This window comes from Nomascus leucogenys, chromosome 14, assembly GCF_006542625.1.
Source record: "Nomascus leucogenys isolate Asia chromosome 14, Asia_NLE_v1, whole genome shotgun sequence".
In the NCBI taxonomy this organism is placed as follows: domain Eukaryota; kingdom Metazoa; phylum Chordata; class Mammalia; order Primates; family Hylobatidae; genus Nomascus; species Nomascus leucogenys.
This window is the reverse complement of record NC_044394.1, coordinates 74,681,009-74,802,904: the sequence shown is the minus strand read 5'-3', so window position 1 is coordinate 74,802,904 and position 121,896 is coordinate 74,681,009. Positions and strand designations below refer to the sequence as shown.

The following is a 121,896-nucleotide window of genomic DNA, read 5'->3' as shown; positions in this document are numbered from 1 at the left end:
ACCTCTGCCTCCCAGGTTCAAGCAATTCTTCCGCCTCAGCCTCCCAGGTAGCTGAGGCTACAAGCACGTGCCACCATGCCAGGCTAATTTTTGTATTTTTACTAGAGACGGGGTTTCATCACGCTGGCCAGGCTGGTCTTGAACACCCGACCTCAGGTGATCCAGCCACCTTGCCTCCCAGGTTCAAGCCATTCTTCCGCCTCGGCCTCCCAGGTAGCTGAGGCTACAAGCACGTGCCACCATGCCAGGCTAATTTTTGTATCTTTACTAGAGACGGGGTTTCATCACGCTGGCCAGGCTGGTCTTGAACACCCGACCTCAGGTGATCCACCCACCTTGCCTCCCAAAGTGCTGGGATTACAGGAATGAGCCACCGCGCCCAGCCGCAACCAGTTTTGTCCCTGTAGTTTTGCTTTGGAAAAAATGTCACATAAATGAAGTCATGCTGTATGTAGCCTTCTGCATCTGGCTTGAGAGCATAATATGATTGGGACTCATCTGTGGTTTTGCACGCACCAGTAGCTTGTTCCTTTTCATTGTATGGATGAACCACAACTTATGTGTTCACCAGTTGATGGACACTTGGGTTGTTTCGGGTTTTGGCAGATGATGAAGGCTGCCACAAACTTTTAGACAGGTCCTGGTGGGACATGTGTCTTCATTCCTCTTGAGCACATATCTAGGACTGGGATTGCTGGGTTGTATGGTGCTGAGCAAAACAAGTTCCCTTAGAGACAGGAATTTTTCAGCTTTTTATTATTGATTTCTACCTTAACTGTATTATGATCAAGAACATAATCTTTCATTCCTTTAAAAGGTAGTAAGGCTTGCTTTATAGTAAAACACAGTCAACTCTATGTTCCACGTGTGCTTGAGGCATTCCCCAGGTGCACTGTTTTATCTACGCTCACAAGGCCAAGGCTGTTGCATGTTTTCTTCAAGTCTCTCATATCTGCAATAATTTTCAGTCTGCTTGTCCTATCATACACAAGTGGTATGTTTAAATCTCTAGGTGTGGATCTGTATTTTCCTATACTCCCATCAATCTTTGCTTTAAATATGCTGAAGCTATTATTTTGTACATAGGGATGTATAGTTGAGAACTGCTATTTATTTTCAGGTCTCTCTTCATCTCTAGCAATGCTTTTGGCCTTAAAGTTCTCTTAATATACTGAAAATATGGCCAGGCACAATGGCTCATGCCTGTAATTCTAACATTTTGGGAGGCTGAGGTGGGAGGATCACTTGAGGCCAGGAGTTTGAGACCAGCCTGGGTGAGATTCTGTCTCTACCAAAAAATGAAAAAAAAAAAAAATTAGTTGGGCATCGTGATGTGCCTAAGGCAGGAGGACTGCTGGAGACCAGGAGTTTGAGGCTGCAATGAGCTATAACTGTGCCACTGCACAACAGCTTGAGCAATAAAGCAAGACCGTCAAAAAAAAAAAAAAAAAAGCTACACATTAGCTTTTAGTTAAAATTTGCATGATGTACCTTTTCCCATCTTCTTTTAACCTTTCTCGTCTATAAAGACAAAGTTGTAGACTGTTCTCTTGTAAACTACATACAGCTGCTTTTTTAGGAAACTTATCTTAAAAAATTGAGCATGTAATCCAAGTACTTACTGATACATTTGGGTCTAAATCTACCATATTACTACATGCGTTCTGGTTGTCATATCTCTGCTATTTCCTGCAGTTTCTTACTTTTTTCTGTATTAGCATTTTAAAACCAGTTTTCCTCCTATTAGCCTGGAAGTTACACACGTCACCATGTTTCATGGTTACCCTAGAGATGGCGAAAAGCAATTCTGATTTACCTGTGTGACTGGGACTCTTAACCACTTCCCAGTTAATGCAAGAACCTGAGATCCCTCAATTTACGCCATTCCTAACTTTCATGCCACTATTGTCTCGTATTTTAATTCACTATGTATTTTCAAGTCCGTAAGACGTTGTAATTGCTTTATATGGGCTATTCATTTGGATTTATCCATACAGCTACCATTTTCATTACTATACATTCCTTTCTACATCAGTATTGTTTAAACACTCCTTAGGTGAGTCTATTGTATCTCTAAAGGGTTGGCCTGCCCTGGCCCAGCTCCCCCTGCCTGCCAGTATCTCCTTCCCATAAACCCTGGAGAACACCTAACCTTGTGAGGCCTAGCCTTTCAATGGCTCCCACTGCCTGCCAGACAGGATTTATAAACTCTTTCCTGGGATTTATAAACCCATTCCTTACCTGCTTCTGAAACCTGGCCCTTACCGGAGCCCCACTCCTCACTGGTACTCTGATGGTGCTCAGCTACTTTCCAGTGCACATGGTATGCTGTGCCTTGTACTAGGAATGCCTTCTTCTTTCATACTCTGGACAAACTGCTCCAGTCCTTCAGAACCAGTCACTTCTTTGGATGGCTCCTTGTGATCTGTGAGGAGAGGCAGACACCCTTTTGAGAGTGCCCTGCTCCAAACCTACTTGGTTGTCCAGCCTGCTCCAGCTGCTCCGTGATGCATGGATGACCTGAATCATGTGTGTGTCCCCATTTCCCGGCACAATAGGAACACGGGGCCTACACTGAGTTCATCCACAATATAGTGATAATAATCCCTTTAATGCTTTTTCCTTGTGTTGCTTTGAAGTTCAAATCCTAGTCTATGTGACAGAGCTTCAAAAGTCGGAAGGAGTACGTACCAGGATTAATGGCTGTTAGTTAGAGACAACTGTTTCATAAGCTTAATGGGAAAAATTTTTAACAAAATATGACTAACTTTATTTTATTCCCAGGAGATTAAGCATCAGTGGATAATTCATTTTCTAATCTTGTACCTGATAATAAATCAGCTTTGTAATAAGAAGTCATTGTTAAAAATGTTTTTTCTTTGTTGTTCAACTCTTTTAAAATAAAATCTTACATGGAACCCAAATATATGAAATAAATTAAAAATTCACATTGTGGCTGAAGCAGGAGTGAGGCTTTCTCACAGCAGTCATCAGCAGTACAAAACGACCGCCCTGCTGTTAAGTCCAGAGAGTCTTAGGCAGGTTTATTACGTTCTTTTCAACTAGAAACTTGAATAACTGTTTACCATTCCAACAACCCATCTCACACTTCAAAGTACGTTCTTCAGAGTTAAGGAGAGCTGCTTTAAAAACAGTGTGGTCAAATATAGCCACATGTGTAACAAACACTCCCGCAGTGTCATGGAGCCCCTCTGTGAACAGTCTGCTCAGCTGGCACTAAGTGCCATGGCGCTGGCCTGGCTCTGTACCTCAGGTCACCTACCCTCCAGGACTCCCTGCCTACCAGAACCCGGGTATCACTGATCTTGCGAAGAAACTTCTGAGCTTGTTCTGTGACATGTATAATTTAATTTACTGAAGTTTTAAAAGACTGAGAGATATCTGTGAATTTCAAATGCAAAAATAAAATTTAAAGTGTACAGACAAATTGTGCTATGCAAGGTTTTATTTACAACTTAGATGACTTTATGATTGCTCAGAATCTGACACAGACTAGTAAGTTTTATTGTCTGAAAATACTCATAAAATACCTCATCTCCAAAATAATTCAAATACATAATTAAATGAATGTTTTAAAATGAGTTTTCAAAAAGGAAAATTAAACACATTTTAGTAAATATATGTTTTATTTGTCAAGAGTAAATTTCAGTTTTATTTAGAATATTCAATTACAAAAAATGAAAATTTATGTATCTATGAATGTTAAGAAATGTTAGAAATCATTAAAATGTTCTGAGAATACTAGTAAGGCACTGAATGCAAATACTACCTGAAATACGAATTATGTGCATTTTTATATCTTTAATATTCAGATGTTCAGTTATTTTCTTAAAAAGTATTTCTAATAAAATGATTCAACCATATTATTTTTCCCCTGGAAGAGTTTAAACAAGTATGTAATGAAAAATTTTCCTAATGAAAGCTGTGATATACTCATGCTCAAAGGTACTTTATCCTTAGGAAAAAAGAGTTTATATATCTGGATGTTTTAACTTTTAAAGATATTTTGTTTCACCACAGTAATACATCAGCCATAATAAGGCATAATAAAGCATGAAGTCATCATATTAAATAATCTGACACAAAAGCTTAAGATCGTATCACCAACTGGGTAACTATATCAAAAATTTTTAAGTTCTATAAAACTATTAAGAGGTTAGAGTTTTAGCTCTATAATACATCCCAAAACATATTCCCCAAAATTTTTAGTACATATAAAAAAGGTTCATCTTGGAATATAAATGTAATCAGAACCCATGATATTAATGGGCTCTGTATTTTCAATGGCACTGACCTGACACTTTGCTCTTTGGTATAACGGCACTGCAGTGACAATAGCTTGGTAGCAAGAGAAAAAAAGATTTAGATTCATCACAAAACAGCAACTTAAAAATTTCTAACAACAGTGAATATATATGAATATATAGGTACAAGCTGAGTATCCCTTATCCAAAATGCTAGAGACCAGAAGTGTTTTGGATTTCAGGTTCTGGAATATCTGCGTATACACAATGGGACCCGACTCTAATTACATAATTCATGTTTCACATCCACCTTATACATATAGCCTGAAAGTAATTTATACAACATTTTTAATAATTTTGTGCAAGAAACAAGATCTTTTTTAAACTGAACCATCAGAAAGCAAAGGTGTCAGATGGGGAATTTTCCACTTGTGGGGTCAAGTCAGTGCTCAAAAAGATTCAGATTTTGAAGCTTCTGAATTTCAGATTTTGAATTAGAGATGCTCAACTTGTAGTATCATTCACTCTGGCTTATGTATTGACCTTGTACTTGAAAGTACTTTTCCATAAATATCAGTAACTGTGGCCGTTCACCAAATATAGAAGTGATAAAACAAATAAAAACAGCAAAATCAAAGAACACTTCTAGTTTTGTTTTTTTTTTTTTTAATAAAGTTTGCTTGTGATGATGACCTTCTGTGCTCTGGAACTTCTGTTTTACAAAAAATTGGAGCTGGAAAGAAAAAGAACCTTTTGATTGGTACAATTTAAAAAAAACATTCAAGAAGTAAAAGTTAGCAAATATGCATCTAGTATATTATAGGATGTCTGGCTATGGGACTTTGAAAAAGAAAAGAAAAAACCAAAAACACTAAACCATATTTTCTTGAAGATACATTCTTCTAGAGAGCTCTCAAAAAATATAAGCTTGGCCCTGATTTTGCAAACAACAGCAGGGTTCTCAAGTGGAGCAGGGTGATAATTTTTACAAGGTAAATGTAAATTATCTTTCATATAGGGGAAAAAATGGGAAATCTAATTTTAGTAACACTGGGTTAAGATGAAAGGAAAAAAGGTATTAATAAAAGATCCATTAGCTTTAAAATCCAAAGCATGTTGAAAAGCAGTAATAAATTTATAGTTTATCTTTTGAAATTCAATGCTTGAATAAAATACAGCTTTTATACTACTTATTCTTTCAAAAATAATTGCATGCCTACTATGTACCAGACAACTGCTCTAGGCTCTGGGGATGGCTATATCAATGAACAAGATAAAGATCCATGCCCTTGGAGAGCTTACACTGAAAGATCATACATGAGAATTCCTTCTTCTTTTCCAAAAAAAAACAAAAAACCAAAAAAAACAAAAAAACCTGTAAAATATATAAGCCAATAAAATCTGCCAAAGTCCTGTGGTTTACTTCTCCATATTTAAAAAAATTGAAAGCCACCAATGGGCCAAGGTCATGTTTTCCTATTTTAAAGTTGAGTTGCAATATTCTGAAAATGGGTCTGAAATAGATGCAGTGAGAGCATTAAACCAGATGTGTTGCTCTGTGGGGAACATGGGAGCATGCGATGCTGCTAGCACAGAGGCAGCTAGAGTAAACTGAGGCAGAGTCCCCCAAATGAGCATTCTGAACAGAACAAGGCATGATGAACTTCCTCAACAGCCAAATAGTTAAACCGACAGGGACACTTAAGTGGGAGAAATAAAACAAGGGACACAAAGTACAGAAGGAAATTATCAAAAAGGAAAAATAAACTTATTTCCTAAAACTTGGGCAACTGATTTTAACACATACCCCAAACCTACACGCCTTGCGATTATCATCCACATGTTACTCATGGCCGCTCCCTTGCACTGTGGCCCTTTCTACCTTTCTCTGCATCTTTACATCCACCATTGGTTTCACAAGCTCTGACATCAATGCACAGGAGTTCGAATCGACAGCCTGGTTCCCTTATTAAAATAAAAATTCTCACAAAATCAGCATCAGTAGAATTTGTTCTAAAAAACTGAACCTAAGGATTAGTTTAATAAAATACTATCTTATGTCTATAATTCCCCAACAAAGGGCACAGCTTCATTTAGACATAAAATTCAAAATAACTCATGGTAGGTCAGCAGCCATTAGCTGTGTACTAGGGCCACGGCTGGGCTATTAAATAAGAGCAGCCATTTCCCCCTCAGCTAACTGATCCTTTTTACACTGTGATGTATTTTTATTTTGTCATTCATTCATTTTGGCAAATACTGAACACATAACATGTGCCAGGTGCTGTTCTGGATGCTGGGGAAACAGCAGTGAACAAGAGGGACAAGGTCTCTCCTCTCCAGGAGCTGACATTTAGTTGGAGGAGGAAGACAAAGCATAACGAAGCAGAAGTAAGAAGCGCTAGGAAGATCCGACAGGGCAATGTGACAAGTGCGGGCAGGGCTGCCAGGGAGGGTGGCTGGGCCTCTTACTTCTTACGGTCCTTGTCCTTCCTCAGGTTGCTGCCTGTTGCCAGAAAGGACTGGCTGTGAAATATCTCGGAGGTAGCTTTCTTTTTAGAGAAAGCAATTATTTCTTCTTCCAAAAGTCTTCTCTTTTCTTCAAGCTTCATCCTCTCTTCTTGGTGAAGTCTCTTAAGGTGCTCAAATTTGGCCTGTAGCTGGAAACAAAAGTGCAATCCCCACTACTGACACAGCGCGGCAGCAGAGGCACACTCTCCAGCTCAGCAACACAAAGGCGGACCCCATAGCGCAACACAGAATAACCTACACAGTCAAAATCTTTCTGAAGTCTCAGAAGTTCATAGTTCAAGGAAAAGTTTACATATGGAATTCTCTTGGTAACTTTAATTTTAAATGAGGTCCCATGCAAAAAAATGCTTAAACTAACTATAATAAAAATCATAGCTTTATGAACAAAACTGTTTTTAAAACATTGTGACCTCTTCCTAGAGTTTTTATTTTCTCGGTGTATATTTTCCCCACAAAACTTCTTAAAGTCTCTCAAGTCCATGCTCAATAAGAGATGCAAAGTATAGAAAGAAATTACCAGAAAGGAAAAAAAAACACTATTTTCCAAATAAAATATGTGTAGTAAACAGTTATTGAAAACTGTACTCGTAAACATCACTGGAAAGCAAGTGTCAATTGTCAACTACGTCAAGAATGTTAAAACTATATTCTATTTTTCCATAGTCTTTCAATGTCCTGAGATCTAGGCTTAAAAAAATCCTAAATTCACAAAAAGCTTTACATATGAAAATACTCTTCATAGTAGAATTTATACTATAATAGGAAAAACATTGCCTAAGTATCCAATGAAGATAAAGTCAAAGAATAAATTAATGCTAAATACATTTAATGCAGCCGTAGGAGAGCAGAATGTGCAGGACTGTTGAGCTGAGGGCAACTAAGGAGCAGCAGATATAGGAAAGCTCTCTGACCTCCCTTTAGGCGCCTAAAGGCAGGATACAGATGTACAAAGACAAAAGGTATCCAGCCCCCTTCCCCAACCAGGGAGAACAAAGGTTAACCACCAAAGACAATTTCAGACCCTTTTGGGCCTGGAGACTGGTACCAGACAGCTCTACATTAACTAGCTTTACTGACTAGCCTTCATCTGCCAGGTATGTGCCTTCCTCCAAGTTGCTGCCCCTAGAGACTCCAAGTCCTTTTCCTTTGTCGTCATTTCTGTAAAAATTAACTCTTCTTTGTTGAAGATGCTACAGAAGGTAGAATGCAGTCGCCTCTTTGAGAACTACTCATTGACTGTTATCACCCATGTATATGTGAAATATACATGCTAATAAACTTGTTTGTTTTTCTTTTGTTAATCTGAGAATAAGGGGTCATTCCAATTAAGAACCTATAGGGGTTATTCTTCCCCTATACAACTGTTAAATGAATTTCACAAAAGTTTATAACATTACAGCAAGAGATTTCTCTTAAGTGAAAAAAGTAGAAGAAAAAATTATTTAAAGAATTCAATTCAGTAGTTTTTCATCTCCTTGGGGCTGAAAATCATCTTGATAAACCATATAAAGGGAGCAATGTCACCTTAGATGTCAACTTAGGGGCAGGCCTGTCTTTTACTTTGTTCCACAACTTAAGGAATGCCCTATATGGATTACAGAAGGCATATTTCTCAAAGCTATGAAGGGCATAAAACTCTGGAAACTTACAAATAAAAAGGAAGCTTTAAAACAACTGGGATATACCAAAAGAAAAAATCTATCTAACATTTTTACCATGATGGCTGACATTGAGTAAGCACTCAATAAATATTAGCCATTGTTAATAACAAAAAATAGGAAACTCAACTTGCTCCAACTGCCACCCTGGGTAGTTCTTTCTGTGTCCTGTGCTCTGTTATAGGTGCAAAAGAAAAACCCTTAGCACACATGTGCTGGGGTAACTGTAGGAGCAACGTCTAACTGAGGATTACTTAGGAGCTATGTCTTTTTCATTTTTATACCCCCAGAACAGCACACAATACTGCTCATAAAAGAATTCTAAAAGATGTAGAAGAACTAGTAATGAGAGGAAATACAGATGAAAGTTATGGGAATTTCTGCATGCAAGTTCAAAGAGACAAGGTCCAAGGAAGAATGTAGGTGGACCTGGTTTAATTGTGGCTTACCTCAAAAAAAAAAAATCTAGGGTCTTAAGCCAGCTCCATATGAATCAGCTGTGTGCTGTGCCCTCTGACAACACAACCACAGTGTCTAGAATCTACATTTTAAAAGAAAACCTTATTTTTGGTCCTCTGATCTGGTTAGGTAAATCTGACATTAACATTTTAGTTCTGGGTAGAAACCTAGCATTCATGCAAACAAAGCAGGACTTGGTGTCTAAAAAAAGACGACATAGCCGGGCGTGGTGGCTCATGGAGGTTTACAGGCATGAGCCACCGTGCCCGGCTATGTCATCTTTTTCTAAGACACCAAGTTGTCTAGAAAGGGGGAGACCTTTGGGAGGCCAAGGCGGGTGGATTGCCTGAGCTCAGGAGTTCAAGACCAGCCTGGGCAACACGGTGAAACCCCGTCTACTAAAACACAAAAAATTAGCCGGGTGTGGCAGTGTGCGCCCGTAGTTCCAGCTACTCGGAAGGCTGAGACAGGAGAATTGCCTAAAGCCGGGAGGCTGAGGTTGCAGTGAGCCAAGATAGCATCATTGCACTCCGGCCTGGGCCACAGAGTGAGGCTTCATCTAAAAAAAAAAAAAAAAAAAATATATATATATATATAAAATATTTGAGGAAATACTTTACTGAAAATCAGAGACTGAGGGAAGAAACCAGAGAGCTAAACTCCAGTCTAATAAAACTGTTATGTTCTAAATATGGAATAGGTTGTCCTGTGAGCCAGTGAGCACCTGATAGGAGAAGTATTCCAAGGGAAACAAGGTTAAAACAGATAATCGATTAAGGCCCTTCTAACACAAGATGCTTTTATTCCAGAGGATGCCTTTTCAGAGAAGCATCAGTTCCTTAGTATTTGCTTATTTAAATGGTTCCTGCTTTTAAAAAAGTTACATGTTAGGTATGTGCGTGTGTTTAAAGGGCACGCTCCTCAGATGTCATTCAAATCGGTGGCACAAACAGAGAGTGGCAGTTCTCTGCACATGTGTGCACCGGTGATGTGGGAGAGGAGCAGGAGTGGGGCAAAGTTCTGGAAAGGAAGCAGCAAGGGCAGGTTTCTATCACGTGACTAGAGATAGCTCCCTGGTTACTCAAATGGAGGTTGCATACCTCATAGGCATATTAAAATATCTTGAAAGGTCACAGGGCACTTCATACATCATTCATGAGGCTGACTAAAAAATTCCAGGAAAACTACAAAGAGGGAAACATTAAACAAGGGGGCGGGGAGGTGTGAATGTGACCATTATTCACATTGTGTGGCATTTCCAGCTCTGGCTATCAACAACTATTCCATCCATGTACATGAAGCATGCATTCATGGTTCCATTATTCACTACGACAGGCAGTTAATTCAAATACATTTTCAAATTCACAAAAAATTAAAAACAAGGAATCTTTTGTGGTATCAATAGTCACCAATTCTCTTACGAAGATTAAGTCATCAATATGTTACGACAGTCCCGCCTTTTCCATGGGGGATATGTTCCAAGACTCCAGGAGGATGCCTGAAACCACAGGTAGTACCATACCCTATGATTTTTCCTATATATAGACACCTATGGTAAAGTTAAGGCACAGTGTAAGAGACTAACAGTAACAATTAATAATAAAATAGAACAATTATAACAATATATGTAATAAAAGTTATGTGAATGTGGTCTCTTTCTCTCTCTCTCTCTCAAAATATCTTATTGCAATATTTTCAGACTGTGGTTGACCATGGGTAACTGAAACCTCAGAAAGCCAAACTAAGTAAGGATAAAGGGGGACTTCTGTACAATGCTGTATCTTTTGTAAACACTGCTTTTAAGGATACTACACATTCTGTTACTCAAAGATCCTTTTAAAAGTATCTTTTTTCTTTGGGAGGCTGAGGCGGGCAGATAACGTGAGGTCCGGAGTTCGAGACCAGCCTGACCAACATGGAGAAACCCTGTCTCTACTAAAAATACAAAATTAGCTGGGCATGGTGGCACATGCCTATAATCCCAGCTACTCAGGAGGCTGAGGCAGGAGAATTGCTTGAACCTGGGAGGCCAAGGTTGCGGTAAGCTGAGATTGAGCCATTGCACTCCAGCCTGGGCAGTAAGAGCAAGACTCAGTCTCAAAAAAAAAAAAAAAAAAAAAAAAAAGTATCTTTTGTTTTGTTTTGTTTTCTGAGACAGATTCTCGCTCTGTTGCCCAGGCTGGAGTGCAGTGGCATAATCTTGGCTCACTGCAACCTCTGCCTCTTGTGTTCAGGCAATTCTCCTGCCTCAGCCTCCTGAGTAGCTGGAATTACAGGCATGTGCCACCGTGCCTGGCTAATTTTTGTATTTTTAGTATAGATGGGGTTTCACCATATTGACCAGGCTGGTCTCAAACTCCTGATCTCAAGTGATCCACCCGCCTTGGCCTCCCGAAGTGCTAGGATTACAGGCGTGAGTTACCACGCCCAACCCCATTTTTAGAAATTAGAAATAAATGCCAGGGAAAATACTTCTCTCTGCTGAGCTAGCAGATGACTTCCATCTAAATTCTGTGTGGTCCCTTCTGCCCTGCCTGCCTAGAAGTTAGAGCCCAGTCTTTGTGTTCACTTAAAAATTCCCTCGACCAGGGCTCTCGGCTGCCCTCTGTGCAAACCCCTTCTTCATACCCTGTATTATAATGCTCTTGTTCTCCTCATGTTCATGGTTGTAACGTAGCTGCATTTTTAAATTGTAAATTACTGAGCATACTTTTTGGAAATACGAGGGGCATAAATGTTAAATGAAAAAATCATCCCAAGATACAGACTGACATATCAAATTGGGTAGTAATAATAACGACGGTCATGTAACCTGAGGGATAAATATAAACTGTACTTTTCCTTGAAGTGGGGAGGGCATATGGGAAATCCGTGTGTCACACACAACATGCCTCATGAGTTCTTCTAGAATCTTGTCAATAAAGGAATAGGGAAGACAGAACGTCAACGATATTTGGAGACATCATTTGTTCTGTGCATCTCCCCATTCTAGTCATCTAATGTTCACACACTATTATCTAAGCAAACATCATTTTACAAAGCTACATATAAAAATCTGGATTTATACAAACGATAAATTAAGGGATATTTGTTTCACAACAATATTGGCAAGGACATATTTAAATAACAGTCCTTTAATATAGAATTAAATAATGTTTTGAGTGGTATCTTTTTATTAGTGAATTGGTAAAACTAAGATTCATGCTATATGAGAGAGAAACTCTTGAATAAAAGAAACTAAACAAACATAATACCCATGTACAATATGTGATCTGTGATTGCATCCTGGTTCAAAAACGAAAACAGAAAAATCACCAAATAAAAAGGAACGATTTTGAAAGCCAGTCTTGGGGTAACTAGAGAAATCTGAATAAGGACTGAAGATTGGGTGAGATTACGGTATTCCTATTTTCTCAGGTAAGGAGAAGGACACAGGTATCCTATACTTTAACTTTTCTGTTATGTGAACTGTTTCCAAATAAAACATCAAAATTTGAATTAAAAATAAATTAGTAAACTATTACTTTTACAAAACATTTCCTGCACAGTTCATTTACATAGCAAGTACTATAAGTGTATCTGAAATAATAAACTAGCACAATTGGATTACAGATTAACTCTTCAAGAAATCACGTGTTTTCAAGAAAATAGCTTTACTCAAAACCTAAATTTTAGCTGCTTCAGAACTAGAAGCAAACAAAACTACAGAAGTTCAGTGGTGATTTTTTTGGTGCCAGGGCTACCCCAAGGTCATCTAGACCAGGGGTCCAATCCCCAGGCCGCGGACCAGTACTGGCCCACGGCCTGTTAGGAACTGGGCTGCACAGTATGAGGTGAGTGGTGGGCAAACAAGCATTACTGCCTGAGCTCCGCCTACTGTCAGATCAGTGGTGGCATTAGATTCCCACAGGAGTGCAAACCCTATTGCAAACTGTGCATGTGAGGGATCTAGGTTGCGTGCTCCTTATGAGAATCTAGTGCCTGATGATCTGAGCTGGAACAGTTTCAACCTGAAACCATCTCCCCTGGTCCATGGAAAAATTGTCTTCCAGGAAACTGGTCCCTGGTGCCGAAAAGGTTGGGGACCGCTAATCTAGACCATCTAATACATCCTGAGAGACTGAGTTCAAATGGAAAGCAAAGCTACTTCACAGCCTTCACAGATAACCATTTCACGGCAAACAACCATCCCAGCAACACTCAAAAAGGCTTGATTAAGCCATAGTAAAAACGTTTATGGTTCATGGTTAAGATACTTCTTAGTAACCTAGTCCATTATGAGCCCTTGGTAAACCATTTCTAATGGAAGAATATTTGCTCAAAAGGCCAAAATTCTCTTTGGTCTCAGTCAAAGGAGTGAGATGACAAAGGGAAGGTCATCGTTTGGAAAGCATCGCAGTAAGACACATACATCGTGTTGCCACTGTGGCTGTGAGGCCCACCACCTTCAGGAGTTGGCCTGTGGCAAATGTGGCTTACTCTGCCAGGCACAAGAAAACATCCAGTGGTGTTTCTTCTTTTAGCCTTGGCACTAATAGACAAACCACCACTGAGACTGGTTGAATGAGGCACCTAAAAATTGTATACCGTAGATTCAAGGCACGGATTTCATGAAAGAAAAATGTCTGCACCCAAGAGGGTAGCTGCTGCAGCTTCCAGTTCATTGTAAGAATTTCAACGATTAGTCACTCCATAAATGTACTGCTTAAAAAAAAAAAGGCCAAAGTTTTCATTTAATTTTAGGCTATGATTTTAAGTCAATATTCAAATACTACGTGTTGGAAAAGCTACTCTTTAAAGAACAAGTAGCCTACAAAAGAGTCTCAAGCAAATTCTTGGAATAAATCCTCCAAATTAATAGGACATCTAAAAAATAAATGCAAATCGCATCAAACCAGCATACTTGCCTCTCTCTCAGCTTCTTTCAATATGGCTTCTTTCTCCTTTACTCGCTGCACAAACATCTGCTTCATTTCTTCTTCCTTCCTCTGACGTTCACCATGGAACTCATGTCTTTTGGCTTCATAGGTCTCTTGAAGACTAAAAAGTTATTTGTGTTACTCTCCTGTTAAAAAGTGATATAGGTCGGGTGTGGTGGCTCGTGCCTGTAATCCCAACACTTTGGAAGGCTGAGGCGGGCGGATCACCTGAGGTCAGGAGTTCAAGACCAGCCTGGCCAACATGGTGAGACCCTGTTTCTACTAAAAATACAAAAAATTAGTCAGGCATGGTGGCGTGCGCCTGTAGTCCCAGCTACCTGGGAGGCTGAGGCAGGAGAATTGCTTGAGCCTGGGAGGCGGAGGTTGCAGTGAGCCAAGATCGCGCCACTGCATTCTAGCCTGGGCAACAGAGCAAGACTCTGTCTCAAACAAACAAACAAAAAAAAAGTGATACAATAAACTTTCAAAAATACAAGTGCTCACCTAATGCCATCAATAGGTTCTTGAAAACTGTAACTTTCAGTGAAGCAATGTATGATTAAACCAATTTTAACCGTAGGGTAATCGATGTAAACAAGAATTAAGTTCCTATGGCATATTTCTGGTCACAAAAACATTACCAAACTTCTAAGTAAAGACTCAAAACCCTTCTAATATTAAACATTGAAATAAATGTTAGCTATATACACATTTAAGAAAAATTAACAAAAACAAGGACAATTAATTACCCAATTTTTGGTGCATCAGTGAGTGATGGCAGTCATCATGGTGAAGGTGAAATCAGGGAATAGACGTTTGCAAAGGGAAAATTGTAAAGATCACCTCCTACCACAATGTAATTCAAAAACAAACAATAACAAATATGGCAGGCTCACTGAGCGCTTTCACACCGCATTGCTTATTGTCCAACATTTGTGTATTGTATACTTAATAAATTTTTATGTTACAATAATATGTATTCATTCATTCATTCTCCAACCTGCTTACTCCAGTTCAGGGTCATGGGTGGCTGGAGCCTATCCTGGAAGCTAAGTGAGAATCAGGCCTGGACAGCACGCCATTCCATTGCAGGGCACACTCACACCACCCCCACCCAACTCAGACTGGGACAATTTAGACATACCATGAACTTAACGCTTATAGCTTTGGGATGAAGAACTCAGAGAAAACCTGCAGATACAGGGAGAACGTGCCAACTCCACACAGACAGTGGCCATCACCGGGAATCAATTTTTTTTTTATCAATGTTATAACAAAATGACATTGAACAAAACATTGTTATTCAAGAACCTGCCACACATCTCATGTTCAGCCTCATATATGTAACAGGTACCAATATTTTTTTACACATTGTAACCCAAAACATGAAATTTCCTACAGCATGAAATATGAAGCCACCCGTGTTAGTGCTGATATGGAGTACTAGAGTCATTGGAACCACTGTATGTAGAAACTTGGAAATCCTGAGTCATCTTTCACTCTTCCCTTACCCTATCTCCCTATCTTATCAACAAAGTCCATTAGTTCAGCTTCTGAAGCTAAGTCTCTTAATATAACCTTCTTTCCATTTCTACAGGTATCTGATTACAGCCGAACCTGATCTTTCTGATTTTCTGCCTTCACTACTGCAACAATCTCCTAATTCATCTCTGAGCTTCTAGCTCCTCTTTCTTTCACTTTGTTCTTGTCACCCTCTAGATTTTCCAGCAAAAACACAGATGTCATTATCTTTTCTCACCACATTAAAGTTATGCTATCTATAGAATAAGGTCCTACCTCCTTTAAATTGCACTCAAGAAACTTTATAATCTCTGGCCTAATTCTACCTTTCCAGATTGATTTTTCACCAAACAATTCTGATACCTTCAGGTTTCAGCCACACCAACCTGTTCATTGTTCCTAGAATGAACCTGGCATTTCAGGCTTCAGTTTGTGGCCACTGTCCACTTTCTACCCCCATGCTACCCTGCTAATAATCCTCTGCCCCTCAAGGGCAAATTCACATGCAACTTCCTCTGTAAAGTCTTCCCCACTCTCCCCTGTTGCAGGCCAAAAGAATGAGGGTCATGATCAACTCAGTATACCACTGGAGGCTATATTAGTAAAGAGCAAACTGTTCTCATAAATGCACTGACAAACTGCGTCTGCCATCCAGAAGGAATGCTAAGGGCAGTCACGACCCAGGCACAAGTGTTTCTTGTGATTATTTACAGGGCACATCTGAAGCCTGTTAGCAATAATATGAACCTATGATCAATTAAGCAGCTGACCAATCGTTACCTCTTCCTCCCTGTTCTTTCTACCCAATAAATATGAAGGGCTTAAGAAGCTCAGGGCGGCTGCCTTTGCGCATTAGAAGCAGGGCACTCTCTTCTTCTTCCCCTGGCCCCTTCCTTTAAAACAGTTTTTCATTTCTGCATTCGTCCTCCTTCGTTCAGTCCTGTAGTGACTGCCACACTCTCCAGTTAGAATTAACTGTTCCTTCCAAGCACTGCCATGGCATTTATATCCTGCCCATCTCTCCCTTCTCATAGGTCACAAATCTTGAGAACAGAAAATGAATCCTTATTCATCTCTGTGACTATCCAGCAGAGCTCTCTAGACATTTCAGTTTCTTTATAAATGTTCATTCAATGACAAATTTCTGGGAAGAGGAGGCAGATTTAACCAGCATAACCAGCAGAGAAAGGACTATCCTGGAACTCTACCAGTAGCTGCCCTTTCCTACGTGTAGCATTTTGGAGGTATAATAAGCCTTCTTATATGTCAGAAACGCTGAGCCCTTCCATTTGGGCTTGCTGTAAGAATATCCCAAAGGTTTGACAGAGAACACAAATTCACCTTCCAGCTGCATTAGTGAGAAATTTCTATTGCTTATAAAAATAAATCAATTTCAAAATATGATGAATTAAGAAATCTTATTAATCTTAAATTTTGTAACTGGAGACATTAAGCTTTTAAGTATAGAATTCTGTAAGTTCAAAGAAACAGAGTAAGAAATACTACACAGCAGCTACCATGGCTGAGAGGTGAGTGTGAGGCATGTACAGGAGGGGTTCCAAGAAGGAACAGATCCCAAACACTTGCATAAACATGTTCTTTAAAAGCAGAGACTACAAATGTGCAAAATACCCTAGACATCACATGTCTCACACCCCAAGGAGGCATTTTACTTAGTACCAGGCTTTTTTTTTTTCCTGTTGTGATCTTTTTTTTTAAAGAAGCCCCTATATCAGCTACTTTCTTCATCTTTAGAAACCTCACTACATTTCACTAGTCCAACATGACTGATAGTCTTTAAAGACAAGCTTGATGTAAAAATATCTTGAATTCAGACTGGATTAAGAAAATGTGGCACATATACACCATGGAATACTATGCCGCCATAAAAATGATGAGTTCATGTCCTTTGTAGGGACATGGACAAAGCTGGAAACCATCATTCTCAGCAAACTATCGCAAGGACAAAAACCAAACATGGCATGTTCTCACTCATAGGTGGGAATTCAACAATGAGAAAACTTGGACACAGGAAGGGGAACATCACACACTGGGGCCTGTTGTGGGGTGGGGAGAGGGGGGAGGGATAGCATTAGGAGATATACCTAATGTAAATGATGAGTTAATGGGTGCAACACACCAACATGGCACATGTATATATATGTAACAAACCTGCATGTTGTGCACATGTACCCTAGAACTTAAAGATAATAAAAAAATTTAAAAAAGAAAAATTATTAAAAAAAATCTTGAATGCATAACAAACCTAAGTTTTTTAAAACAATCCTTCATTAATCTATACAAGCACTTGAGTTGTTCACAAGGAAAATACATCTACCCGGTGAAGACAAGAGACCTAACATTTGTTGAATGTCTGCTACTGGCGGGGTACTCTTCTGGACTCCTTTATGTTGACTATTTAATTCCCACAGCAACTCTGAAGAACAAGCCCTGACATTCTAAATAAGAAAACTAAAGCACAGAGAGTAATCTGCCCAAAGAAACATAGCTGAAAAGTAAAAAGCTGGGATTTGAACCAGATTAGACTTGTTCCAAAGTCCATATTCCCAACTACCACAAATCAGATTGCCCCAATGTGGTGTCTCAGCAGGAGAAAGTGATAGACTGCTTCTGCATATTTTGCATCTTATTGTGCTGCTTTCCAACTTCTGACAATGTAAATTTACAAGGCCGATTTCAAGTAAAGAAACTTGTACTATTTTTCAGAAGGTGGTAAAGAAAGTCAGATCTGAAAGAGAATGGTCTATAAAGTTAGTATTCTAAAACTAATGCAATCATTGTTTCTTATCATAGATTTATTAAATAAAAATAAAAACACTTTCTTGCTATACTATTTCCTTTTCTGGCATAAAAGTAGCTTGCTGTCATAATTTTCTTTTTTTTTTTTTTTGAGATGGGGTCTCACTCTAATCCAGGCTGGATCATCCTGCCTCTATCACCCAAGTAGCTGGGAGTATATGAGCATGCCACCACAGCTGGTTAATTTCTGTATTCTTTGTAGAGACAGAGTTTTGCCATGTTACCTAGGCTGGTCTCAAACTTCAAAGCTTCAGTGATCCACCTGTCTGGCCTCCCGAAGTGTTGGGATTACAGGCATGAACCACTGCATCTGGCCTGACATGAATATTTAATGCCAACATACTACTATTGTTGCAAATCTCACTGATTTAAAGTTGAAAACCAAAGAGAAAGAAAGAAAAAAATCTCAGTTGCTCATGTCATCAAGAAAAGTCCTTTCCTTCAACTGGGACATGTTTGTGTTTCAAGTACAGTTCCAATAAGCCTAGTGAACTTTTCCCAAGTCTACTATGAACTACCTGAAGAACTATTTAGTTCTTGAGAGTTCCAAGGACATGAAGTTTTACTAAAATTACGTCAAATACTTAAACAACTCTAAACTACTATGCATAAATCTTCCTTTCAAAGCTACAATACTTCAATGACAGTGATTTTGTGCTAAAAAGTTAAAGGTGATTAACTGTGGGAAAGAGATTAGTTAGGTTAATCTTTAAGTATTGAACTTGGGGATTTAAAGAGTTTTATAAAGGCATGTTTCCAATGGTTGAAATAATATAAAATGTTAAGATCAGTTAATTAAACTATGACTGTAATGCTATTTACGTGGGCCTCGTGACAAGCCTACGATTGGTGCTGGTAGATTAGGATACCCACTATGACTCAGCATACCCATTCAATAAAACGTAAGTGGAAAAACAAACGGAAGTTCTGGCAACAGAGAAGGCCAGGAAGTACAGTGACATAAAGGTCACCCAACAGGTTCACGTAACTTGTCTTTACTGCTAGATAGATGTAATACTGAGGGACAGATTTTACATGCCAACCAAATTACAACAACTACCAAATTAAATGGGAAAAGACTCCCGAGAAAACAGATAAAAATTCTTTTTTTTTTTTTTGAGATGAAGTCTTGCTCTGTTGCCCAGGCTGGAGTGCAGTGGTGCCATCTCAGCTCACTGCAGCCCCCACCTCCCAGGTTCAAGCAATTCTCCTGCCTCAGCCTCCCACGTAGCTGGGCTTATAGGTGCCCACCACCACACCCGGCTAATTTTTATATTTTTACTACAGACAGGGTTTCACCATGTTGGCCAGGCTGGTCTTGAACTCCTGACCTCAGGTGATCCACCTGCCTTGGCCTCCCAAAGTACTGAGATTACAGGCATAAGCCACCGCACCTGGCCAGATATAACTTCTTGAAACTATAAAAAATAAAAGCTTCCTAATACATCAGACTATAATGAGCTACAAAAGCCTTATCAAATCATTTAATCACATATGACAAAGCACCAGAAGAGACATTTTGCTTCAACTTTACCCAAGTGATCCAGAAATACAGTAGAAAGGTCTCTCTTAGGAAGACAATACTGAGCCACTGCTCCCACTTGCTCTGTAGCCTGACCTAAACTTACTGAGTTTCTTGCAGCCACTGCTCCCACCCAGTCCGTAGCCTGACCTAAGCTGAAGAATCTCCCTTTCTAATTTCCCCTTCTTTGTGTGATCAGTGAGCAGATGCTTCCAACCTGAAGAAATGCTCAGTAAATGGATGTGATGGGCAATCTATGATTCCTGACTACCTATCATGGAGTCCTTTCCTCTTGGTACCAGTATCCATTATTCTCATTACCTTTTTGGGGGCTATCTCTCCCCCATGGGATACAGTCTTGTGGGACAATTAATCAGGTTCGCACTCACTCCTAAACAAGAGATGGGAAAATGACCTACATCGGGCCTACTGTACATTCTTTCCCTGGACTATGAATTGTGAGCAGTGAACAAGGCTGGCTGGCAATGGTTTTCAGTTCATTCATTCCACTTCCAGAGCTAGAATGAAAGTGGTTTCCACCTGTTGCAGGCCTTCCCTTCAAATCTGCAAGTCCAGACCTATGTAGCCTTCCAACCACTGCCTTTTTTTTTTTTTTTTTTTGTCTTTTGAGATGGACTCCGCTCTGTCAACCCAGGCTGGAGTGCAGTGGCATGATCTTGGCTCACTGCAAGCTCTGCCTCCTAAGTTCACGCCATTCTCCTGCCTCAGCCTTCCGAGTAGCTGGGACTACAGGCACCCGCCACCATGCCTGGCTAATTTTTTGTAATTTTAGTAGAGATGGGGTTTCACCGTGTTAGCCAGGATAGTCTTGATCTCCTGACCTCGTGATCCGCCTGCCTTGGCCTCCCAAAGGGCTGGGATTACAGGCGTGACACCGCGTCTGGCCCCAACCACTGCCTTTTTTAACTGAACACAAAGTGGTCTTCATTATTCTCCAAGAATTGTCAAGGAAGCACCTCTGTACTTGTGCAGCATAAACCTGGCCCTCAACTTTGACACAGCAGCAGACTCCCTCTTTCTTGATCCCCTCTGTTAACTTCCAAGATGTGACACTGCTGGTTTTCCTCCCCCTCCCTTCTCAAGCTCTCCTATCTGCTCCTCCAGCTGACAAATACTAAAGTGACTCAAGGCTGTTTCCGAGTCACCTTTCTTTCTAGATGTACTTCTCTCTACAGGCAGTCTTATCCCTGGTCACACTTAGAATTAATCATTTAAATACCCATGACTCTTAAGTGTATTTCTTTGGCCCGGCCCTTCTCTGACCTCCAGAAAGATACCCCAAAGTGCTTACTTGTAATTGTCACTTTGCTGTTTCAGAAGAAACTCACAACAGGTCCCAAACTGTGACCTCCATTGTGCCTACCACTGCTGCCTCACACACACAAAAAAGCTAGTCCTCCTTCAGCCATACCTATCTAGATGAATGCAGTAACCATCCACCTAACCATGAAACCACAAATTCAGGAGACTAGGAATCTCCTTCTAGCCTCCTGCTTTCTCACTTTATTATATCCAAACAACCACTAAGTTCTTCCAATTTTACCTTCTAGTCATGTCTCAAATATGTCCAGCTCTTTATTTTCATTGATCTCACTTTAGTCGAAGAAATGCTCTCCTAACTGGCCTCTCCTAAGCATCTCTGCACACCCCTTCAATACCTCCTTCACATTAGAGCAAAGAATAATTTTTAAAATGCAAATATTATTCCTAAAATAGCGTTGCCTTCCCCTTAGGACAAAGATCAAAATCCTCCCCAGGGCCTCCACAGCTGCTGCCTGCCTGTTCTCTTCTCTCATCTCACGTGAGCCCAGGCCTGCCTCATCTGTCCTGCTGTACTGCAGTGCACTGATCTTCTTCCGGAGTCTTACAGATGCCATTCTCTCTCCATCTTCAGCCCTTTGTGTATGTCTTGCTCTGTTTTCCCCAAGTTATTACAGCTCAAAATAGTCACTGCCTCAAGAAAGTCTTCCCGAATTTTCCAGCTTAAATTTGGAAACCCCCCCACCCACACCACCCATTTTACACTGTCTGCCTCTCCTTTAGTGCTTATATCACAGCTACAATGTACTGTGCAATTAGGTGTTTAATTTTTGAACTCCCCTACAAGAACATAAACTCCATGAGAAATAATAGTAATCTCTAGCATTTAGCAGAGCCTTTTAAAAAAATACTTAATATTTTACCCAGTATTATTCACTGTTGACTCCCAAATTACTATGGCAGCCCTAACTTCTCCCTAGCTCCAGATTCATGTTTCTAATAACCTACTCAAACGCTTCACCTGACTATTTAATAAGCAGCTTAATGTAACATTTCTAAAACCTCTGGATTACCAACTACACCCCTAAAATCTGATTCCCATCCTACTCAGGTCAATAACGATCACCACCAGTCACCCCATTTTCTAGGTCAAAATGGTGACTGAGTTATCCTTGATCCCTCCCTTTCCTTCAAATCCCATATGCAAAAATAATTTATCAGTGGGTCCCACGGACTTTAACTTCAAATTACATATCCTCAGCCAGGTGTGATCCATCACTGTAATCCCATCACTTCAGGAGCCCAAGGCAGGCAGATAACCTGAGGTCAGGAATTCAAGACCAGCCTGGCCAACATGGTGAAACCCTGTCTCTACTAAAAACACAAAAATTAGCTGGAGGTGGTGGTGCACGCCTATAGTCCCAGCTACTCAGGAGGCTGAGGCATGAGAATCGCTTGAACCCGGGAGGCGGAGGTTGCAGTAAGCAGAGACCATGCCACTGAACTCCAGCCTGGGCAACACGGTGAGACTCCATCTCAAAAATAATAATAATAATAAAATTAAATTAAAAAAAAAAAAACGTGTCCTAAGCATGCTTCTCACCCCTCTGTCACTACCCCTCTCTTTCACGCCTCCATCTTCTCATGCCTGGACCACCATGGCAACCTAACTTGGTCTCCCCACTTCCGCCTGCCCCCTCAACTCTCTTCTTCACATAGGGGTCCTCCTCCCACCCCTCAACAGAGACTCTACACAGGCAGGGTCTCTGTTTGATCCAACAGTGCACATACACCCAATGACTAGCATTTGGCTGAGCAGACAGCAGACAAACTATTTGCTGAATGACTAAGAATTCTGACTTCAGATTTCTAGGCTTCATCTCTGGAAATTCTGACCCTGCATTTCTTAATCATCCACAGGTGATTGAGGATGACTCCACCAGACACCCAGGCCAGTCTCCTCAGAGAGGACTTCAAAGCTGTCCCTGCCCGCTCTTGCTCAGGACCCCTTCCACCTCAGTGCACAGAGGCCTCTGAAGTGACCCTGAGACTTGGAAGAAATGAAAAGTGAGTCTCCTCTGAGAAACATTAGGGAAGCTAACTCGAGATGATTAATCTTTAGTGAAGACAATACCATGAGAAAATTGTCATTTACGAGAATGACTGGCCCACAACCAGAAGCATCCTATGCCTGAATTTGGTAAGGGTGGGTTAAGTACACACAATGCTTTTTTTTTTCTTTGAGATGGAGTCTCTCTCTGTCGCCCAAGTTGAAGTGCAGTGGCACGATCTCAGCTCACTGTAAACTCTGCCTCCCAGGTTCAAGTGATTCTCCCACCTCAGCCTCCTGAGTAGCTGGTTTTACAGGACTGTGCCACCATACCCAGCTAATTTGTGTAATTTTAGTAGAGACGGGGTTTCGCCATGTTGGCCAGGCTGGTCTTGAACTCCTGACCTCAAGTGGTCTGCCGGCCTTGGCCTCCCCAAGTGCTGGGATTACAGGCATGAACCACTACATCCGGCCCTAAGTATATACAATTCTTAATTCATTAGGCTACCAGAAGTGAAAACGCTAATTAACTCCATAGACTGAAGAAATTTAAAAATTTAACTTCATTTAAGATTAAGTCTTCCAAAAGCTTATATGCAACAGCAGCACTGACTTGATGCACTCCTCCCCCTTTCTTTTGTTTACTCTGGTGCAGGTGCTAAGAACCAGGAAAATAACAAATGCAAACAATGCAATGGAAAAGGAATCCTCAGTCTCATAAGAGAGTTTAAAATAGCACTTGTCCCAAGGATCTCATGCTTTCCTGCATGCAAACACTGTTCTGGAATGCTACATCAAATTGATCTGATTCAGTACACTAAGGATTCGAGTTGCATAAAGTCTGGGATAGAGCACCATATAAAATTACCAAGGAAGTTTCTACAACTTTTAATGCTTTATATTACTGAGCAAGAAGGGTTCAGGTTCTAAAATTCTTATAACTACACTGTAATATGGCAAGAAACAATCTAATCTCTGACTCCCTACAAGCACTCTCATTCTTCCTTTATGTTTTGCTAAGCTTCACTCATTCCAAAACCTTTACAGAAGAAAAACCAACAAAAAATGTTTTAGTTTATTTTAAATGATTCCTGAGGACTGGTATGGAGGCTCATATTTGTAATCCCAAAGCTTTGGGAGGCTGAGGTAGGAGGATCACTTGAGGCCAGGAGTTTGAGACCAGCCAGGGCAACATAGTAAGACCCTGTCTCTACAAAAAATAAATAAATAAAAATAAGAAAATGATTTGTGTTCCAACTTACCTTTATGACAACAGTTAAATATATCATCGTCTCAGATAAATACAAAAAGAAATCAAATAATGAGGGTATTTTCCTTCAGTTACTCATGTCAGCATGAACTGAAACAGGAGGGCTCTGCCATACATTCTTCATCATATTTAACTCTTTTTGAGTCAGACAAGGACTTAAAAAGCAAGACTCTTCAAAAGCAAGAAGGAGTCAAGTGATTCAAGAAGCACAATAATCAGTCATTACCAAATGATTCTATGTCATGGTTTTGGGAGATTCCAAAAAACACATGCCCCATCATCCTGGATATATAAAAATATGCAATCCTCTCTAACTTCCTCTTTGGTTGGCTTCCCAAGAACCCCACCCTACCTGACCGGCTTGTTTTCTGGGCCCACATCTGTAAAGCCCATTTCCTCCAGTTTGCAGCGCCTATAAAGCTCATAGTGCCTGGTATGGGTCTGCTCTCGCAGGTCCTCCATATTTGTACAAATGAGCATTTCCCGCAGCTTTACAAAGTCACAGTGGTTTTCATTTTCCACTAGCCAAAAAAAAATAAGAAAAGAGCAACACTGGATTTTAATTCCTGGCACACAATTAAGTGTTTGCTGAATGAACAAATAAATGAAAACCTGTGAAACAACAAATAGCAAAATGATCAGTTTGATTAATAGCTATGATTATTTTATACAAGTAACCAAGGAAGAAACTCTTGCAGTATAAACACTGTACCATAGGCAATGTGAATTAACAGACCAGGAGATTTACTTTAAATTTAGTAGCCAATGGATCACCAGGAAATAGCAAAAAAGACACAACTTATTGTTAACCAAGTGTTCTAGTTACTTCACACTAATATTTTGTTAGCAGTTTACAAACTATCCTGAAGACATTTCACAATGTTTAAAAAGAGTATGTAGGCTGGGCGCGGTGGCTCACGCCTGTAATCTCAGCACTGTGGGAGGCCGAGGCGGGCGGACCACGAGGTCAGGAGATCGAGACCATCCTGGCTAACATGGTGAAACCCCATCTCTACTAAAAATATGAAAAATTAGCCGGGCATAGTGGCAGGCGCCTGTAGTCCCAGCTACTTGGGAGGCTGAGGCAGGAGAATGGCATGAACCTGGGAGGTGGAGCTTGCAGTGAGCCGAGATTGCGCCACTGTACTCCAGCCTGGGCGACAGAGCGAGACTCCATCTCAAAAAAAAAAAAAAAAAAAAAAAAAGAGTATGTAATATTAGTTCACTAAAACTTCAAAGTAGTAAATTCTACAAACTCAAGAATACTATCCATCTCTGCTATAATTCTCAAATTCTTTTTATACAACACATTTATGGTCCTGTGTTAGACACTATTCAAAATTAGTGAACACACTTACATGATCCTTCTTCTATGTTTATGGTGACCAGAATAGTACAAATAAATATATTTGATTGTGACCAATACTCTATAGTATAATTATTACTTTTGTATTTTTTATAAAATTAAAAACGTTACATTTTCTCAATATTTTCCATTAATTACAAAATTTATCAATTAAGAAAAAAATCAGCGTTTGGAAATCTATACTAGTAAGGGTAATCTATTCACCATTAATTAGCACTATAAGTAAATGAACCATACAATACTATTTACTTACTCATTATAATGTCAAATAAATAATCTAAATGTCAAGTGGATTTAACTTTTTAAGTTGGCTGACTGGCTTATTCTGGAAATAGCTGGCAATACTTTGATCAGTAAAAATATATAAATTTATAAGATGGTTGACTGTTCTTATAGTTAAGTGGTAATTAGTGATGTTTTATATCTGAATACTACTTTCTACATTCACATTTTGGTCAGAGTGCCCCACTGGTGTTTCCCACCTACTGACAGGGTACAGCGGGGGCAGGGGGCATAATGTGTGTGTGGCATAATGAGAAGGGGGAGGCTCTATATGGCCTCCAGACTTTGGCTAAAATAGTACACAGCCAACTCCTCTGACAACCAATCACATCCAAACTAAGCATCACCCCAAAGAAGGCATGAAAGGCAGCTTTGAGATTACTAGATAGATACATATTTCTAGTCATCCTTTGTCTCATTTACCTTGTACAACACCCCAAGGGTACTGGCGAGCTTTGACCATCTTGTTTCCGACTTTTACCTCATCCATACTTCCCACAACAGCAAACGGCAACTGTCCCTGAAAAAGAATATCGAGCACATCTTCTCATACCACTGTGATAACTGACTAGATAAAAGAAATTTTATGTAAGAGAGAAGAGAATAATTAAATAAGAAACCTATTAAAATCGAATGGTCAGCTATGCCTCAGATTTTAAAACTTGCCAGTGAATATGTGCTAACTGTTCTATAAGAGTCATCTTTGGGCCCCCATAAAGAAAAGTATTTACATGTAAGGCATTATGCTATTGGGAATACACACAAACAAAAAATTTTATTTATTTTTATTTTTATTTTTTTAAGACACAGTCTTGCTCTGTCGCCCAAGCTGAAGTGCAGTGACACGATCTCAGCTCACTGCAGCCTCCGCCTCCTGGGTTCCAGTGATTCTCCTGCCTCAGCCTCCCGAGTAGCTGGGATTACAGTTGCCCGCCACAACACCCAGCTAATTTTTGCATTTTTAGTAGAGACAGCGTTTCACCATGTTGGCCAGGCTTGTCTCGAACTCCTGACCTCAGGTGATCTGCCTGTCTTGGGATTATAGGTGTGAGCCCTATAATCCCAAAGTGCTGGGATTATAGGTGTGAGCCACTGCACCTGGCCGAAAAAGAACTTTCCCCTAAAAGACAAAAATAATGTTGAGGAAATTACACATACACACACACACAGTATACAAAATGTGTATGTAACTACACAATAGTGCATTCCTATTGTGTGTGTGTGTACAGTGTGTGTGTGTACGTTACTAATATAAAGTAGTATACAAAGTCCCAAATTAATATCAATATAGTAAATGTCCTAGAAATTGAGAGGAGTCAGAGATCACTAAGAGCAGGAAGACACAAGCTAAGCCAGATCAAGAACAAGACTTAAATGGATAAGCAAAGTGGGAAGAAATGGCTTAGAAAAGGAAAAGATTCTGAACAAAATGCAATAGCTAGGTTCAGGGGCAGCGAGTAGACTGGTCTGTCTGAAGTTGAGGATTAATACAGGGAAAAGTCTAATGTAAAAATTATTAATTACTATGTTTAATATTTTTAAATTGACATATTTAGTTTCTTAATGGTGGCTTTCTGAATATTCTAGTTGAGCACAAGAAATAAAATTAGATGTAAAGACAATTTAACATATAGGAATTAAGATCACCTCATTTACATTAGTCAGTTTTTTTACAGATTTAGTTTAGGTACACTAATATAAAAGTGGTATGAAAAATCAGAAAAGGAAAATAGAAGAAATGGAATGAACAATTATTGAAAGTCACTGTTAGGCGATTAACAAAGGTGACATAATTTATCCCTCACAACATCCCTTAAGATGGGCACTATTAACCTAACTTTGTAGATATGTTAAGTCTCAGGGAGGTTAGTAACTCCAATGAACATATGGCCAACCAAGCCTGTCGGATTTCAAAACCCATGATCCTACAAAACATAACCAGGTGTTTTAAAAATGTGTTAGCTTCAAGAAAGTAAAATAAAGAACTTAGTCACCTTCCACTGTATTAAACTAAAAGTTATATGAATGTAACTTGACACTATAAGAGAGAAGGAGTGTAAATACTAGTTTTAAGAGACCTCCTTAAAGATTTTAAGATTCTACAGCATGCAAAGGAAGGCTGTAAAGTCTTCTCATGTTTATAAAGACAGGGTAGGAAGGTGTCATCTTTCTAAGACAATTACATATGGCTCCACAAAAGGTATATCCCAGTCTCACAAATGTATCACTTTATTTTGGTGAAAGCAGAGTGAAAGAAAAATATGCTTAAAAATAAATTCTCCTTACACTTTTTCCAACTTAAAAAACTAAACATTTTCTCATACTGGACTTTTTGAAAATTCACCTTGTTTGAAGTCTTTTTGGAAGACACAAGTGAAAGTATATTAGTAGCAATATTACTCACAAATTACAGTTTTATTTTCACATGGAAAACAGAATTAACATTCAATCAGCTCACATTCATTGCAGCGTTGACCTTAGCAATAGTGTCATCATCCGTTGGGAACTGGTATATCTGGACGCCATTGCTGACCAATTCACTCATGAGCTTGATCTTAAACTTCTGTAATTCAGTTTTAGAAACTGTATCTGCTTTGGCAATCACTGGTATAATGTTTACCTATTAAGAATAAAGAAAAACAAAATCTTATTGAGGATTTTTTTTTTTAATCCTACAGCTGTTTTTTCACTCAAAACCGTTCATTCTGACTATGAATTTCCCTAAACCTAGATCGGGGGCTGGCAAACTACGGTCCATCTTGCTGTTGATCTTGATACATAAAGATTTACAGGAACACTGCCATGCCCATTTGCTTGTGTACTGTCTACAGTTGCGTTCACACTACAACAGCAGAGATGAGTTGCTGCCGCCATAAACCACAGGGCCTGTGAAGCCCGGTGTATTCTCAGCCTGGCCCTCTGCAGAAAAGGCATGCCAACCCCGACCTACCTAGATGGCCATTCTCCTGTATATATACACCCCTTACACACTCATTTCTACAGATGCTGGCCACACAATCTTTTTTTTTTTTTTTTTTTTTTTTTGAGATGGAGTCTCGCTCTAACCCAGGATGGAGTGCAGTGGTGCAATCTCAACTCACTGCAACCACTGCCTTCCGGGTTCAAGCGATTCTCTTCCCTCAACCTCCCAAGTAGCTGGGATTACAGGCACCTCAATCAATGCTTTCAGAAACCAGAACTCTTGTAAGATTAATCTTTCATTTGAATTTAGGTTTAGAAATCTCACATTTTCTTTTCTCTCAAAATCTTGCAATTTCATCATACACTTAAAAAGTAAAATGTGATAAAAGGTAAACTGAATTGCCTCCTCAATTCACTAAGAATTTTTATTTTTTAATAATCTAAGCACTAAGTAACCAGGGTGATTGATCCCTCAGCAAAACTAAAAGACAGGTGAAGCTTCTCTTTCTGCCTCTTGTTTCAGGACTGACTCCATGCCTACCTGTGCCCCACTGTCACAGACTTACTTAGAAAGCAGAGGAAGGAAACTGTATGTACTACTATCAATTAAAAGCACTCATGACACAAAGGAATAACTTTCTCAGTATTATTTAAATTCCTATCACTGACAGAGGGCAAGAGATTTGGGGTTGTGAAGACCGAATAACTTGTAAATCTAGTTCTGTAAGATTAATATCCCCACAAAAGACTGATAGCTCCCCAAATTTGTGACTGGTGGTTCTTAAGTTTTTTAGTTTGTTTTTCATCAAAAACCTCAGGCTGATCAGTCATATGTATCAAGACAGTAAAACCTCAATGTAATTTTCAGATTAAAAGTAAAAAACCGACCAGGCGCGGTGGCTCATGCCTGTAATCCCAGCACTTTGGGAGGCTGAGGCAGGTGGATCACCTGAGGTCGGGAGTTTGAGACCAGCCTGACCAAAATGAAGAAACCCCATCTCCACTAAAAATACAAAAAAATTAGGTGGGCATGGTGGCACATGCCTGTAATCCCAGCTACTTGGTAGGCTGCGGCAGGAGAATCGCTTGAACCCAGGAGGCAGAGGTTGCAGTGAGCCGAGATCGCATCATTGTATTCCACACTTCAGCCTGGGCAACAAGAGCAAAACTCTTGTAAAACTCTTGTAAAAAAAAAAAAAAAAAAAAAGGAAAAAATTATAATTCCTATTCTATTCTTAATTTTTTTCTCTTCTCAAATTTCACATTGATGCCAAGTATATATCTGAATTTATCAGTCTTCCATATGCTCCAAAGGAGAGAAATTTTTTCTATCTATCTGTGAAATTAATGGCAGAAAACTTTCCAGCAATCCTAAGTAAACAACTTTCCTGTTAAATTAGTCAAAGTACATAAACATTTTGGTGCCTTAGTTTCAATATTATATACTTAGGTATTCAAGAAATTATGCCAAGTTAATAACTTATAACTGCTTGCACAATAAACTGCAGTAGACTGAATATTAAACATCAATGTTTACATGACTATTAGAGGGAGGGAAAGTAACAGATACTGCCCAAAGAGGGTCGCTTGTCACCAATGGCGTAAGAGAAGATAACTTTCCATGTCAAGCAGTTGAGTGTTCCGCTTTTTAGGAACAGAAGACAACTATCTGGAGGTGGCCGGGGGAGTGGCAAGACGAGGTCAGCAACGACACCTCTCATCTTTATGTAGTACCCTTGTGTAAGTTAGAATTTCCCTATACCTGCCAACTGCCCCGACAAAAAAAAACCTGTGTATTGCTATTTAAAATGGGCCAAATCAAGTAATTTCAGCATATCCTAGTTTTTCCTTTAAACTTATAACAAAACTTAGGTGTTAACTTCCTGTCTAGTTTGTACAATAGAAAGCTAAAGGCAAGATTTTGATAAGGTAGTCCCAATTTTAGAATTCATCTCTCATCAACTGAATAAGGCAGTAGTGAGTAGTGACAATCTTTAAATGAGTGCATGATACCCATGACCTCTACTGTTACCATAAAATATTTCATTTTGGTTTGAATGAAATAAGATATTGGTCAAAAGGTAATACTGTAATGCTCACTAATATCTTTACAGCTGCCCCCCTCATCATCTGTGGGTTCTGCATCCACAGATTCAACCGAGGATCAAAAATATTAGGGGAAAAAAATTTTTTAATGACAATACAACAATAGAAATAATACAAATTTTAAAATACAATATAACAACTATTGACATAGCATTTACATTGTATTAGGTCTTTTTTTTCCCAAGATGGAGTCTAGCTCTGTCGCCCAGGCTGGAGAGCAGTGGCGTGATCTCGGCTCATTGCAACCTCCACCTCCCAGTTCAAGCAATTCTCCTGCCTCAGCTTCCCGAGTAGCTGGGATTACAGATGCCTGCCACCATGCCCAGCTAATTTTTTTGTATTTTTAGTAGAGACAGGGTTTCACTGTGTTGGCCAGGCTGGTCTCCCACCTCAGCCTCTGAAAGTGCTGGGATTACAAGCATGGGCCACCACACCCGGCCTGTATTAGGTATTATAATGAGTAATCTAGAGATTATTTGAAGTATATGCAAGGATACAAGTAGGTTATATACAGTCATATGCGGCTTAACCATGGTGACATGGTTTGGATTTGTGTCTTCACCCAAATCTCATGTAAAATTGCAATCCCCAGTGTTGGAGGGGTCTGGTCAGAGGTGACTGGATCATGGGGACAGAGTTGTCCCTTGCTGTTCTTGTGGTAGTGAGTTCTCACGAGATCTGGTTGTTTAAATGTGTGTAGCACCTCCCCCTGCACACTCTTCCTCCTTCTCAGGTCATATAAGACATGCCTGCTTCCCCTTCGCCTTCCGCCATGGTTTTAAGTTTCCTGAAGCCTCCCCAGCCAGGCTTCTTGTACAGCCTAAGGAAATGTAAGTCAATTAAACCTCTTTTCTTCACAAATTACTCAGTCTCAGATAGTTCTTTATAGCAATGTGAGAACGGACTAATAAACATGGTGATAGAAATGCGACAGAAATAAGATCTTAGGTGATTTTGATGTTGCGTGAACATCACAGAGTATACTCACACAAACCTGGATGTTATAGCCTATGACACACCTAGGCTGTATGGTATGGCTCATTGTTTCTAGACTATAAGCCTGTACAGCATATAACTACACTGGATACTGCAGACAACTATAATACAATGGTAAGTGTGTGTATATGTAGGCAAGTATAATGCAATGGTAAGTATGTGTATATCTAAACAAATCTAAACACAGAAACATATAATACAGTACAGTAAAAATAAGGTATAATCTTATGGGACCACCATTCTATATTTGGTCCCTTGCTGACTAAAATATAGTTTTGCACTGCAAGACTGTCCTACACTATTTTATATAAGGAATTTCAGCATCCTCAGGGTATTGAAACCAATCCCCCTTGGATACTGAGGGATGACTAGGAAGCATCTAGAACTAGTTGTTACAAGAGTTTGCAGGTTGAACTGCTGGTTCAAGGTGGACTGCCTCTGAACAAGTGCTCATTAGCTCTTCCATTTATTCCTGAAAATCCACTAAGGGAATACATCAATATAAATTGCTCCTGGCTAACACTTCTTAAAGACTTTTGATGAGTCAAAGGTGGTTGGGTTGGCCAGTTACCTCGAATACCAACATGTAAATATCATCAATAAACTGTGCCTGTTAATTTTTAAATAAGTTTTAAATAACAAAACAGTAACAGAGCTGCTTCATATATGCCAGGCATTATACTAAATGCTTTGTAATATTCATCTCAGCTAATCTTCCCAAAAGTCTTAGAGTGAGCTCTCTCTAGCCCTTTTTTTTTTTTTTTTTTTTTTTTTTTTGAGATGGAGTCTCGCTCTGTCGCCTAGGCTGGAGTGCAGTGGCGTGATCTTGGCTCACTGCAAGCTCTGCCTCCCGGGTTCATGCCATTCTCCTGCCTCAGCCTCCTGAGTAGCTGGGACTACTGGCGCACGCCACGACGCCCGGCTGATTTTTTTTTTTGTATTTTTAGTAGAGATGGGGTTTCACCATGTTAGCCAGGATGGTCTCGATCTCCTGACCTCGTGATTTGCCCGCCTCGGCCTCCCAAACTGCTGGGATTACAGGCATAAGCCACCGTGCCCGGCCTCTAGCCCTATTTTATATATGAAAAATTGAATCCAAGTTTGTCCAGGGCCACATAGCTGCTAAGTGGCGGGGCTGAAGAAGAATCCAGGCAGTTCAGCATGACGGCCATGTCCTAACCCCCCTTGACTGCTTGTTTTATACCCGGACGGGTAGACTTCAGCTAACTTTTAATAAGACAAACTTTTTTTTTTTTTTTTTTTTTGAGACGGCGTCTTGCTCTGTCGCCCAGGCTGGAGTGCAGTGGCGCAATCTCGGCTTACCACAACCTCCGCCTCCTGGGTTCAAGCAATTCTCCTGCCTCAGCCTCTTGAGTAGCTGGGGCTACAGGCATGTGACATCATGCCCGGCTAATTTTTGTATTTTCAGTAGAGACAAGGTTTCACTATGTTGGCCAGGCTGGTCTCGAACTCCTGACCTTGTGATCCGCCCGCCTTGGCCTCCCAAAGTGCTGGGATTACAGGCATGAGCCACCATGTCCAGCCCAACAACCTTCTTATGTAAAATAAGAGGCAGGTATTTTTACAGGGTAGTTTATACTTTTATCATAAAAAATAAAGAATATATTTAAATCACCAAAGTTGGAAAAGATTAGATAATATATACTTACACAGTATACTAAAGCAAACTTCTATGGCAGATAGGCTCTTACAGGGTATGCCTATTTGCTAAACCCTCTATTTACATGGATCAATTTAATTAATTTTCATATCTGCCTCTTGAGGTAGTTCTTCTCCCTAGTTTTTATTTAAAAGTGGAGGACACTGAAAATCACTTAAGTCCACTGAGGCTCAGAGGGCTAAAGAAACTTGCAAGATCAGACAGCTAATAAATGACAGGGCCAATATTTAGAGCCATCCTCCACTGACACCAGCTTCTACAAATCTTTATACAAATTACCTCATGTTGCTCCACTCTAGTTAAGACAAAACTGCACACTCTTGTTTTTATGTTCCTTTAACAAATATGAATTTCCATATAATCAAACTCAACTATGAAAACAACTGGCTAAATGGTTAGAACATCTGATCACATGTGATCAGGTGAACAGACTGTCATATAAGCTACATCAATTTTTGCTAAAACCAGGGGACCAAGCAACTAGTCAAAAGTAAATCGACCGATGTGCCAAAGCTTCACTAGGCAGGCCTTCAGGCTTTCCATACAGGTTTCTGCAGAGAAAGCAGCAGCATCCAGAACAACTTTGGATTTTGAATTCAACTTATACAGTTAGTAACCAGGATCATGAAAGCTTCACTTCGCATACCATTTGAGATTACGGAAAATTCTAATGTTTCTTTAATGTAAGATTACTGTCTTTAGCCATCTTTTAAACAAATAGAAAAATCTGAAGTGAGTTAGGTTATGAATTTTTCTAAAGCTCCCTAAATTTAGATATAGCTCCTTGGCTCGGAAATTCAAAAATAGGTTTTCTCAGTATGGTCCAAATTAAAATGTATTTTACGACAATATCAAATAAAACATTAGACCTTAATTCTTGTTAAGGAAGTTCTTCTCACTTAATAGTGTCATAAAGTAAAGTTAGTATCAACTAAATTCTGCATTAAAAAATGCAGAGAATACCCATGTTCTGACATAGCCATGTTCTGGCATGCAATTTAATCACTAAAAAGGAAACTAAAATTTTATTGCAATATTCCTTCTTTGCATCTCATCTTCCAAATTGAATTTCTCTGAAAAAATAAGCTAGATGGAAATATAAAATGTTTTAAAGATTTCCAGGCGCTGGGCATGGTGGCTTATGCCTGTAGTTCTAGCACTTGAGGAGACCGAGGAAGGAAAATCACTTAAGTCCAGGAGTTTGAGACCAGCTGGGCAACACAGCAAGACACCCAACTCTACAAAAAAAAAAAATTAAAAAGTTAGCTGGGTGTGGTAATACATGCCTACAGTCCCAGCTACCTGGGAGGCTGAGGCAGGAGGATCGTTTGAGCCCACGGGTTTGAGGCTGCAGTAAGCCATGATCTCACAACTACCTCCAGCCTGGGTGACAGAGTGACTCTATCTCTAAAAAAAAAAAAAAAAAATTAAAAAAAGATGCACAGGATAAAAGTGACAATACATATCCATATTGTAAAAGTATTTTAACAGTTAAAAATAAATATTAAAGTATGGTAAGTTGATTCCTTTCCTCAACCCACCTTGCTGTCAAGGTTCTTCATGGTTAAGAGATCAAGTGTCTTCAGAGAGTGGCCTGTCGGTGAAATGAAGTAGAGGCACACATGGATGCGAGAATCGTGGTAGGTAAAGAGAGAACGCTTAATCTTCAGTTCTTCTTGGAGATAGGCCTCAAACTGAGCATCTATGTAGTCAACTATCGGTTGGTAGCTAAAAAATTGTTCAAATGTTTAATACAACATTATTTGTGCTACCTTAAGATATCTGTGCAACTCTTAGAAATTTGAGGTCTATATTTTCACTAATTAATAAACAGTTAATATCTATGCTGAACAGATAACTTTAGTGATAAAAAATGTGCAGAACATGCGCAAAAGCTATACAAATGCTTCTCAACTTACAATGGGGTTATATCCTGATAAATCCATCACATAAGTTGAAAATATTAGAAATACATTTCATATCCCAATAAACCTATCATAAAGTTGAGAAATCGTAAGTCAAACTATCCTAAATTCAGTATCATTTGTACTTCCGAAACCGTCAGGGCAATCTGTGCTTGAAATGGTATTGAATTTACATTGATTCATTCTCATAGTCATTCACATGCTGGATCCCTTTCTGACAAAGCTTCCCACACTTGCCAGACTGCTCAAAGAGGCTGGCAGCAGTCTAATTTGTAATCAGACTGGTACCTGACTTATTATTTAACTAACTGAGAAAATGCGCAGGTATCAATAACTCAAAAGACATTTAAGTCAAAGTCCATGACTCCTTGCCTCTTAGATTTATAAGGCACAAAAAGCCTAAGTAAGGAAGAAACGCATACATCAGCTGAAAGTATCTAACTAGTAATGCTGGCACGTTTTTATTTTTATTTAATTATAAATAAAGGAAAGGCCAATTACATCCTCTGCTCAGATAACTCCTCCCTGGAAATGCGGTCTTCCTTCTGGCTGTCTCAGGTTATTCAGCCTTCAAGATGCAAATCAAATCACAGTGCATGTGCAGAGCAGTGTGCTAATGCTGTTCCAACAATGGTGTGTGAGCATTCCATTCAGTTCTGATATGCCAAACCACTGCCTTGGCAATTTACTTTTCTACTCTTAACTATTCTCAGTAACCAAATCTGGGTTTCCAAGTGAAAATAACAGCAAACAGTTCCCATGTCAAATTCCCTGGAAACCTTTGTAATTATCTTTCTAGCCCTACAATGAACCAGTACCTTGAGCAGCTGAGGTACTTAATAAATGTGTACAAAATTAAATTCTTCTATAAAGTTGCCTGACCTTCTAGTCCTTGAGGATCATCACCTCTTTTAAAATTATAGAATACACATTGTTCTCTCTATGCAAATGGTAAACAATGTGAGGACTGAGACAGTATCTTATACATCTGTGTTTTCCACTTGAACTAGCATAGGCCAGGCTCAGTGGCTCACATCTGTAATCCCAGTGGTTTGGGAGACCAAGGCAGGAGGATCACTTGAGGCCAGGAGTTCAAGAACAGCCTGGGCGACAACACAGCGAGACCCCCATCTCTACTAAAAAATTTCATAAATCAGCCAGGCATTGTGAGGTGCCTATAGTCCTAGCTACTTGGGAGCCTAATGCAGGGAGATCCCTTAAGCCCAGAAATTCAAAGCTGCAGTGAGCTGTGATTGTGCCACTGCACACCAGCCTAGGTGACAAAGCAAGATTCTGTTTTAAATGAATTTTTTTTAAAAATATATAGACAGGGTCTCACTGTGTTGCCCGGGCTGGTCTTGAACTCCTGGCCTTAAGCAATCATCCTGCCTTGGCCTCCCAAAGTGCTGGGATGACAGGTGTGAGCCACCACACCCAGCCTCAAAAAATGATATCTTTTTTTAATAAGTAAATAAATAAAAGAAATAGCATAAAACCTTGAACATTAAAGAATTCAATTCATCATCAAAGTGATTATTATAACAACAGTAAGTGATCCTTCGGAAAGTGGTCTAAATGTGACCCAATAGGATTCACTTTCCAAAAAAATAAAATGGGAAAAATTAATCTGTTAAGTATATATTTCACATAAAAATTCCAAAGAAGCTTTTATTAATGACCTGAAATAGGTCAGTAAGAGGACCTATTATATGACCTAAATAAATAACCATAAATGCACCTCTATCTGAATGTTTTGTCTTATGCTATTCAAGAATGAAAACCGTAAAGATTTTCTGCTAAATAAATAATATGCCATTCTTTCATAATCTGGACAAAAAGATAAAAAATATGAATCAGAGAGATTAAAAGACACAGAAGATATAATGAGAAGATCTAACATATATTTCATCAAAGTTTTCAAAGGAAAAAAACAGAAAAGGGGGCAGAGGCAATATTTACAGAAGAAATGTCTGAGATTTTTTAAAAAGAACTGACAGACACACTATTCAGAGTCAAGAACTCAAACATATCACAAGCAGGGTAAATTAGAAATAATAAAAACCCAGGTACAGCATAGCAAAACTGGAGAACAGTAAAAACAAAGATCTTAAAAGCACTGGAGGAAAAAAAGGAAAGGACCCTTAGGGGAGACTTCTTAATAGCAAAGATAGAAGCCAGGAAAGAGTGGAATGATATTTCCAATGGAAGAAAGAAAATAACTGGCAATCCAGAATTGTATATCCGACTAAAATTTCAAGTATGTGAGAGACACAGAAATTTTTGGTTAACAGATGGTAATAAACATATACTGGCCATATAATAATACCTCGTGTAGTTAAAAAATAGAGAACTCGGCCAGGCGTGGTGGCTCACTGTAATTCCAGCACTTTGGGAGGCCATGGCTGGAGGATCACCTGAGGTCAGGAGTTCGAGACCAGCCTGGCCAACATTGTGAAACCCTGTCTCTGCAAAAATACAAAAATTAGCTGGGCATGATGACAGGTGCCTGTATCCCAGGTACTCAGGAGGCTGAGGCAGGAGAACTGCTGGAGTGCAGGAGGTGGAGGTTGCAGTGAGCCGAGATTGTGCCATTGCATTCTAGCCTGGGTGACAGAGTGAGACTCCACCTCAAAATTAAAAAAGAAAAAGAAAGAGAGAACTCGGTCGGGTAGTGGCTCACGCCTGCAATCTCAGCACTTTGGGAGGCCAAGGCAAGAAGATCGCTTGAGGCCAGGAGTTTGAAATCAGCCTGGCCAACATGGCAAAATCCCATCTCCACTAAAAATACAAAAATTAGCCAGGTGGGGTGGCATGTGCCTGCAGTCCCAGCTATCCAGGAGGCTGAGGCTTAAGAATCACTTGAACCCAGGAGGCGGGAGGTTACAGTGAGCCAAGATTGCGCCACTGCACTTCAGCCTGGGTGACGGAGTGAGACTTTGTCTCAAAAAAAAAAAAAAAAAAAGATAGAGTTAATATATAATAGCAATCAGGAGAAGGGGTTAACAAAATTTAACTCTTCTAAATTTCATTTCATTGTCTATTTGTATTATCAAGGATAAGTATAAACACTCATTTTCAACTTTAAGTGAAAGATTATGTGTGATAATGTGTAAGAGAACCACTATAAGCATAGAAATCAGGCAAGAAAGGAAAAATAAATATAGAACTGGCAGGACAAACAGGAAACACAAAAAAGATGGTAGATTTAAACCTAAATATATTGGTAATTACATTAATTGTGAAGGAACTACACGATCAAATAAAGGGTAACCATTGTCAGATTGGGTTTTAAAGGGACAACAATATGCTCAATAAGAAACATGTCTAAAGCACAAGGGCATAGAAAGGTTGAAAGTAAAGGGACTGAAAAACTACACCAAACATACATAAGAAAGCTGCAGACAACACTGACATGGAAGCATTACAAGATAAAAAAGGTCACTACATAATAATAAAAGTGTCAATGCTTCAGGATAAAATAAAAATGGAGATTAGAAATCTACTGAAATTGTTGGCCGGGCATGGCAGGCTCATGCCTGTAATCCCAGCAATTTGGGAGGCCGAGGAGGGTGGATCACCTGAGGTCAGGAGTTCGAGGCCAGCCTGGCCAACATGGTGAAACCCCATCTCTACTAAAAATACAAAAATTAGCTGGGAGTGCTGGTGGGCACCTGTAATCCCAGCTACTTGGGAGGCTGAGGCAGGAGAATCACTTGAACCCGGGAGGCGGTGGTTACAGTGAACCGAGATCACACCACTGCACTCTAGCCTGGGCAACAAAGTGAGACTCCACCTCAAAAAAGAAAAAAAAAAAAAAAAAAAAAAGAAATTTACTGAAATTGAAAATACTATGTATCAAACTCGTGCAATGTAGCCAAAGCCACACTTACAGGGTAGTTTATAATACTAAATGCATAAGGCTGAAAATCAATGAGAATTTGGAGCAAAACTCCAAAAGTATAGACGTAAGAGCAGAAAGTAATGAAACAGGAAAAAAGAAAAGCATAAAACTGAAAGGATCGATACAGCCAAAATTTGGTATTTGAAAATATCAAATAAATTGACAACACTTTGTCAAGACTAATCAAGTAGAAAAAGAAAAGCAGCACAAACAACTATTATCAGGAAAGACAGAATATCATTACAGATGATGCAGACAATAAAAAGATATTAGGAGTGTATTATCAATATTTTTAAGCCAATAATTTGAAACTTTAGATGAAATGGACAGATTCCTGGAAAATTATAACTTACAAAACTGTCTCTAAACAAAATAAAACCAACTCTGAATTGTCTTATAATCATTTTTTAAAAATTCAACTCAAAATCTTCTTAGAAAGAAAACCCCAGGTACTGATTTTTTTTATTGGTTAAGTTCCATCAAATATTCCAGGGAAAAATAATTCTGATCTTGTAACTGCAGGCCCTGATTTTTTTTTTTTTTTTTTTTTGAGTTGGAGTTTCGCTCTTGTTGACCAGACTTGAGTGCAATGGCCCAATCTTGGCTCACTGCAAACTCCGCCTCCTGGGTTCAAGTGATTCTCCTGCCTCAGCCTCCCAAGTAGCTGGGATTATAGGTGCCTGCCACCACGTTTGGCTAATTTTTGTATTTTAGTAGAGATGGGGTTTCACCATGCTGGTCAGGCTGGTCTCAAACTCCTGATCTCAGGTGATCCACCCACCTCGGCCTCCCAAAGTGCTGGGATTACAGGCATGAGCACCACACCCAGCCAGGCCCTGATTTTTATTGGTTAGTTCTACCAAACATTCCAGGGAAAAATAACTCTAATCTTATGCAAATTTTTCCAGAAAATAGAGAATGAAAACTCCTTAAACTCCTTTTAGAAGACTAACATAATCTTGATTTTAAAAAAATAAATAAATAGGCCGGGCGCGGTGGCTCACGCTTGTAATCCCAGCACTTTGGGAGGCCGAGGCGGGCGGATCACGAGGTCAGGAGATCGAGACCACGGTGAAACCCTGTCTCTACTAAAAATACAAAAAATTAGCAGGGCGTGGTGGCGGGCGCCTGTAGTCCCAGCTACTTGGAGAGGCTGAGGCAGGAGAATGGCGTGAACCCGGGAGGCGGAGCTTGCAGTGAGCCGAGATCGCGCCACTGCACTCCAGCCTGGGCGACAGAGCGAGACTCCGTCTCAAAAAAATAAATAAATAAATAAAAAATAAAAAATAAATAAATAAATAAATAAATAAATAAAAGGCCAGGCGCAGTGGCTCATGCCTGTAATCCCAGCACTTTGGGAAGCTAAGGCGTGTGGATCACCTGAGGTCAGGATTTCGAGACCAGCCTGGCCTACATGGGGAAACCCTGTCTCTACTAAAAATACAAAAATTAGCTGGGCGTGGTGGCAGGTGCCTGTAATCCCAGCTACTCGGGAGCCTGAGGCAGGAGAATCGAATGAACCCGAGAGATGGAGGTTGCAATGAGCCTAGATCGCATCACTGCGCTCCAGCCTGGGCAACAACAGTGAAGCTCCATCTTAAAAAAAGAGTGTAAGACAAGAATACAGGCTAAAAAAACCTCACTGATGAACACAGATGCAAAAAAAAAAAACTAAAAGAAAAATATAGCATAATATAAAAGGAACACTATATTATGATCTCAGAATGGTATCTAAAATTACAAGGTTAATTTGCCAATAAAAAAAATCAGTTACTCTAACTCACCTTACTAAAGATTAAATGAAAGAAGTCACAATTTCTCCATAAAATGCAAAAAAAAAAATCTGGTGAAAGTATATATTAATGATTTCTAAAAAAAAAAAAAAGAACTTTTACTAGTAATATAAAGGAATTTCTTTATTTTATCTAAAACAAAACCCAAAACCAACCAAATAAACAAAAAGACCACAACAAAACAAGCATGGTACATGGTAAAAAATAAAGCTTTCTCTTTGGGATTAGGATGATGAGGGGACAGTGCCCACTACCATCACTGACTATCCAACAAAATACTGCAGGTCCTACCCAGTACAGTCCAGCATTAACAATGAAAGAAAGAAAAATAAAGCCTGTCTTCAGTCACGATAGAGGAACTGGGACTGGATTTATCTTCTCACCTTAAATAACTAGAAACCGGAACAAAATAAATGAAAAAAAGGTTTTAAAACACTGGGAAACAGGCAGTATAAAACTGTGACCACTGAAAAAGGAAATAAATGCCCTCTTTTATGAGCCCTACCATGTCCCAGCTTCCTGACTGGGGACATGTGTCCCGGGCACAGCGCAAAGAGAGCACAGAGCCTGGCCATTCACTGAGTTGAGGAAACCCAGACAGGAGTTCAAGGAGGCAAAAGCAACATCTGTAGGTTGGAACAGAAGAGAAGAAAGTTGCACAGGCAGGAAGCACTACACATCTGGAGAGGGCCCCCAAGTCCCTGGCTAAAGATTGATATGCATATGCAGGACAGCAAAATACCCATGACCACGGCCATTTCCTATATTAGAGCTATGCTAGTGGTTACAACATGCTATATGCTTCTGAAAATTCATTTTGAATGTACACTTAAAATCAGCAAAGTTAGGCCAGGAGAGGTGGCTCACGCCTGTAATCCCAGCACTTTGGGAGGCTGAGGTGGGCAGATCACCTGAGGTCAGGAGTTCAACACCAGCCTGACCAACATGGTGAAACCCCATCTCTACTTTTTCAAAAATTAGCCAGGTGTCATGGCAGGCACCTGTAATCCCAGCTGTTCGGGAGGCTGGGGCATGAGAATCACCTGAACCCAGGAGGCGGAGGTTGCAGTGAGCCGACCGAGATTGAGCCACTGCACTCCTGCCTAGGCGACAGAGCGAGACCCTGTCTCAAAAAAAAAAAAAATCAGTAAAGTTTATTCTATGTAAAGCATATGTTAATAAAGCTTATTTTAAAAGAACTAAAGAAAGGTCTGGGAAAAAAAAAAAACCAACCTATTTCAGAGCAGTGGCTCCTCTGGGGGAAGAAATGGGACTGAACACAGGGGAATGGCTAAGGTGCGTTCCAACTGATCTGTACCATTTGATATTTTCACAGAATCGTATTTATATACTGCTTCGGTAATTGATAGAATACAAACAATCCAGCAAATAAGTTAATGAGAAAAAACAAGTTATAAAATAGGCAACAGATGAAAGCATTCCCCTTGAGAACTGAAACAAGATAAGGATGCCTGCACTCACCATTCTTATTTCACACAGTACTTGAAAGTCCTGGCCAGAGAAGTCAGGCAAGAGACAGAAATAAAAGGCATCCAAATAGGAAAAGAAAAAGTCAAATTATCTCTCTGCAGACAATATAATTTCATACCTAGAAAACTCTAAAGACTCTGCCAAATGGCTCCTGAACTGATAAACAACTTCAGTGAAGTTTCAAGATGCAAAATCAACATACAAAAATCAGCAGCATTTCTGTATATCAATAATGGTCAAGCTGAGAGCCAAATCAAGAACACAATGCCATGTACAACAGACACACAAACACACTCACTCACTCACGCAAAAACCTAGGAATATATCTAACCAAGGAGGTGAAAGATATCTGCAAAGAGAACTACAAAACACTGCTGAAAGAAATCACAGATGACACCGACAAACTGAAAAAATGCTCATGGAATCAATATAGTTGGAAGAATCAATATAGTTAAAATGGCCATACTGCCCAAAGCAATCTACAGACTCAACGCTATTGCTGTTTTTTTGTTTTGTTTTTGAGACAGGTATCACTCTGTCCACCCAGGCTGCAAGGGCAGTGGCATGATTCCCAGGCTGAAGTGACAGTCCCACTTCAGAAGCCTCCCGAGTATTGGCAGTATAGGTGCCCACCAACATGACTGGTTCATTTTTTTTAATTTTTTATAGAGACGAGGTCCCACCATGTTGCCCAGGCTAGTCTCAAGACTCCTGGGCAAGCGATCCTCTCTCCTTAACTTCCCAAGTGCTAGGATTACAGGCATAAGGCACCACAACTGGCCTCAATGCTATTTCTATCAAACTACCAATGTCATTTTTCACAGAATTAGAAAAAACTATTCTAAAATTCATAAAGAAACAAAAAAGAGACTGAATAGCCAAAGCAATACTAAGCAAAAGAAGAAAGCCTGAGGAATCACATTACCTGACTTCAAACTATACTATAAGGCTACAATAACCAAAACAGCATGGTTGTGGTACAAAAACAGACAAATAGACCAATGGAATAGAACAGAGAACCTAGAAATAAAGCCGCACACCTACAGGCATCTGATCTTCAACAAAGCTGACAAAAATAAGCAATGGGGAAAGGACTCTCTATTCAGTAAATCATGCTAGGATAACTGGCTAGCCGTATGCAGAAAAATGAAACGGGACCCCTACGTTTTACCATAAAAAAAAATTAACTCAAGATGGATTAAAGACTGAAATGTAAGACCTCAAACAATAAGAATGCTGGAAGAAAACCTAGAAAACACCACGCTGCACATTGGTCTTGGAAAAGAATTTACGATTAAGTTCTCAAAAGCAAATGCAACAAAAACAAAAATTGCCAATTAAACTAAAGAGCTTCTACAGAGCAAAACAAACCATCATCAGAGTAAACAGACAACCTACAGAATGGCAGAAAATTTTTACAAACTATACATCCAACAATAGCCTAGCAGCCAGAATCTGTAAGAAACTAACAACTAAACAAAGAAAAAACAACCCCATTAAAAAGTGGCCAAAAGACATGGACATACAAGCAGCTAACAAACATGAAAAAACGCTCAACATAACTCATCATTAGAGAAATGCAAATCAAAACCACCATGAGATACCATCTCACAACAGTCAGAATGGCTATTATTACAAAGTCAAAACACAACAGATACTGGCAAGGCTGTAGAGAAAAGGAAATGCTTGTACCCTGTTGGTGGGAATGTAAATTAATGCAGCCACTGTGGAAAGCACTTTGGAGATTTCTCAAAGAACTTAAACCAGAACTACCATTCAACCCAGCTATTCCAACTTGGAATATATCCAAAAGAAAATACATCATTCTACCAAAAAGACACATGTACTCACATGTTCATCATAGCTCTATTCACAATAGCAAAGACATGGAATCAACCTAGCTGCCCATCAACGTGGACTGGATAAAACAAGTGTGGTACATACATACCACGGACTACTACACAGCCATAAAAAAGAACAAAATCAAGTCTTTTGTACCAACACGGATGAAGCTGGAGGCCGTTATCCTAAGCAAATTAACTCAGGAACAAAAAACCAAATACCGTATGTTCTCACTTATAAGTAAGTGGGATCTAAACATTGGGTACACATGGATATAAACATGGCAACAATAGACACTGGGGACTACTAGAGTGGGAAGGGAGATACAGGGTAAAGGCTGAAAAACTAACTATTGGTACTATGCTCACTGCCTGGGTAATTGGATCACTTGTACCCCAAACCTCAGCATCACACAATATACCCATGTAATAAACCTGCAAATGTAACCCAAATCTAAACGAAAAGTTGAAATTATTTTTTAAAAGGAAAAAAATTACTTATAAAAATGGAAATAAGACTAGGTGCGGTTGCTCACGCCTGTAATCCTAGTACTTTGGGAGGCCGAGGTGGATGGATCACCTGAGGTCAGGAGGTCAAGACCAGCCTGGCCAACATGGTGAAACCCCATCTCTAATAAAAACACACAAAAAATTAGATGTGGTGGCAGGTGCCTGTAATCCTAGCTACTTGGGAGGCTGAGGCAGGATAACCGCTTGAACTGGGGAGGTGGAGGTTACGGTGAGTCGAAATCAAGCCACTGCACTCTAGACTGGGTGACAGAGCGAGACTCCTCAAAAAAAAAAAAAAAATTGAAATACATTTCAAAAAGGAAAATGAACAAAAAGTTATTGTTTTACTAATCCTTTTCCCCCTTTCATAGTTTAAATTTGATATAGAATCTCTACTCAATCTTTATATGACCTTAGGAGAAATATTAAAACAAATAGAGACATAAGGTAAAATATAAATTAAAATTTCACTATCAAAACTTTCCTGCAATGATTAATAATGTAACTGGCTAATTTGATTATAATTTTACAAAAAATTCACACATCATGTATTTGGCCATTGTATATATTGTTCTTATATGTCTTGTATTTTTTTTCTTCAAGGAGATAAAACCTGCCTGAAAATTAGTATAATTAATATACACTGAATTTGCATGTCAGGAAATAATTAAAGCTACTTTTGCTGAAATGCACATTTTAATAAGGTGATTCAAATTATTCTAAAGAAATCAGACAAATGGATAGAAAAATGTCAATGTGCTAATAAGAACAAAATATTGCTTAATTATTTTATTTTTAAAAATTAATGTGTGGAAGGAAAGGTATGGATTACCATAGGAGAAAATCAAATCACAGTTCATGGGGCTATAAGGCCAATGTCTTGAAATAAGAAAAACTTGTTTTATTACAAGAAGAAAACACGTACCTCTCTTCTTTATTTATTTGGTCACCAAATCCCACTGTATTCACAATGGTCAATTTCAATTGAACATTACTTTCCTGGAGTTCATATGTCTGAGCTTTAAGTTTAACATTTGGGCAAAAATGTGAGGATTCATAGTCTTCAAAATTAGTATTAAACAATGTGTCAATCAGTGTTGATTTTCCAATTCCAGTTTCCCCTGAAACACACAAAGGTACGTCTTTATGGTTGCATGAATGGCTGAAAAGAAATACAACTGTAAATGCCTAGAGTGGTTTCAAAGATCCCAAATATTTCAAAGGCCAGGGTGTGCATGAAAGAAATACACACTACGGCTGGTCCCCCAAGTCATTAGCAGAGCATAGAGTAAGTGTGCTAAGCTACTCAGGACTCTGACAACAACACTGAGATGTTTATAGAACAAGCCAAAAGCTTAAAGCTAAGAAAAACAAAACTAACAGAATCTAAACAACTAAAGAGAATCCCTGGGATCATGATTTCAAATTGATAACATAAGCATTGTTCTGTCCATGACAAGAATGAAGTAAGCACAAGGAATATGAAGGAACAACTTAGAGGAAGAGTAGGTGGCACATACCCACACAGAGAATATTAAAGCAGAAACCTTGCTGAATGGATCTGTTCACCAGCTGATCAGGCAAACTCTCAAAACCAACATGGCCAGACATAGTCAACGAACGAATGTTTTCTCTTTTCTGAAGGAAAATAAAAACAAAAACAACAGCAATTAAAAAAAAAAAAACTTTGACTTAAATAGGATGTAGGCACACTTGAAAGGACAAATATATCAAATAAATGAAAATTTTTATAATCATTATACCTCACCTAAGATACAAGTGATTAAGTAAATTTTCGGAAAAAGAAACCTGTGTCCAGATCCCCAAAACACACATTTCTTATCCCCTTCATACAACGAGAGTCTAGCACTACATATAACATTAAAACATTCGATTTCCAAAATAGGAAAATATCCAACTATGGCATATTCACTTATAAAATAAAAAGTTAAAGTCCATTTGTTTATGATAAAAACTTAGAAAATTCTTGTATTAAAATGTCAAGTGAAAAAAAAGCACAAAACAAAAGTACAGATACAGGTTCAGCTCCCGGTAATGGCAGAGTAACTTAGGTCAAACTTACCTGCCTACTGGTAACAATTACAAGCAACCCTTTTAAGTCACTAGAGTGCAACCAAAGGCAGATAGACACTGGACAGAGTAAGACTTGAGGAAAGGAAACTTACCAGGTGAGATGAGTTTATCTAGCTTTTTCCCCGAAGGCACTCCCTAGTCATTATGGCAAAAGGAAGATAGAGCTCAGGAGGGAAGTTATAGTCTTAATGGGTTAAGATGTCCATTGGAGATTGGGGCACACAGATTGGTTGGGAATTCAGGGAGAAAATTCCAGAAAGAAGGGAGTCCAAAATCTACAAACACACTCCACTCAAATCCATGACTGATGGCCAAACTGCACACATATAGAGGGAATACAAAGATCCCAGAAGGGGGAAAATGAAAATTGGGAGGGGCTATGCAGTTTTCAAGTGCCATCTTGGGGAGATGGACAGAGCTTAAATTTTAAGCCTGTAAGTTAAAGGGTCTCCTGTAAACACCCTAGGCCTTCTAATGAAACCCTAGATGGGCCACATTTTAGGAGTAAGGTCCATAACTCAGCAATCAGAAAGCACAGCTGAAGCAGACCTGCCTTAACAAAGCCTGTAACAAGGCTCAACATGATCAATGTGATCAGTCAGCAATTTAATTGCCTGTTAGAACAAAGTTCAACACTCTGCAGAAGAAGAAAACAGAATCTAGCATCTCTATAGTATCTACTATACAATAAAAAAATTATGACAGGAAAAAAACAGAAAAATGTGATTCACAGTCAAGAAAGAAAGTCAACAGAAAGAGATCCACAATGAATCAGATGTTTAATTAGCAGGTAAGAACTTTAAATAATGGTAACAAACATGCTAAAGAATCTACAAGAAAAAGATGGATATAATGGGTGGCATGACGGGGAATTACAGAAGGATATGAAAGAGCTCGCAACAACAAAAAGCAGCAGACAGAATTTCTAGAATGTAAAAATGCAACATCTGAAGTAAAAAATATATTTAGTGCTAACAGCAGATCAAATAATGGAAGAGAGATATGTTCAATAGTTATTATCCAAGCTAAAAATCTCACAGGAAGAAAAAAGATAAAACTATGACAGTCTTAAAAACTTGTGTGAGAGTATCAAATGATCTAACATACCAGTAACTGGAATACAAGGAGAAAAGTTAGAGAAAGAGAGAAGGTGAAAGTGGGGGGTAGGAGGGAGGGAAAAAAATATCTAAGTAATAGTGACTGAAAACTTTCTAATTTTCTAAACTTGAACTCAGAGATACAAGAATTTAAGCAAACTACAAACAGGAAATATCCAAAGGAACTCACATCTAGGGACATCACAGCAAACTGCTAAAAAACAATGATAATGAAAACTTTAGGCCTGGCGTGGTGGCTCACGCCTGTAATCCCAGCACTTTGGGAGGCCAAGGCGGGTGGATCACAAGGTCAGGAGATTGAGACCATCCTGGCTAACACGGTGAAACCCTGTCTCTACTAAAAATACAAAAAATTAGCTGGGTGTGGTGGCACACACCTGTAGTCCCAGCTACTCAGGGGGCTGAGGCAGGAGAATCGCTTGAACCTGGGAGGTGGAGGTTGCAGTGAGCCGAGATCGCACCACTGCACTCCAGCCTGGGTGACAGAGCAAGACTCCATCTCAAAAAAAAAAAACACACACACACAAAAATTACCCGGGCGTGGTGGCACCTATAATCCCAGCTACTCGGGAGGCTGAGGTGGGAGGATCACTTAAACTCAGGAGGCGGACATTGCAGTGAGCTACAGATGTTGCTTAAGAAACAATGCAAACCAGAAGACAAAACAATGACCCCTATAAAATGCCCTCCCCCCCAAAAAAAAAAGACAACGTAGAATTCTACAGCCAATAAAAACATCCTTCAAAAATGAAGGCAAAATGAAGACAACTTCAGATAAACAAAATCTGAGAAAATCCACTGCCAGTTGGCCCACAGTATAAGAAATGATAAAAGTTCTTCAAGAGAAAGGAAAATGACAACAGATCTACGAAAAGGAATGAAGATCATCAGAAAGGTAAATATGTGGGTAAATATAGGAGAGGATTTTTTCAACTTCTTGAAAATAGAAATGTTTAAAGCAGTAACAAAAACAATGTGTTACAGGTTACATGCACAAGTAAAATGTATAAGAAACACAAAATACAGGAGAAGGACTGAAGGAATATTGTTATAAGGTTTCTACAGTATACACAAAGTGTTATATATATATATATATATATATATATATATATTTTTTTTTTTTTTTTTTTTTTTGAGATGGAGTTTTGCTCTTTCACCCAGGCTGGAGTGAAGTGGTGTGATCTTGGCTCACTGCAACCTCCGCCCCCCAGGTTCAAGGGATTATCCTGCCTCAGCCTCCTGAGTAGCTGGGATAATAGGTGCCCACCACGCCTGGCTAACTTTTGTATTTTTAATAGAGATGGGGTTTCACCGTGTTGGCCAGGCTGGTCTCAAACTCCTGACCTCAGGTGATCCACTCGCCTCAGCTTCTCAAAGTGCTAGGATTACAGGAGTGAGCCACCGTGCCGGGCTAAAATGTTATATTATTTGAAGGTTGGGTGTAGTAAGTTAAAGCCTAGGTCAATTACTATCAAAAAAAAATAAAAAGCCAAAGAGGTACAGCTAATAAGCCAAAAGCAGAAATGAAATTGAGTCACAAAAATTCTCTATTAATCCAAAAGAAGGTAGCAAAGAAGAAAACGAAAGGACAACGGCACATATAGAAAATTAGTTATCAAGAAAATGTAAAATGTCCATCTCCCGAGTTTAAGTGATCCTGCCACCTCAGCCTCTGGAGTAGTTGGGATTATAGGTGCCACCACGCCTGGGTAATTTTCGTGGTTTTTTGTTTGTTTGTTGTTGTTGGTTTGTTTTGTTTTTTGTTTTTCTTTTTTGAGATGGAGTCTCACTCTGTCACCCAGGCTGGAGTGCAGTGGTGTGTGATCTTGGCTCACTGCAACCTCCACCTCCCAGGTTCAAGTGGTCAGGTCAGGTGCAGTGGCTCATGCCTATAATCTCAGCACTTTGGGAGGCCAAGGCAGGCAGGTTACTTGAGGCCAGGAGTTTGAGACCAACCTGGCCAGCATGACAAAACCCCATCTCTACCAAAAATACAAAAATTAGCTGGGCATGGTGGAGCATGCCTGTAGTCCCAGCTACTCAGGAGGTTACAGCATGAGAACCGCTTGAACCTGAGGCGGAAGTTGCAGTGAGCCAAGATCCTGCCACTGTGCTCCAGCCTGGGAGACAGAGCAAGACTCTGTCTCAAAAAAATTAATAAAAATAAAAATAAATAAAAAGTAACATTGAATATCCAATAAAACAGCTAAAATAAAAAGGCTGAACATGTCAAGTGTTGGAGATAATGAAGAACTGGAATGCTGATAAATTTGCTAGTCTGAATGCAAAATGGTACAGTTGCTTTGGAAACTAGCTTGGCAGTTTCTTATGAAGTTAAACACATATTATTATATAGCCAAAAAAAACCCGCTTGGAGGTATCCAAAACAATGAAAACATATGTCCACACAAGAACTTATGCATCAATGTTCACAGCAGTTTTATTCCCAATGGTCAAAAACTGGAAAGATCCCCAAATATCAAACAAGTGGTGAATAGATAAACAACTTGTAGTATACTAAACTACTGATATATGTCACAACATGGATGACTAGCTAGGTATCCCGATAGTGATTTATTTACTGAGGTCAGAGTTTTTAAAAATATGCATTATGTGCATTTTTCACATAATTACATATATATATATATATATATAAAAATACAGATGTAAATGTCTCGAAGGGTAATGACAGACTATTGGGAGTGGTTACCAGTCAGCAGTAGACTTACAGGTTGGCGTGAGAAGAAATCGCTTTTTATTGTATATGGTGGGCAGAATTCTGAGATGGTCACTAACACTGATGCCCCTGGTGCACACAAACTTTCTCCCAGTTATTAAATCAAACGCTAACCTAGGTGTCACTGAGAAGAGATTTTACAGAGTGATTAAGGTCCCAAACCAGTCAGCCTTCGAAAGGGAGACTATCCTGGGTGGGCCTGACCTAATGAGGTAAATCCTTTTTTTTTTTCCTTTTTTCTTTTGAGACAGAGTTTTTGCTCTGTTGCCCAGGCTAGAGTGCAATGATGTGGTCTCAGCTCACTGCAACCTCTGCCTCCTGAGTTCAAACGATTCTCCTGCCTCAGCCTCTTGAGCAGCTAGGATTATAGGTGCTTGCCAGCCTGCCTGGCTAATTTTTGTATTTTTCGTAGAGACAAGGTTTCACCATGTTGGTCAGGCTGGTCTCAAACTCTTGACCTCAGGTGATCCACTTGCCTGGGCATCCCAAAGTGCTAGGATTACAGGCGTGAGCCACTGTGCCCGGCCATGAGGTAAATCCTTAACAGGGCCTGGGCACTTCCTGGCCAAAGACGTGAAGCATGAAGAGAACTCCACCTGCCAGTTCTCTCTTGCTAGCTTTCAGAATGGAGTGGTCTCTAGGAGCTGACAACAACTCCCAGCCAGCAGGGAACTGAATTCTGCCAACAACCGGAAAGAGTATGGAAGGAAAGCCTCCAGATAAGAATCCAGCAGCTGACCCCTTGAGTATGAAACCCAGAGCAGAGAAGGCAGATGAGCCACGTCTGGCCTTTGACCTATAGAACTGAGAGCTAACAAACAGATGCTGTTTTAAAAGCAGCTAAATTTGTGAAGATTTGTTATGCAGCAACAGAAAACTAGTATACTATATTCTCTTTTGTGCCATCTGAATCATTTTTAGTCATGTAAGCATGTTATCTTCATATTTTTTTAAAGAGCACTGAAGAAGCACTAGGCTTCTTCCTCGTGAAAGTGTTCAAGATGGTAAGAACTTCATAACTTGTTAAAGTTGTTATCTGATAGGCATATGCTTATTACATAAAAGTTGAACTAAATGGCCTCTAGGATCCCTTCTAGTTCTACAATGACAGGATTTTAATGTCACTGGAAAAAAGAAGCATTTCAAAAATGAGGGTGTGGTCCCCATGATGTAACACAGAAGAGGGACCAGGGAAAAAGAAACTAAGCAACAGCCACTGGATGGACTAGTCACTAAAGATTACTAGTGACTCTGACAGTAATCTCTGGAGGATTAAACATCATTCAAAAAGTCTGTGAGGAAGATGGAATAGACTGTTAGTACCATTGATATATGGAGAAAGACGGAAAAACAAGAAGAGACTACAGTTATTGGAGCACAGAACTAAAGGAAATTATTTAATCTTACTGAATTACTGGCCAGGTGTGGTGGCTCATGTCTGTAATCCAAGCGCTTTGGGAGGCAGAGGCAGATGGATCACTTGAGGCCAGGAGTTCAAGACCAGCCTGGCCAACATGAGCGAAACCCCATCTCTAATAACAATACAAAAATTGGCCGAGTGTGGTGGCACATGCCTATAATCATAGCTATTTGGGGGGCTGAGGCATGAGAACTGCTTGAACCTGGGAGGTGGAGGTTGAGTGAGCCGAGATTGCACCACTGCACTCCAGCCTGGGCAACAGAGTGAGACACTGTCTCAAAAACATACAAAATAAAAAACAACTTGCTGAATTACCCATGTTTGTATTTGTAATTTTCTTTCTAGTTACTCACCGCTTTCACCAAATTAAATTTACTTCCTATTTTTAAATACAAATTTCAATATGAATTACCAAACCCCTCCCCACAGACCCTTAGAAGCATCAGGTCTAATCTTGCATCAGGGAGGCATCTGGCAGGACCACCCAAGGGCTCCCTAAACTCTGCCATTCACAGGAGTTCTATGCACCCACCACATTCTGCAGTGTGCTCAAAAAACAAATAACGGCCAGGCGTGGTGGCTCATGCCTGTAATCCTAGCACTTTGGGAGGCTGAGGTGGGCGGATCACTTGAGGTCAGGAGTTCAAAACTAGCCTACCAACATGGTGAAACCCCACCTCTACTAAAATACAAAAAAATTAGCCGGACGTGGTGGTGGTCACCTGTGATCCCAGCTACTCGGGAGGCTGAGACAGGAGAATCGCTTGAACCCAGGAGGCAGAGGTTGCAGTGAGCCAAGATCATGCCACTCCCCTCCAGCCTGGGCGACAGAGCAAGACACTGTCTAAAAAAAAAAAGGAAATGAAAAAAGAAACAGAAAAAAAAAATTTCCTTAATCTCAGAATATTGTGGATACTCAATTAAGAATATTGTGGATAGTTAATTATTCAATCCATCATCGACTTTTCACTTGAATCAACAGAAAAATTCACATTGGAGGTAAGTACAAACGGAAGTCTCTATCACAAGAGTCTATGAGCACTCCAAGTAGTTATTTTAAAATCATAGAAGCATTTAGAGTACAATATGGTATCTATTTAAAAGACATACTCACTCTCTGTTCATCATCTGATCCTTGTGAAGACATACAAGTTGTTTTCGTTGCCATGTGAGACTGAAAGAGCTAAAAAGGGAATACAAAGGCTTAAAAGGAAACAGAAACATTACTCCCCAAAACCCATTATCTTTTTTTTTTTTGAGACGGAGTGTGGCACTGTCGCCCAGGCTGGAGTGCAGTGGCGCAATCTCGGCTCACTGCAAGCTCCGCCTCCCGGGTTCATGCCATTCTCCTGCCTCAGCCTCTGGAGTAGCTGGGACTACAGGCGCTCGCTCGCCACTATGCCCGACTAATTTTTTGTATTTTTAGTAGAGACAGGGTTTCACTGTGTTAGCCAGGATGGTCTCGATCTCCTGACCTCGTGATTCGCCTGCCTCTGCCTCCCAAAGTGCTGGGATTACAGGCGTGAGCCACCGCGCCCGGCCCCAAAACCCATTATCTAAATAATATATTTACATGAATAAGGTGTTATAATAATGTTGTTATCACCAAGTTTTGACATGTAGTCTACATTACTGAATCGTGTTTGAAATTGTGGCTTTCTTGCTGGATAGGTATCTACATAAGTAAATTACGTATAATATTCAACATATATAGTAATATACACAAAAAAATTTTAAGAAATTAGTAAACTTCCATTTACAAGTAGAGAGAGAAAGAACTTTTTTTTTTTTTTTTTTGAGACGGCATCTTGCTCTGTCACCCAGACTGGAGTGCAGTGGCATGATCTCGGCTCACTGCAACCTCCGTCTCCCGGGTTTAAGTGATTCTCCTGCCTCAGCTCTGTCTCAGCTCTGAGTAGCAGGGATTACATGTGCGCGCCACCATGCCTGGCTAATTTTTGTATTTTTAGTAGAGACGGGGTTTCACCATGTTGGTCAGGCTGGTCTCAAACTTCTGACCTCGTGATCGGCCTGCCTCGGCCTCCTAAAGTGCTAGGATTACAGGTGTGAGCCACCATGCCCAGCCTTTTCATTTTTAAAGATACTCTAAGAGCCAAGAAGTCCCTCAAAATTAGGTATGTTCCACTGCAGGGTGTCAGAGGAAATACAAATGTCAAGAATGCTACAATTGCAGTGCGGTGGGGAAAGCAGGGATTTTATAATTTGAACAAGTACCTTAGTCACTAAAATAATCATTTATAGAACTCATATTACACATCTATATCACTATGCTAGCTCATTAAGTTCATTTTCTTATTTAATCCTTACAATACCTCTGAGCTATACATATTAACATTCCCACAGCCTAGATGAAAAAATTTGGATTCTGAAAGGTTGTGTAATTTACCCAAAATCATACAAGCCAGTAGGGTATAGACACAGGTCTGTCTGATTTGACTGCCAAACTGGTGTTCCTTCTACTGCCTCAAGTTGTAACCAAATGGATATTCACTGTTCGCAACAGTAGAGAATGAGGGAAGAGAGGTACAAGAAAAACTGTACTAATTCCAAGGTACTGCTATCCTACTTCTGAATACAGCACAAGATACTGAGGAAACGTCACATTATTTAAAAAGCAGTATTAATATGAATGTGGTAAAAAAAACTGCAAATGGTGTCAATGAGAATACAGTGCACAATTACTCCCTTCCCACTCCTGATTCTCTAGTAGCTCAGCGCTCTTCCCGAGAGGCACCAGACCCTTACGCATCCTTCCAGAGAGAGGCTGTGCATGTCTAAGCAGGCCTCCTTTGTTTATATAAATGGTAGCCGTCTAATGCTCTGCGCTGTGGGTTTTTTTGCTGAATCTCTCCTGGAGACTGTTTTGCAGTACTATTTAGATCTACCTTATTCTTTCTACAGCATAGTGTTCTCCTCTGTATACTACAGCGTGGTATATATATCGACGCTCTTCATTGAGACTGTCCTCTCCTCTGTAATTACAACAAACCATGCTGCAACAAATGGCATTGCAATGAAAGAGAGAACTTGGGTGCTCCCACCACCTCACCCTGATCCTCTGTGCCCGCGCGCGCACACACACACACAGAGTGAATGAAGTGAATGAATCCTACACAGACAAAATAGTGTACATCGTGACTGAATTTCATATATGCTAACAACAATCTTTTGCTGGTACATTTTGATAAAATAGGCTGACCTTGTGACTGAACACTCTGAATAACGGTGTGTTTTTTTTGAGACAGAGTCTTGCTCCGTCACCCAGGCTGGAGTGCAGGGGCACAATCTCGGCTATTGCAACCTCTGCCTCCCAGGTTCAAGCGATCCTCCTGCCTCAGCCTCCCGAGCAGCTGGGATTACTGGCAAGCACCACCACGCCTGGCTTATGTTTGTATTTTTAGTAGAGACGGGGTTTTGCCACGTTGGCCAGGGTGGTCTCAAACTCCTGACCTCAAGTGATCCTACCGCCTTGGCCTCCCAAAGTGTTGGGATTACAGGCCTGAGCCCCCGCACCCAGCCAACAGTGTTTTCAAATCCTAAGTTTTTCCAACACAAAATGATGCTTGTCAGTTGGAAGATGCTCCTATTTAAAAGCATGCAAAAGCTCAGTGAGGGACACAACGGTCCTAGTTGTGTTTTCACAATCTAAAAAGCGAAAAATATGTAATGATACAAAGCACATCAGAGACTACCCTGATTTTAACACCTGGCTTCAGGCTTTAGCTTTTAACCACACATATACTTACACCCTGCCATTTTGAAAGGCCCCCCAGTCCCAGTAATCATGTGGTACCTAAGCAGTATCACGTCCCTCTAGTCTGTAGGACAGAAACAAAGTGAGAGCCCCTGGAAACAAACAGTGGTGGTTACAGAAATTTGGAGAAATTAGAGATCACTGAAGGCAGGAGTCAAAGAAGAAAATGACTTTGAAGTGAGTCAGAAAGGAGTTATAAATCTAGATGAGAAATTTAAGGTAGAAAAAAAAATCCCTAAACACCAGAAGGCAGAATTTCGTACTTGGAGAAAGTACAGCAAGTGTAAGAATTTGATGGAAAAAACGAACACATCAGGGATAATACCTGAGTGGCAGACTGAGTAACCCAGAAATGTCCATTTAGAGTCTGACTTTCTGCTAAACGCTAAGTGCCACAGATAGTATCTGGCTAGGGCCCCTGTTCAGAGCCCTGCATTAGACACAATGAGGAGGAGGGTAGAACATTCCATGCTCATCGTTAATTCCGGACCTAACACACTACCTGCTTGCCTCTCAGCATCTGTGTCTACTATAAGGGATGCACCACACATATAATTCACTGAGGCTATATTATTTTGACTTGTCAAGTATAGAACTTTAAGGAAAAGTTTAATTTTTATTTTATTTTAGAGAAAAGATCTCCCTCTATTGCTTAAGCTGGAGTGCAGTGGTGCGATCACAGCTCGCTGCAGCCTCAACCTCCTCGGCTCAGGTGATCCTCCCACCTCAGTCTCCCAAACAGCTGGGCCTACAGGCATGCACCACCACAGCCGGCTGAAAATCAAACTTTAAAAATTACTGGTAAAAAAGTGGTTTTTCGTTTTTAATATAATGACAGCATATGATGAGTTTTGGTGAAATGCTGCTTAGCGTTGACAAGTAAAATTTACTTAGAAAAAAATTAGAGGCTTTAGGCCAGGCATGGTGGCTCATGCCTGTAATTCCAGCACTTTGGGAGGCCGAGGTGGGTGAATCATGAGGTCAGGAGATCAGGACCATCCTGGCTAACACGGTGAAACCCCGTCTCTACTAAAAATACAAAAAATTAGCCGGGCGTGCTGGCGGGCACCTGTAGTCCCAGCTACTCAGGAGGCTGAGGCAGGAGAATGGCGTGAACCCAGGAGGCAGAGCTTGCAGTGAGCCGAGATCGGGCCGCTGCACTCCAGCCTGGCAGACAGCGAGACTCCAACTCAAAAAAAAAAAAGAAAAAAATTAGAGGCTTTATACTCATTTGCCATTAAACTTAAATAAAATACAGGTTAAATTTCTGTCATTTATGTAAGTTCATGTCAAATATCTGCTTTTGTTTATTCATTTACTGTGTTTTTGAACATCGGCCAAAAAGCCTACTTAAAATCTCAGTGGATAAATGTTTTGATCAGTAAGTTTACATAAGTCACACTAAAGTAATATGAATAATTATTTCAAATATTTTCCACTAGTACTACTTGGTCAGTTAAATTTCCAAAACAAGTTTAATACTGGAAAAGGTTTTCTGAATTTTTTTAAAATTTATTACTTTAGTTATTTTTAAAATAGGTTCTGGCTCTGTCACCCAAGCTGGAGTGCAGTGGCATGATCTCGACTCACTGCCGAGATCCTCCACCTCCCAGGCTCAAGCTATCCTCCTGCCTCAGCCTCCTGAGTAGACGGGACCACCAGCACATCCCAGCACACTTGGCTAATTTTTTTGTAGAGATGACATCTCACTCTGTTGCCCAGGCTGGTCTCGAACTCCTGAGCTGAAGCAACTTGTCTGCCTCAGCTTCCCAAAAAGTGCTAGGATTATAGGCATGAGCCACCATGCCTGGCTGGAAAAGGTTTTTAATAAATTAGCAGGAAAAGTAATAATAGGACAAGAGTTGACTGAATCCCTCTAATGACAAACAGAGCTCTGTGTAGGGCTAAGGAACACTAAATTAGAAAAAAATTAAAAATCTGCAAGAATCCTGGCCTGCTCTATTGTTGACCACCCACTTAGTATGTGTAAACCACTCAGCTAGGCTCTGCAGTCTCAACAGTAGTTAAGATATGGTCCTTGACCTTGTGACTGTGTCTCAGAGAAACATGAATGCACAATAGATGACCACAATCTCGTTTCAACGCACAAGGGGGTAAGGAGACTAACCATCTCAAACCACCTTTGACTACACAGTCAATTTGTTTTTCCTGTAGCTTCTATTTTAAAGATACATATATATCACACACACACACACACAAAACCATATATAAATCTATACACCTACTTTCCAAAAGGAAAAATCCCATACAGTAACTTAACTCCTAGCAAGTGCTACCATATACTTTTTTAAAAGTTGTATTATCTATGAGTTCTAGAAAGAAGTGCCAGACGTGGGATAGCTGGAGGAAGGTCAGGTGCTGCACCTTCTTTAAAATCTCAGTTTGTGGGATACAGGCAATGTGACAGACACAAAGTTCATCCTGGGGCCCTTGGGAAACATGGCCTTTTCCTATCTGCCAATTACAGATAAACTTCTGATGGTTCTTTCCCAACAGGCCCCTAGATAACAATTTTCCTTACCCTGCTGGGAGATATTTCTGAAAATACCTTACAGCCACCACTTAAGCAGAACAATGAGCCTCAGGCAACAGAATCCTGACTTAGCTTTATGTTTTTTTGTTTTGTTTTCTTTTGTTTTGTTTTGTTTTCTTGAGACGGAGTCTCGCTCTTGTTGCCCAGGCTGGAGTGCAATGGCATGATCTCAGCTCACTGCAACCTCTGCCTCCCCGGTTCAAGCGATTTGTCTGCCTCAGCCTCCCAAGTAGAGTAGCTGGGATTACAGGCATGCACCAGCACACCCGGCTAATTTTTGTATTTTTACTAGAGACAGGGTTTCTCCACGTTGGTTAGGCTAGTCTTGAACTCCCAACCTCCGGTCCGCCCACCTCAGTCTCCCAAAGTGCTGGGATTATAGGCGTAAACCACCGCGCCCGGCCCTATAATCACTTGACTTTAACTTCACTTTTCAAAAATTTTTATTATTATAAAGTTAGTCCAAAATATAGAACCAAAGTTTTTAAACTGTCCCTTGGGATTCTATGTGGTGTTTCTTGGCATTCTTTAGGATAATATGAGCGACAGCGAGAGAGAGAACAAAAAGCAAAAAGTGGCCTAAATAATTATCATCTGGAGGCCGGGCGTGGTGGCTCACACCTGTAATCTCAGCACTTTGGGAAGCTGAGGCAGGTAGATCACTTGAGGTCAGGAGTTCAAGACCAGCCTGGCCAACATGGTGAAACCCTATCTCTACGAAAAATACAAAAATTAGCCAGGCATGGCAGCGCATGCCTGTAATCCCAACTACTCAGGAGGCTGGGTTCAATTAATTTGCTCATTTGCTCCATTCACCAGGAGGCAAGAGAATTGCTTGAACCTGGGAGGCGGAGGTTGCAGTGAGCCCAGATCATACTACTGCACTCCAGGCTGGGCGACAGAGTGAGACTCGGTCTCAAAAATAAAAAAAATAAAAAAATAATTATTACCTGGGCCTATTTCATGAGTTTCAGGAGGGTGGGGTATTTGGCTTGAAACAATACTTTGAAGGATTCCACAGACTCATTATTTAAAATCATTTTATAACATCTTCAGGTTAACGGAAAATTCAAGTTAAAATAAAGTTACAGGTTAACAATGATCTAAAATTTTCCTAAAACAAGTAGTAACATTAAGTTATTCAAGTTAATGCAGACCATACTGCTAGAAGTGGATGCTAATTACAACCCAGAAAAAAAAGAACTCAAGTGGAGGCCGGGCACGGTGGCTCACACCTGTTAATCCCAGCACTCTGGGAGGCCAAGACCAGTGGATCACTTGAGGTCAGGAGTTTGAGACCAGCCTGGCCAACATGGTGAAACCCTCTCTCTACTAAAAATACAAAAAGTAGCCAGGCGTGGTGGTGTGTGCCTGTAATCCCAGTTACTTGGGAGGCTGAGGCAGGAGAACTGCTTGAACCCAGGAGGCAGAGGTTGCAGTGAGCCGAGAGAGCGCCACTGCACCCCAGCCTGGGCAACAGAGCAAGACTCAGTCTCCAAAAAAACAAAAAAGAACTCAAGTGAAATTACCAAGAATGAGCAAGATAAGGCAGCGGCAAGTTGGCCTCCAGTGTGCATGGCCTGTTTGCATATCCTCGGGAGGGTGTCAGTACAGCAAGGCTTAGGGTTGTCCAATCCCAGCAAAATAGCACCTCCATTATACCATCAAACTCCAACAAATACATCAAAAGTTAAAGGATAACTGCAAATTCTACTTTTTAGTCTCAAAAGATCATCAAGATGGGGAAATTCTTGATAGTTCATATAAAAGAGTTAAGAGTCTCAAGCTTAACAAAAGCTTGCACTGTAACAATGACAGTTTAAAATACAAATGCAATCTTATTTTAAAATTACTCCTAATTAGAAAATTATTTAGTATAAAAAAAAATCATTTCTAATTTGTGCTGTTTTAGTAACACTGCAATGAATGTTCCAATTTGTGCTATTTTACTAAATAACACTACAACGAACTTCCTCGCATGGCAGCCAAAGAGGTACGCCATTCTGATTCTCCCTTCAAGCAATACCTAGTCCTGTGCCTACAAAGATTGCAGCTCGCTGACCGTCTCCACCTGTAGAGCCTTTGGAATCTGCTGCAGTATAGACCCAAGACCACTTTCTCCCTAGGCAGCTGGTAGGTGAAGACTGGGCACAGTAGGGATGTCAGGGCTGCCTGGCCCAGACTTTGTCAGATCCACATTGTTCTGCGGCTCTCACTGCTCAATTGGGCTTCCTCCCTTCTTTCCTTGCATGGCTATTAAGATCTGGATCAGGGCCTGAAGGCTTTCTCCCCAACACCCACATGTCCTGCTTTCTTCCCTCTTCAACTTTCACAGGCAATACTACCCCTGCCACTCATCTCCAAGAAATTTCCTACACTGCTAGCTCCTCCTACATGTCTGCTTCCAGAATTCCACCCAACTCACCTGTATAACCATCAATTATTCTGTGCATCTGACAATATCTTTGTGATAAATTCCTAGAATATAATTCCTGTTCCAAGCATACTGCCAAACTGCCCCTCAAAAGACTGGACCTGCTTATATTTCTAATACTAGCAATGAGTTGGAAAAAAAAAAAAACACACACAAACTGTTTTTCCTCTGCTCTCACACAACACAGGATAATTTTGTGACCAAATGTGGGAAGTTTTTTCCCACCTACCAAGCAAGCAATCAATTTTGTAGTGGACAATAGCTGGGTGCCCTCTAATTTAATTCTGACACTATCTACTTGGGAATAGAGTCAGATCCCACAGACTGAGGGCTAGTCCCCAAGACTCTGCCCCATTCCCACTCCACTTCTGCTCATCGCCAGCCCCAGGTTATTTTCCAATGCTTCTAACAAATGGCAGAAATCAGGGTCCCCACAACCCCCATCTCGGGTTCAATTAATTTGCTCATTTGCTCCATTTACCAGTTTATTAAAAAGAATATTTTAAAGGATACAAATAAACAGCCAGATAAAGAGATACAAAGCTCAAGATCTGGAAGAGTCCCAAGCCCAGGGACTTCTGTCCCCATGGAGGGGGGTATGCCACCCTCCCAACACATGGATGTGTGTAAGCCTCCACGTGTTTGGCTATCTGCAAGCTCTCTGAACCCAGTCCCTCTTTGTTCTTAAGGAGCCTCCATTATACAGGCATGGTTGATTAACCACTGGTCACTGGTATCAATTAACTTTCAGCCCCTCTCCCTTTCCTAGAGACTGGGGGATGAAACTGAAAGTCCCAACCCTCTAATCTTGCCTTGTTCTTTCTGGTGACCAGCCCCATCCTTAAGCTACCTAGGGGCTGCCAGCCACCAGTCACCTCATTAGAATACAAAAGACATCACTTTGGAAGTTTTAAGGATTTCAGGAGTTTTATGTCAGGGGTCAAAGACCAAATACGTATTTCACAATAATCACAAGTGTATAAAAGGGTCCATTTCATTATATATTCATCAGTACAGGGTATTAACAATTTTTAAATTTCTGTCAATTTGACAAGCAAAACTGACATCTTAATTTGACTTCTGGTATTTTAAAAATTTTACAGCTTACTAGACATTTCTCCTGTATTTCCATAAATCACCAATTCATGTTTTCCCACTTGCCTATCAGGGTACTCCTTCTTTGTTTCTCTTATTAGTAAGAGCTGCTGAGTATAACTCTTTGCTTGTCATGTGTATCATAAATATCTTTTCCTGATTTATTACTGATCTTTCCAGTTTTCATAAAGTCTAAACTATAAATCTTTTCCTTTATGGCTTCTTCCTTAAATATAAAGCTCAAAATATCTTTCTACACCCCGAAGTTAAAAACAAACAAAAAAAAAGTAACTAAATCTTCTTTTATGATGTCTTACAGATTAAGTTTTCTAATACTCTACAAGTTACTTTCTAGTACTGTGTGAGTCAAGGAAATATGACTTTTTCCCAATATTGTTAGCCTATTGCAGCATAAGAGGATTAAGGGACAGCAAAGTATATTCGGTCTGTCATATGGAAATAAGCTTCCCGAGGGAAAAACCAGGACCCTTGAATAGACTAGTGAGGCAGATTTTGACACAAGGAAGGGAAATGACTGAAGGACTCAAGTTGTCTAACAGAGAAATGAGCTGCCTAGGAAGCACTGAGCTCAGGCCCTGGAAGGGTTCCAACAGTGGCACAGTAACCCCTATCAATACTACAGAGCTGATTTCTGCACTAAGTGGGTAACAAAGGTAACAATTTTCTAAGATCCCTTTCAACTCAGATTTTATGACTATAACTTGGAACAAACAATGAGAGAAAGCATGTGATGTGAAGAATGAAAACAACTTACAGAAACTGCATGAACAGAAAGGAAGATTAAGGACAATAAAATTAAGACAATAAAATTGCATCTTATTGATGTGAAAAGACCCTGTGGAACTAAATCTCAAGGCTTATTTAAACAAAAAGTAGGCTGGGCACAGTGGCTCAAGCCTGTAATGCCAGCACCTTGGTAGGCCAAGGCGGGTGGACCACCTGAGGTCAGGAGTTTGACACTAGCCTGACCAAAATGGTGAAACCCCGTTTCTACTGAAAGTACAAAATTAGCTGAGTGTGGTGGCGCATGCCTATAATCCCAGCTACTCGGGAGGGTGAGGCAGGAGAATCGCTTGAACCTGGGAGGCAGAGGTTGCAGTGAGCCGAGATTGCACCATTGCACTCCAGCCTGGGCAACAAATGCAAAACTCCGTCTCAAATTAAAAAAAAAAAAAAAAAGGGTTACTAGATGGCTTGAATTCCTTCAAAAGAGAGCATGTTCCATGCAGGCTAGGTGACAGAAAAGCCAATGAAATTTGAGAAGTCATTTATGTAGCCCAGGAAAAGCAAATGAGAGAGGAGCTGAAGAAAAGGAGAAGGAAGAGAAAGAGACACCCATTAAAAGGACTTAAAGCCTGAACAACATAGGCAGACCCTGTCTCAAAAAAAAAAAAAAAAAAATTAGCCAGGCACAGTGGTGCGTACCTGTGGAAACAGATACTTGGAAGGCTGAGGCAGGAGGAACATCTGAGCCTGGAAGGTCAAGGCTGCAGTAAGCTGTGACTGTGCCACTGTACTCCAGCCTGGGCAACAGAGCAAGGCCCTGTCTCAAAAACAAAACAAAACAAAACAAAACAGCATTAAAAGGACCTAAAGTTGACAGGAACATCTGAGGAAAAAAAGAATACTTAGGAATCAGTGTGAAGTCTATCAATGCTTATTGTTTTTCACTTACTCCACAAATGTACATAATGTTATTATCATGTTTTTTTGTTTTTTTTTTTTGAGACAAGAGTCTCACTCTGTCACCCAGGCTGGAGTGCAGTGGTGCAATCTTGGCTCACTGCAAGCCCCACCTCCCAGGTTCACGCCATTCTCCTGCCTCAGCCTCCCCAGCAGCTGGGACTACAGGCACACACCACCACGCCTGGCTAATTTTTTGTGTGTATTTTTAGTAGAGACGGGGTTTCACCGTGTTAGCCAGGATGGTCTCAGTCTCCTGACCTCGTGATCCGCCGGCCTTGGCCTCCCAAAGTGCTGGGATTAAAGGCGTGCGCCACCACGCTCGGCCTCACAATATTAATTTTAAAGCCTTACATTTTAAGGACAGAATAAGAGACCCCAGGCACTGTGGATCAAAGCTGCATAAATCAATATCCTTGCAATTTAAATCTTGGTACAATTGGGAGACAGACATACAACTAAAAATCTGGAAAAGACACTCAGGGTATAATGAAATCTGCATAGTCAGAGAAGGCACTGGCAAGAAAAGGCTTGAGCAGAGACTTGATGAAGAAACAGGAAATTTCCTAGCACATAAAGACAAGACAGCCTGGGCGCGATGGGTCCTGAGGTCAGCAGTTCGATACCAGCCTGGCCAGTATGGTGAAACCCTGTCTCTACTAAAAATTTTAAGCTGGGCATGGTGGCTCACGCCTGTAATCCCAGCACTTTGGGAGGCCAAGGCGGGCGGATCACGAGGTCAGGAGATCGAGACCATCCTGGCTAACACGGTGAAACCCCATCTCTACTAAAAATACAAAAAAATTAGCCGGGTGTAGTGGCAGATGCCTGTAGTCTCAGCTACTCCGGAGGCTGAGGCAGGAGAATGATGTGAACCTGGGAGGTGGAGCTTGCAGCGAGCCGAGATCATGCCACTGCACTCCAGCCTGGGCGACAGAGTGAGACTCTGCCTCAAAAAAAAAAAAAAGAAATTAAAAAAAAATTAGCCAGGTGTGGGGGTGTGTGCCTGTAATCCCAGCAACTTGGGAGGCTGAGACAGGAGAATTGCTTGAACCCAGGAGGCGGAGGTTGCAGTGGTTGAGATTGCGCCACTGCACTTCAGCCTGGGTGACAGAGCAGGACCCCATAGAAAGAAAGAAAGAAAAGAAAAGAAAGAAAAAAAGAAAGAAAGAAAGAAAGAGAGAGAGAAAGAAAGAAAGAGAGAGAGAAAGAGAGAGAGAGAGAGAGAAAGAAAAGAAAAGAAAAGAGAAAAGGGGAGGGGAGGGGAGGGGAGGGGAGGGAAGGGAAGGGAAAGAAAAAAGAAAGAAAGAAAAGAAAAGAAAAGGAAGAAGAGAAAAGGAAAAGAGAAGAAAAGAAAAGGAAAGGAGAAGAGAAGAGGCCGGGCGTGGTGGCTCAGGCCTATAATCCCAGCACTTTGGGAGGCCGAGGTGGGTGGATCACGAGGTCAGATCAAGACCATCCTGGCTAACATGGTGAAACCCCGTCTCCAGTAAAAAGGCAAAAAATTAGCCAGGCATGGTGGTGGGCGCCTGTAGTCCCAGGTACTCAAGAGGCTGAGGCAGGAGAATGGCATGAACCCAGGAGGCGAAGCTTACAGTGAGCGAAGATTGTGCCACTCCAGCCTGGGTGACAGAGCAAGACTCTGGGGAGGGGAGGGGAGGGACAGGACAGTAGAGTAATCAGCGTGTGCCAAGGGTACAAATATAACTGGTATGGTTGGAAAATCACAGTGAGCTTATCACTGAAGCCCAAGGAGGCTTACATGTAAATGCAAGGACAGCAGAAAAAGTGAGGCTGCAAGAGGCTGACTTCATGATTCTGAGTCCAAGTGACTCAAACCAAGGTCACTGGAGAGACGTCACTGTGAAGCAGGAAAGAGAATAGGAGAGGAATCAGCAGAGGTTTGATGCAATTTTGGAACTACTGAGTTTAAGGTTCCTATGAGCACCTTGGATCCCCCAAAGAACTTTAATGTAATCACCCAAATCTTTAGTCAAGCATATAATTACGGTAAATTTTACATTATCAGAAACAAATAAGGCCGGGCACAGTGGCTCACGCTTGTAATCCCAGCACTTTGGGAGGCCGAGGCGGGCGGATCACGAGGTCAGAAGATCGAGACCACGGTGAAACACCGTCTCTACTAAAAATACAAAAAATTAGCCAGGCGTGGTGGCGGGCGCCTGTAGTCCCAGCTATTCGGGAGGCTGAGGCAGAAGAATCACTTGAACCCAGGAGGTGGAGGTTGCAGTGAGCCGAAATCATGCCACTGCACTCCAGCCTGGGCGACAGAGTGAGACTCCATCTCAAAAAAACAAAAAACTTACACTCACACAAAAACCTGTAAGTGAAGGTATACAGTATCCTCATTCATAATTGCCAAAAACTGGAAACAGCCCATATGCTCTTTAAATGGAGAAAGGTTGAATAAACTAAACTGTGGCACATCGGTACAGTGGAATATGACTCAGTGATAAAACATGGATTAATCTCAAAGGCACGGCATTGAGTGAAAGCAGCCAGCGCAAAGGCTATGATAATTCCATACAACTGACACTCTGCGGAAGGCAAAACAATAGGGGCAGAAAACAGGTCAGTGGTTGTCAGGAGGGTGGGACAAGAGGTTGACTACAAACAGCACAAGGGCATTTTTGGGGGTTATGGAACTAGCCTACATAGCTGGTGGTTACACAACTGTATGCCTTCACCAAAACTCATTGAACCTTATACTAAAAAGGGTAAATTTACTGTATATACATTGTACTTGAGGCCAGGTGCAGTGGCTCATGCCTATAATCCCAGTACTCTGGGAGGCCAAGACAGGCGGATCACCTGAGGTCAGGAGTTTGAGACCAGCCTGCCTAACATGGTGAAACTCTGTCTCTACTAAAATACAAAAACTAGCCGGGCGTGGTGGCAGGTGCCTGTAATCCCAGCTACTCAGGAGGCTGAGGCAAGAGAATCGCTTGAACCCGTGAAACGGAGGTTGCAGTGAGCCGAGATAGCACCACTGCACTCTAATCTGAGTGACAAGAGTGAAACTCCATCTCAAAAAATAATAAATAAATAAGTTGTACTTGAATAACACAGTTAATTCATAAAAATATAACATAATTTTCTGACTAAAAGGTAGGTAAATGGGAAGTGTAGCTAAAAAAGCTAATCAGAATATCTGAGGATAAACTAAATAATATCTGTATAATTTTTGCAATCAACAAAAGGAAATATATAGCAAAATATGCAAATACAAAACAAAATTAAAATATTTTCTCTAACTGTTCAAATTATAATGCTGTATTAGGTTCTTTAGTCCTCAGAGTTACATGGAAACTGTAAATTATAATTCTTTTCTATACAACAGAATTTCTGTTACTATGTGACAAGCAGCCTATCTTCTACCAAAACAGAGAGCCCCTAGAAATTCTCTCAATGATCCATGTCACAAAGAAGAAGAGTTAACATGACATCAGTATAAATGTATGTTAAGAAGGCTGTTAGAATTAACTGTTTATAGTAGCAACAGATGCAAAATGCTGCATCATTAAGAACTGCCAAAGCCTGGAATGAGGTCTGGGGCAAGGAGGTACAAAGACAACATGGAGGAAACAAGAGACATTTTGTGCAAGGATGTGTGAAAGTTGCATCTCATCCAAAAAACTGGAGATAACAGTACTCAGCTCATGGGCTGGGAGAATAAAATGTGATAACATAGGCTGGGTGCAATGGCTCACGCCTGTAATCCCAGCACTTTGGGAGACCAGGGAGGGAGGATTACGAAGTCAAGAGATTGAGACCATCCTGGCCAACATGGTGAAACCCTGTCTCTACAGGAACTACAAAAATCAGCTGGGCTTGGTGGCACATGCCTGTAATCCCAGCTACTCGGGAGGCTGAGGCAGGAGAATCGTTTGAACCTGGGAGGCAGAGGTTGCAGTGAGCCAACATTGCACCACTGCATTCCAGTCTGGTGACAAAGCAAGACTCTGTCTCAAAAAAACAAAAAACAAAAAATAAAAAATAAAATGTGATAATATAAGGGAAGTACTTGCCATGGTAAATGCACTTCAGCATCTGGTAGCATTCAGTTACCATAGTGGACATAGTTATAGCCACAAAGGACAAGTCCACAGAAAAATGTATCTTGACTACTTTATTACCTGCAAAGATCTTCAGAGATTACTAGGTCACTAAAAGTTGAAAATAATAGCTAGAAAGTTCCCTTTTATTAAAAAAAAATTGCACTAAAAATTTTAAAGCTGTTTTTTTTTTTTTTTTTTTTTTGAGACAGAGTCTCGCTCTTTTGCCCAGGCTGGAGTGCAGTGGCGGGATCTCAGCTCACTGCAAGCTCCGCCTCCCAAGTTCATGCCATTCTCCTGCCTCAGCCTCCCTAGTAGCTAGGACTACAGGCGCCCGCCACTGTGCCCGGCTAATTTTTTTTGTATTTTTTAGTAGAGACGGGGTTTCACTGTGTTAGCCAGGATGGTCTCAATCTCCTGACCTCGTGATCCACCCACCTTGGCTTCCCAAAGTGCTGGGATTACAGGCGTAAGCCACCGCGCCCGGCCTCTTTTTTTTTTTTTTTTTGAGATGGAATCTCACTCTGTCACCCAGGCTGGAGTGGCACGATGTCGGCTCACTGCAACCTCCGTCTCGCAGGTTCAAGCAATTCTCCTGCCTTAGCCTCCCGAGTAGCTGGGACTACAGGCACACACCACCAAGCACAGGGTTTCACCATGTTGACCAGGCTGGTCTCGAACTCCTGATCGAAGGTGATCCACCCACCTCAGCCTCCCAAAGTGCTGGGATTACAGGCATGAGCCACCATGCCCAATAAAGCTATTTCTTTCATGAATGGTGAAGAATTGAAAGGTTTCTCATGTTATTTTAAGTTTGAGCATATAAACAGTGTCAGACAGTGAATATTCTTCCTGTCTAAAATGTCTAGCCTGTTCTTCTCCACTGATCCGTGCCCATCTCTTCCTTCACTATTTAGCTCAATATTGAGCTTTTTGTAAAAAGCTTTCATTCTACTTAAAGGTAGTATAAATCATAATCACACAAATAATTTGTATTTTCCAAAAATTCATATTAGTAAGCTGCTTGGAGTAAGAATACAGTCTCCATAGAAACAATATTACAAACAGCTAAGGTCCTGAGTAGGTTCTTGAATGCCTCATTTAACTTATAATGTACAGAGAATTTAGTCTTAGACTGTTTTCAAATCTAGTAGCAGACTAAGAAGAAAAAACATATGTTGCCCTATTGCTAGGATGGTTAACTATAGATCATGCATTCTCAATGGGGACAGTACCTGTATTATCTCTCCCCCTAAAGAGAGCAGAAATCGGTTCTTGGGAGGATAAAAATAAATAAATAAATAAATGGTCTGTGGCCCTCACCAAAGCTCAACCTTATCTGAAAAATGTATATTCTTTAGTACTGGATTCCTCCCATTAGGGAGAACTTTAATTACCTGGGCTGATTTAATAAAAATTAAATCTGTTATTAATTAATTACATTTTATTTAAATGTAACTTTTCTCCTGAGGGGGCAATAATGAACAAAATGTTGAGAAACACTGTTCTAGATAAACCTTGAAAAAGGCAAAGTTTAGTCTTTCCCCACCTCCCTTTTTGCAGCCCTCCCCTCCCCTGACTTCTCACCCAACCTGCCCTAAATCAAAACTACCTACCTGTGTTCACCCCTAGGGAAACTCTGACTTCCTTGATTCCCAGGATCTCCCTAGGCGTTAGGAAAGTCACCCACTGACTAACCTGCCTGGAGGTATCTATATTTTTATAAGACGACAAAAGGACTTTCTATAAAGTAGATTTCATGCAGTGCAAATGGGAAAAAAAGCTGAAGATTACGCTGGAGATGGGGAAAAGTTCAATGTCTGTTTCTGAAGCCATGACTCATTCAGATTGAGCAGACTAGCTACTAATTTGTCAATGAGAACATTTCTCATCTATACACATAGAATTACCTTAGTCAACTATTCCTCTTAAAGGTCTTTTATAACAAAAGCAGCTTTTTATTTTAATTTTCAAAAATAATTTGAGTAATTCTGGCCTAGTTTAGAGCTCAAGGCAATGTTCCTGCCAAATAGTATATATGCAGCTAAGGAAAAATGTCACCATGCACAGCTTCTATTTGTCCATGAGAAAACTGTATTCCAGTTTTTCTCATGGACACTCACAAAACATTCAAGGTATCCATCAATATACTCCCTACCTAATATTTCACAATTTGTGAACTCTTTCTATGTAACACGCACTCTAAGACAATAGGACTTTCTTGCTATCCCCGTAAGTACAGACCACACAGAGGGCAGGATAAACGTGATCTGATTCTTAAGGAAGGAAGGTAAAGAAAATCAGAGAATAGCCACATTTCTACCTTATCTTTGGTAAGCTCCTTGGTCATACGATCTTAGGCTGAAACTAGTGTGGAGGGGCTGGGGAGCCCATCCTACCTGGCACAGACCAGGTGGCCTATTTACTAAAAGTAATACCAACAAAGTATAAGTGCTATATCCCAAGCTATTAAATCATATTTGTTTTAAGGTATTTAACATTAGAATTTGAAATATTTTACTTTCGTCATTATGACTATGAGATATATGATTCCTCCTCTAAAAGCCTTAAATCAGTAGTAGATACAAATCCTAAAAAATATTAAATTTTCTAAATAAAGCATTATCTAAATCAACCCTCCAGATATTATCAGAAGAAAGTGTAAGAATTAAAGTTCTCATTACAAAAGCTTTGCGCATCAGGCATTTTTATACTAGGAATGCTCAAAATCTAAAGCAGAGATAAATTACATTAATATGGTTGAAAACAAGGGTCCTATTATGTATTCTTGAAGAGAGGGAATCTATCGTGCAGTAGATTATAAAAATTTAAGAGCATCCTTCTCCTTTCCCACACACCAAAATATATCAATCAATCAATCAATTAATCCAAACATAGTCTGAGACTATGTTATAATGAAAATCGGTCTGGGAATATCTGAAAAGTATGCCACTATTAGTGTTTCAGCCAAGGGAAAGTGGGGCTTCGTTAGAACATACATGTAGATGAACAAACAGCTCCTGGCTGCCTGCAAGCATTTACAATTTATTCATTTAACATTCAGCAAGAATAAAATTGTCCAAGATAACATATTTTCCATACAAAAAAATAATCAACACCTGTCCTCAAAGATATATGAGTATGGCTATGGAGGATACAAAGAATAACACAGGTTGCTCTTCCCAAAAACAGATCATTTAATTAAGGACAAAAAAATGCAGAGCTTACTTGATGCAAAAGATTAACAATACAAAAACATAAATTAGGAGGTATTGCAAGGTAGCATATGACCAAATGCCAAATGAGAAGTAGCCTGGCTGCCGGGGGCTGGGGTTCTCTGGGAAAGCTTCAGAGGAAGTGGCATGGGAACTGAGTCTTTCATTATACTACAATGATTATAGGATCTCCAGATGAAGAGATGGGAATATCCGAAGGCGCGGAGGTGGTAATTACCAGGACGTGAAAGAAAAGAACAGGCCGGGCGCGGTGGCTCACGCCTCTAATCCCAGCACTTTGGGAGACCGAGGCGGGCAGATCACGAGGTCAGGAGATTGAGACTATCCTGGCTAACACGGTGAAACCCTGTCTCTACTAAAAACACAAAAAATTAGCCAGATGTGGTGGCCGGCACCTGTAGTCCCAGTTACTCGGGAGGCTAAGGCAGGAGAGAATGGCACGAACCCAGGAGGCGGAGCTGGCAGTGAGCCGAGATCGCGCCACTGCACTCTAGCCTGGGTGACAGAGCAAGACTCCGCCTCAAAAAAAAAAAAAGATCAAGAAAGAATTAAGAATCACAACTTCGAGACAGAAAGTAAAACAAATGAGAAGACTTTTAGATACAAAAATTATCCTCACTGAAGAATAACTGAGAAGGTATGAGAAAAAAAGTTCAGAAGCATTGTAGCTAAAACAGGAAACGACAAATGCGGACAGGAATTGCAAAGACTTAGACACCACTTAAAAGGTAAGGATAACTGAAGAAGTGGAAAATTATGGCTGTGTTTCTCGGGAGATGAAAAGGCAGTCAGTGGACTGTACTCAACACTATTTCAAGATCCACTATCTCAGTCAGCAATAACTAATTATACAGCCAGGATCTCCTGAATCATAAAATGATACAATTCCTAATAAGGGGCACGGCGGAGATAATGGCAGGGACAATATGACACAGAGCAGATCTCACAATCACTAGCTGTGATTCCTTAAGTGAGACACTAAACTTCCCTGAGGTTTTTTATTTTTTTAGACGGAGTCTCACTCTGTCGCCAGGCTGGAGTGCAGTGGTGCGATCTCGGCTTATTGCAATCTCCACCTCCCAGGTTCAAGTGATCCTCCTGCCTCAGCCTCCCAAGTAGTTGGGACTACAGGCACACGCCACCACGCCCAGCTAATTTTTTGTATTTTTAGTAGAGATGGGGTTTTACCATGTTGGCCAGGACGGTCTCCATCTCTTGACCTCGTGATCCATCTGTCTGGGCCTCCCAAAGTGCTAGGATTACAGGCGTGAGATACTGCGCCCAGCCACTTCCCTGAGTTTTAATATCCTCTTCTATTAAAAAAAGGTCTGGGCCGGGCATGGTGGCTTGCGCCTGTAATCCCAACACTTCAGGAGACTGAGATGGGTGGATCACCTGAGGTTGGGAGTTCAAGACCAGCTTGACCAACATGGAGAAACCCTGTGTCTACTAAAAACACAAAAAATTAGCCGGGCGTGGTGGCGCATGCCTGTAATCCCAGCTACTCGGGAGGCTGGGGTAGGAGAATCGCTTGAACCAGGGAGGTGGAGGTTGCGGTGAGCTGAGATCACGCTATTGAACTCCAGCCTGGGTGACAGAGTGACATTCCGTCTCCAAAAAAAAAAAAAAGAGAAATGAAGAGAAATACTATGTACATGAGTTAGAAGATTCAACATAGTAAAGCTATCAATTCTCCCTAAATCGATATAAACATTTAATGTAATTCCTCTCAAAATCCCAGCAAAATTACTTGTAAATATAGATAAGACGATTCTAAAATTTATACAGAAAGGCACAGAACTAGAATAGCTAAAAATCTGGGGGAGAGGAGAATAAAGGGGGAGAAATCAGTCTACCTTATTTCAGACTTACACAGCTACAGGAATCAAGACTGTGTGCTAATGGAGAACCCAGAAATAGACTGAAACAGACCCACACAAATATGCTCAACTGACTTTTGATAAAAGTGCATCAACAATTCAATAATGGAAAGGGAGCCTATTCAACAAATGGTGCTGGAGCAACTGGACATCCATAGGTCAAAAAATGGCCCTCAACTTAAGTCTGACACCTAACAGAAAAATTAACTCAAAATGGGTCATAACATAAATGTAAAACATAAACTATAAAACTTTTGGAAAAAAATAACAGAAAATCTTTGGGATCTAAGGTTAGGCAAAGAGTTCTTAAACTTGACACCAAAAGCACAATCCATAAAAGGAAAAAATAATAAATTTCAACAAAATTTAAAACTTTTGCTTTGCAAAAGACCCTATTAGAAGATGAAAAGATAAACTACAGACTGAAAGAAAACATTTTCAAATCACATATTTGAGAAAGGACTGGAATCTAGTATACCTAAAAAACTTTAAACCCAACAGAAAAAAAAAAGATCTAACTAGAAAATAGGCAACATGTTGGGAGGCTGAGACAGGAGGATCGCTTGAGCCCAGGAGTTTGAGACCAGCCTGGGCAACATGGTCACACCCCTGCCTCTACAAAAAATACAAAAATTAGGCGGCTGTGGTGGTGCACACCTATAGTCCTAGCTACTTGGGGTGGCTGAGGCAGGAGGATCGCTTGAGCACAGGAGGTTGAGGCTGAGGTTGAAGTGAGCCATCTTGGCACCACTGCACTCTGGCCTGGGTGACAATATGAGAAATGCAAGTTAAAATCACCATGAGGTGTCACTATACACCCATAAGAATGGCTAAATTAAAAATAGGGACAACACCAAATGCTGGTGAGGATGTGAGAAACTGGACCTCTCATACTTTTCTGGTAGGGATGGAAAACAATAGACATTCTGAGAAAGTCTGGCAGTTTCTTATAAAACTAAGCATGCAACTACCATATGACCCAACAATTGTATTCCTGGGCATCTATCCCAGAGAACTGAAGACTTATGCTTACATTATGAGTTACTGTACATGAATGTTTATAGCAGCTTTATTGTCAATAGCCAAAAACTGAAAACAACCTAGATGTCCTTCAAACTGTGGCACAATCATACCATGGAATGCTATCTCAGCAAACTGCAGATATATGCAACAACCTGGATGAATCTCCAGAACGTTGCTGAGTTTAAAAAAAAAAAAAAAAAAATCCAATCTCAAAAGGTTACTAACTGGGTGATTCCATTATATAAGTCTTGGAATGACAAAATTATAGGAATAAAAACGAATCACTGATTGTCTCGAGTTAAGAAGGAGGCAGGACAGGAAAGAAGTGTGTGTGGTTATAAAAAGGCATTAAGGGATCCTCCTGGTCCTGGAAACATGCTTTATCTTCACTGTATCAATGACAACATCCTGGTTGTGATATCGTACTATGGGTTTGCCAGATATTATTGTGGAAAGCTGGATAAAGGGTACAGGGTTCTCACTATACTGTATTATTTCTTCCAACTGCATATTAATCTACAATTAACGCAAAATACAGTTTAATTCGAAAATAAGTAAAGTTAGCCTCAAAACAAATTAAGTACAATTAAAAAGAAATCTAACATCAGCTAAATGAAGTGTTCTCTTCTGCTCAAGCTTGTTTGGATACGTACTCTATGGATCAAAGAGTTTATAAAACACATTTTCCTCACCAGGAGCCCTCAATTTTCCCTCACTCACACATGCACACAAACACAGCAACTGAGACAAGGGGGTCCAGACAGAAAATTTGAGATTTTTTAAAATACGCGATAGAATGAAGAGAGACCTGGGCTGAATTAGGGAGAAAAATCTTTCTCCAGGTTCTATAAAACAAACCAACGGTGTCACTTTGGACGGATCCTCTAATCTCTCAGCCTACAATCTGAACTGTTTCTACAATTTAAACTTCTCATGTAGGAGGTTGCTTAGTAGAGTAGTTCTCAAACTTTTTGGTCTCCAGCCTCCAAAGGGCTTTTGTTTATGTAGATTAAAACCACTAATGTTTACTATCAAAAATTAAAAGGGAGAATTTGTTTTAAGAATACACAGACATCGGCCCTCCAAACGGCGGTGAGATCATTCCATATCATGTAGCCTTTGGAAAACTCGATGTACACGACCTTGGTACTATTAACGAAAATAGTTGTAACCACGCTTTGAAAACCGCTGGCTTACTAGCAAGCGAGACAAATATACAAAAGTAACTGGAAAGGTTCAAAACAGTGAACAAACGCGTTCTTCTAGAGTACAAAAGAGTCAAGGCGGGAAAAAAAACGGTTCGAAATCCCAATGGAGGAAAACTTGGACGACCACACCATTGGACAAAACGGGAGAGCTTTTGGAAAGCCAGGGAAGCCGGGCTTTCTCCCGGGGGCAGGGAGGCTGGAAAGTGCTCACTGCTGTAAAAGATGACCGCTATTCAATCAGTCCGCACTGCGCCTTCAACACCGTTATAGCCATGAGAGACTCACATCACCGTTGTGGATATAACTTTTGGTAAAGACCGGGAAGTCGTTCAAGAACTCTCCCACCACCGTCCCGACGCTGGCGCCGCAACCCGCGAACCGGGGGCCGGCCGCGCCCAGGCTCCGTAGAGGCTCCTCTCCCGCCCCAGGCGCCCGGCCGCCGCGGAAGCCGGGGAGGACTGGGCAGGCGGGGCCCGAGGGGGCGCGGGTCACAATCCCGGGCCGGACCAGGGGGCCGGTGGGTCCAGGGCGGGGAAGTCCCGCGGGGGCCGGAGAGCGAGGGACTGGGGCGCTGGCGTCGGCGGGACTCACCAGGTGCCGCGCTACCTCGGAGGAGGCCATGGTCGCGGGCGGGGGCACGGTGAAGCGGCTGTATCAGCCTGGCCCCGAATGGCTGGTCCCGGCGACGGCGGCGGGAAGGCGGGAGGGCTGCAGCAACGGGCGGGGCGCAAGGCTAGGCTGCCTCCGCGACGGGGAAGGGACAGGGGCGGGGCCGAGCTAGAGGCCTCCAGGGGCGGGGGACGGGGGGGCGGACGCCTTGCGGTGCGAGCTGAGCGTTTTGCGTGCGCCAAGAGAGCCCCTCACTGGAGCTGCCCTCGACGCCTGAGGACTGAGCGTCAGCGTTGGGGCGGGCTGAAGGAGAACTGGGACTCCAGGAAGAGGGCGCGAGGAATGCAGGCGGGAACTGCTGAGCAGTGATTGCGGCCCACGCGAGGCCGGAAGTGGACGGGCCCTGAGGCGAGGCCGCCCTAGGTAGGTGTGGCCGAGACAGCGGGGAGCGGAAGTGGGCGTGGCCTGGTGTTGTGGGCACGGGGCGGGGGTGCGGGGGGCGTGTCCGTCCGGGCGCGGCCCAGTGAGGCGGTGGCCGAGTCCTCCGGCCTCAGACGCCTAGGCTGGCAGCCCGCTGAGCCGCCAGATTCCGCCGCCGTCTGGAGCCGGCCGCTGGGAGCCTGCCGCGATGGGACCGCGCTGAGCCGCCCGCTGGCGGGGGAGCAGCGCGGTCGAGGATGGAGGGGCCGGCAGAGTGGGGCCCCGAGGCGGCGCTGGGCCCCGAGGCGGTGCTGCGCTTCCTGGCAGAGCGCGGGGGCCGGGCCCTGCACGCCGAGCTGGTGCAGCACTTCAGGGGCGCCCTGGGCGGCGAACCCGAGCAGCGCGCCCGCGCCCGCGCGCACTTCAAGGAGCTGGTGAACGCCGTGGCCACGGTGCGCGTCGATCCCGCCGACGGCGGCAAGTACGTGCACCTCAAGAAGAGGTTCTGTGAAGGGCCGTCCGAGCCCTCCAGGGACCCGCCGCGAATCCAGGTGACCGCCGAGCCCGAGGCCCCCGACGGCCCTGTTGGGCCCGAGGCGCGCGATCGGCTCTCCGGCGCAGCGGCCCCGGAGTCGCTCCCTGGACAGGGCCGCGAGCTGGGCGAGGGAGAGCCCCCCGCCGCCGCGCACGGGCCGCCCCTGAGCGCCGGGACTCGCAGGAAAAACTCGCGACGCGACGTGCAGCCCCTACCCCGGACTCCAGCCCCGGGACCCAGCGAGGACCTGGAGCTCCCGCCACATGGCTGCGAGGAGGCGGACAGGGGCAGCTCCCTTGTGGGGGCTACCGCACAGAGGCCGGCGCGCCAGAACTTCCGTGACCTGGTGATGGGCAGCTCCCCGCAGCTGAAGAGGAGCGTGTGTCCCGGGGGCAGCAGCCCGGGCAGCTCCTCCGGGGGAGGACGCGGTAGAGGCGGGGGCGACTCAGACAGCGCATCGGTGGCCTCGTCGTCCGCGGAGGAGGAGAGCAGCGGCGGAGGCTCCGTGACGCTGGACCCCCTGGAGCACGCGTGGATGCTCTCTGCCTCCGATGGCAAGTGGGACAGCCTGGAGGGTTTGCTCACCTGCGAGCCCGGCCTGCTGGTCAAGCGGGACTTCATTACCGGCTTCACTTGCCTCCATTGGGCCGCCAAGCACGGCAGGCAGGAGCTTCTGGCCATGCTAGTCAACTTCGCCAACAAACACCAGCTGCCGGTGAATATCAACGCCAGGACGAGCGGGGGTTACACCGCCCTGCACTTGGCAGCCATGCACGGGCACGTGGAGGTGGTGAAGCTGCTGGTTGGGGCCTACGACGCCGATGTGGACATCAGGGACTACAGTGGGAAAAAGGCCTCCCAGTATCTGAGTCAGAGCATCGCCGAGGAGATCAAGAACCTGGTGGGAGCCCTGGACGAGGGTGACGGGGAAAGCGCCGCGGGTAGCGGCGGTGGGCGCTGGAGGCTTTCAAAGGTGCTTGCCTCGCATCTCATCACCCACAAACTCTCACACGCCCTAGAAGATGGAGGAGACCATCACCATCACCACCATCACCACTCGGCTGAGGGGTGGGTCGGAGGCAAAGCCAAGGATCCAGGGCGCAAAGCCTCGGGCAGCTCTAGTGGACGTATAAAACCCAGACTCAACAAAATCCGATTCAGAACCCAGATTGTCCACACTACACCCTCTTTCAGGGACCCAGAACAGCCACTGGAGGATGGGGGGGAGGAGGAAGTGGAGGAGGAACGGTCTGTTAAAGGCCACTCGTCCTTCAAATTGAGACCAAAGTCCAATGTATTTGGGTAAAAAATGTTTCTTTTAGAAAATGCAAAGGTTTATTTGTCTTAATAAATTGAATACTAGGTGTTGTAAGGAAATGAGACCAGAAAGACAAGCTAAATTATGCATTCTTTCTTAAGGGATTGGAATGGATGGGGCGGAGTTCTCTTCAGGCTAGCCTTCTGGGGAAAGTGGATTTCTTTTTAAGAGATTCATCATACCTTGACCTGTGCCTCTTCTCTGCCCTCCACTTCCCTGCCCTGGAGTCCGTTTCTGGAGACTAGAAATGTATCTAAATTGGGGTAACAGAATGAATGAATGAATGAGAGTTCCTTTGCTTTAACCATTCCTGGATGCCTGCAAAGTAAGGAATAGTGCACTTTTTATGTATCTGATTTTATAAGGGGTTACTCTTTCAAGAGCAACAAAAAAATGCAAATTGTAATGAAACTACATTGTATTTCTAAGTGTGAAAACGACAGGCTGCCCCGTTTTTACTCATTGCATTTGCATTTTAAGGTACTACTGAAGGTCAGATCAAAGTTGAAATGCAAAAATACTAATTAGAGAATAATGTGAATAAAATGAAAATCCTCTTGGTATTTTATGTGTATTATAAGTAGCAGTTAAATTATTTTTTTAAAAGCAATTTCAGTTTTAATCACTGAACAAAAGAAACAGACAACATTCACTTCTGTAGTATGGTTTCCACCTATCTCTAACACCACTATTAAGGTACACCAGTGCTAAGGTACATTAATAACTATACAAAATTTTATTTAAAGAGAGCACTTAGCAGCCTATGAGTTTTAAATAAAATGTTGCCTCTCGTTGGGATTCTCACTAACTTTTGTTACTATTCTAAAAGTTTGAATTTGCTGGGGTGTTTATTCTGAGGATCATTTAACCATTGTTCTATTTGGCATAACCCTATTTAGTGGTGCTTAGAGCTGAATTACCAACAGAAACTGTTTCTGGTTTAAATAATTAGCACAAATTGGCCTAAGTATTCGTGAGCCCATGTTTCTGTGAAGTAATTATTAAACCAACTTAATGATTCTCACGTAAGGTACACTTTTTATTTTAATACATTGGTAGTCTCTATGACTTGTAGCAGTGTTTTAAAAATGTTTAAAATGCTAAACTTAATTTTCCAACCCTTTCTTGACAAATAACTATCCTGTAGTTACTGAAAATCTGGGTAGTAAATCTACCCAGTTAAAATGGCACTTTATAAAAGGGAATAGAGAAGAGATGGGACTATTTCTATATTTAAATGCTGCTGGCTATTCCTTTGTATATAAATGAAAAATACCATTCATTAAAATTAAGGACTTAAGTGTGGTTCTTAATTACATTCCATTCATTTATATTAGAGTAAATGGCTTCATAATTACTTTAAAATTTAACCCACAAGCATATTAAATCTGTTTGTTATAAGATTGGAAACAATTTTTGAGAGGGACTAATTTAAACAAGTCCTCCTTTAGTCTTTTGGGTCGCGTAGTTGCTGAAACCTAAGTACCTGCAGCCTACAGGATAAGGAAGTTCACAGCCTGCAGGGTGAATGAACCCATGTGTGAACTGCACAGAGCAATTCATAGAAAATGCAGAGAAATTTGGAACACTTTTGTCACATCTGTCTCCAGATGGTCATTGAATTTGTTTAAAGATGGGTGAAAGGCCAGGCATGGTGGCTCACGCCTGTAATCCCAGCACTTTGGGAGGCTGAGGCAGGTGGATCACTTGAGGCCAGGAGTTTGAAACCAGCCTGGCCAACATGGTGAAAACCTGTCTCTACTAAAAATACAAAAATTAGCCGGGCGTGGTGGTGCATGCCTGTAGTCCCAGCTACTTAGGAGGCTGAGGCATGAGAATCACTTAAACCTGAAAGGCGGAGGTTGCAGTAAGCCAAGATCACGACAATGCACTCCAGCCTGGGCAACGGAGACTCTGTCTCAAAAAAAAAAGATGAATGAAAATATGAAATATATAAACTATTATCCATTTGTTTGCATTTGTTGTGGGATTTTAGATACCAACGGTGTAAATTTGAGAAGCACTTATGCATACACTTGGGTGAAAAACCAATCTAATTTTGTATAAATAAAAACAGGCTCCTGGAAGGTGAAAAGTAGTCATTTGTTCTAAATCTACACATATTACCTGTATCTAGTGCAGAATAAGGTATAACATACCACTGAGGAATCTTAAATTTCATAGACATGTAAAGCTGAAGTAACTCTAAAGAGTAGATGCTTCAGAACCATCAGAAGGTCAACAGTCAGTATTATCTCTTAAATGTATACGTTGTTCACTAATTGCACAAAATCTATAATTTGCTAGGGCTTTAGAGATTGAGTCAGTATGTCATTTACCATGGTTTTCCCACTAAAGGCTTTAACTTTTCTGATAAAATAATATTTTAAATTTTCAAAAAACCCATTCCTGAGGAGAACTACTAGCATTCCTTTTCATGATTTGCTTGTGTGCAGTAAGTAACATTTTCGGCTACTTAACTCTACATTCCTCTTATTTTTCAGTTTCCAGTCAAGATTGTAAAAAGCAAATGATTGATATAATTTGATATTCATAGAGTTGTGCATACCTTTAATGGAAAAATATATGTCAGATACTTAGATGTTTATTGATATGAGACTATGTGGTTAAAACCCCAGGTATGTCCATGTGTTTCTTATAAGGTACACTTAAAACTAGTGAGTGTTGGTCACACTTCACTTTCATGGTATGTAAAATGCAGCTCGCGTATATAACTTGAATATCTGGTACTAGTTTTTTCACGCCTGAAATCTTGGAGTCTAGGTTGCCTTGTCTCTCCTATTTTTAAATAAGTGAAATTTGGGAGATTGTAAAATCTGTAAAGTTTGTTTTGTCAAAATAAAGTGTTCACAATAGAATTTTTCTCTGAATTGTCTAAGTTTCTGTCGTCCTTTAGACTTTTTACATATACTGTGTTTTACAGTTCACAAAATGCTTTTTGAAGTTTCAGTTTATTTGACCCTTTTCCTATCCCTTAAGATTATGGGCCATATATTCTTGACTTACAGATAAGAAAATAGAGGTTAATGGTCGTTCAGGGTCACGCAGTAAAAAGCTGTTAGTAAGATCTTAAGAGTCAGTGCTTTCCCACAACGTTATCTTTTCTGCACATTGAATTGCCACATTTTTAGCAAAACTGCTGTAGTTTGGCACCAGTGATGGAGGAATCAACTTGGAGAGAAGGTAATACCTCACCACTACCTAAAAAAAGCTGTATGGGTTTTGCACACACCATCTGCTATAAACCCGCCCTACCCAGGGCTGACTTCAAGACAGGTGTAGGAATACCGTTTTTCATTTTCCAACCTCTGTCAAGCATTGAGAGTTAATTTCTTCATCAAGGCTGCCTATGATCTGTATTTTTAGCAAAATTCAACTCTGTTGAATGGCAAAAGGATGTGGTAGTCCTTGGTGTAATCGCCCACTATTGCTCTCTCTGGGAGATCCCACTGTGATGGCTGCTGGGGTTTTTGTTGTTTTATGACAACCCATAAAATATTTTTCAGGATAACTGAAAGACTAGATAAGTAGTTTCTTTTTCTAGAATAACTTCTTTCCTTAGAAGTACACGTCTTAAAAGGATTTATTAACCAGTTCACTTAAAGATATTTTTGAAATTTTCCTAGTAAAGATTATTTTTATTTTGCTAAGTAAATAGCATTATTTGGAGTTTCTTACATTAGTAATTCCAGGATTAAATACTTGGAATTTGCTGTAAATGAGTATTTCTTCAATGATGACCCAAGTCTTCGTAAATCACTGAATATTAGAGGGTTGGAAGGTGACTCTACAGGAACTTGTTTCTCAAGATGCAGAAGTCATGTGGTTCACATAACTACCTGCTTTTTCCCTGAAGAACACTATACTTTTTTTCTCAATCTTCTCTTTAAATGTCAGTTTCATCTCAGTAAGTAGCTTTCCTATTCTGTTAACTAATAGCCTATTTTTCCACATCGATGCATTGGTAAGGAATATATGACAAATGTTCTACCCTTGCACAGTGCCTGGCATGTTGAAGGTACTCAGTAAGGGTCTTTTAATGGAAAACATTAAATATTTTATAATGTTACATAATATGGATAATTCAATAACATGTATTCATGCTATGTGAATAAAGTTAATTTTTATATAACATGGCTCTTAAATGCCAGCCTACTAGTTCATCTGCAGCTCAGCCAAGAGAACAGCAAGTTATTCCAATCTTGAAAATAAAATCAGCTTTATTAGAACTGTACTTCGTGAGCGATTTAAGAGATTTTCAAGAGTAAATTTGATTATAAGAAAGTTTTGCTGGGCGTGGTGGCTCACGCATGTAATCCCAGCACTTTGGGAGGCCGAGGCGGGAGTATTGCCTGAGGTCAGGAGTTCAAGACCAGCCTGGCCAACATAGTGAAACCCCGTTTCTACAAAAAATACACAAATTAGCTGAGCATGGTGGTGCATGCCTGTAATCCCAGCTACTTGGGAGGCTAAGGCAGGAGAATCACTTGAACCTGGGAGGCGGAGGTTGCAGTGAGCTGAGATTGTGCCACTGCACTCCAGCCTGGGCATCACAGCGACTCTGTCTCAAAAAAAAAAAAAAAAAAAGAAAGTTTCCTTACAAGATGACTCAAGTCCAAGACCTGTAGGAGAAATTATTCTAACTGGCCTTAAATAGTCTAAGTACTGTCAGGTGTACAAATGACTACTTATTCTGTGAAATTCCAAAGAGCAAATGAATAGGGAAATGAAGTTTAGTTTAGCATAGAGAACTTTCTAATAATCATTTTAAACATACCATGGACTGCCTGGTGAGATAGAACATTCAGCCTTTAGAAATAATGTGTCAGAGATTGCATGAGCACCTGGAAATTTAAAACAGATCATTTTAAAGCACACTTGTGACCAGTTCTGTCTCAAGAAACACTGCTCTAAACCATATTCATTCTGACTAAAGCTTTGGCCAAAAGCAGCCTGACTTAGGATAAAGTTAACCAGTCCTTTGCCAGTGGTATAAAGTAGAATCATGTAAGTTGTTGGTTTGTTGTTGTTGTTTTCTTTTTGAGATGGAGTCTTGCTCTGTGGCCAGGCTGGAGTGCAGTGGCGTGATCTTGGCTCACTGCAACCTCTGTCTCCCCAGTTCAAGTGATTCCCCTGCCTCAGCCTCCCGAGTAGCTGGGACTACAGTCATGCGCCACTACGCCCAGATAATTTTTTGTATTTTAATAGAGAGGGGGTTTCACCATGTTGGCCAGGATGGTCTCGATCTCTTGACCTCGTGATCCGCCCGCCTCGGCTTCCTAAAAGTGCTGGGATTACATGTGTGAGCCACTTTTTTTTTTAACCCAACTTTATGCTATTCTGATCAAAGAACCTGGGAGCCCTCCATTAGAATAGTCTGGGTCTCTAAGAAACTTTGAATATAATAGTTTAGAAATATAATTGAGCATTCTTGAGATTTGTCCAGAAATTTCTGATATTGATGTTGGATCTTTGAATTTGCATTTAAGAGGCAATTATGGACGGGTGCGGTGGCCCACACCTGTAATCCCAGCACTTTGGGAGGCCAAGGCAGGCGAATCATGAGGTTAGGAGTTCGAGACCAGCCTGGCCAACATGATGAACCCCATCTCTGCTAAAAATACAACATATTAGCTAGGCATAGTGGTGGGCACATGTAATCCCGGCTGCTTGGGAGACGGAGGCAGGATAATCGCTTGAACCCAGGAGGCAGAGGTTGCAGTGAGCTGAGATCGCGCCACTGTACTCCAGCCCGGTCGACAGAGTGAGACTCCGTCTCAAATAAATAAATAAATAAATAAATAAATAAAGAGGGAATTATTTGGTTGTGGTCAGTTCAGTACTATTGAGCAAAGAATCATCTTTGGCTTAGCCAGGTTTAGAATCACCTAGGTGCTGACGTGGCAGCAAGACTAAGGTTAAGACTAAGACAGCTAAGACTTTCAGGAAGCTTACTATATATCCCCGATGAGGTTTCAAGTACTTTGTAAAAAGCAAGCTGTTTAACTCTCATAATACCCTTTCCCTGATTCTAGTACCTCACTTCTATTGATGGAGAACTGAACCACAAAAACCCAAGTAGCTCCTACTTGCCCAAGGTCACAAAGCTAGTTCTTAGCAGTTCAGCTTTGTGCTTAGGCAGATTGGCTCTAAGGTTTGTGGCAAGCACTAGTGGTACAGGAAATACCACTTCTTTGGGAACATAAGAGACAGTCAACTGGCCTGAAGTTTATGGGGCTAGCACCTAATGAAGTACAAATGATACAGGAAATTCATACTATTGCAGAAGAGAGCAAACTGAGAACCAAAAACAAGCATTAATGATTGAGACAGATAATGACTTTAACACTCTGTTGTTACTGCACAGCAGTAGGGTTAGAACTGGATTTTTAGGGGTTTGCATTTTCCAGTGTCACCTAGGATCAAATTAATCTGGGTCAGGAAAGAGTATTTCTTTAGCTCAGAATGGTGGAGCTGCTAAAATATTTGAGGTGTAGTTATATTTCTTTGTTTAGGCTCACCTCCCCTCTGTCCAGTCCCCCTTCACTTGTCTGAGCACTTAAGCATTAACGGAAGGGCTTAGCCCACTTGCACATAATCATGAGATTAAAGGCCAGCGTAGAAGAAAACTAGCAACACGGCATCTGGTTTTCATACTATACATTTATAAATTTGCAACCCAGTAAAAGAATTTTGATAGTTCATTTTGAGGCCAGGCACAGTGGCTCATGCCTGTAATCCTGGCACTTTGGGAGGCTGAGGCAGGTGGATCACCTGAGGTCAGCAGTTCAAGACCAGCTGGCCAACATGGTGAAACCCTGTCTCTACTAAAACCACAAAAATTAGCCGAGTGTGGTGGCACATGCCTGTAATCCCAGCTACTCAGGAGGCTGAGGCAGGGAATCACTTGAACCCGGGAGGCAGAGCTTGCAGTGAGCCGAGATTGTGCCATTGCACTCCAGCCTGGGCAACAGAGTGAAACTCTGTCTCAAAAAATAAAACAACAACAACAAAAACAACAAAAAGATAGTTCATTTTGGCATAGGCAAGAGTGTTATGTTTGTTCTATCGGAATCTATTACAAAGGGTGCTATTTTCCCTGCCTGCAAATCCCTAGTGGCCTCTTCCTTGAGCCCATACCCACCCCCAGCCACTTGTCAGTGTCCTCCTCTGCGCCCCTGCATGTGCCTCTCTGGTGCACCACCAGTTTTCTTGCCCACTGTCCAACTGCTCTCCAGAGTGGATGTCTCAGCCACACAGCTGTCCTGAGCAGGCTTGTACCCAGGGGCTGTTTATGGGTTAACAGAATGAACGGCTCTTCTTGCCAGCTGGCCTCCTGCGGTCCGGACTCTGCCCCACAATTCTTGGATCTCTAAGAGGGTGACCTATCTGGAGCTTCCCCTAACTAAAAGCCGGAGTGACTCTGATGGATAGCTTTTGGCAGGCGACTCCAGTTTCTGTGTGGTCAGATGGAATTTGCCTGAAAGCTATCCCACTCTGATTATTCTTCCCAATGTCTGACCTTGAAATGGCGGTGGCTCACGCTTGTAATCCCAGCACTTTGGGAGGCCGAGGCGGGCGGATCACGAGGTCAGGAGATCGAGACCACGGTGAAACCCCGTCGCTACTAAAAATACAAAAAAAAATTAGCCGGGCGTGGTGGCGGGCGCCTGTAGTCCCAGCTACTCGGAGAGGCTGAGGCAGGAGAATGGCGTGAACCCGGGAGGCGGAGCTTGCAGTGAGCCAAGATCGCGCCACTGCACTCCAGCCTGGGTGACAGAGCAAGACTCCGTCTCCAAAAAAAAAAAAAAGAAAGAAATGGCTCATGTCTTAAGGTGTGCACCCAGGTGGGTGCTGTGAGAGAATTCTGTCCAGGAAAGAGAATGCTTTGGTCCATAATCAACCTCTAGAAAACCATGATGCCTTTATCAAGAAGGTGGATACCACCATGGAAGCCAAAATCAGTCTCCTAAAAGAACTCCAAAAACAAGGTTGGTAAGTTTGGGGTGGGGAGAGGAAAGGAGAAGGGAGAGGACCCAGGAGAGCCCAGGATGGGGTCTGGACAGCCAAGAGGTGCTCAAGAGAGTCTTTGGCAAAACACAGGGGTCTTCTTCTATGTCATCTTTGTGCCATTTAATTTTACAACAACGTGATAGGTGCCTTCTTGCACTGCACAGCTTGGGAAGGAGCTGGGTCTGCTGTTGACTCAGAGCTTCGCAAGCTCACTTCTTCAAAAGCAGCCAAGGGAGCAAGGAGGGTGGCCTGAGGCTAAGACAAAAATAAACACCAAAGTTCAGCCCATCTTACAAAATTGTTTTGAGATAACCTTCACTCAGGTGGTGCTCCAGGGAGGGGTAGCAGGAGGCAAGCACAGCGGAGCGGGTAGAGGCCATCTGGCAGAACGCTTTGAAAGCTAGCCTGAGAAATTCTTCAGAAAGAAGTTCTGGGAAGCTTTTTGAGCAGGAAGGTAACATGATGCATATTATATTTTAAGAAATTAATCTGGAAGAATCAACCGCTTTTACTATTCTGACCATTATTCTGAACCATGACACATGCTTTCAACTGAACTTGCCCATCTCACAAACATGATTTCACTCCTAGACTGTTCTTCAGGTTTCCATCTACAGCCATCTGTGAGTTGTCTGGTGAATCTTGCTTGAGGCCTGCTCCTCTTTTTCTTCCTTTGTAGGGAGGTAATGAATAGTCTAGGTATCTGAGATTGTGATCTGATCATACGAAGTGCTGCTAAAGATGTGGTGCAAAGAGAACTCTCATACGCAGAAAGGGTGTAATTAGTGCCACCCTGGAGAGTAATGTGGAAAAACTACTTGGAAACACAGTTGAAGACACATATACCCTTTAACTCAACTATTTCACTTCTCATCACATATGCTGCACCAATGGTGGCCTTGGAACCAGCAGCATCCTCTTCTTAGAAATGCAGAATCTAGCTGGGCACAGTGGCTCACGCCTGTAATCCCAGCACTTTCGAAGCCAAGGCGGGCAGATCACCTGAGGTCAGGAGTTCAAGACCAGCCTGGCCAACATGGCAAAACCCCGTCTCTACTAAAAATACAAAAATTAGCCTGGAGTGGTGGTGGGTGCCTGTAATCCCAGCTACTTGGGAGGCTGAGGCTGGAGAATTGCTTGAACCCAGGAGGTGGAGCTTTTAGTGAGTGGAGATGGGACCACTGCGCTCCAACCCTGGTGACACATCTCAACAAAAAAAAAAAAAAGAAAGAAAGAAAAGAAAAAGAAATGCAGAATCTCAGGCCCCTCCCAGTCCTGCTAAATTGGAATCTGCATTTTAGCCCCTGGGAGCTCCCAGCACTGGCCTGGAGATCTCAAACATATGTGCATAGGTATTTGTTGCAGCACTGTTTGTAATAACAGCAGAAAAGGGAACAACCCGAATAGCCAACATATGGAGAACAGATAAATTGTGATGCTGTCATACAATGACATGTATAAAGCAGTTAGAAATAAATGAAGTAGGCCAGGTGCAATGGCTCACGCCTGTAATCCCAGCACTTTGGGAGGCCGAGGCAGGCGGATCACAAGGTCAGGAGATCGAGACCACCCTGGCTAAGATGGTGAAACCCCGTCTCTACTAAAAAAAAAAAAAAAAAAAAGTAGCTGGGCATGGTGGCAGGTGCCTGTAGTCCCAGCTACTCGGAAGGCTGAGGAAGGAGAATCGCTTGAACTCGGGAGGTGGAGGTTGCAGTGAGCTGAGATCACTCCACTGCACTCCAGCCTTGGTGACAGAGCAAGACTCCGTCTCAAATAAAATAAAATAAAATAAAAATAAATGAAGTAGAGCCATATATGCCAGTATGGGTTGCATCCAAAATCATAACATGAAGGGAAAGAAAAGCAAATTGCAGACTGAAGTGTAGAGTAGGATACACTGTATACAAAATGTAAAAACAAAACAATATTCTGTTTCATTTGGGGATACAAGCATGCTTAGTCAGAGTATTGACCATAAAGACCAAATTAAAGACATGGTTACCTCCGGGAGAAGGGGAGTGAAGCGGAGAAACTGAACTAGATCTGTGGTGTTCCCTTTCTTTAAGAAAAAAATTAGAATGAAACATAGCAAGATGTTTAAATATGATAAAGCTAGGATATATATTTGTTTACCACATTTTTCCGTGTTAGAAATATGGTATAAGGGGAAAAAAGAATTAAAATGACAGGCGGACCTTGGTCTCCCTTGCTATAACCTTCCTGTTCTTCCTTATTTTGTTGTTTCTTGAACTCATTGACAATAACATCTAGATGATAACATCCAAATGCCCCTGAGAAGGGCCAGGCGTGGTGGCTCACACCTATAATCCCTGCACTTTGAGAGGCCGAGGTGGGTGGATCATTTGAGGTCTGGAGTTTGAGACCAGCCTGACCAATATGGTGAAACCCATCTCTACTAAAAATACAAAAAATTAGCCATGTGCCTGTAGTCCCAGCTACTTGGGAGGATGAGGCAGGAGAATCACTTAAACCCAGGAGGTGGAGGTTACAGTGAGCTGAGATTGTGCCACTGCACTGCAGCCTGGGCAAAAGAGTGAGACTCCATCTCAAAATGAAAACCAAAACAAACAAACAAACAAATGCCCCTGAGAAGGCTGTCTTTCCATTCTTAACACACCAGACAGAACTGAACTGAAGAGGTGGACATCAGCAACATCAGCCAGTCGACAGGGAGGTGAGTTAATGGGGAGGTAAGGCTGCTGTGCAGACTGGCCACTTGACTCTATTCCAGCCCTTGCCCAGGGCCCCCTTCCAGAAGCTGGTACATTTCTTAGGCTCAAAAGGATGCTGCTCAGACCTGCACTTCTGAGGATTTTCAGTAGACTGGCTTCTGCCAAGCTGACTTGCAGATGAGGAAGGTAAAAGTAAAGTGCAGGCTGATTTTCTGCCCTTGTCACTCCTGCCGGCAAGCTGGCAATAGGGCCTTTCCTGGGCAGGGGAGCCCTTTTTGGGTCTTTAGCTTTGTGGGTGTCCAGAACGGTGTGCAGGTGTCCAGTCTGCTGGAGTGGGCTGTGGCTGGTTGGTGTGTGCTCAGACTCATGGTGGAGGCAGTAGTCAAGGAGTAGTTGTGACTTAAAAACAAATGAACAGGGCTGGGTGTAGTGGCACACACCTGTAATCCAAGCTACTTGGGAGGCTGAGCCCAGGAGTCCAGGAGTTCCAAGCTGTAGTGTGCAGTGTTCACACATCTGTGAATACCCACTGCACTCCAGCCTGGGCAATATAGCAAGACTTCAGATTACAAAAACAAAAACCAAACAATTATTTGGGTATTTATTTATTTTGAGATGGGGTCTTGCTCTGTCACCCAGGGTAGAGTGCAGTGGCGCTATCTCAGCTCACTGCAACCTCTGCCTCCCGGGTTCAAGTGATTCTCCTGCCTCAGCCTCCCAAGTAGCTGGGATTACAGGCATGTGCCACCACACCTGGCTGATTTTTGTATTTTTAGTAGAGTGGGGTTTCACCATGTTGGCCAGGATGGTTTTGAACCTCTGACCTCAGATAATCCACTCACCTTGGCCTCCCGAAGTGCTGGGATTACAGGCGTGAGACACCATGCCCTGCAAAAACCAATTTTTAATGGAAGAATATAAAAGGCCTGAGGAAAGCACATACATTCTGTATATATAATGATGATTTTTCATAAACTAAACACATCTGTGTAACCAGCACCCAGAACAAGACAGGAAACATCAGCTCCCCAGAAGCCCCTCTTGTGTCCCTGCAAGGCATGATCTTCTTCACAAGGGTGACACCATCCTGACTTCTAACACCTTAGGTGATCTTCCACACTTTCTGTATATCCACACAAATGGAATTATGAAGTACATATTATATGTCTGACTTTACTCAGCAATGTTTGTAAGATTTATCCATATTGTTGCTTATAGTTGTAAATAGTCTATTCTCATTGCTATATAGTTGTATGACTATAATACAATTTATCCCTTCAACAGTTGATAATCAATTGAGGAGGGCTATCATTTGGGGGTGTCACTGTGAACATTCCAATGAAAGATTTGTGGTGAACATATGTACAATTTGTGCATTGCTGGGCTTGAGAGGGTGCGTATGTGTATCTTTGATGGACATGGGGCAGTGACTTCTTGATTCTTTGTCTTCTGGATGGTAACAGTGGTGGCTGCTCCTGGGGCCCATCTCATGGACATCTTCTGGGACGATACTGAGAGCTGGGCCTGCAGCCACCCTCCATCATGCAGAGATGCTCCAGGCTACTAAACCACTGCAGAAAATCACATTTAAAAAGATAAATTCCAGCTGGGTGCGGTGGCCCACGCCTGTAATGCCAGCACTTTGGGAGGCTTAAAGTGGGTGGATCACTTGATGTCAGGAGTTCCAAACCAGCCTGGCCAACATAGCAAAACCTCATCTCTACTAAAAATACAAAAATCAACTGGGTGTGGTGGCTTGCACCTGTAATCCTAGCTACTCTGGAGGTTGAGGCATGAGAATCGCTTGAACCCAGGTGGCGGAGGTTGTAGTGAGCAGAGATTGTGCCACTGCACCCCAGCTTGGATGACAAAGTGAGACTCTGTGTCAAAAAATAATAATAAATAAATAAACAGATAGATAGATTCCCACTATTCCCAGTATGGCCACATTTAGTTTATACTAATTTAAGCCTCCATCATTTATATCCTCATTTATATTCTAATGCTTTCTCAGGTGGATACATTTTTTCTGCTAACCTCCTCCTCTTTTTCTCAAAGCTCTCTGCTTGCATATATATATATATATTCCAACCTATCCACATTGTGCTTTAAGGCACTTCGCCAATAAGATGACATGGTACTTTTTCAAAGTACATCCCAGGTAGCGTGTTTAGCTACTTTTATACAGTAGATTTTTTTTAACCTTACCAAAAAATACTTGAGTGAGAGTTACTTTTCTCTTCCCTTTTGAGGGAGTTCGTGTTCTTGGCAGGCAGGTTGGCAATCATTTAAAATGTCTAACTAGGCTGGGTGCAGTGGCTCACGCCTGTAATCCCAGCATTTTGGGAGGCTGAAGTGGGTGGATCACCTGAGGTCAGGAGTTTGAGACCAGCTGACCAACCTGGTGAAACCTCGTCTCTACTAAAATTACAAAATTTGCTGGGCCTAGTGGTGAATGCCTGTAATCCCAGCTACTCGGTAAGCTGAGGCAGGAGAATCACTTGAACCCGGGAGACGGAGGTTGCAGTGAGCTGAGATCCTGCCACTGCACTCCAGCCTGGGTGACAGAGCAAGACTCCGTCTCAAAAATAAATAAATAAATAAATAAATAAATAAAATGTTTAACTAACATTTAAATACCGAACAGCTGCCAGCAAGTACAAATGTCACTTGGCCTAAAGATATATATATATCTTTTTTTTTTTTCATTTTCCTGGGCCTCATTTTCACAAGCTTGAAAAATTGTAAATCTTCACCTTAATATAACAATTAACTTACAAGTATTTACTAAGTTGAGAATTGATTTTTAAATCTCACCACCATGCTGTATGAATTTGAATAGTAAGTATGAAAATGTGTGTATGAGGCCAGGTGCAGTGGCTCACACCTGTAAACCTAGCACTTTGGGAGGCCGAGGCAGGTGGATCACTAGGTCAGGAGTTTGAGACCAGCCTGGCTAATATGGTGAAACCCCATCTCTACTAAAAATACAAAAATTAGCCAGGCATGGTGGCGCATGCCTGTAGTCCCAGCTACTCGGGAGGCTGAGGAAGAAGAATCACTTGAACCCAGGAGGGAGAGGTTGCAGTCAGCTGTGATCACACCACTGCACTCCAGCCTGGGCAATAGAGCAAGACTCCGTTTCAAAAAAAAAGAAAAGAAAATATGTGTATGAGTATGGTTTGGTAAATACACATATACGTTATGTACCCTGCTAATATTTATTCATTAAAAAGCAATTCTAGAGCTCATACTGGGAGCAGCAGTGCCTCCCCCATGGAGAACACAGTGAGCTAGATGTCCCAAGCTCTGCCCTGAAGGGACTCACAGTCAGAAGTAAAACACAACACGCCCACACATAACTACAGTGCAAGAAAGAATGAAAAGAAAATCCATGTGGGCTAGACAGACAAAGTGACACTGAGGTTTAGGAGGCAGGAGAAATTCCAGCTGGAGGATTGCATATATTATGTGTGTACATGTGTGTATAATTATAATCCTATAGCTGGAATACATATATGTGCGCATATATATATATATTTATGCATATTATGATGTTTTGACATCTTTAAAAAAAAAAAAACCCTCCCTAGGGCAGCCAATTCTTGGAGATAAGAAATAACAGGCTCAGGTTAGAGCATGCCTTTGACAGGCAAACAAACCAACCAGAGCCAGCACTCCTCTATCTGGCCTGCAAACCTTAGCAGGCAGCTCCTCTACCTCAATCATCCCAAGGCCAGGTAGTACCCTGGGCAACCAGGGACCATCCCTAGAGTCTAGAGCCCACCAGAATTATCTGCTCTAGCCAATCCTATACTGTCCACTCTGCCCTGCCTTGCCATTCCTGTGGAAACCACCATAAAGGCCATGGCCTGACCCTTCCCTGACTCCTGTCTTCCGCCTCCTGGCCACCCTGGTGTCTGCTGTGTGGCCTGTGTAGCGCGGCATGCCTCCTTTCTCTAGGACCAATGAGCATAATGCACTTTGCTCTCCCCAGTCTCTCCTTTGTTGCCCCTCATAGCCACACCTGACTGATGATTTCCTAAAAGAGTACAAAACAAGGATCAGGAAAGACTTTGTGGAGGTAATGTTGAGGGATGTATAGTATGAGTATAGAAAGTTTTCAAGATTGAGGCTGGGCACGGTGGCTCATGCCTGTAATACCATTAGTTTGGTAGGCCAAGACAGGTGGATCACCTGATGTCAGGAGTTGGAGACCAGCCTGGCCAACATGGCAAAAACCCATCTCTACTAAAAATACAAAAATTAACTGGGCATGGTGGCAGGCACCTGTAATCCCAGCTACTCGGGAGGCTGAAGCAGGAGAACCACTCGAACCCAGGAGGCGGAGCTTGCAGTAAGCCGAGGCCACGGCACTGCACTCCAGCCTGAGCGAGACTCTGTCTCAAAAACCAAAAACAATAAACAAACAAACAGAAAACAAAAAACAGAAAGTATCCAAGATTTATAACTTGAAAAGGAAAAAGGGCTAGCTGTTGATGATTAAACAGACATGATATCATTGTTATGTGACCTGGAAGCTGACTGTGGCAGTCACAGGATTGCAGATGTCATCTCATTCAGCTCTGAGATAAGGGATAAGTCACCTTGTGGCAGAGCCAGGACTTGGACCTACAACTGCGGATGCTTGGCCCTACACTCCTGCCTCCATGTAGACTATTTCCTATGAATTGGACAAATTATACTTTCTTGTCATATGGAATATTTTGAAAAGAAGTCTTATTTGTAATCCCAAGTCTTTTTGGAAAGTGAATTAAGTATATAGATATCAATTAATAGGTTGAATGATGACATCTATAATAGTTTGTCAAATTCTGGCCAGGCACAGTGGCTTCCACCTGTAATCCTAGCATTTTGGGAGGCCAAGGCGGGCAGATCACCTGAGGTCAGGAGTTCGAGACCAACCTGGCCAACATGGTGAAACCCTGTCTCTACCAAAAATACAAAAATTAGTAGGGCGTGATGGCGGGCACCTGTAATCCCAGCTACTCAGGAGGCTGAGGCAGGAGAATCGCTTGAACCTGGGAGGCAGAGTTTGCAGTGAACCGAGATTGTGCCATTGCACTCCAGCCTGGGTGACAAGAGCGAAACTCAGTCTAAAAAAAAAAGAAAGAAAGAAAGACATCTCATTATCTCTGTTGTATAACAAAGAATTTGTCTAGTCTTTGTCCTGAATTCCTGGTATGGAGACTCTAAAAACCCTTGGGGTTTTCTGAGTGGTAGGGCTTTTTTATGCTACTAAGGTAATGGTGGACCCCTAGACAGCCTCAAGATGGGGGCTGGTTACCAAAAGACCAGCCCAGCCTGGTGATTAGAGGGTTGGGGAATTTGAGTCACCTGACCTTGAAGAGAGGAGGGGGTCTGGAGGTTGAGATTAATCACAGGTTTGGTGGTTTAATCACTTGTGCCTACAAAATAAAACCCCAGTAAAAGCTCTGGAACCGGAGGCTTCCAGGGCCTCCTGGTTGGTGAACATGTTGATGTGCCAGGACGTGATGTGCCCTGATTCCACGAGGAAAGGCCACTGAAGCTCTGCATTTGGGACCCTCCCATATTTGTATGTTTTACAATGAAACTAATCATAAGCATTGTGCTTTCCTGAGTCTGCCAGTTGTACTAGCAAATGATCAAACCTAAGGGGGTCATGGGAACTCCCAAATTTGGAGTCAGAGTACAATTGCCCTGAGGACCCTCTGAGACTTGTGGCTGGTGTCTGAAGGGGACTAGGGGTCTGTGGTGAACTTTGCCCTCAATCTGTGGCATCTGCACCAGCTCCAGGAATTTAGTGTCGGAATTGAATTGCTGTACACCCAGCTGGTCAGGTCAGTTTGGGTGGAAACAGAATGTCATATTATCCATTTAAAACTTGATGTCCAGCTGGGTGCAGTGGCTCATGCCTATAATCCCAGGACTTTGGGAGGCCAAGGCAGGCAGATCACAAGGTCAGAAGTTCGAGGCCAGCCTGGCCAATATGGTGAAACCCTGTTTCTACTAAAAATACCAAAATTATCTAGGTGCGGTGGCAGGCGCCTGTAGTCCGAATACTCAGGAGGCTGAGGCAGGAGAATTGCTTGAACCCGGGAGGTGGAGGTTGCAGTGACCCGAGATCACACCACTTCACTCCAGCCTGGGCAACAGAGCGAGACTCTGTCTCAAAAACCAAACAAACAAACAAAAAAACTTGATGTCCAAGATAAAACACACAAGAATCATTTTAGATTTCTTTCCCTTCAAATTCTTTCAGTTCCCAACTCTCGCCAGTTACCACAAATGTGATACCTTCTTTGTATTGTACTCATGCTCTGTGGAGAACAGCATGGCTTGGAGAAGGGGAACTACATTAGGCAGGGTTTTGGCGGGAAATAGAAGGCACACCCACTGGAATTTTTTTTTTTAAGTTTTGAATGAAGACATGATTTTAAAAAGAACAGACAGGGACGGTCGTGGTGGCTCACACCTGTAATCCCAGAACTTTGGGAGGCCATGGCGGGTGGAATCACCTGAGGTCAGGAGTTCAAGATCAGCCTGCCAACATGGCAAAACCTCGTCTCTACTAAAAATACACAGATTAGCTGACGTGGTGGCGCTCGCCTGTAGTCCCAGCTACTCGGGAGGCTGAGGCAGGAGAATCACTTGAACCCAGGAGGTGGAAGTTGCAGTGAGCTGAGATCCTGCTACTGCCCTCCAGCTTGGGTGACAGAATGAGACTCCGTCTCAAAAAACAAAATGAAACAAAACAAAAAACAAAACAAGACAAAAAAACAGACAGAATGAAGGGAACAGGCAGGAAATGATGCTGAGGTGCCCAGGGAAGAAGCTACCACTCTCAAGCCTGAGGTATCGTCAGTGCCTGGGTGGCAGAGGACCTCAAGAAGGGGCCATCCAGCAGGACCTGCCATTGCAGAAGGACACAGCCCTGCAGAGCCACCGCCAAGTGGGAAGGGACAACCCCAACCTCTCTCTTCTCTCCTCTCCCAAAATAAAGCCAAGATAAAACAGAAACCCAGATGACTCACCTCCCAGGTAAAGGATGAAGCTGGGGGAAATGAATGATTTAGCGTTGAAATGAGCATAGGTCATTGTAAGAGACTGCTAGATTCCAGGACTGTCACAGATGGGTTGATGTTCAAAAAGTCAGCCTGGCACAGTGGCTCACGTCTGTAATCCCAGCACTTTAGGAGGCCAAGGCAGGTGGATCACAAGGTTATGAGTTCGAGACCAGCCTGGCCTATATGGTGAAACCCCATCTCTACTAAACATACAAAAATTAACTGGGTGTGGTGGCGGGCACCTGTAGTCCCAGCTACTCAGGAGGCTGAGGCAGGAGAATCACTTGAACCAAGGAAGCAGAGGTTGCAGTGAGCCGAGATCGCGCCACTGCGCTCCAGCCTGGGCGACAGAGTGAGACTCTGTCTCAAAAAAAAAAATACAATAGCTTTGATTGAATGTATTCAAAGATATAATAGACAGGAATCTTTCCCAGTTGATGAAAAACACCAATCACTGATCAGGAAGTCCAACAAATTGCCAGCAGAATAAATAAACAGAAACCAATAGAAACCCACACCTGCACACATCATAATAAAATATTAGAATGCCATTTACAAAGAGAAGACATTTTAAAAAGCCATAAAGAAAAAGATTATCTCCAAAAAAGGGTGATCGGGCTGAATTAGTATCTGAATCACATCACTGAGGTCCAGGAGGCTGCGGAATGAGAGCTTCAGAGCACGCACAGAAGTAGCTCTCAGCTGTCGCAGAAGGTGGAGCTTCCAGGACTTTCTAGATGGAGGGCAAAATAAAGATATCTTTCAAACAGATAAAAATGGAGAGAGTTTGCCTCCAATACAGTTACTCATTAAAGAACTATACTGGGGCTGAACTAAAGTAATCCCAGATGGAAATCCTGAGATTCAAATGGTGATGTGCGTATTGGTGCATATATGTGGAAAAATCAAAAGAATATTGACTGCATAATATGATAATAACAACAACTCATGATGTTAAAAAGTAAGAGAGAACTAACATGGGAAGGAGGCTTAGTTTAGCATAAAGATTATGACCAATATTTACTATAACACTAATTATTTGCACATAATAATACAAAGTCACAACCATGAATGCATATTCATGAAGAAATAAAAGGACGAGTAAACAATTATGATTGTCCCTTTATGGTTAAATATTCCTTTGCTGGCATGTTTACCTATTTTGTCATCTACCAGCAATCATTCACAAATAGGCTGTGGCAAAAGCCTAAGTGATAACACGCATTCATGGAGAAACTTGAAACTAATAATGCTCTCACATTTTCTGTAAATTGCAAAAACAATGTTTTGTCACTGACCTAGGTGTTTAATCTGCTGTATAAAGCTCCAGTGTTAAAACAAAAAAAAGAAACTCCAGTGTTCAGCAGAAGTGAAAGAGCTCCTTGGCATGTATTATTTTGTCTTTTTGTATTTATTTATTTATTTATTTATTTTGAGATGGAGTCTCACTGTGTTGCCTGGGCTGGAGTGCAGTGGTGCCATCTTGGCTCACTGCGACCTCTGCCTCCCAGGTTCAAGTAATTCTCCTGCCTCAGCCTCCTGAGTAGCTGGGATTACAGGTGCATGCCACAACGCCCAACTAATTATTGTATTTTTAGTAGAGATGGGGTGTCACAATATTGGCCAGGCTGGCCTCGAACTCCTGACCTCAGGTAATCTGCCCCCCTAGGCCTCCCAAAGTGCTGGGATTACAGGTGTCAGCCACTGCGCCCAGCTAGCATATTGTATTTTAAGCAGGCATTTGTTCAATAATCCAACACCCATCAAGCACTGGAGTGAATGGCAGATCCTCGCTGTGAGAGCGTTTTCCTAGTTCATGAGGAGAGCCAGATGCTACATCCAAAAAGGGAGCTGAGCCCTAACTGGGTTGTCTGACCCTACTTCGTCTCAGGTGGTCGGTGGGGGACACAGAGCAGAAGTCAGAAAGCTGGATTGTGCAGATGAAGTGAGAGTACTCTCTCCCTCAAAAAGAATTCACTCGAAAAATATTATTGGATACCAATTACATGCCATGCACGTTGCTGGGTCCCAAGTTGTAAACATGAATAAGATATGCTGTCTAACTTTTCCCACTACTGGAAAGTGGTAAGTAAACACAGAATTGTATTATGGTTATTAAGTGCTATGGCATGAATGTTGGTGTACCCCCAGAATTCCTATGTTGAAATCTTCACCCCAAAGTGATGGTGTTAGGAGGTGGGGGCTTTGGGAGGTGATCAGGTCACAGTGGAGCCCTCATGACTAGAATTAGTGCCCCTACAGAAGAGGCCCCGAGAGCTACCTCTCCCATTCCTCCACGTGAGGACACAGAGAGAAGGCACCATCTGTGAACCAGGAAGTGAGCCCTTACCAGACACTGAACCTGCTGGCACCTTGATCTTGGACTTCCAGCCTCCAAAACTGTGAGAAATAAGTGTCTGTTGTCTATAAGCCACCAAGTTTGTGACAATTTGTTCTAGCAGCCCAAATAGACTAGGACATTAAGAATCTGATGATGGTTTAGAACTCTCATGGTTTTTTTCACTGAGAAGAGCATACCAAGATATATTTTTTCTATTAAAAATAATATACGTTCTGATAGAATACACATTACTTCTATGAAAAGAAGAACACATTACTTCTATGAAACCTTTGCCAAAAGTGCATAACCCAAAGGAGACAATGAGGAACACTTGACAAACCCAGATGGAGGGACTTTTCTAATCCTGGCATGTGGTCTTCAACATGCCAATATTGTAAAGGACAGAGAGACTGTGGAGCTCTTCCAGATTAAAGGAGACCCAAGAAATACGACAACAGAATGCAACATGTGACTCAGACTTCTGTTATGAAGGACATTATTAAGATAATGGCAATATCTGAATAAGATCTGAAGATTAAAATAGTGTTGGCCAGGCACGGTGGCTCACACCTGTAATCCCAGCACTTTGGGAGGCTGAGGCGGGCAGATCACCAGAGGTCAGAAGTTCAAGACCAGCTTGGCCAACATGACAAAACCCCGTCTCTACCAAAAATATAAAAATTAGCCGGGCATGTTGATGGGCACCTATAATCCCAGCTACTCAAGAGGCTGAGGCAGGAGAATCGCTTGAACCCAGGAGGCGGAGGTTGCAGTGAGCTGAGATTGCACCACTGCACTCTAGTCTGGGTGGCAGAGCAAGACTCCATCTCAAAAACCAACAAAAACAAAGAAAAAATAGTGTTGCGAAGATGCTAGTTTCCTTATTCTGATCATTGTTATGTGATTGTGTAAGAGGATATCCTTGCTGCTAGGAAATGCATGCTAGTTATCTGGGCTAAAGAGCATCATGACTGTACATGACTGTACTTTCAAAATACAAGCAGGAGATAGAGGAGGATAAAGTAAACTTGGCAAAATGTTAACGTTTGGAAGCAAGATGAAAGATAACACGGGAGGTCTTTGTGCTCTTATTACAACTTATATTTAAACAGGTAAAAGAGTTAAGAGTTAGGCTTTTCAAGGATTCCTAGCACTCACTAGAAGCAAAATGAGGTTCATTTAAAGAAAGGGGTAAACACTTTGTTTGCTCTCTGAAAATAGTTTCAAATGAGGCATAACTCCTCCCTGAAACTTTCATTTTCATGTTCCATCAAAGCAAGCTCAAGTTCCAAATTCCCCACCAGGTGTGCATGTTATGTGTTTGGACTGGTGTGGGGTTGCTTTGTTTTTCCTAAAGGTGAGCTCCAAAGTGGAGCTGAGCCATCTACAAAAAGAGAGCAGTGATCTAATTCCTGGTCTCCTGCATGACCTCTTCCCATTGACTAGCTTAAAAATCAGTTAGATTTAGCTTTCAAGCATGTGTCAATAAAATAAATTCCAGATTTTCCAGGTAATATATTTCTAAAGAGTAGGTTTGTACAGTAGTACAAAAAACAAAAATTGTTTTTGAATGGAGTCTCAGTAATAGGGAGCCTGTTTTTCAATTCTCTTTTAGATTCTTTTAACGGTTCATTCACGGGGGCTTGATCTCAGCTGCAAAGACTGAAAAAAAGAAACAACCCCACAGTTCTAAATGCCTAGGAAATTGCATTGCTGAAGTGATTCTCTTGTAACACTCTCTGGTTCTTTTGCCAACCCCCTGAGATGATGCTTCTTGGCATAAATAGAGACTGGAGACTTTTTTCCTACCTCCAGTAGAGGTCTGGCCTTGCTCCAAAACAAAGCCTGCACCCAGCAGATGTTGCTGCTGAGACGTCGCCTGGACTTTCTACCCAATATTCTTTGACAGAAGCGGCTAGTTGACTAATGCTTAGAATGATTTTTGTCATTGTATATTCCTTTCACATGTCAAGGTAGTTTGATCTCTAGCACCTCCTCATTTGCAGATACTCACATTTTTCCTTCTGAATTGAGAAATTGATAGTAATCAGTGATGGATTTAGCATTAGGCCAAATCTACACTAAGCAAATAAGCAGGTGTTTCTCTACCTTGGTAGATATTGTGGAAAACAGAATTCCTCTAAAATCTTCTGCAGGCTTTAATAAGTGTTTATTGGACCCCAGAAATCATATAAGAAATATTGGCTCAGCCGGGCGTGGTGGCTCACGCCTGTAATCCCAGCATTTTGGGAGGCCAAGGCGGGCAGATCGAGATCTAGACCATCCTGGCCAACATGGTGAAACCCCATCTCTACTAAAAATACAAAAATCAGCTGGGTGTGGTGACACACGCCTGTAATCCCAGATACTCGGGAGGCTGAGGCAGGAGAATCGCTTGAACCCAGGAGGCGTTGGTTGCAGTGAGCCGAGATTGTGCCATTGTACTCCAGCCTGGCAACAGAGTGAGACTCCATTTCAAATAAAAACAAAAAATTGGCTGTAATCTCAAGGCTTTTTATAAAAGGCTGTTAACAGGTCATTTATGTTTTCTAAGAATACTAGATTTTTTTTTTTTTTTTGAGACAGAGTCTCATTCTGTCACCCAGGCTGGAGTGCAGTGGTGATCTCGGCTCATGGCAACCTCCACCTCCTGGGTTCAAAAGAGTCTCCTGCCTCACCATCCTGAGTAGCTGGGATTACAGGCGCATGCCACCTCGCCTGGTTAATTTTTGTAATTTTAGTAGAGATGGGGTTTCACCATATTGGTCAGGCTGGTCTCAAACTCCTGACCTCAGGTGATCCACCCACCTTGGCCTCCCAAAGTGCTGCAATTACAGGCATGAGCCACCGTGCCCGGTCACAATACTAGATTAAGGTCAGAAAAGAATCCAAGTAACTTCCTTCTCCGCAAAGCTGTGAATATCTCTTTCCTTCTGCCTTCTATTTTTTGTTTTTTTCTGAAAGCATGCACTAAGTAGAATGGAGGAGTCCCACAAATGCTTAGAAATGATATGATTCCAGACCAGCATGGTGGCTCACGCCTGTAATCCCAGCACTGTGGGAGGCCAAGGCGGGCAGATCACCTGAGGTCAAGAGTTTGAGACCAGTCGGGCCAACATGGCAAAACCCCGTCTCTACTAAAAATACAAAAAGTAGACAGGCATGCTGGTGCATGCCTGTAATCCCAGCTACTTAGGAGGCTGAGACAGGAGAATCACTTGAACCTGGGAGGCAGAGGTTGCAGTGAGCCAAGATCACGCCACTGCACTCCAGCCTGGGCAACAGAGTGATACTCCATCTTAAATAAATAAATAAATAAAACCATTCCTTTTGTTTTCAAAACCCAAGTCTCCTTTAATATTTAGTCTTTCCACACAACCACTTTTACCAGTAAGCATGTGTTTCAGGATCCCTTTTCTGAACAGACTTAAGCCTGGCGGAGAAGCTTATTCTCCGAGGGCCTCGCGGGACTGCAGCACGGCAGCAGGGTCCACTGTTGTCAGCTCCAGACAGTGCCTTCCAACTGCTCTTAGGAGTCCCAGACACACTCAATCATAAAGTAGAAGGCTCAGATTCTTGGGATCTGTCTTTCTCCTGTCTGACCGCTGTTTACTCAACAGTCATACCAAGTCCCTAAGCCTGGAGACTGAGCATCTGCTGTTCTCAGTCAGGCCCAGGTGTAGCAGGAAGGACTGAATCCTATGACTGGGTGCCTGTCCACAACCCCAGCCCTTCCTTCCAAATCGACTCTTAAAACCTCCTGACACTTGGAGGCTGTGGCTTTTAGGTGGGGCTTACAAAAGGATAGAAATGGAGGATAGATCTTCGAGAATTAAAGTGGGGAAAAAGAGAGATATTTGGGATGTCTAAAAAGTACATAACTACAAATAATGGCCTCCAAACATAGACTGGGCTGAGTATCTACCAAAATAATTGAAAGCAGAGACTTGGGTTTTGAAAACAAAAGGAATGATTTTATTTATTTATTTATTTATTTATTTGTTTGTTTGTTTGTCCAGGCAGGAGTACAGTGGTGCGATCTTGGCTCACTGCAACCTCTGCCTCCCGGGTTCAAACGATTCTCCTGTCTCAGCCTCTCAAGTAGCTGGGATTACAGGCATGCACCAGCATGCCCTTTCATAGCAGCATTATTCACAGTAACTAAAAGATGGAAACAACCCAAATGGATGGATGAATGGATAAGCAAAATGTGGTCCATACACACAACAGAATGTTATTCAGCCTAAAAAAGAAGGAAATCTTGTCACATGCCACAACACGGGTGACCCTTGAAGATGTGATGCTGAGTGAATAAGTCAGTCACAAAAAGGCAAGCACTGCTTGATTACACTTACATGAGGAGCCTAGAGTAGTCAAATTCATAGAGACAGAAAGTACAATGATGGTTGCCAGGGGCTGGGAGGAAGGGGCAAAAAGGAGTTATTTTTAATGAGTGAAGAGTTTCAGTTTGGAAGGATGGAAAAGTTCTCTAGATGCATGAATCCAAATTAGGTTCATACACTGCATCTGGCTGATGTATCTCTTAAATCACTTTTAATTTATAGTTCTTGCTCCACCCATCACCATCTTTTTTTAATACCTTGCATTGCACTGTGACAGTTGCACAATGTGAATGTATTTTATTTTATTTTATTTTATTTTATTTTATTTTGGGATGAAGTTTCACTCTTGTTGCCCAGGCTGGAGTACAATGGCGCAATCTCCATTCACTGCAACCTATGCCTGCCGGGTTCAAGCCGTTCTCCTGCCTCAGCCTCCCCAGTAGTTGGGATTACAGGTGCCCGCCACCACGCCTGGCTAATTTTTGGGTTTTTTGTAGAGATGGGGTTTCACCATGTTGGCCAGGCTGGTCTCGAACTCCTGACCTCAGGTGATCCACCCTCCTCGGCCTCCCAGAGTGCTGGGATTACAGGCGTGAGCCACTGTGCCTGGCCATGAATGTATTTTATGTCACTGAACTGTGCACTTGAGGGCTGGGTGTGGTGGGTCATGCCTGTAATCCCAGCACTTTGGGAGGCTGAGGCGGGTGGATCACCTGAGGTCAGGAGTTCTAGACCAGCCTGACATAGATGGTAAAACCCCATCTCTACTAAAATACAAAAAAATTTGCCAGGCGTGCTAGCAGGTGCCTGTAATCCCAGCTACTCAGGAGGCTGAGGCAGGAGAATCACTTGAATCTGGGAAGCAGAGGTTGCAGTGAGCCAAAATCATGCCAATACACACCAGCTTGGTGGAGTAAAACTCCGTCTCAAAAAACAAAACAAAACAAAAAAAGAAGAGCCGGGCATGGTGGCTGACGACTGTAATCTCTACACTTTGGAAGGCAGAGGCAGGCAGATTATAAGGTCAAGAGATCTAGACCATCCTGGCCAACATGGTGAAACCCCGTCTCTACTAAAAATACAAAAATTAGCTGGGTGTGGTGGCCCATGCCTGTAATCCCAGGTACTCGGGAGGCTGAGGCAGCAGAATCACTTGAACCGGGAGTTGGAGGTTGCAGTGAGCCGAGATCACGTCAGCCTGGCGACAGAGCGAGACTCCATCTCGAAAAAAAAGAATGAAAAGAAAAAAATGGTTAAAATGGGTAAATGTTATGCTAAATATACTTTATCACATTTGGAAAAAGCCATGTGAGTTGGAGAATAAAGGGACAGTATTCTAGCCAATCATGTAAATGGCAGAGATAGGCTTCTCGTTTCTCAAATAATCGTCCCCTTTTCCCCTTTGGCTATTCGAAATGCATTACAGGAATTAGGATTAATTAAACTAAAATTAAAAAAAAGAAAACTAAGTAATAGCTGCTGAGTGGAGCAGTTCAGGTATTTCAGCAGATGCCTTAGGGTTATAAGGCAGAATCTTCCCTTCTTTTTTTTTTTTGTTGTTGTTGTTGTTGTTGAGACGGAGTCTGGCTCTGTCGTGAGGCTGGAGTGCAGTGGCTCAATCTCGGCTTCTGCCTCCCAGGTTCAAGTGATTCCCCTGCCTTAGCCTCCCGAGTAGCTGGGACTACAGGTGTGCACCACCACACCCAGCTAATTGTTTGTGTGTGTTTGTTTTTTTGAGATGGAGTCTTGCTCTGTTGCCCCGCCCAGGCTGGCGTGTAGTGGCATGATCTTGGCTCACTGCAACCTCCACCTCCTGGTTTTAAGAGATTCCCCTGCCTCAGCCTCCAGAGTAGCTGGGACTACAGGCATGCACCACCACACCTGGCTAAGTTTTTTTTTTCTTTTTTTTCTTTTTCTTTTTTTTGAGACAGAGTCTCGCTCTGTCGCCCAGGCTGGAGTGCAGTGGTGTGATCTCAGCTCACTGCAACCTCCACCTCCCGAGTTCAAGGGATTCTCCTGCCTCAGCCTCCCGAGTAGCTGGGATTACAAGTGCCTGTGACCAAGTCTGGCTAATTTTTGTATTTTTAGTAGAGATGGGGTTTCACCATGTTAACCAGGCTGGTCTTGAACTCCTGACCTCGTGATCTGCCTGCCTCGGCCTCCCAAAGTGCTGAGATTGCAGGCGTGAGCCAATTTTTTTTGTATTTTAATAGAGACAGGGTTTCATCATGTTGGCCAGGCTGGTCTCGAACTCCTGACCGTGTGATCCACCTGCCTTGGCCTCCCAAAGTGCTGGGATTATAAGTGTGAGCCACTGCACCTGGCTGCTTTCAGCTTTATTTTTCCTAACTTTACTTTCAGGTATCATCATCTTTTTCCTCCCAAGCTTTCAAAGTTCTACTACTAGCATTTAACTGATTATTGCCACTTAACTAAACCGGATTCATTTACCACTTACTCTGGACTGTAGTGCTATGTGTGCCAAAAAGTGCCAAAGTTCTTGGTCTCAATAATTTATAACTTGGTCTCAGTAATTTATAACCTCCTAGGCGGAGGTTGCAGTGAGCCAAGATCGTGCCACTACACGCCAGCCTGGGCAGGGCAACAGAGCAAGACTCCATCTCAAAAGTCATGTGCACATAGAAAGGTAACTAACAAGGCTGGGAGCGGTGACTCACGCCTGTAATCCCAGCACTTTTGGGAGGCTGAGGCGGGTGGATCATGAGGTCAGGAGATCGAGACCATCCTGGCTAACATGGTGAAACCCCGTCTCTACTAAAAATACAAAAAATTAGCCAGGCGTGGTGGCAGGCACCTGTAGGCGACAGAGCGAGACTCCATCTCAAATTAAAAAAAAAAAAGGTAACTAACAATATCAGTGCTGAAGGTGAGATATACACACTTGTGTGTTATTGATGATCACAGAAGGGAAAATTTTTTAAGATTGGAAGCATTAGAAGAGATGAGACTTAGGCTAAATCATGTGATGACTGAACACTTGGTTTCAGCATAGGACAGTGTGATGTATGCACTCAAAGTCTGGAATCTGTATCTCATATTGGAAGATAAAGAATAGTCTTGGCCGGGTGTGGTGGCTCACGCCTGTAATCCCAACATTCCAGAAGGCTGAGGCAGGTGAATTGCTTGAGCTCAGGAGTTTGAGATCAGCCTGGGCAACACAGTGAGACCCTGTCTCTACTAAAATTTTTTTTTTAAAATTAGCTGGGTGTGATGGCTCACATCTATAGTCTCAGCTACTCAGGAGACTGAGGTGGGAGGATTGCTTGAGCTCAGGAATTTGAGGCTGCAGTGAGCCGTGACCGTGCCACCGCATTCTAGCATTCCATCCTGGGTGATAGAGCGAAACTCTTTTTCAAAAGAAAAAAAAAAAAAGATCGTCTCCCAACTTGGCTAGAAAAGCATGTACTAGTACATAAATGTTCCATAAACATAACATAAACTCCAGTTCAAATTGTCAGAGGTGTTTGAACCACAGCAACTCCATCTTGAATAGGGGTTGAGTAAAATGAGGCTGAAACCTACTGGGCTGTATTCCCAGACAGTTAAGCATTATAAGTCACAGGATGACATAGGAGGTCGGATACAGGTCTTAAAGACCTTGCTGATAAAGCAGGTTGCAGTAAAGAAGCCCGCCAAAGGCTGGGCGCGGTGGCTCACGCCTGTAATCCCAGCACTTTGGGAGGCCAAGGCTGGCAGATCACCTGAGATCAGGAGTTTCAGACCAGCCTGGCCAACGTGGTGAAACCCCATCTCTTCTAAAAATACAAAAAAAAGTTAGCCAGGTGTGGTGGCACGTGCCTTTGGTCCCAGCTACTCCGGAGGCTGAGGCAGGAGAATCACTTGAACTCAGGATGTGGAGGTTGCAGTGAGCTGAGATCACACCTCTGCACTCCAGCCTGGGCCACAGAGAGAGACTCCCTCTCAAAAATAACAAACAAACAAAAACTCTGCTTCCTGAATGCTTGGGGAGACTGAGTTGAGTAATAATAGAACTTTGGGCTGGGCTCAGTGGCTCACACCTATAATCCCAGCCCTTTGGGAGGCCTAGGCAGGCAGATCACGAGGTCAAGAGATCAAGACCAGCCTGACCAACATAGTGAAACCCTGTTTCTACTAAAAATACAAAAATTAGCTGGGCGTGGTGGCAGGCGCCTATAATCCCAGCTACTCGGGAGGCCGAGGCAGGAGAATCGCTTGAACCCAGGAGGCGGAGGTTGCAGTGAGCTGAGATCGAACCACTGCACTCCAGCCTGGGCAACAGAGCGAGACACAGTCTCAAAAAAAAAAAAAATACTAAAAACTTAGCCAGGCGTGGTAGCGCACACTTGTAGTCCCAGCTACTCTGGAGGCTGAGGCAGGAGAATCTCTTGAACCCGGGAGGCGGAGGTTGCAGTGAGCTGAGATCACGCCACTGCACTCTAGCATGGGCAACAGAGTGAGACTCCGTCTCAAAAAAAAAAAAAAAACAATAGAACTCCAGTCTCCTGCACAGCTGACTCTGCATGAATTTCTCTCACTATTGCAATTTCCCTGTGTTGATGAATCTACTCTATCTAGGCAGCTGGCGAGGTGAATGCCTTGGGCGGTTCCAATGGTATTGAAAACCATGGCCTCTTATCAGATCACTAAGGTAGAGAATATGGTTAAAGAAAAGTAGTTTGTGTTAGAGTTGGGGTTTTTCAGAATCTAAAGAAAAATTGCTTAAAAACCGTCTGCAAAATAGCTCCAAGGCAAAAAAAAAAAAAGAAAAGAAAAGAAAAGAAAAGAAAAGAAAGTGGGCGTTTGTAGTAACCACATTCAGAACTGTGAACTGGCTCCTGTGTTCTCTTTATCCCCAAGGGCATGTGAAACACTGTTTTCCCGGGCAGTCACAGCAAGGCTGCCTGGATGAGGCCGCTGGGACTGGAATTTCAGTCTGTGGCCTGCCCTCCGCTTTTCTTAGCGGAGCTGTCATCTAAACCTGGACCTTGTTTTCTGCCCTGCCTCCCCCGGCTGCTTGTCAATATTTGCTTTCTAGATCACAAGATCCTAAGCCCCAAGGCCCGTCACTTTGAACAAACAGAAGAGGAAGTCAACAGTAACTACTCTGGTGAAGCTGTCTACTTTCGGGACCTTTCCCTAGTTGGTTTGCTCCTGCGAGTTCCCACTCCCAGGAAAAGCACTGCAGTGCTAAACTGAGCAGCTTTGTTTGCCTCCCGACTGTGTGGCCCCCAGCAACTATGCCAGGATTCACAAGCCAGCGGGATCCTAAGTGTATGTGTGCATGGCAGCAAGGTTGCTCTTCAGCCTGTTGACAAAATTCTCCCACAGCACTTTCATTTCTCAGGCACGCCTTCATGGGCCCCGGAACTTAATTCCTTGATGACTGTTGTGGAGCCTTAGTTGCCAGCGAGTGGCAACCAAGGTTTAAATGTAAATTAGCTTACAGAGTGAAGGGAGGTTGCAAATACCCCTGCATTTAGTACATAAATTCAGCAACCTTAGTCTAGAACAGCAAGGAGTCTTAGAATTGGCACAGAGTGGGCACCCAGCCCCTTCTGGCCAAATCCCTGATGAGAAATGCCTGAAATTCACCCTTTCAGCCTGAGATTTTGTTCTCTGTGTAAAGCCAATTGTTGCTGTCATTAGCAAGGGAAACTACGCCTTATAAAAGTAAATGCGGGTCCTCTTAAGTTTGCATCTGAAAGAAGGCTTTCCACGATGGGAAGGTGTGCTAAACTAAGCCTGGCTGTACCTGCAAGCTCAGGCTGCCACATGGTCTGAAGCTTGGATTCCTGAGAGGTGCGACAGGCTCAGGTTCCCCTGCCTGGACTCAAGAGTCAGCCTGTCTAGATTGGAATTCCCGACCCATCACTTAAATATGCGGACAAACCTCTTTCTGCCTCAATTTCCTCATCAGTCAAAAATACTTATTACTAGTGCCTACCTCCTAGAGCTGCTTGGAGGTTAGAATTTGTGAACATAGATGAAGCTCCTAGACCTGTGTCTATACCCAGTAAGTCCAGCATGAGTGTTCACTGTAATTATTCGATTATGGCTGTCACCCACATACTGGCTCTCAGGGGTGCGCCATTTCCATTTCAAACTCTATGCTCAGAGTGTGGACAAAACTCTCAACATAGCCAAAAATGGCTGAAATGCTCATGAAAACTTCACAGACACCAGGGAGAACTCAAGGGAGCTAAAGTCAAAGGAAACGTGAAGCCTGACACCAGCTGAGCTCTACCAGCTGGGGCTGGAACTCTGTCCCCAACCTTCCCTCCTCCGGCATTTGGTCCTTCTGAGGCAACCTACCATGCTCTCGCACTAGGCTATGTTCTGTTAGTTCGTTTTATTTCTGGTCTTCTCCCAGGTGACTGGCCCTTATCCGTAAGGCGAGAGCTGACCTACTTCACCCAGAAAGTGGTTCTGGCTTCAGACCAGGACCAGGGTCAGGTGTGTGAGACGCTCACCTCGGGTGCAAAATGTAAGGGAGCAAGAGGCAAAAAGTCATCCAGATAAATGATATTTTGGTGCAATATTTTTAAAAATTAAATGAATTTTTAAAATCACAAATAAAATATTACTATATTAAATGCAGACAGGCTCTGACTGCACCATGCCCAACCACACTGGAGCCTGAGGCAAAAGGAGTAATGAATGCTCTCCCCTGTACATGTTTGCATGTATTTGTAAACGGCTAATAATTTTTTTTTTTTTTTTGAGACGGAGTCTTGCTCTGTCGCCGAGACTGGAGTGCAATGGCACAATCGCGGCTCACTGCAACCTCCGCCTTCTGGGTTCAAGTGATTCTCCTGCGTCAGCCTCCTGAATAGCTGGAATTACAGGTGCCTGCCACCATGACTGGCTGATTTTTTTTTGTTATTTTTTGTAGAGATAGGGTTTCACCATGTTGGCCAGGCTGGTCTTGAACTCCCGACCTCAAGTGAGCCACCCACCTTGGCCTCCCAAAGTGCTGGGATTACAAGTGTGAGCCACTGCTCCTGGCCATAAATGGCTAATAATTTTAAGAAAATATTGTGGTGAAGGGTTTGCTTCCATCGAAGTCAGGAAAGTAAAATGGTAATTGTATTCTGGGTGTAAGCAAAATGTTTACATTGAAAACAATACTAGGAGTTTTAATAAACTTGCTTTTCAAATTTTCAGTATTTTTTCACTACCTCAACGTTCTGTGGAAGTTTTCAAAATCGTGGAAGAAATACATAAAACATCTGTAGATGAGATGCAGTTTTTCCCTTTGCCTGATCCACAGGGCAGGGTGCTGGGCTCTGCTTCCCAGCCCAGACCTTCCTGTGCGTGATCCTTTTGGGAAGTGTCAGCCAGTCAATGGCTCTCCTCACTTTTTTTTTTTTTTTTTTGAGACGGAATGTCGCTCTGTTGTCAGGCTGGAATGCAGTGGCATGATCTCGGCTCACTGCAACCTCCACCTCCTGGGTTCAAGTGATTCTCCCGCCTCAGCCTCCTAAATATCTGGGACTACAGGCGCGCGCCACCATGCACAGATAATTTTTGTATTTTTAGTAGAGACGGGGTTTCACCATGTTGGCCAGGATGGTCTCGATATCTTAACCTCGTGATCCGCCCACCTCAGCCTCCCAAAGTGCTGGGATTACAGGTGTGAGCCACCACACCTGGCCCTCTCCTCACTTTTTTTATTTTTTTATTTTTTTGAGATGGAGTCTCGCTCTGTCACCCAGGCTGGAGTGCAATGGCACAATCTCGGCTCATTGCAATCTCCACCTCCCGGGTTCAAGCGATTCTCCTGCCCCAGCCTCCCTAGTAGCTGGGATTACAGGTGCCTGCCACCATGCCCAGCTAATTTTTTGTATATTTGGTAGAGATGGGGTTCACTATGTTGGCCAGGTTGATCTCGAACTTCTGACCTCAGGCGATCCACCCGCCTCAGCCTCCCAAAGTACTGGGATTACAGGCATGAGCCATCATGCGCGGCTCGGCTCTCCTCACTTAAACACCCTTCCTTCATCCCAGCATGGCCCTGGAGGTCCCATCTGCAGATGTAACCCTACTGAGGACATCTGACTGAACCTCTAACCCTGGGTGTTCCAAGCAGAGTAGATCTCACCTGAGAATTGGGAACTGGGACCAGAGAAGCCAGTCCATACTGGAGACATGTTGGCTTGGAAGCAAGGGCATGGCTGTAACCACTTGTGTGAACAGTCTTAAGGACAACAGGGGTAGATGTGCAGAGGAGAATGGAGATGAGGCCATGGGATCGGGAGCAGAACCTGGAAACAACTTCCTATGTCCTGTTTGTTTTCTCACTAGGTGGCTACACAGCTGGCATGAGTAGATTTCTTACACTGGCTATTACTTAGAGTAAAAAATCCTGAGGCAAATTTGATGAGTCAAATAGGATAGTCATGGCCTAATAACAGGGCTACAACTTGCAGGCCTGTCATTGACAATGACCAGATTCTACATGAATCTAGACAATGTATGCAAAAGGTCAGAGAAGGAAGATGCTAATGGACTGATTCGCAGGTGTAAAGTAATGCCGGGCTGTATTGGGGTGGCCATTCCAAGCAACTGCAAAAAGCCTGATGGACTAACCCTCAGGTTGCAATTTAAACACTACTTCTTCAGGGGATCCTTCCTTGATCCCCAGACAGAAGTGAGTTCCCACAAAATTAGTTAATTAAATATCTATAAGGCCGGGAGGGATGGCTCCTGCATGTAATCCACATTGAGAGGCCAAAGGGAATGGATCATCTGAGGTCAGGAGTTCGAGACCAGCCTGGCCAACATGGTGAAACACCATCTTTACCAAAAATACAAAAATTTAGCCAGGTGTGGTGGCATGCACCTGTAATCCCAGGTACTTGGGAGGCTGAGGCAGGAGAATCACTTGAACCCAGGAGGCAGAGGTTGCAGTGAGCCAAGATTGTGCCATTGCACTCCAGCCTGGGTGACAGAGTGAGACTCCGTTTTTTTGTTGTTGTTGTTGTTTTTTGCTTTTAAGGTGTAAGAATGTTTTACTTTCTGTCTTCTCTGCTAGAATGGAAGCTCCCCGAGGGTGGGTGCCTGTGTCTGTTTGCTCGTAATTTTACCATCCTCAGGACCTGGACAGTGGGGAGAGGGGGCATGTCAGGTGCTTAACAAATACTAGTTTACTAATATAAGTTAACAAATACTCTGGGTAAGACAGTATCTTACTGTAATATCATGACCCCCAAAGCAATCCTATAAGTTACAAATCCATGTTACAAGAGAGTCCCATTTATTACAAATAAATATTTGTTGTTAGATTGAATAGAAACAGCTAGTGCTTAGGTAGTACTTTTTCTGTGCCAGTACTATTAAAAGCACTTACAAAGTTAACATTTTAATCCTTACAACAGCTCTACCGGAGAGCCGAGCAGGGCTGGGGTTTGGATCAGCTCCTCTGGCTTCAGAGACTACATCACCTCTCTTTTTTTTTTTTTTTTTTTTTTGAGATGGAGTCGCGCTCCATTGCCCAGGTTGGAATGCAGTGGCGCAATCTCGGCTCACTGCAAACTCCGCCTCCCAGGTTCAAGTGATTCTCCTGTCTCAGCCTCCTGAGTAGCTGGAACTACAGGTGCCCACCACCATGCCAGGCTAATTTTTGCATTTTTAGTAGAGATGGGGTTTCACCATGTTTGCCAGGCTGGTCTCGAACTCTTGACCTCAAATGATCCACCCACCTCAGCCTCCCAAAGTGCTGGGATTACAGGCATGAGCCACCATACCTGGCCTACATCACCTGTCTAACTGGATGAATTGAATGCATGAATGCTGAAACAGAAATCATTAAGGTCCAGTGTCAATCATCGTTCGCACCTTATTGTGAATGGAGCGCCTGATAAATTCCAGTAGGGAGACCAGAAGAGGCTTCCCATGCCCTGTCCCGTGGAGCGGGTGTAGCCATGTAAATTGAAGCCACTTGCATAGAGAAGAGGACATTCGCTACTCCCCAGATCCACAACATTAGAGCCAGAGAAGCAAAACTAGGCTTGCTTGTATGTCCCTCCTTCTTGAAAGCCTTTGGCAATCTGGTCTGACCAAGAATTTGAGAACAAGCATCATTCCACAAATGCTCATTAGCTGCCTCACTCAGCGCCCACTGAGGCCTGGCCCTGGGGTGATGTGTCACACACCCTAACCCTTCTTTGAGCTGCTTAAGTATGTTGGAGGAGGCAGAAAATAAACAAGTGGGCCAATTAGCAGTAATCACACATTAGGAGGGGTTACAGGATGGAAACAGAGAGGGTGCAAGAACCAAGTGGCCAAGGCTGGCTTCACTGAGAGCATGAGATGCACAGCCCCACAGAAGGGACAGTGACCGCTTGGGTCTTGGGGCAGGAATGCTTGGCGTGGGCTGGGAGCTGAAGGGAGAAGAACGTGAACACTGAACCACTGAACCAACAGCAGAGGACTCAAAGGCAGGAAGGAGGCTTGGCTGGCTGCAGCCTGGCAGGGATCTGTGGACAACATTCTCTGTGCAGTGGGAGTCCCTGGAAGATTTTAAGCAGCAGAAAGACACCCTCTGATTTACACTTTTTTTTGAGACAGGGTCTCGCTCTTGTTGCCCAGGCTGGAATGCATGATGCAGTCTCGGCTCACTGCAACCTCCGCCTCCCAGGTTCCAGCAGTTCTCCTGCCTCAGCCTCCCAAGTAGCTGGGATTACAGGCATATGTCATGATGCCTGGCTAATTTTGTATTTTTTTTTTTTTTTTTTTTTTTTTTTTTGAGACGGAGTCTTGCTCTTTTGCCCAGGCTGGAGTGCAGTGGCGTGATCTTGGGTCACTTCAACCTCTGCCACCTGGGTTCAAGCCATTCTCCTGCCTCAGCCTCCCAAGTAGCTGGGATTACAGGCACGTGCCACCACACTGGGCTCATTTTTGTATTTTTAGTAGAGATGGGGTTTCAGCATCTTGGCCAGACTGGTCTTGAACTCCAGGCGTTGTGATCCACCCATCTTGGCCTCCCAAAGTGCTGGGAGTGTGGAGTGCTGGGAGTGTCTGCTGTGTGGAGGATGGACTGGTTGCCGGTGAGAGGGCTGGATGTAAAGGTAGGACAACCAGGTAGGTGGCTGCAGTCATAACAATGGCGACCTGGATGAGTTGACGGCCTGGTGCTTGGTAACTACTTTCACCCCAAAAAGACAAAACGGTAATAAATAATGCTCACTAACAGTTATAATTGTCAGTATTTATTGCGAACTAGGAAATAAACACTGATTACCAAACCATTTAAAGAATGAGAAAAAGTAAGATTCATCAAAGCTGGTAACAGCAAAACTGAAAAATTGATTGCAAAACTATAGTAGTTTGATTGGCTCCATGACTAAAGTCCTGGAGACTAAATGAATGAAGCTTAAGTTGAAGCTTTCTAATGTGAGGTATGTGTTCCTGAAAATGGTACTTTAAATCTATTGTAGGGATTTAATATTTAAAGGTATTATGAATTTCATTTTTTTTTTTTTTTGAAACAGGATCTCACTCTGTCACCCAGGCTGGAGTGCGGTGGCATGATATCGGGTCACTGCAACCTCCACCTCCCAAGTTCAAGCGATTCTCCTGCCTCAGCCTCCCAAGTAGCTGGAATTACAGGCGCACCACCACACCCGGCTAATTTTTGTATTTTTAGTAGAGATGGGGTTTCACCATGTTAGCCAGACTGGTCTCAAACTCCTGACCTCAGGTGATCCACCTGTCTCAGCCTCCCAAAGTACTGGGATTACAGACATGTGCCACCATGCCCAGCCAGTATTTTGAATTTTATACCTTCCTAAAGTGATGATTTTTTGTAAAGCATGTGACTGCTTCCTTGATTATCTCTTGAGAAAGTTTCAAGGTTTTGCTATCTCATTTCTTAAGACCTGATTTCTAGAACACAAATTTTCTTTAAGAAAAATTCCCTCTGATGTGTTTAAAGAAAAACATTGGCTACTTCTGCAAAAATGAATCTTGGAAAGCCATTGCAACAATAAGCCCATTGGAGGCCACGGCCCCACCCTTACTGGCACGTTTTACTAGACATAATGAAATGATAATTCTAGGCTGCAACCACTTGTTGCAAAACAATTGTGACCTTATCTGAGGGCAAGGCTGCGATGATTCTAAAGTTTCTCAGAACAGTCTCAGTTTTGGATATTCCTCATGGGACAGTAATATGGGTGACTTTTTTTCTCAATTGACTCACAGATATTTGTGTTCCTTTGTATTTTGTGGGAAACAAAAGTCGCTGAGATGATGGAAATTCATAAGGCTCATCATCATACATTCTGGTGAGGCTACAGCACACACAGCATGAATCGGGTTTGCAGAATCGAGCCTATGCCACACAGATAGGAATTTAATCTGGGGAATTATCAGCAGTTGACAGAGCAAACAATGGAAGGTAAGGCATCCCAGAGATTAGTCATTGCAGGAAGCCACTAGTCTCCCAAGGCAGAAAGACAAAAAGCAGAGGTGAAGCCAGGTGTCCAAAAGCCAGGACCACCTACGTGAGCCAGGACTATGGGGGAGGGCCTGCCCGGGCAGAGCTGAAGCACTGAGGAGAGACAGCTGGAGATGCTATCTGAGTGGGGAGACCGGGCAGGGGTCCCACTTCCCTCCTTGCCAATCTTTCACCAGTGCCTCCCACAGGACCACTGATGTGGTGCGGCTGTGTCCCCACCCAAATCTCATCTTGAATTGTAGCTCCCATAATCCCTGTGTGTTGTGGGAGGGACCTAGTGGGAGATCACTGAATCATGGGCAGAGCTTCCCCCGTACTGTTCTCATGGTAGTGAACAAGTCTCATGAAATCTGATGATTTTATAAGGGGTTTCCTCTTTCTCTTGGCTCTTATTCTCTCTCTTCTGCCACCATGTTAAACGTGCCTTTTGCTTTCTGCTATGATTGTGAGGCCTCCCCAGCCACGTGGACCTGTGAGTCCATTAAACCTCTTTTTCTTTATAAATTACCCAGTCTTGGGTATGTCTTTATCAGCAGCATGAAAACGGACTAATACGACAACCTAGCAGGAAGCTGGTGGGGGAGTCTGGGAAATGCAGTCTTGAGGGACAGTCCCCAGTGGTGCAGGGCAGAGAGTGGAGGTAAATGGCTGGCACAAGCATGCCGTTGCTGCCCAGTTTCCATTCTTGTGGTTCTACCCATATTTAACTCCTGCCAGGACCAACTTCTCCTTCACACACCAACTTCTCCTTCATACATCCTCTCCCCACAAAGGGAGAGGCAAAGTCCCAGCAACCCCTGTACCCATCTCAAAATGAGAGAGGGTTCACTACCATTTCCACCCCTTGATTCCTGGGCCTGCGAATGTCTTCTGTGGAAGAAACAGTACCACATATTACTCCCTGGCTCATGGCATCCTGTAGGGCTTGGCTCCCAGATGGTTCCATAACTGAATATACATAAGACTGGGCTCAAGCAAGTTCAGAAGGTACAAGTGTTGAGCAGGTGGCCCAGTATTCCATGACACCTACTCCTGCTGCATTGCTCTCCCAAACAAATGGAAGCTCTTTATGACCATACAAGAGGAGAATGAAAGCTTGGGTCTGGTTTACAATTCGGTCTACACAATATATTGGCACCAACAAGAAATAGACTGCTGTTGCACCAAGCACCTCTCAAGGGTGGCCCTGAAGGACAGTGGTGAAGAAAAATATTCCCAATGGACAAAACTTTGAGCCCTTTCCCTAAAAGGAGCAGTCACCAGAGGTGAGGATCTGTGCTGACTCATACGCCTTGGCTAATGATTTGAGCAGTTGGCTGGGGACTTAGAACAAAGTTGGAAAATTTATGACAAGGAGGCCTGGGAAGAAGTCAGAACTTTCAGAATGGGTAGAGTATGATGATATTTGTGTCCTGCATGACTGTTTCCCAACGGCATCCACCGCAGAGGCTTTCAGAAGTCAGGTGAACAAGATGATGGTGATGATGATTCCTACTACTCCCTGCCCCAGCTTGCTTCATGGTCTGTGTACAAAATGGCCCTAGCAATCAGATGAAGGTTGCACATGTGCTCAGCAGTGCAGCCCCACTCTCACCAGGGCTGACCCAGCTATTACCCCTGCTGACAGCCCAACCTGCAGTGACAGGGGCCAATGCTTCCTCCCCAGCACAGTACCATTCCTGAGAGCAGGTGGTGTGTGGCAGCTGCACGGTAGTGTGTTGCTTACATGAGACCCTTCCATCATTGGCAGCATTTGTCCTTACTACATTAGACAACATGCTATCTGTGGGTTTGCTTCTCTTGCCTGCTATGCTTCTGCTAGTGCCACTATCCATGGACTTAAAAAAGGTTTTTTGTTGTCTGTTTGTTTTTTGAGATGGAGTCTCGCTCTGTCACGCAGGCTGGAGCGCAGTGGCACCATCTCGGCTCACTGCAAGCTCCGCCTCCCACGTTCATGCCATTCTCCTGCCTCAGCCTCCCGAGTAGCTGGGACTACAGTCTCCTGCCACCACGCCCAGCTAATTTTTTGTATTTTTTTTAGTAGAGACGGCGTTTCACCGTGTTAGCCAGGATGGTCTTGATCTCCTGACCTTGTGATCTGCCCGCCTCGGCCTCCCAAAGTGCTGGGATTACAGGTTAAAAAAGGTTTTGTGTCTCATCACTGTATCCCGAGAAACCTCACGCTGACCAAGGGACCCCTACAAAACAAAAGAAGGAAGGCACGTTTCACACGATGATGGATTCCTCCTGCACGTGCACAGCCATGTGGCTGGGTGGGTCAGATAGCACCCAGTTCATGGAGGTAACTTGAGTTACTTACCAATCCGGTATCCCATGGCCAAGCCTTCAGTCTCTACCAGAGGCTAGGAGGAAGCCAGAGAGGTTTCTCAAAAGCATAAATTATAGTTCCCTGTAGAAGCTATGGATTTGCTCTGACTGGTAGAACACAGAGATGTTTCGCGTTCTAGAGATTAGCATCAAAATATATTTAGTGTTCAATAAGTCCCCAACGTCTTAGTGTTTCCCTTTCCCAGATGCACAGTCAACCTGGTAAGGCTCCTGGGCTCCTCTTCAATAAGACATCAGTACCCCTGGGAGCTAGCAAAGGCCTGGGAATTGAAGGAGAAATAATTGCCTTTTGTGTTTACTAGGGCAGCTTCTGCTGATCAGCCTAGAATTTCTCTGCTTCTATAAATGAAGTAATGCTTTAGGAAGGTGCCAATTTGTTCCATTTCAAAGGTGACTGTGGCTGGGTGTTGTGGCTCACACTTGTAATCCCAGGACTTTGGGAGGCTGAGGCGGGTGGATCATGAGGTCAGGAGTTCGAGACCAGCCTGGCCAACACAGTGAAACCCCGTCTCTACTAAAAATACAAAAATTAGCTGGCCGTGGTGGTGGGCACCTGTAATCCCAACTACTTGGGAGGCTGAGGCAGGAGAATCACTTGAACCTGGGAGGTGGAGTTTGGAGTGAGCCGAGATCACGGCACCCTACTCCAGCCTGGGTGACAGAACTAGATTTCGTCTCAAAAAAAAAAAAAAAGTGACTGTGATCTCTGTCATTCACCCCTGTCATGCATGACAGGCACTGCAGCCCCTTGTTTGCTGGCAGTGCTGCTGGCTGCTAGCTGCTGCTGTAGCTTCTCATCCTTCCCACTGGATCAGAAAGCCCATTTTATAGGAATCTCCCACTGTCAGTCTTGCAGGGCTGGCCGAGGCTGCTGGCCCTCCCCTCACCAAAGCATTTCTCAAAGCCTTTGTAAAGGGTGTCTCTGAGTCCTCCTGGGTATGACATAGGTGGTGGGTAAGCAGGTCACACAAAATAATTTCCTTTCAATTTTCTCATATTCCTGAATCTTTGAATTCCTTCCTTGACAATATGCCAGGGAAGTCCCGGCCTCCCTCTTTTGTTTAATGCAGTCCACTGTTGGGCCTAGGTTTCAATCAATCAAACAAACCGCTAGGGCCTTTTCTAGCTCTTCAGGTAGCGCTCATCTCCAGAATCTTATTGGTAAATGTAGTCCAGTCCAATAGCAAAGTCTTGCAGTTGCTTTGGCAGTAAGCTGTGTTCTCCAGGAACAGACCCGGGAGGCATGGATCTGACTCTATGGGTCTGAAAGTAATGAGCAGAGGTGATGAATAAGTCTTTAGGAAAACAGGAATTTCCTTGCAAGGCAATTACTCCAGGTGAGGTCCCTGAGCAACAAATGGTGTCCTTAGACAGTGTGGGAGGGGTTATTTCTGCTGGTTAGGAAGCCTGGGTGGATTTGGAGTTCAAGGTTCTCAGATTCATATAAATCCATCCAAATGTCCCCATCTCAATCTCCAGGTCCTACTATCCCCACTAACAAGGTTCTACTCCCCTTACCTAACCTTAAATGAGAGACCTAACAAGGCTGAAGGCTGAACTCATCTTGTAATTTGGAAGTCTACAAAACTAGGTTTGGGGTCTAGTCCTCTGCTTGTGATATAGAAATAAAAAACGTTGTTAGGGTCACACAGAAATTCTCAATTTCTTTGGTCATGCCTTCACTTGAGCTAAGAGTTTAAGGCCCTGAGCTTAGCATTTTTTTCCCTTTTCATTATGAGCTCTCTAGTACATGAAGAAACCAGCCCTTCTTCATTACTACCATATCCATCATTGCTACCATACACCTCATTACTACCACACCCATCTAGTGCAGCAGCTGCTTATGTCCCAAAGCCTTGCTTTTCACTAGCCCTTCACTGAAAGCAAAGATGACAACTTAAGTCATTGTGATATCATAGAATTGATAGAGCTCATCACTGCTTTCAAGCTCAAATACATAAGCAATCCCAGAATTCCTTGGACTGCTTCTGGGATCATGACTTACGCCAGTTATTAACCAATCAGGGCAGGGAATACACCTGAGGCTGAACAGACACATCTGGCATAGTAATGGGGCACACAGTTTGCACTTGACGGCTTACCAGCTGGGTAATCCTTGGAATGTGGCGTGACCTCTCAGAGTGCTCTAATTTGTGAAGGGAGGTGATCTTATTTCTTTTCTTTTCTTTTCTTTTTTGAGATGGAGTCTTGCTCAGTCACCCAGTCTAGAGCGCAGTGGTGTGATCTCGGCTCATTGCAACCTCTGCTTCCTGGTTTCAAGCGATTCTCCTGCCTCAGCCTCCCGAGTAGCTGGGATTACAGGCGCCCACCACCACGCCCGGCTAATTTTTGTATTTTTAGTAGAGACGGGGTTTCACCATCTTGGCCAGGCTGATATCGAATTCCTGACCTCTTGATCCACCTGCCTCAGCCTCCCAAAGTGCTGGGATTACAGACATGAGTCACTGCACCCGGCTGGTGATCTTATTTCTCTGTCTTATCAGATATGTCCTGCCAGGTGGCCATGCACTATGTGTCTCCGTTCCCACTGCTTTCAACCACAGTTCTTTGGAACCGGGAGGATGTCAGAACACAGTGGATAGGTGACTGGCCTTGAAGGACTCTGTCCAGATAGAAAAACTGGTCCAATGAAGTCTCTCACTCAAGAATTAAAATGGGCAAGGCCTGGAAGCTCCTTGGGTTTGGGAAAGTTTTGGAGCCATGGATGAGCTGATGAAGAAACAGAGGTGACTCATGCACAGGAAAAGGATGGGAGGCGAGCAAACTTGGAGGGGCAGAGACTGGGGAGGCTGCGGAGACAGTGAGGCCTCCATCGAGGGTCAGCACCCACCCAGTGTGCATTCAGTTCTGCCCTGTTCTTTCACTTGGGTCCCTGAGAGGACCCTGCATCTTTATTTTAAAGCAGAAACAAACAAACAAAAGCAGAAACAATAACAACAAAAAACCCTCCCTTCCACTTGAACTGTTTGTGTGGTCTCTCTTCCTTAAAGCCAAAAGATTCTGGCCTGGGAACAAAAAGAACATGGCTCCTACATCATTGTATTAAATGAGGAAGCTTGTGGGAAAGCCCAAGCGTACTGAAACAAAATAAGCAACTTGTTTTCAGAGTCAGACATCTTAGGGTTCAAATTCTTGGTCTACCACTTATTATCAACCTGGCCTTGGGCAGCTTCACCTCCCTTTGCCTCAGTTTCCTCAATGGTAAAATGAAGATAATTCTATTTGGAAGCCCTTCTAGACCTGTCAGTTTTGATTTGTAAACTGCTAACCATTCTTCTAAGTCTAGTTCAAGTGACATCTCCACAAATCCTAAGTCCCTAGGGGAGTCCCCTCTCTTCTCTGCCTCAGCAGGATGATCCTGTTCTGCCCACAGAACACTAATTTACACATCTGCAGTATCTTTGCTACTGCACCATGAGCCACAGCAGGGGCCATGCCAATCCCCCTTATCCCAATCAGGCATGGCAGAGAGCCTCTCTGAGATGAGGTGCTGGATAAATGTTTCTTGAATGAGTAAAGTGTATACCATCCATTGGAACCACATTCTGTCTTTCCTTTTAATTTGCAACTCCTTAAAATTCTGTTTTTTTATTGTTTTTTTGTTTGGTTTTTTGAGACACGGTCTTGCTTGGTCACCTAGGCTGGAGTGAAGTGGCACTATCTTGGCTCACTGCAGCCTCTGCCTCCCAGGTTCAAGCAATTCTCCTGCTTCAGCCTCTAGAGTAGCTGGGATCACAGGCATGTTCCACCATGTCCAGCTAATTTTTTTGTAGTTTTAGTAGAGACAAGGTTTCACCATGTTGGCCAGGCTGGTCTCGAACTTCCAACCTCAGGTGATCCACCCTCCTCAGCCTCCCAAAGTGCTGGGATTATAGGCATGAGCCACTGCACCTGGCCTTTTTCTTAAATATTCTAAAGGAAGCGCAGACTGATTTGCTCAGGTGCTTATCATATACGATTATGTCTGAAATGTATCTCACATGATAGCAATTATAAAATTAATTTGCCCTTTGGCGTTAACGAATGTCATGTGAGTATTCTGAGTTTTCTTCAACTAAAACATTAGTGAATGCAGAATAAGGTCTTGAGAATGGAAAGAGATAAATGGAGAGTAGATGAAGCACAGTTTACTGTGATTCTGCTAAGATGATGAAAGTAATTTAGAAAAAGTAGGGCGGTTCATAGAAGAAATCAACAGCCCCCAATGGAGACGGGAAAAATGCAGATGGCAAAAA

General features: G+C 42.5%; 2 protein-coding genes across 6 annotated transcripts; one reads left to right on the top strand and one right to left on the bottom strand.

Annotated features, from left to right (window-relative positions):
* Window positions 1-4,922: 4,922 nt before the first annotated feature.
* Window positions 4,923-76,469, bottom strand: SEPTIN10 (septin 10). 5 transcript variants are annotated; one of them, XM_030827578.1, is made up of 11 exons: window positions 76,057-76,469; window positions 53,595-53,663; window positions 46,632-46,749; window positions 46,037-46,232; window positions 35,192-35,378; window positions 28,404-28,565; window positions 26,369-26,465; window positions 24,650-24,818; window positions 13,822-13,954; window positions 6,738-6,925; window positions 4,923-4,998 (listed from the first exon to the last, which is right to left on the bottom strand). In XM_030827578.1, the coding sequence occupies exons 1-11, from the start codon at window positions 76,084-76,086 to the stop codon at window positions 4,983-4,985; spliced, it is 1,365 nt and encodes a 454-aa protein (XP_030683438.1). In that variant the 5' UTR covers window positions 76,087-76,469; the 3' UTR covers window positions 4,923-4,982. The 5 variants fall into 5 exon arrangements, with proteins under 5 accessions (XP_030683438.1, XP_030683439.1, XP_030683440.1 ...); XM_030827579.1 differs by having other exon boundaries at window positions 53,591-53,663; window positions 76,057-76,225; XM_030827580.1 differs by lacking the exons at window positions 4,923-4,998; window positions 13,822-13,954; window positions 53,595-53,663 and having other exon boundaries at window positions 76,057-76,463.
* Window positions 76,470-76,579: 110 nt separating this feature from the next.
* Window positions 76,580-81,238, top strand: SOWAHC (sosondowah ankyrin repeat domain family member C). The gene has a single exon (XM_004093186.3). It carries the CDS (start codon window positions 76,752-76,754, stop codon window positions 78,333-78,335), a length of 1,584 nt encoding a protein of 527 aa, XP_004093234.2. The 5' UTR covers window positions 76,580-76,751; the 3' UTR covers window positions 78,336-81,238.
* The last annotated feature ends 40,658 nt before the right edge of the window (window positions 81,239-121,896 follow it).

What these genes read in the sequence shown, in the direction of transcription:
- SEPTIN10 (XM_030827578.1), bottom strand. Translation starts at nt 76,086, where the DNA reads ATGGCCTCCTCCGAGGTAGCGCGGCACCTG. An exon ending in GATCAGATGATGAACAGAGA is followed by an intron (nt 46,750 to 53,594) that starts GTGAGTATGTCT and finishes ATTTTCCTTCAG; the next exon opens with AAAAGAGAAAACATTCGTTC. An exon ending in CTTTAATATTCTCTGTGTGG is followed by an intron (nt 46,233 to 46,631) that starts GTATGTGCCACC and finishes TGTGTGTTTCAG; the next exon opens with GGGAAACTGGAATTGGAAAA.
- SOWAHC (XM_004093186.3), top strand. Translation starts at nt 76,752, where the DNA reads ATGGAGGGGCCGGCAGAGTGGGGCCCCGAGGCGGCGCTGGGCCCCGAG.